The sequence below is a fragment of the Coenobita brevimanus genome, chromosome 52 (assembly GCF_032717465.1).
Source record: "Coenobita brevimanus isolate Jiangsu-jjx chromosome 52, ASM3271746v2, whole genome shotgun sequence".
NCBI classification, from domain to species: Eukaryota; Metazoa; Arthropoda; class Malacostraca; order Decapoda; family Coenobitidae; genus Coenobita; species Coenobita brevimanus.
Window position 1 is genome coordinate 35,725,512 of NC_137005.1, and position 144,179 is coordinate 35,869,690.

The 144,179-nt window shown below is 42.3% G+C and overlaps 1 protein-coding gene across 1 annotated transcript; it reads right to left on the bottom strand.

Annotated features, from left to right (window-relative positions):
• Positions 1–2,897: 2,897 nt before the first annotated feature.
• LTV1 (LTV1 ribosome biogenesis factor) lies at positions 2,898–116,235 on the bottom strand. The gene is made up of 10 exons (XM_080272919.1): positions 116,112–116,235; positions 98,345–98,479; positions 88,550–88,696; positions 76,936–77,044; positions 45,663–45,951; positions 44,715–44,952; positions 34,378–34,602; positions 29,931–30,153; positions 25,841–25,962; positions 2,898–3,644 (listed from the first exon to the last, which is right to left on the bottom strand). Exons 1-10 carry the CDS (start codon positions 116,112–116,114, stop codon positions 3,534–3,536), a joined length of 1,602 nt encoding a protein of 533 aa, XP_080129045.1. The 5' UTR covers positions 116,115–116,235; the 3' UTR covers positions 2,898–3,533.
• Between the last annotated feature and the right edge of the window lie 27,944 nt (positions 116,236–144,179).

Below are 144,179 nucleotides of genomic sequence, written 5' to 3' on the forward strand. Positions count from 1 at the left end.
AATGATATATATATATATATATATATATATACACAGGTAAGTCCTTAATTCACGCGAACTTTTTTCACGCGATTTTGGTTATCCACGATTTTTTCGTACATTAAAACATAAAATTATAGTATTCAAATAAATAATTTTAATATACAAGAGAAATAAATAAAATATAAAAATGCCTACCTGCTGCCCGTGTGCATACGTATATGTGTGTGTGTGTGTGTGTGTGTGTGTGTGTGTGTGTGTGGGAGGTCGGTCTACCACGCACCACACAGTCAGTTTGAATCCTACGGTTGAACCATGCATGACTCACGAATCGTTATTTGTGGCTTATTTTTCTGCCTTTCAGTGACTGCTTGCCTTGTCTGCCAACATGGGGCCTATGCATAGTGCTAGTGATGCATGTGGTAACACATCAAAACGGACTCGTAAAGTGATGTTGCTGACAGAGAATGTTAAAGTGTTGGACAAACTTACGGGAGGAATGTTGGCGACAATTCTCCGTCAGGACGATTCCCCGTCATTTATTTACATACCAGTTTCTTTAGCAAGTACAGTACACTAGTTTTTCACTTATATGAGTTATAAAATCTCCCAGAAAATTAGTTATTAAAGTATTAATTAATCAATAATAAGTATAATTATAGAATGACTGGGAATCGTCCATCTTTTGATGGTGAATTGACTTCATGGTGAATTGTCTCTGAACAGTGTGTTTAGGTTGAGTCAACTGTTCTTACAATAAAGAAGACAGAACGTAGCATACGGGAGTCAGTGAGGGCTAGTGCACCAGACTGTGCTAAAGTGTCTCCACCTATGCCTGTGAACTGGCTCGGAACCGTATGCTTGGGGTGAATGAGTCAACTGTTTGGACAATAAAGAAGGCAGAACGTAGCATATGGGAGGCAGTGAGGGTTTTTGCACCAGACTGCTGAAGTGTCTCCACCTACGCTTGTGCTTGTCAGGTTTCAGTGTTAAATTTCTTACATTTTTGTTGTTTTTCATACTTTATGCTAGTTTATAAGGTGTATGTAGTGCATAAACAGTATTATTCAGATGTAATATACTTAGTAGATATGCGAAATTATGTGCACACAAGGGCATACTGTATACGCGAATTTACCACATACGCAAAGGGTCTGGGAATGTAACCCTCGCGTGAATTAAAGGTTTACATATATATATATATATATATATATATATATATATATATATATATATATACCGGTATATATATATATAGGGTATAAGGAGCAAAATGAAGAAATGTACAATTCCTACAAAAATGCATTTTTACTTTTCAGTTGTTATACAGTTGCTCCTCCGCTGATGAACATAGTTGCAACTGGGAGTTAGTTTGAAACTTGAAGAAAAATAAATAAAGAATAACTGACACCAGAAATCGAATATGTACAATCACTGGTGAAAATTATTATCGTAAAGATGGAAATATCACTGCTGTACCAAATGCTTCTAGCAAGTTATTGTTATTTTTTGAAACATTAAATACTTTAAACAACTGTAGTCAGACTGGAGGGCCAAGTAACAAATAACCAAGGAGATTCATTTCTACCAAATAATTAAGGCTTTACAAACTTTATGTACAGTATGCATGACTTAGTATTTAGGTTGTGGGACTGGCACAGTATCATTTGATGAAAATAAATCAATAATAACAATGGCGACTCATTCTTACATCAAAGGATGACTGAATTTCACATAACCACAACTTACTCTTCAGGTTGTGAGGGTCGTCCACTTCCCTTAGGTGAAAACACAGTATGACTAGTGGCCCAGGAGACCCATTCCTTCCTCATAAAAAAGGCTCATCATCCATCCATCCATCATCCAATCCAACGTTGCCCCACGAGGAGCGTAGAAGCCTAGAACTAGGCAGTTGGTCCTAACATTTAAGATGAGAGTGACCAGCCTCACTCATCCCTGAGTGGCATTACGTGAGCAATAAATCCCAACCATCCCTTGGATATAAACCTTCACCGGCTCAATCCAACCGGAGAGCAATAATTACCCACTAAACCACAAGTCGCCAAAATTTGGTTATATGGTTACCACCCAGCATAGTAAATGGTTTCCTGCTGTACAGGAAACCATTTAGCTTGTCACTCAGTGAAGAGTCACCCACAGGCAGAAGGAAGAGGAAAGAGTGAAAGAAAAAAGGACAGAAGAGGGAGCGCAGTCACCTGTAAGCAGAAGGACGAGGAAAGACTGAAGGAAAGAAAGAAGAGGATGGAAGGGAAGAAGGATGGAGGAAAGAAAAGGGCACACACCCCAGAGCAGCAATACATCAAATGCGTGGATTGTGAGTGCCCCCACCTACCACAAATGACTGTATCTAAATATACAAAATCATGTTAAATTTGTTGCTTGACCTAGTTCCATCTGATGAAAAGGAATATATTGTAGTTAATCTCTCCTGCCACTTTCAGTGTGTTACTAGATTCTGATTTTTCATTTCACCCCTGAATATAAGTGTTTAATATTTCATATGATTATTTTCCTATATCTATCTAGCTATGGCCAGACAAATTGCCTCCATGTCACTCTATCCGTCACCATTATATCAGGCTGTCCTCCCTTCACACCACTCTCATATACATCACTATAACACTTGATGACATCTCTAAATAAGTGATATCTTGCATTTATATTTGCTGTTCTGCTAAATCTTTTGTTGTTCCATCCATCATCATCCATCATCTAATCCTACGTTGCCCCATAAGGAGCGTAGGAGCCCGGGGCTAGGAAAGTTGGTCCTGGCATTTAAGATGAGAGTGACCAGCCTCACCCATCCCTGAGTGGCATTATGGGAGCAATAAATCCCAACCACCCCTTGGATATAAACTTTCACCAGCTCAATCCGACTGGAGCACCTTTATTACCCACTAAACCACCAGGAGCCAAAATTTGGTTATATGGTTACCACCCAGTGTAGTAAATGGTTTCCTGGTGTACAGGAAACCATTTGGCTTGTCACTCAGTGTAGTCACCCACAGGCAGAAGGAAGAGGAAAGAATGAAGGTAAGACACAAGAGAGAGTGTAAAGTCACCAGCAGGCAGAAGAAAGAGGAAAGAATGAAGGAAAGAAAGACAGAAGAGGATGGATGGAAATTATTCTCATAATTAAGGCTCATCAAATTTCAAGCACAGAGGTTGTGGAAGTGGCCCAGTTCCACCAGGTGAGCACAAACATACTACAACCAGTCTCACTGAACCACTGGATCCAAATACTGTATGTGACATCTTGTAGTTATTATTTTTTGGGGAGGGCCAAGTTCCATCACATAAAAACAAATCAAAACAACAATCACACTGTAACAATACAGTATATCAATATATAGAGGAATCTTGTAATTACACTTATGGTTTGCTCCAGTTCCATCAGATGAAAACAAACCAAAACTACAATCTCACTGTAACAATTTGTTAAAATAAAGTGAACAGCAAATAAATTTCTTGTTTGGCCCTGTTCCATCAGGCAAAAACAAGACAAATATAGACATCTCTCACTGCAATGCTATTTACATAAGTGACATCTTATAGTTATATTTATTGTTCTGCAGCGTCTTCTCCTGTCGCTTCTTTTCCTCCTTGAAGGCAGATCGATTCATCTTCTTCTCAATGCGTCGTTCCTGAAACAGAATGTGAACTGCTGGTGAATCATTAACTCTATTGCTTGATGTAGTAGTAGTAGTACAGTAGTTGCTGTTTCCTAGGCAGTCAGGCCAAACGGCCCGAGTCCCTAAGGAAGGCCACAGCCGAACCCAGACTTTCTCACAGAGCTCTCAAGGAGTGTACAGTATGTTGTGTTGTTGGTGCAAGCGATACTGTGCAATGTAGTCTTTCATGAAGTGCTTAATAGTATGGGTGCTGTGTTGTATCCATGACAGACATTAGCGACAAAGTCATCCAGCCTCTTCTGATAATTCAAGAGGGCTAGATGATACCCACATCTCAGCCAGGCTGGGTGGATCCTGTCCTCATGAGGAGGGAGGATTCAGAAGGATGGATATCATGAGGCCATGCATGCAGCTGTATGCTGTCTCTGAGTGACCGAATGGAGCAGTGAGTGATTTGAGCATGGACATGCTTCTGGAAGCTGGTTTGACGCGGGCGAGGGAGAGCAGAGAGATTACAGTATTTGCGTATGATATAGTGTGCTGGGTGCTATTTCAATATTCCTTGGTGTGTGTGGATGTGCTGCCAAGTGGTGTAGTGGATGGTGTGGGTTTGTGGAGGCTGAGGCAAGGATTTGTGAGCCTCTCATGTCTACATGATCCTTGACTTTGAGGACTTTGGTTTCTTGGTGTAGGTGGTCTGATGGTGTAGTAGCTGTGCAGCCTGTGATTATCTTTAGGGTCTTGGTCTGTATGGTCTGTAGGGTGCTGTACCGTAGTGTATTTCAGTGGGTTAGAAACCCAAACAAGGCTTGCATAGTTCATTACTGAATGTACACATTGTTTGTATACTGTGGTGATGGTTTCTTTGTTGTGTCTGAATGTTGTACGGGCAAGTGACCTTAGGCGTTGAGCCCTCGTGTTAATGTATTTTTAATGTTTGTGATGTGTTGTTCAAATGACACTGATGCTCTCTCTCTCTCTCTCTCTCTCTCTCTCTGTGTGTGTGTGTGTGTGTGTGTGTGTGTGTGTGTGTGTGTGTGTGTGTGTGTGTGTGTGTGTGTGTGTGTGTGTGTGTGTGTGTGTGTGTGTGTGTGTGTGTGTGTGTGTGTGTGTGTGTGTGTGTGTGTGTGTGTGTGTGTGTGTGTGTGTGTGTGTGTGTGTGTGTGTGTGTGTGTGTGTGTGTGTGTGTGTGTGTGTGTGTGTGTGTGTGTGTGTGTGTGTGTGTGTGTGTGTGTGTGTGTGTGTGTGTGTGTGTGTGTGTGTGTGTGTGTGTGTGTGTGTGTGTGTGTGTGTGTGTGTGTGTGTGTGTGTGTGTGTGTGTGTGTGTGTGTGTGTGTGTGTGTGTGTGTGTGTGTGTGTGTGTGTGTGTGTGTGTGTGTGTGTGTGTGTGTGTGTGTGTGTGTGTGTGTGTGTGTGTGTGTGTGTGTGTGTGTGTGTGTGTGTGTGTGTGTGTGTGTGTGTGTGTGTGTGTGTGTGTGTGTGTGTGTGTGTGTGTGTGTGTGTGTGTGTGTGTGTGTGTGTGTGTGTGTGTGTGTGTGTGTGTGTGTGTGCAATAATCACAATAATTTACAAGGTATATTAAAGGATGTCAATGTAAATATGTTCCTAGCCCGCTGTTCAATTAACTTCAGTATTGAGCAGCCTTTTTTATTGTATTCTGGCTATCATTAATAGCTTTCATTCATCTTAGGAAGTACATACCTATAGGTAGGAGTCTTAAGAGTTCATTTAGATCAGTCGTTCCCAAAGTGGGCGTTGCTTTGCTGGTTGAAGAACTTGAAGCTCTACGGGCATCATCATCTTTTATAGTGGAAACACACACACACACACACACACACACACACACATATACTCAACCAGTAGAGCAACTAACAATACTGACTTAGCCACTACATCATCCCCTAGTCAAGACTCAGATTTTATTTCTGTTGATGAAGCAGAAGTCACATTTGCACATACTGTTGCACTGAACCAAGATCAAAAAGATACAAAAGACAGTCCATCAACGTCACAAATTCCAGCGACTCAAGCAGCTGATATATCTAAGTCCCCCTATGATAAACCCAGTCAACCAAAATTGCCAAGCTACCCAAGCAATCAGAATAATAGGAAATTTAGAAGTCCCAATTTGATATATATTCTTGGTTAGAATACTCGGTCTCACAAGATGCATGTTACTGCTCTCCATGTACGCACTTTGCTGGAGAATCTGTTCGTATGGAAGAAGGATTAGATAGGACACCATTTATTGATGTTGGAACAAGGAAACGGAAAGATACCAGTACCCTTCTCAAAGAACATCAGGCAAGTGAAAGACACATTAATAGTATGATCGCTTGATCTGCTGTCAAGGATATTCAGCCAGGGTCCACTCAATCTTTCACATCTTCTCTATCTTCAGCTAGGCTACAAGAAATTGAGGACAACAGGGAACATGTAAAGTTACTTTTAAAAGCCACTGCATTACTGGGAAGGCAAGGATTGTCTTTTCATGGACATAATAAGGGTGGTGATACATTAAATTCAGGAAATTTTGTAGAAATTCTTCACCTAATTCCTGAATCAAATCCCTCTCTAAAATAAAAGTTAGACTGACCAGAATGAGTTGATATCAGTTGCTGGAAGACATATCATGGACACAATTTGTGCTGAGGCACAAGAAGCCAAGTACTTTTCCGTTATAGTTGATGAAAGGAAACACTTGTCAAAAAAGGAACAGATGGCTATTCTTGTGCAGTACTTTTATTAAGGGTATTGTGAAGGAACGTGTCATTGGAACCTATCACATGGAAAAGGCTGATGCTGTAAGTCTAGCTGATTTTATATATAAGGAGATAGAACAATCTGGTTTAATTTGGTATAAGTGTGTGGCTCAGTGTTATGATGGTGGTAGTGTAATGAGTGGATGCTCTAGCAGGATTCAAGCAAAACTACGGAATAAAATTCCTCAAGCAGTATACATACAATGCCATGCACACAGGCTGAATTTAGTACTTGGCGACTGCATAAAGAATACCAGTGGCCTTTCTTCATTTTTTTCAATTATTAACACACTTTACACATTTATTAAACAGTAACACACAAGGAACCAACAATTCACAGAGGCAGAGAAAGTGGAAGATCTTCAGGTTTTGACACTAGAAAGACCTATTGTAACTAGATGGTCTTACTATTATAGGTCGGTATCAAAGGTTAAGCTTTGCTATGGAAGTTTGCTATCAGTGCTTCATACAGTTTCAGAGGGCTCTCATTCAGAAGCTGCAACAGAAGCAAATGGATTGTACAAAAAGTTAGTCCTTCAGGTTCGTAATGGATCTACATATTACTGAACAAGTCCTTAGAGTTACCAATAGTTTGTCAGATTAGCTTCAAGCAAAGGAAGCCTTACTATCAGAAGCTTGCTCTCTCATTCAGTCAACTATTGAGGAATTGCAGGTCCTGAGAATGGACGAGGCTTTCTCTGATATTTTTGACAAAGCCAAAGATTTTGCTTCAACATATGAGGCAGATACCAACTTGGAAAATCCAAATCAGTTGAGCAGACCTAAGCCTAAGAGAATTCAGAAGGTATCATCAGGACTAAAGAGCTTCTTAAATGATTCAGCTCTAGGGAGAAATTAGGTGAATACTTGTATTGCTCCAAAGACTTAAATCAAAAGAACTTATTTTGATAGATTTCTCTCAGAGCTTGATATTCACTTCACACAAAACATGCCCCTAACATAAGCAGAGAATGCACTTGATTGCAGTGCCAGAGACTTTCTAGAAAATGAGAAGCTTTCGATTATGGTACAGCCTTACAAAGATATATACATAGATGCAATTCATCTAGTTACCCAAATATCTGTTTCAAAAAGACATTTTCTAAGTAACAGTGACAAGCCAAAGAATCTGTTTTAATTATGTGAACTGGAACCATTAGATTGTGCGTATTCAGAAATAGTGAAAACTATCTAAATTCTTCTCATCCTTCAAGTAACTACTGCAGGCAATGAACGACTTTTTCAGTACTTAGTTTAGTCAAGACATATCTAAGAACCTCAATGAGAAATGATCGCTTAAGTGACTTGCTACTTATGGCCTCAGAAAACGAACTTGTTAAAAATCTTAACTTTAACACCCCGGATGATAACTTTGCAAAGCAGAGATCACTGAGATATCCACTGTTGCAGTAGTTTATTCATTTTTCAATGCAATAAATATACGTAGTTCAATTTTCAATTTCCTCTTATGAATTCTTAAACTAATATACTCTTCTTACATGTGCCTTTTCCAAATTTAAAAACCCTCATTTTATTTCTCCCACCTCTTAGTGCAGAGCTTACATTTTCACATTACAGTACTTAATATGGTTCATGGTATTTTGGGGGCTAGTAAACTAAAAACTTTCCATTTTCAATTAAATTACAAGTTTACATCTTTTCATTCTCAATTTTATATTAATTTTCTTTTCATTTGGCTGTAAGAATGAAGTCAGTTTAAGCTTTCACCAATACAAATATTTTCATTACTGTTTGGTCTATTATCCAAGGTCATTAGCATATAATGCAGTGATATGTACATTACCACGCACTTTACAATACATATTCAACTTCACAAAGAAATACTGCCAATGCTAGAATATCCATTAGTGTGTCTATCAGGAAGTAATTGGTTTAACAAATAATTATATATATCTATCTATCTATCTATTGCCAGACGCCTCAATCCCGTTTGGGGTGGCCACAAACAAATCGCCTCCAAGTCACCCTGTCCCCCGCCATCTCACTGCCCTGCTCCAAACTCACACCCCCCTCTCTCATATACCTCTCCACCCCATCCCTCCATCTCATCCTCGGCCTCCCCCTCCCTCTTCCCCCCCTCCACCTCACTCACATACACTCTCTTCATCAGTCTTTCACCCTCCATCCTCTCCACATGGCCAAACCACCTCAGTGTGTTCCTCATAAAGCTCCCTATCACATCCACATCCACACCACAACGCTCCTTTATATCCTCATTCGTCAGCCTGTCTCTCCATGTGACTCGACAGGCTCCTCTTAAATAACTCATTTCCACTGCTCTCACTCTTGACTTGTGTCCTTCCAACAACATCCAAGCTTCACTTCCGTACGTTAGAGTTGGTATCACAATACTGTCATATATATAGTATGCGTATATTTGTTTACTTCTTTAATTCTCTAAATACAGCTTTGCATGTGGCTTCAAAATGCTCACTCACCACCCCACCCATGTGGGGAGGTGGGAGTAGGGGGGCCTTCTAAATAGCCTATGCCCCCCCCCCCCAAAGAAAATTGAAATGACGCCCCTGATTGGGAGGGACCTTTGAAAACATTTGAAATGTCTAAATGGCCATTAAATAAACACTTAAAATGATAGGGGTTATTTTTTTTATTCACCGGAAATGCACAGAAGCGTAGGTGAACAGTTGCAAACAGGTACATCCAAGGGAAAATGCAAGCCAGATTAATCTTTAATCTTGAGACAGAGCCCAGAAATGTTCGAAGAAAGCCCAGAAAAAGTAGAAAAATTTAGCCTTGAAAATTTCAGAACATTGGGAGAGTCAGATTATTGGTGGTCAGATTGGAGGACTTTTACAGTACAAACAACAATGAGCAAATCAATAAATGTTTTCATGTCAATTTCGTATCCAGTAAAGCCTATGAAGAAAAAACATACACACTCATATACAATCCAGAAAACATCTATCTATCTATCTATTGCCAGATGCCTTAATCCCGTAATGGGTGGCCACAAACAATTTGCCTCAATGTTGTCCTGTACTCCACCATGTCACTGCCCTGCTCCCAACTCACACCCCCCCTCTCTCATATACCTCTCCACTCCATCCCTTCATCTCATCCTTGGCCTCCTCCCCCCCACCTCCACCTCACTCACATAAACTCTCCTTGTCAGTCTCTCTCTCTCCATCCTCTCCACATGGCCAAACCACCTCAGTGTGTTTCTCCTAATGCTTCCTATCACATCCACATCCACACCACAATGTTCCTTCACTTCTTCATTTGTCAGTCTGTCTCTCCATGTGACTCCATATGCTCCTCTCAAATAACTCATTTCCACTGCTCTCACTCTTGACTTGTGTCCCTCCAACAAGGTCCAAGCTTCACTTCCATACGTTAGAGTTGGCATCACAATACTGTCATGTAGTAACTTTTTCGCATCCATGCTCACCTCCCTGTGTCTTATCACTGCTTTCAAGGAACCTGCAAAATTTCTTCCTTGTTGTACCCTTTCAAGCACTTCACCCTCTAAACTTACATCCTTACTCTTCACAATACCCAAATACTTAAACGAACTCACATTTTCCATTTCCTCCTCATCCAACCTCACTGTACATTACAGCAGACCCTCATCATATTGAACCTTGATGTAATGGATTTCAGGTTTACTGAACACCTCTGTGCCCACTGAACTTTTGTCAGCTTACTGAAATAGGGTTGATAAATGAGGTGGTACAGTGTACAAAACTCATGTTTCCTACCCTGTTTACTCTAGCATGGCCTGATATTGCTCTCTTCTCATTGTGAATGCCAAGTTGTAATAACTGTACTAGTCATGAAGAAGTGCTATAACAAGGAAGTGAAATAAGCTGCAAAAGGGCAAAATTATGGGCCATGTCAGTGTAAAATGGGTATAGTCATCATTTACAGTACAGGGAGGTCCCGAAGATACGATCAGTTAGGTTCCATTTGGCATAGTCATATAACGAATTCTCGTATAACGAAACACGTAACTAATGCTAAAATACTGGTTGGGTTCAAGGAATCCATCAAAGGTAAGTTTTCAAGCTAAAATATATGATACCAAACGCAACAAACATATCTATATTACTGAACTGTAGAGAAAGCAACCTGAAAAAGCAAATACAGGTAGTATGCAAATAACATAACTGCATATTAATTAAATATATAATACATGCATAACACTCATCTATAGGTGGTAATGTTGTGTTGGAGGTGGGAAGCTGGCCTGGCGGTGGTCAGCTGAGCAGCACTGCCAGATTCCCAAACCCATACTATCATACCAGGCTCGTTAAAATTATCGTTTTCTGATCAAAATTATTGCACTCATAAATAAAGAAATTTCTTCACATAAATTGGTATTTACTGTGGAATTAATATACAGTATTTATATGTCGAGTGATTAATTAACATTACTGAATTTAATTAACTGCTAAGTACCTACCAGATTATAATACTGGTTATTGTAAGAGTTACTAAATCCTACTGTTGTACTAGTCTTACATCAGATTTGTTAATTTTGCAATTCCCAATTTATTTTTCACATTATGAAATTATGAAAGTTGTCACATTATCACATGCATGCTATCGCATATCGCAAAGTGTGCCAAAATATCGTATTTTACGATAATTATCACACGTTTGGAAATGCTGCTGAGGAGCAGTCTTGTTATTTCTCTCCAAGGCTGAGAGAAAACAGCAGTGACTACGTTTGCTGGGATGACTGAGTTAGAATCCTCACACCTTGCCCCAGATTGAATGTCGTATCATTGGATTTTCAAGATCGTATATCAAAAACAGTCCTTAAGTTACCCAGGTCGTATCATCGGTTTCTCGTATATCGAGTGGTTGTATAACGGAACCTACCTATACTAGAATGTAATGTTGTAGTCATTTATTTTCAATCATGTACTTGAACTCCCACCTGCTGGAGGGGGGTGACCTTCGAACTGATCAAACTTTTGATCTTATTGAACCAAGGTTTTCCCTAAGTAATCTGATACAGCTAGGATTTACTCTATCTGACAGGGCCTTGGTGGAATTAAGATGGATAAACTGGGAGATTACTGTACAGCAAATAAACAGTAAGGCAAGTAATTCCCCTTAATCCATTCACCAAAATGGTTTTCTTTTACATTATTCTTGCTATCCCACAAGATTTCATTCAACATTGAAAAATTTCTTATATCACAGTGGCTATTACAATTGCAATATACCAGTATCTAATACCTTCAAGTTATAAAGACTCCATACAGACAATCATCAGGACAAAGTAAGAATGAAAAGCAGTATATATCATCGGACTGAGGGTCATATTTAAGTGGCTTTGCAGTTTCAGTGCACTTCTTAAGTGATTTATTTTGTTCATCACAACTCAACATTTTCTTGGATGTCACTGACGCAAACAGTTATCATCATCATCATCATCATCCGAACCTTCTTTCCCACCCTGGGGCAGGGTGAGGGGTAACAACATCCAGACAGACCAAGTCTGCCCAAATCAATGGGCCATGCTTCCATTCATTCATCATTCAAGCTCCCAGAATCCAGGCTCTATCTGATATGCCAAATAACTTTCACCACATTCTGCAGCTTCACATAAACGAATCCGAACACTGTCATGTTAAAAAGAGGTGCCAAATCACCTGATCATGCACTTCTCACAACATTTAACCAGCTAGCTTGATCTCTTGTCAGTCTCCTAGCCTCACCGACTTCCATACCTCACTTCCTCATACACTTAACCACCACATCCCTTCACCTTCTCTTTGCCCTACCTTGCCTCCTCCCTCCTTCAAATTCACTCAGATATACCTTTCTCACCACACTATTGCTATCCATTCTCTCCACATGTTCAAACCATCTCAGTACACTCTTCAACTATGGTGTCCACAGACATCCTCACACCAGATCATCTGTGAATCACATTATTTATTTTCCTATCCACTCTCTGTTCTCCACATACATTCCTCAGCAGTCCCATCTCCACTGCTCCTACTCTTGACTTTTCATTTTCATGCCACACCATAGACTCACATTCATTCATTTATTCATCATCCAATCCTACGTTGCCCCAAGAGAAGAGTAGGAGCCCGGGGCTAGGCAAGTTGGTCCTGACATTTAAGATGAGAGAGACCAGCCTCATTCATCCCTGAGTGGCATTACATGAGCAATAAACCTTAAACATCTCTTGGATATAGTCACATCCATATGTTTAAGTTGGCACTAACACTCCTCCATGTAAGCCTCGCACAGCTGCAACACTAAAGCAGATGTTTCTTATCAAGGCCTTCATTGCACCAGCTACTTTCCTTTCTTGTGTCACTCTACTTTCCACTTCTTTTGCATATTCTCCTCTCTTTTCTATCACTGTAACCATGTATTTGAACTCTCGCCAATTCCGGTCTCTCTCCATTCACTGCAACGTCAACATCACACTGGAAGTCACCTTCTCTCTCAATTACCATCAATTTACTGTTTTCTACCTTTACTCTCAAGGCACAATGCTTACAGACATCAGCAAAACTCTGCGCTAGTCTACCAAGTTCTTGTCTGGTATTTGCAAGTAGCCCTGCACCATCAGCACACACAAAAATTGAGATATTCCATCCATCACCATCCATTACCAGTGCCATCCCTCTCTCCATTACTGATGTTTTTATTTCTCTTATCACCCCATCCACATATACACTGAAAAAACCATGGGGACATCACACAACCTTTGTCACACGCCCACACTGATCATGAACCATTCACTTAGATGTCCATTTGCCCTTACACATGCCACACCACCATCATAAAAACTCTTGACAGCACCTAGCAGCTTACCATCTACACCGTACATGCGCAAACCCTTCCACAATCACTTTCTGTCTACTTTGTTGAATGCTTTATCCATCCATCCATCCATCATCCAATCCTACGCTGCCCCATGAGGAGCATAGGAGCCCTTGGCTAGGCAAGTTGGTCCTGACATTTAAGGTGAGTGACCAGCCTCACTCATCCCTGAGTGGCATTACATGAACAATAAACCCCAACCACCCCGTGGATATAAACCTACACAGGCTCAATCTGACTGGAGCACCTTAATCACCCACTAAACCACCAGGCACCATAATTTGGTTATATGGTTCCCACCCAGCATAGTAAATGGTTTCCTGGTGTACAGAAACCATTTAGCTTGTCACTCAGTGTAGAGTTACCCAGAGGCAAAAGGAAGAAGAAAGAATGAAAGAAAGAATGAGAGAAGAGGGAGTGTAAAGTCACCCACAGGCAGAAGGAAGAGGAAAGAACGATGGAAAGAAATACAGAAATGGAAGGAAGGGAGGAAAGGGCAGACACCCAAAGCAGCACTACTGTACATCGAGTGAGTGGATGGTGAGCACCCCCACCTACCACACATCCATAAATGCCATAAACACTTTATAGTTCTTCTCACAAGGCTTCTCCACTACTGCAAATATTTGATCCACACATCCTCTGCCACTCCGAATGTCATCCTATTCATCGATCACTAGGACTTCTGATATCTCTCTTTCCTTCTCTATAATAATCCATATACCTTCCCTACAACACTCAATAAACTTAAGCCATGATAATTCTTGCACTCACTTCACTCACCTTTTTTTTTTGGTACAGGTGTACAATCATAGCCTTTTTCCACACTGCTGGCACAATTTCACTCATCCATGCCTTCTTACATATCTCCAACAAGCACTTCATTCTGCTTTCTCTGCCACACTTAATCATCTCTGCATACACCATATCAATCCCAGCTGCCTTCCCATTTTTCAGCCACTTCACAGCATTCTTCACCTGTGTGAGTGTCAAATTTCCTGGCACTGCATTCCTTCTCGACACACCCCCAAAACCAATCATGTTTACAGTTGCTCTGCTCTCTCTTCCCATTCATCAGACTTTCAAAATATTCTTTCCATCTGGTCCTTACTTCATCCCCATGGGTCAATTATCTACCACTCACATCCTTCACACTTTCACATTTCTTTCCTCTGTCACTTCTACATTTCTGCACCTCTTTCCAGAATAACTTCCTATTTTCAGAATAATTTGCATTAATTTTTCTTCCTAGATCATCATTTACCTCCTCCTTTTTCCACTTCACTAGTCTCTTTACGTGCTTCTTGCTCTCAATATATTCAGTTCTTCTTTCAACTGAACCCCTGTCCTGTAACCACTCTAGCCACTTCTTCCTCTTTTCCTCCACTGCTCTCTTAACTTCTTCATCCCACCACACCATACCTTTCTTTTTTGTTGTTACTCTTGCCACACCACACACTGCTTTAGCATTCATAACTAAGCAATCTCTATGTGCATTCCACAAGCTGTCTTGATCCATATCATTCCAATTCAATGTTTCCAACTCCTCCCCTACATTGGTCCGGAATTCATCAGCCATTTCTTTGATCCTCAGCTTCTCAACTTTCAATCTTTCTCCCTGACTGCTCCTCTCTCTCTTGGTCTACCTCACTCCTCTCAGCTTGATCTAGCATACCAGAATCACATGACCTGACAGACCTCCACATTGTCCTCTCACGGCCCTCGTATCATCAACTATTCCCAGCACTGACCTCTCTGTGAGCACAAAATCAATCAGGCTCCTTTCACCACAATTCCCATTCCCTCTATACCATGTATATCTATGTGCATCTTTGTGTTTGAAATCATCATCATCATCCAGACCTACTTTCCCAACCAAGGGCAGGGTGAGGAGTAGCAATGTCCAGACAGGACAAAACTTGCCCAATCAAAATAGGCCACACTTCCATCCACTCATCAACCTCCTTTCCTGACACATATCCTTCAGTCGCTTCCCATTATAATTTTCTCCCGTTATTCCATTAAAACCCATTATGTCATCCTTAGGACCAATGCCTACTCTTCCACTCACATCGCCCATTATGATCACTTCATAGCTCCTGGGCATTTCTCCCACTGCTTCATGCAGCTCATCCCAAAATCTGTCTTTCTCTCTCTCACTCCTGTCATCACACAGTGTACATGCTACAATCACAGCCACTTTCATTTTCTCAAACTTGAGCTTAATATACATACATCTTGAGCTGACACATTTTTAATCTCTCTCCATTCTGCCACACCTCATTTATCAACAAAGCAACTCCTTCCTTGCACCTTCCTCACCCATTCAAGCTTGATCTTACACATTTCACATCCTCCCTCTCATCCACTTCTCACCCTTTCATCTTTGTTTCACACTATGCCATCATGGCATATCTCGCACTCTTGAACACATTCACCACTTCACCCTCTTGCTCTCCTCATTCACACCTCTCACACTCCACATGGTCATGCAAATTTGCCCATTTGGTTCCAGCCCTGGGCAGGTACTGAGCCCTTCGAGGCTCTTCAAATCATTTACCATGATTAAGTGATTTTCGATAGAGAAATCTGGAGGACGTTTAACCCAGCCATTATATATGAGTGTGTATATGAAGAGTTTGGGAGGAATCTGAGTGTGAAATGGAGGGAGAGTAAGAAATTGTTTTGGAAGGAGGTAAAGAAAGTAAGGCAGTGTGAAAGGGGAAATAGTAGGGGAGTGAAAGATAGGAATAATAGATTGTTGGTGGAGAAGAGAGAGAAATTGAGGAGATGGAAGGAGCACTTTGAGGATTTGTTGAAGGTAGAGAGTGAGAGCAGTGTGAGTATAAGTGGTTGGGGAATGGCTGGGAGAAGAAGAGATGAGAGGAGGGAGGAAGAGATCAGTAGGTCGGAAGTAGTGGAAGCGATGAAGAAGATTAAGCTGGGAAAGGCCCCAGGAATTGATGGAGTGTGTGGTGAAATGCTTAGGTATGGGGGTGAGATTGTTGTGGAGTGGATATGGAAGTTGTGTAGATTGGCTTGGGAAGAGGGAAGGGTTCCAGAGGACTGGAAATCAGGTATAATTGTTCCTCTGTACAAAGGAAAAGGGGAGAGAGAAGTATGTGGTAACCATAGGGGTATTTGCCTTCTTAGTGTGACTGGTAAAATATATGGTAGAATACTCATTGACAGGGTGAGGCATATGACAGAGGAGCTAGTTGGAGAAGAACAAGGGGGATTTAGGAAGGGAAAAGGGTGTGTAGATCAGATATTTGTTCTAAGATGTTTAGTGGAGAAGTATCTAGAGAAGGGAAGGAAAGTGTACGCTGCCTTCATGGACTTGGAGAAAGCTTATGACAGAATAGATAGGAAAGGTATGTGGAAGGTATTAAGAATATATGGAGTGGAGGGGAAATTGTTGAGTGCTGTGAAGAGTATGTACGAGGGAGCTAGGGCTACGGTGCGAGTGGATGGAGAGCTGAGTGAGTTCTTTGATCTCAATGTGGGACTGAAACAGGGGTGTGTAATGTCTCCATGGCTGTTTAATATATATATGGATGGGGTCGTAAAGGAGGTACAAGGTAGGGCAGTGGATGTCGGGGTGGCCCTAATGAATGAGGGTGAGATTTGGAAGCTTCCGGTGTTGCTGTTTGCTGATGATACAGTATTGTTGAGTGAAGATGAATGGGAGTTGCAAGGTTTGGTGAATGAATTTGGGACAGTGTGTAGGAGGAGGAAGCTGAAAGTTAATGTAAACAAAAGTAAAGTTATGGTGTTTGAGAGGAATGAAGTCACAGAGTGTGCAGTGAGGTTGGATGGTGAGGATATGGAGAATGTGAGTGCATTCAAGTACTTGGGTAGTGTGATGAGTAAGGATGGAACTTTGGGGGATGAAGTACGTGAAAGGGTACAGCAGGGAAGGAAGGTTGTTGGCACACTGAAAGCAGTGATGAGAAATAGGGAGGTGAGTATGGAAGTTAAGAAGTCACTGCATGATGGTATTGTGATCCCTACCCTGACGTATGGAAGCGAGGCGTGGACCTTGCAAGAGGGGAACAAGTCAAGAGTGAGAGCAGTGGAAATGAGTTACTTGAGAGGAGCATGTGGAGTGACATGGAGGGACAGGTTGACGAATGAAGAAGTGAAGGAACGTTGTGGGGTAGATGTGGATGTGGTTGAAAAGATTAGGAGAAATACACTGAGGTGGTTTGGACATGTGGAGAGGATGGAGAATGAAAGACTGACTAAGAGGGTGTATGTAGGTGAGGTGGAGGGAGGGAGAGGGAGGGGTAGACCGAGGATGAGGTGGAGGGATGGAGTTGAGAGGTATATGAGGGAGGGGGGGGTGAGTTGGGGGGAGGGGAGTCAAATGGTGGGTGACAGAGTGACTTGGAGGCGTTTTGTCTGCGGCCACCCTTTGCGGGATTAGGGCGTCGGGCTATAGATAGATAGATAGATAGTATATATATATATATATATATATATATATATATATACACACACAGTGAGTCCTTAATACAAGAAAGGGATAGGGACAAAAAAAAACTTTCATAATTTGAAATTTCGTATATTGGAACGATTTTCCCCACTGAAATATATTGTACATATAAATGGGGGGATACGTCCCAGGACCCCATCGGACACACACCAGAACTTCACCCCCCCCTTTTCAAGCAAATACAGTACCTGTATACAATTGTAGAGCAGGAAGTGTCCATATTCCCTGCCCCTCCACATGGGGTCTTATAATTTCAAATTTCTATCTATCTATCTATCTATTGCCAGACGCCTCAATCCCGTTTGGGGTGGCCACAAACAAATCGCCTCCACGTCGCCCTGTCCCCTGCCATTTCACTGCCCTACTCCCAACTTACACCCCCCCTCTCTCATATACCTCTCCACCCCATCCCTCCATCTCATCCTCGGCCTCCCCCTCCCTCTTCCTCCCTCCACCTCGCTCACATACATTCTTTTCGTCAGTCTCTCACCCTCCATCCTCTCCACATGGCCAAACCACCTCAGTGTGTTCCTCACAACGCTTCCTATCACATCCACACCACAACGCTTCTTTATATCCTCATTCGTCAGCCTGTCTCTCCATGTGACTCCACAGGCTCCTCTTAAATAACTCATTTCCACTGCTCTCACTCTTGACTTGTGTCCTTCCAACAACGTCCAAGCTTCACTTCTATATGTTAGAGTTGGTATCACAATACTGTCATGTAGTAACTTTTTCACTTCCATGCTCACTTCCCTGTTTCTTATCACTGCTTTCAAAGAACCAGCAACCTTTCTTCCCTGCTGTACCCTTTCAAACACTTCACCCTCCAAACCTCCATCCTTACTCATCACACTACCCAAGTACTTAAACGTACTCACATTTTCCAATTCCTCACCATGCAACCTCGCTGTACATTCACTGACTTCACCTCTCTCAAAGACCATCACTTTACTCTTCCCTACATTCACCTTTAGATTCCATTTCTTACTCTCCCAAACTCATCCACCAAGCCTTGCAGCTCCCCTTCGTCTTCACTCAACAACACAGTATCATCTCCAAACAACAGTACAGGGAGTTTCCAAACACTATCCTCTCTCACCAGGGCCACTCCAACATCCACTACCCTACCTTGTACCTCTTTTATTACCCCATCCATGTACAGATTGAACAACCATGGAGACATGACACATCCCTGTTTCAACCCAACTTTCAAAGAGAAAAATTCACTTAGTTCACCATCCACACAAACTGCAGCCTTAGCACCATCATACATACTCTTCACAGCATTCAACAACTTCCCATCTACTCCATATGAGTAGCTCCGAGGGAGAACAATCCAAGCGACATTTTTTTAAAACGCCAGAAATCGCTCCCAACGTTTGCTGTTAAGAAAATTCAAATATCTCAAGAACCAACCCTACGATTTTTAAGTTTCACATATCAAAATAAAGCCTAAAGCATCAGCTTCATAATGGCATGAAAAATTCTTATCATAATACTCATTTAGTAATTATTATTAATTAATAATACCAAGCATGTGCAGGTGGTGGTCAGTTACATGTCATTATTTCCTTCAAATAATGATTATAGACATGATTATAACACAAGTATTAGGGCTCCTTACCACACTAGAGTGACGAGTGTTGAATGCAGATGCATCCCCCCTACCCCCACCCCCCCGGCTCGAGGATTAGTTGCAATAATCGAGCAAATCATCGTCCTCATCAGCCAGGGCGACATTGTGCTCGACTCTGCCAGCTTGAAGGCCCTCATAAAAGGCCTTCTTGTCATCTGGCATGAGGGATAACAAGCTACGAAGATCACTGAGCTTTTCTTGCGTAAGCTGGAGGGGGGTGTTATACAGGGGTGGGAGAGGGACGGCACTCAGGTTGAATCTGTCACGGGACCAGGCTCCTCTACCCTTCATCAGTCAGACCTCGATGTAGTTGTTGTCAGTCCCATAGTCTGACTTGATGATGAAGCCTTCCTTGTAGGTGAGGCGGAAGAGAAGCTTGCGGGCATCCTTGAATGTGCTGCCTGGTGCCTGACGTTTGGTGATGTGGTCCTTCAGTACGCCAAAGTTCAGAAACATCTCCTGTTTCATGCGCACCACTTTGTACCCCCGCGACACAGACTGTGCAATGTGGTACACATAGTCGTCTGGCGTATAAAGATTTGGCACAAGTTTAAGATGCCTCTCAATATTGCCAAACGATCGATCACAGGCCATGTAGCTATGGCCCGGCGCCAGGTAAACATGGTCAATACTTATCAGGCACCTGGAGTGGAGTTCACTGAGGTAATACATCACCAAGTTGATGTTCTTATTCTTGCCAGCACAGTTATCTGAGATGACCACCAGCTGTGAGAAGTCGTCAATACTGCTTTCTTGGTCAATCCAGTGTTTGATGCAGCTAGCCACTTCACACAATCCCCACTTGGCTTGAGTCTCATCCCACACATACATAGTGCTAGTGTTGCTTTTCAAGTTGTGGATGAATAGGTTGTAGGTCCACATCTTGCGCTCGTAGTAAGCAGCACTAGCAGTGATCTTGGGTGTGGGTAGAGTCTGCTGCAGATCAACACAGATTGCACGAGTCTCAGGGTCATTGTCGGATGCCATCTTCTTCAGGAAGTCCTGTGCCTGCTGTGGTAACCGCTGGTGTTCCTCTTTTTGCCTGGTGACGTTGTTAACAGCAGCCTGATCGCCAGTCGAGTTAGCACTGGAGGTGTCTAGGGTGTCACAGGTGGTGCAGGTGTCTGTGTGGTGGCTCAAAGGAGATGTTAAATTCCTTTGTGAAGACGTCTGAATAATAATGCAGGCTGACCTTCTCTTCACCAGGATACACGTCTCGGAGCCACTTCATGTAGGACACACAGCTTCTCGATCATAAGGCGAGATTCTAGGTATTTCCAGTGGGGAGCATTAACCCTGCTATGGTGGCATGACATCGCAGGTAGCAGTTTAATGTGCTCCCTCACACGAAGAGCCTTGTTCCCAATCACCTTGTTAGCAGGTTCATGCCGTCCTCGTTGGTCAGGAATTAGCATACCTGTGCCGTTCACCTTACGCAATGCTGTTGTTAGGCGAGTTGTACCAATGGCGTGCATTGCCATGAACCCTTCCTTGCACACCCTGGTCTGCACATTATTATACACGACACTGTAGTTACAGGTATTGCTACGCTTACTATTCTCATTCTTTGTTCGCTTTCGTTTTACTGGTGCCATGCTCACCATTTTCTGAATGTAAGCATTCTGGGCATCATATGACCCCAGAGCCCAAAATGCACTATACTGTATATATTTTCCACACCTTCATTAGTTACTTTGTCAAAGCACCCATCACGGCAAGGATTACCAACTGCACGTGCAGCAACTTCTTTCTTTGTTTTATAACTTAAGTATGCTTGGCCTAAGTTACGCTTAACCTTAGCCACGACGCTGCCCCACTCCTCCACCTTTCGAGGCCTTTTTCTCCCTCGTCCTTGCTCTGTTTCACTCTCACTATCACTCACGTCACGAGGAACAGCGATAGCTTGAGGGCTACCAACATCACTGCAAGAATTGCGGGCTGCCATCGTTATACAAACGAGAAAAACACCGATAATCCAAGTGCAGGTCTTAATGGCGGCAGAGGGAGAGAGAGACTGTGTGTACAGCCTCCCTAGCAAGCTGATTGGTTTCACAATCCCTACAGCACGGCCCCAGGCTCCGCGCCATTGGCCAGCTGGCTATGCCGTCACAACCGCCCAGCGCTCTGATAGGCTGCCTGCCACCGCGCTGCCATTCTTGTCGCTTGGGCTATTCTCCCGCAGCGGTGTTGCACATACGTTGACAATGTGTCATAGGGCCAGTAACATGTTGTCTTTGTATAGCATTTTCGACCCTAACAGCACAGAGGAAGAAACATCCAACTCCCTTCACGTGGTAAGGGAAGCCCTGGTCTGCCGTTTGAGCGGGAAATCAGGGTTTGGCGGGCGGTGGCACTTGGGCTCTTCTCCCGCGGAGCTACTCATATAGTCTTAATACTTTCCACAATCCTTGTCTATCCACCCTGTCATATGCTTTCTCCAAATCCATGAAAGCCGCATACAACTTCTTTCCCTTCCCTAGAAACTTTTCCACTAAAGATCTAAGAATGAATATCTGATCTACACAACCTCTTCCCTTCCTAAAGCCTCCCTGTTCTTCTCCAACTAATTCCTCTGTTCTTTCTCTAACTCTGTCAAAAAGTATCCTACCATACACTTTTCCTATTATACTAAGAAGACAAATGCCCCTATGATTACCACACACTTCTTTTTCCCCTTTTCCTTTGTACAAGGGAATAATTATACCTGACTTCCAATCCTCCGGGACTCTACCTTCCTCCCAGGCTAATTTGCACATCTTCCACATCCATTCTACTACTATCTCTCCCCCATGCTTCAGCATTTCACCACATACTCCATCAATTCCTGGAGCTTTCCCCCGATTTAACTTTCTTCATTGTTTCCACAACTTCTAACCTACTGATTTCTTCCTGTCTTCTCACCTCCCTCCTTCTCCCAGCCATTCCCCAGCCACTGATACTTGCATTACTTCCATCCTCTATGTTCAACAATTCCTTAAAGTGTTCTCTCCATCTGCTCACTTTTTCTCCCTTCTCCACTAGTAATCTACCATTTTTATATTTCACTCCCCTGCTAACCTCACTTCCACCCTGTCTTACTCTCTTCACCTCTTTCCAAAACATTTTCTTACAGTCCCTCCACTTTACACTCAAATTCCTTCCAAATTCCTCATCCACTCTCTTCTTACTCTCTCTTACTAATCTTTTCACCTCTCTCTTTCTTTCTACATATAACTCTCTCTTCTGCCTCTCAACTTCTTCCACGCCCCTATTTCTCATCCATTCATTGTATGCTTTCTTCTTTTGTGCCACAGCCTGTCTCGTCTCTTCAGTCCACCACGCTGTTCCTTGCATCCCCCTCCGTCTTCTCTTCCTCCCACACACTACATCACATGCTGCACATATTTCTGCTGTAAATATCCTGCACACACCTTCCACATCCCACATCTGCTCCAATTCATATATGCCCAATCGTTCCTCCACTTCTCTCTTATACTTTGCCTTTTTCTCATCCTTTCCTTTCCATAATTAGAGTACGGTGCTGCTGCTTCTTTGCAGTGGGCTCCCCCAATGCTGGAGATGATGCAGGGCGCTTGGGAGGCATGGCGAAACAATACGAAAAGGTGAAGGGCTGCGAAAATGTTCTCACGTACAGCGAGGTTGTGAGGAGAGGAGGGACATAGACTCAACTGAGAAGCGCGCAAAAATTTATTTACCAGAGAGGGTTAGTTCATTTTCTCTCTGCAAGCAAGTGCGGCTATGCACCATACCCATTTTTAATTTTTCATACAGTATTCCATTAACCCCTTCATAGCTGCCGGCCTTGAACAACACTTCACTGTTTCGGTGTCAATGACGTTGAGTTAGGGCATTATAAAAAACTGTGACCAATTACAGGAAGGGAACAAAGGTCACTGGTGTGTGTACATGACCCTACTCTACCATCCCATCAGTCAGGCGTTCTCTTCACTCCAGATGTATTCGCCGATGTTTAACATGCTTATGTTACATGCGCCCTAATTTTGAGTAAGTTTCTTTCAGCAAGAGAACATAATTTACCACCCTCAAAATAGTTAGAAAAATATAGAAGACAAACTAAAGGAATATGAACTGAATTGGTAAGGTCTTTAGGCTGTATGCTTACACGAAAGATTATGGGTTTTACAATTGTAAGAGACGATATGGAACAAAAATGTTTGCTAATCAGAAAAAAAATTACTCTTTCGTCCCACATGTTCTCGTAGGTTAGCATTCAGTTCCACATTCTTCATTTGGTATCACTCTTCCCAATATATTTCGGACCAACTGAGCACAGTTATTTCTGTTCCTTAGAGTTAGTGTACATTTACTGCTCATTCTTTTGTTTGTTCTTATGTGTGTGTGAAAGAGAGAGAACTGATACAAACAATAATGTATTCCATTATCACTTTCATAGTTGCTAGCACCGAACAATGCCTTACTGTGCTGGTGTCAGTGACGTTGAGTTAGGGTGAGATATAAAAAACTGCGAGCAATTATGGGAAGGGAATGAGGGTCACTGGTGCGTTTACACAACCCTGCTCTACCACCTCAAGCAGTCTGGCGTTCATAGTTCACTTCGTCCCAGATGTTTTCAGCCGATGTATACATGATGATGTAACACGCATCCTAATTTTATTAATTCTTACACGAATCATAGCAAATCACAGGATGGGTTTAGGGGAAAAAATAATTTAAAAAACAAAAAAAGCCAGGTGTGCCAGATGAGTCTTTTCACATATGTAAGAAAAAAAAACTGATTTTAGAACTTTGAAAAAATGGTCCCGAGGCCGACCACAGGAGCACGCAAATATCTTAACCCGCAGCCATTGAGGGGCTAAACATACGTTTTACTTTAAGCAGTAAAAGCACCTTACCAAATCAATTCTTCCTGATACTCTAATATATTTTTCAGATTATTTCTGGGTTGGTAAATACAGTAAATGTTTCTTATTAAATCTGTTTTCCCGTCATTTTTAGCTGTTCTGGTGTGACAACTCTTGTTTCTTTCGTTAACATAATGGCGGAAAGGACTGTTCTTCCCTAAGTGTTTAACTAAACCTGGCCTAACCAAGCTTATCTGTACCTAATAATTTTAACCTAACCTAACCTCCAGTTGGGAAATTGGGAAACGATATCCACCTTTGAGCACACTGAGTTTCTTCCACTGCGCTGGAAACGATCTTAGGGGAAAGTGACGATAATAACGGGGAGGAAATTTTTCAGCAAGAAAAAGTAATTTGCCAAACTGAATGTTGTCTGAAAATTACAGAAACAAGCTGAAGGATTATGAATTGAACTGGTAAGGTCTTTCTGCTGCTTCAGGTGTACAATGAAAGACACAAGTATCTTCCCAAAGTCTGACGAATATAGCGTGGAAAAATCGAACCATTTGAAACACGCACTAGCAGAAACAGGGTTTTCATTGTATTTCGCCTGGTGTAAATTATCTTCAGACTGAACTGGGAAGTTACTTGTGTCTTTCATTGTTCATTTACCGGTAAATAAATCAATCTAACAGTACTTGTGTTTTGTTTCAACCAGATTAATCATGATTTCAGACTATTCAGGCACTTCTTCACATCATATAGTCTGGATAATCAGGCTATCTCTGCATTTCCTTTCGTATCGAGTATTGATTTTCGTATCATTGAGACAGATATTTTTGTACTGTGGAATTTGTCCTATATTAATTGATTTCGTACCATCGAAAATTCGAACTTCGGATTTTCGTATTTCGAGGACTCACTGTATATATACAGTATATATATATATACTGTATATGTAAAAGGGGGGGGGGAGAGGATCTAGTGTATGGAGGGGTGGGTTAGAAAAATTAATGCTACAGTCTGTTGGTTAATTCTGAACAGCAGTGAGCAAATACAAGAAATAAAGCAGAAATCCAGGACCAACTGAAGGGATAAACAGCAGTGGGTATAATAAGCACTGGAGATACACAGAGGCATGAAGCATGTATATTGTACAAAAGAAACCTAAACATCAATTAAATGCATGTGCAATCAATCACTAATCACACACTAAACAGTGAGTGGAAGGAGGGGGAGGGAGGAGGAAACACAGGAACTGTACACATGCTTCCCTACTTAAGAACTTTAAAGTTACAAACTTTCAATGTCATGAACTTCTTTGAAAAACATTTATTAAGCTATTTTGTCAATGACATCTACAAAATGGTACCGGTATATAATATCTATCAAGTCAATGACAATTTTAACATATGAATGATTAACTGAAGCAAGTAGTATAACAAAGCTATTTCAGTTTTTTACCTGTTTTCACCAATGATCTGCACATACTTGGTCACAAGTGTAGCTACTGTATACTAGTAAATTTTCAACTTATGAACTAAATGAGTTACAAACCAATTCCTGGAAGCGATGAAGCTACTGTTGTATGTACGTAAGCAACTTTAATGAAGACTGACATATAAATCAAGACTCAAACTGTGCCTTACCCTCCGGAGTTCCTTGAGCGCTTTCTTGCGATACCTCCTCTCCTCGCTAGTCTCACCGGGTGGTCGAACGGAGATGGCTGACATGCTGGTGATTAGGGTCTGAGTATCTACTGCTACGCCTCCTGAAATCATCATCATCATCATCATTAACACCCCTATTCCCACCTACCGTATAGATGATTAACATGCTTCTGAGAAGAGCCCATTTACTTCATCTAATGAACTGTACCATTCCTAAAAGATGACTACTGCCATGACTTTATTAAATTTTATGAAATTTGGTAAAAAGAAAAAAAAAAAAAAAAAAAAAATCTCCTTGCTTACTAGTAAAATTAACCCTCCAACCTAAATACCTGTACACCTGACCATCAACTAAGCTAAAAGGGGTTACATATCTCTGCAAGGTTTAAGTAAACATGAACTTTTATGAAGTTTGGCTACAATAAAAAGGAAAGAATCTCGTTGTTTACTAGTCAAATATATCCTCCAATCTAAATACCTGTACATCTGACCATCAACTGAGCAAAAAAGGAGTTGCACATCTCTGCCAGGTTTAAGTAAACGTACTAAGTCTACTTATCGGCCACTCTGCCTTCTGCAACAAATAGTTATAATAACTGCCAATCACTTATTACCCCCTTTAGAGGCTAAGGGCCTTAGGCTAGGCTACAGCAGTCCAGTATCAATATCTATACATTTAAGAAAAGATACCCAAACCCTGCTTCTCTTGGTATTACATGACTGAAAAACCTCTGGTCACTGCTTGGTAATTGAACTTATCAGTCATTAACAGGGATATTCAAACCACTCGACCACTGTAGGTAAATACTGTATAATCATAATTATCATTATCATTCACAGCCTTAGTCCTTCTCTTAGATGGCTGACATGCTAGACAGAAATATATGTACCCCGTCCATCCATCCATTATCCAATCCTACATTGCCCCATGTTCAAATTCAAAGTTCAAATACTTTATTTCCATAAAATATGGTTATTCTTACAAATCGGTATACAAAGTCACAGACAAAAATAGTCATGTCATATTCGATACATGATAATATCAACTACAAATCACTTAAAATTAACTCCCTAAGTTTAGATTTGAAAACATGTATGCTTCCTGAATGAGTGATATCAGTAGGTAAATTATTCCACAGTTTGGGTCCTAGTATGGTGATGGCTCTGGCTCCAGAGTTTGTTCTGGCTCTAGGCACAAAAAGGTTATTTCGCTGTCTTGTTGTACTGGCTGTTTTCAGTGACAGTGGACAACTTTAGATACCACTCCGGATAAAAACCATTGACAGCCATATAAACAGTCGTACATCTGTCAAAAATATGTTTATCTTTAATCTTTAACCACTTTAATTCCTTTATGATGGGGGTTACATGGTCATACTTTCTTGCTCCCCCGATAGCTATTTTAGCTGCAAAATTTTGTAATTTCTGAACTTGGTGAAGTAAGGTATCACTTGTCGTACCCCATATACCTATACAGTAATTTATTATGCTAAGAGCTAGAGACTGTACAACAATTTTTCGAGTTGACTTATCAAAGTTTTCACATATTTGATTTATGAACATAAGTGTTCCCATGACTTTCTTATTTAATTCAATAATATGCACATCAAAAAGCATATATCTGTCGTTATAGACACCTAGATTTTTTACACTAGTGCTTGGGTAAATGTGCTCGCCAGAACAATTTATGACAGTGTTAGGAGGAATATGTGATAGAAATCGTCTATTACCTATGAAGATACATTGTGTTTTTCTTGAATTTAGCATAAGTCCATTTCTAAGAAAATAATGTTTTGCAATCCGTAAGGTTCCTTCTGTTTTGGAGATAAGAGCCTCGAGATTATTTATAGTGTCAGCATGGAGAAATTGGGTATCATCAGCATATTGCACCAAAGAACATCCATTTATACTCTCAGCAAGGTCATTAACATAGATGGTAAACAAGACAGGACCAAGGATTGAGCCTTGAGGGAGCCCGAGGCAAGGCAGTTGGTCCCAACATTTAAGATGAGAGTTCAATACAGGTATATCCTGGTTAAACAAGGCAATTGGTTAAGTAAAGACCCATCGTTAGGCAGGGTATCGAATCTTGGGGTAGATTTAACATGAAAAGTATGGGGATGCATTTTTGAGATTTGGGCTTCCCCTCCAACCAAGTCCTAAACCCACCCATATAAGTCCAAAAACTAGTTTAAAGCCAATGTAAATGGTCTAATCTAAGCCTAATACCTGTAAATAACTCACTAAAACCAACAAATAAAATCTGAAAATTGTCAATTACAAGTCTGGAAAAAATCAAGCTTAGTAAATTGTACCCCAAAATGACATGTTCACCCACCTATGGCTAAAATACTTTAATCTAAGTCTATAATCTGTTTATTAATCAACCTAAACATTCACTTCATCTAAAATATAATCAAAATTGGTAAAAAATACAATCAAAACCCATTCACCAGGGTTTGGCCATCGTTGGGCAGGGTATGCTGGTATTTCTACCTCCATCGTTAAGCCAGGGTATCGCATCTAGGGGTATCGTATATTGAGGTATACCTGTCTTAGGGTCCACATTTGATGATTTACTGTACTATGATGCATCTAATTTTGTCTCATACAGAAGTGTATATACTGTACAATAAACCCTTCATAAGTCGAACTTTTAGAAGACGAAATCTTCGGTAAGGCATACTCAGGCCAAGACCACGTATTTAAGTAGGCCGAGGTGCGGAGGTAGGGGGACAAAGGTGGCGCCAGGTGCACATGTGGCCGCCAGTCTGCTGCATGCCTGATTTCACTGGCTTTGAAGTCTCAGATTATCTTAAAGTTATGCAAAAAGTCAGTAGGAAGAATATTAATGACGATGATGTCATCCAGCAGCTTGAAATGGATGCAGATGATCCTTGGTATCATCACTTAACAGAAGAAGAAATTGCTGAGTCTGTGGCTGGCACGAAAGATGAACATGATGATGAAGATGATGATGACAACGTGGAAGAGGACAGTGATGTTGGACGCAAGAATCCATACAAATTATTCCAAGTTCGTGAAGCAATGGATGTTGTCATATCTTGGCTGGATTATGATGATGATGCAGAAGCACAATATCATTATACACATGTAAGGGAGTTGCGAGGTTTGGTTATTCGTCGCCAGTATTCGCAGCAGAAGCAGGTAAAGATTCATGACTTCTTTAAGCCTATGCCAAGGCGTCGGCCTATCCCTTCTAATTCCAGCAGTGATTCTGCTTCTACAGCTCTTCACATAGCCAGCACTTCAAGTAGTGTTGGCACAGACACCAAATAGTGTCTGTGTGTGTGTTTATGAAAACTGTAATTTGACTAAATGAAAAAAAAAATGCATGCATGTGACTGTGTGTTAAGTGTTCATGATTAAAGTTCAGTATTATTATTACTGCAATTGTTACATTGCAGTCTATTACAGTGATTACATTTAAGTTTAATTCTTAATGTTCAGTGCAATAAATACTGGGTACTGTTTAGAATGTTACGTTAAATTGTTAACTCCACCACCTCCTTCTCCAACACAAGCTGCCGACGGGTCTGTACTACCTCTAACAAAAGGTAAATTAGGTGCACCGATTTTTTTTCTTTTTTTGTCTTTCTTTATTCGTTTATACACTATATATGCTCATTTACTTTAGTGTTGAAAAGACAATTAATAAGTACTGTCTTTGCAATTTGGGAGGGCGAAAATCCATCTCCAACACAAGCTGCCTCTATGAATGATTTTCTACCAATAAAAGGTATATTAAATGCACTGAATTGTTTTTTTTGTCATAACTTATTTATTTATATATGCTCCTTTAATTTAGTGTTGAAAGGACAGTAATAGGAATTGTCTTTGCAATTTTGGGGGGTGAAAATTCAGTAAGACAGAAAATTTGGTAATTTGAACCAGGGTAGAGCCCCATATAGTTCGACTTGTGAAGGGTTTACTGTACTTAATGTTAGGATCCAAATTTCATGGTTTATTATGATGCACTGAGCCCCCAAACCCTGTGCTTCAGATACCCATGAGAAAAAATTAGAGACAGACAGAAAAATATACTCACTATCAGGGTCCACATTGGATGATGTGTTATCGTGATGCGCCAAGTTTCGTCTTGTAAGTCCACCAACCCTGTGCTCCAGAGGGATGCCCGTATGGGGGTCTACAGCGATCCTCTTGCGCCGGGGAGGATCGGTTATGGTGCGCGGGTGGTTATACAGGGTGGATGCTGTGGTTAGGATACTCTCACAGTCCCATTTCTCAGAACTGTCTTCTGGCACTTCAATCTGTAAAGTAAAAAACAACAATAATCATTACTAACGTACTTCCTTATTGTATGTTTCTTTTCTACTTGTTAATTACCCATCCCTGCCCCAGAGGGACTCGGGGACAGGTATTGTTTTCATTTGGATTGTCTGTCTGTCTGTCTGATTATCTGTCTGTCTGTTAACAGCTTTACACAAAAACCGCTGGTGTGATTTTCATTACAATTACAGGGATAATGGGCTATGGCCCTCTGATCACCTGATTAAATTTTGGGCCAAACTGGGCCAAAGCCCAGGCTGTAGGCCCAAAAAATGTAAATCATCATTATCATCATCATCATCATCATCCAGACCTCCTTTCCCAACCTAGGGCAGGGTGAGGAGTGGCAATATCCAAACAGCCTAAGTCTGCCCAATTCAATGGGTCACGCTTACATTCACTCAACATTCAAGCCCACGGAATCCTGGCTCCATCAGACAGTTAAAAAAAAAAAATTCACCACATACTGTAGCTTCACATATACCTATCTGACAGAGTCAATCCGAATGGTCATGTTAAAAAGGGGTGCCAAATCCCTGTAGAAAAAAAAAAAAATAAAAAAAAAAATAAATGCAAACAAAAATTGTTTTTCGCCATAACCGCTCTCTATCTATCTATCTATTGCCAGACGCCACAATCCCGTAAGGGGTGGCCATTTGACTTTGAGTTAGTTGTTTTACGGGGAGGGGCACTAACCCTCCACCAACCCACTTGTTGACACGTAGGGAGCACGTATGGTTTGGCTATATGGTTACCACCCAGCATTGTAAATGGTTTCCTGGCTTACAGGAAACCATTTGGCTTGTCACTCAATGTAAAGCCACCTGTAAAGGAAAGAAAAGCAATAAGAAGTGACAGGAAAGATGGGAGAAATAGGAAGAGAGGAGGACAGGCACAGAAAAAGAATGATCAAGGCTAAGGAAGAAGTAGGCAGCACTACATCAAGTGAGTGGATGATAGTCGCCACCACCTACCACAAAGAGGATTCGAACCAGCGCTTGCAACTGCGTGAGTACAGCAGCTTACCAAGCGAGCCATATCAACATGAAACCAAAACCTAAAGGTGCAACTTTCAAATATGCGTCCTATGACATGCATCATTACATCAGGGGACTCACCCCCAGTTAGCTGTGTGGGGGTCAATGTCTGGTGGGTTGGGCATAAAATCGTCAATTTTCACCCAATTTATTTTTTTTTTTTTTTTTTTTTTTTTTTTTTTTTTTTTTGGGGTGCGAGGAAGAAGGAACCAAAGGCCATGAGCCCGCAGTAACAGTTCCCTCCAAGAGAAAAACAAAATACAATAGAGAGCCAAATTCAAGATCCGATCATTTTGAGATGCCTGGACACACTGCGTTTGAAAGACCGGAGATCATAGGCAGCAGGATATACAGACAGAGAGAGACAGTTCCAGAGTTGACCTGTTGCATAAATGAAAGACTGGGAGTAACGGTCAACTCTTGCATTAGAGCTGGACAGAAAAGGGATGAGAGTTTGCTGCCAGACGGGTGCTACGCGCCCGTCGTAGAGGTGGAGGAATGCAAGCAGACAGTTCAGAGGAGCAGTGACCATTAAAGTAGTGACAGAAAAGAGATAAAGATGCAACAGTGCGGCGAAGAGACAGAGGTTGAAGGGAGTCAGTAAGAGGAGGAGAGTTAATGAGACGAAAAGCCTTTGACTCCACCCTATTGAGAAGAGCTGTATGTGGGGAGCCTCCCCACACATGAGAGTTGTACTCCACACAGGGGCAGATAAAACCCCTGTATAGAGTCAACAATTGTGCAGGGGTAAAGAAAGAGCGAAGTCGGCTTAGCACACCCAATCTCTTGGAAGCAGATGTTACAAGAGATGTAATATGATCTTTCCAAGATAAGTCCCGAGTAAATGAAACCCCAAGCATGTTCAAGGATGATGCAGGATTAAGCTGAATATTATTAAACATTAGTGGGTATACCTGTGAAAGATTTTGTCAGGCTGATAGGTGTAAGAACTGAGTCTTAGATGCATTAAAAACAACCATATTATTTTTACCCCAGTCAGAGATATGAGCCAAGTCAGACATTAGGTGTGCCATAGCCTCATCCCTTGTTTGTTGAAGTAGCTGTTGAGATGGGCGTTGCGGGAACCGAATGGAAAGGTGAAGGGTAGAGTCATCAGCGTATGAGTGGACAGGGTTAGATGTACAGCTTAGAAGATCGTTGATGAATAAAAGGAAGAGAGTTGGTGATAGGACAGAGCCCTGAGGAACACCACTGTTGATAGATCTAGGAGAAGAACGATGGCCGTCTACAACAGCGGCTACAAAACGACCAGAAAGGAAGCTAACGATGAAGGCACAGATAGAAGGATAGAAACCATAAGAGGGCAGTTTGGAAATTAAAGATTTATGCCAGACTCGATCGAAAGCCTTTGAGATGTCAAGTGCAATGGCAAAGCTTTCGCCAAAGTCCCGAAAGGAGGATGACCAGGAGTCTGAAAGGTAGGTGAGGAGATCGCCAGTGGAGCGTCCCTGATGGAACCCGTACTGACGATCGGAAAGAAGGTTGTGATAGGAAAGATGCCTTAAAATTTTTCTATTGAGAATTGACTCAAAACTTTTGAAATACAGGACATTAAAGCAATTGGACGATAGTTGGAGGGTTGGGAGTGGTCACCCTTCTTTAGGACTGGCTGAATGAGAGCAAAGTTCCAGCAAGAAGGAAAGGTACAAGTTGACAGATAAAAGCTAAAGAGTTTGCCTAGGCAGGGTGTAAGCACAGAAGCACAGTTCTTGAGAACAACAGGCATCTTTGACTAGATATCCCATTGTGTTTATACGTCAGCATTCAAATGACTGCTGGGGATGGGATGGCTGTACCTTGGCACCACTTCTTCTTGTCTTTTTAATATGCTGTTGCTTAGATTTGGATATTTCCAGTCTCATTTTTAAGAATTTCTTTTGGCAATTCAATCTCTAAAAAAAAAAAAATTAAAAAACATCCGTTTTAGTTTAATGGTTACACTCCTTGTTATTAATCTTTTTTTTTATAATCAATATTATTAATACTTTGGGGAGAGAGGGGCATAGTAAGGCTGAAAATGCAGGGGGAATTAGTACTGGTGTTATCATCACCATGTTGTCGTTGTGATGGCAATGGTCCCATCCTCATTAATGTGAACCCTGCAGACCAGTGGTTTTAGCAGTTTTCCTTGCAGTTCACCATCCTCCTTATAAGAGATAGGATGTGTCTAATTAGGCATCTCTATCAGTGACACTGTATGAAGGTCTCTCTGAAAGGGACAAGTACTGCAGACTCTAAACCTCTGAAAGGGACAAGTACTGCATCCTCCAACATCAAACCTTCAGGAACTACATTACCCTGAAAAGCACAAGTACACCTAGCCAGACTGCAAATCAGTGATCACCCTACCTTCCCACAACACCAACACAAAATACAGCACACAAACAATCCACTATGCACACACTGCAATGCAGTTCCCCACACCGCAACACACTCACTTCATTCACTAAACTATCACAACACTGATAATCTTACATCACAAGCTCAAGAAAAGTTCTCTAGAAGTGGCCAGTTTCCTGCAATCCATTGAGGTCACATACAGATAAGAATGCAACAATAACAACAATATAGGCTTTCAACCTTGAATTTTTCCCTTTCCTTGGGGGAAGCAGCCTAGGTATATAGATAGATAGATAGTATACATCTATCTATCTACTGTATTGCCAGACTCCTCCATGTCGTCCTGTCCACCGCCATTTCACTGCCCTGCTCCCAGCTCACACTCTCCTCTCTCATATAGCTTTCCACTCCATCCCTCCACCTCATCCTTGGCCTCCCTCTCACACCTCCACCTCACTCACATACACTCTCCTCATCAGTCTCTCTCTCTATCCTCTCCACATGGCCAAACCACCTCAGTGTGATTCTCCTAGCGCTTCCTATCACATCTACATCCACACCACAATGCTCCTTCACATCCTCATTTGTCAGTCTGTCTCTCTATGTGACTCCACATGCTCCTCTCAAATAACTCATTTTCACTGCTCTTACTCTTGACTTGTGTCCCTTCAACAAGGTCCAAGCTTCACTTCCATATGTCAGAGTTGTTATCACAATACTGTCATGTAGTAACATTTTCACTTCCATGCTCACTTCCCAGTTTCTTATCACTGCTTTCATATATAACAAAGCTTAACCATCACAAACCTCCTCTTTTTCATCATCACTAGCATTTCTTTGGCTCTGCATGTCAGTGATCCAGCGTATAATCCTACTTCGGTCATCCTGGGTCTCCAGTCCCTCCCTTGCTGCTATCTGCCTTCGTGACTGCTCCATAGCCTGTTTGAATACTGTGGATTCTTCTTCCACCCATCCTTCTACCTCCTCACCATCTAGTGCTCCTACTTGTTCTTCTTGATATTCTCGTACAAACTGTGAAAAAAAAGAATCCATTATTATTTGGGAAAAATGGGGTAATTTGGCCGCGAAAGGTGGTTTTTGCTAAATACAAACTGCCATGTATTAACACTTTTAACCCATTCTGCACCGAAGCCTTTCTCAGCTTTTGTGCCTAGATTACCGAGAGCCTGGGCGGCAAAGTTACCTGGAAAGCCCACCACTTTCAACTCCCCCCCCCCCCCATGAATATACCTGAAAAATGGTCAAAATAAACCTAGTGTTAGTACGTGTTCACTTTGGCCGTTTTCCGCCCCAAAACAGGTGTTCTGGTTAAGCATGCCCAGATTTGCATCAGATGACTACAGTACTTTCAGATACCGCCAGTGGCTGATATGGATAAATAGTCCAGTCTGGTGTGGAGTGGGTGGATGTATGTAGTACTTGTAGTATGAAAATGCAACCTGGTTTACATAATGCAGCCACAGATGAAACTATGATGATGGGAAGCTGGGGTTCTTCGCTACTTTTTCATATTTTCACATTCATTTTTCTTATACAGTATTACATTAGCATAAGGCACTATAAAAACTCGCATAAGGCACAATAAACACTTACATTGCACACAGTTGCATTAGTTACAGCAAATCACACATTTCTTACACTATTTTCCTCACATTACCTGATTTTATGATTTACTTCTATTTGCTTATATTTACTTATATTACATTCATTATATATGCTATTTATGCATCACTATCATTTAGTTCATCACTTGGAAGTTTTCCAACTTCAACTGGAAGTCGAGGGTAAGCACAATCTCTTCCTCAGCGTGGCATGACCCAGATTTGTGTCAGATGGCTACTTTTAGATATCGTCAGTGACTGATGTGGATAGGTAGTCCATTTTGGTGAGAAGTGGGTGGATGCATGGAGTACTTGCAGCATGGAAACGCAACCTGGTGTACGTAATGTGGCCACAGTTGAAACATATAATGATATGAAGTTGTGGTTCCATGCTGATTTTACATATTTTCACATACTTTTTTTAGTATTATATAGGTACTGTATAAGGCATGGGAGGGGAGGAGGGGTGTCTATTATCCCATTTTCTGTCACACAGTAAAGGCAGATGCAAATAATTTCCCGCAAATGTGAGGACTTTCTGACCACTACTTGGTGGTGGCCAGAGTTAAAGTTCAAGTAAGATGGAGGAATAGAAGAAGGGAAAGACGAGAGGAAGGAGTAGTTGCAAGGAGAGTGGAAAGGTTACAAGAGGATGAGAAAAAGGCAGAGTATAAGAGAGAAGTGGAGGAACGATTGGGCAAATATGAATTGGAGCAGATGGGGGACGTGCAAGGTGTGTGTAGAATATTTACAGAAGAAATATGTGCAGCATGTGATGTGGTGTGTGGAAGGAAGAGAAGACGGAGGGGGGTGCAAGGAACAGCGTGGTGGACTGAAGAGGTGAAACGGGCTGTGGCACAAAAGAAGAAAGCATACAATGAATGGATGAGAAATAGGGGCGTGGAAGAAGTTGAGAGGCGGAAGAGAGAGTTATATGTAGAAAGAAAGAGAGAGGTGAAAAGATTAGTAAGAGAGAGTAAGAAGAGAGTGGATGAGGAATTTGGAAGGAATTTGAGTGTAAAGTGGAGGGACTGTAAGAAAATGTTCTGGAAAGAGGTGAAAAGAGTAAGACAGGGTGGAAGTGAAGTTAGCAGGGGAGTGAAAGATAAAAATGGTAGATTACTAGTGGAGAAGGGAAAAAAAGTGAGCAGATGGAGAGAACACTTTAAGGAATTGTTGAACGTGGAGGATGGAAGTAATGCGAGTATAAGTGGCTGGGGAATGGCTGGAAGAAGGAGGGAGGTGAGAAGACAGGAAGAAATCAGTAGGATAGAAGTTGTGGAAGCAATGAAGAAAGTTAAATCAGGGAAAGCCCCAGGAATTGATGGAGTGTGTGGTGAAATGCTGAAGCATGGGGGAGAGATAGTAGTAGAATGGATGTGGAAGATGTGCAGATTGGCCTGGGAGGAAGGTAGAGTCCAGGAGGATTGGAAGTCAGGTATAATTATTCCCTTGTACAAAGGAAAAGGGGAAAAAGAAGTGTGTGGTAATCATAGGGGCATTTGTCTTCTTAGTATAATAGGAAAAGTGTATGGTAGGATACTTATTGACAGAGTTAGAGAAAGAACAGAAAAATTAGTTGGAGAAGAACAGGGAGGCTTTAGGAAGGGAAGAGGTTGTGTAGATCAGATATTCATTCTCAGATCTTTAGTGGAAAAGTTTCTAGAGAAGGGAAAGAAGTTGTATGCAGCTTTCATGGATTTGGAGAAAGCATATGACAGGGTGGATAGACAAGGATTGTGGAAAGTGTTAAGAATATATGGAATAGATGGGAAGTTGTTGAATGCTGTGAAGAGTATGTACGATGGTGCGAAGGCTGCAGTGCGTGTGGATGGTGAACTAAGTGAATTTTTCTCTTTGAAAGTTGGGTTGAAACAGGGATGTGTCATGTCTCCATGGTTGTTCAATCTGTACATGGATGGGGTAATAAAAGAGGTACAAGGTAGGGTAGTGGATGTTGGAGTGGCCCTGGTGAGAAAGGATAGTGTTTGGAAACTCCCTGTGCTGTTGTTTGCAGATGATACTGTGTTGTTGAGTGAAGACGAAGGGGAGCTGCAAGGCTTGGTGGATGAGTTTGAGAGAGTGTGTAAGAAACGGAATCTAAAGGTGAATGTAGGGAAGAGTAAAGTGATGGTCTTTGAGAGAGGTGAAGTCAGTGAATGTACAGCGAGATTGGATGGTGAGGAATTGGAAAATGTGAGTACGTTTAAGTACTTGGGTAGTGTGATGAGTAAGGATGGAGGTTTGGAGGGTGAAGTGCTTGAAAGGGTACAGCAGGGAAGAAAGGTTGCTGGTTCTTTGAAAGCAGTGATAAGAAACAGGGAAGTGAGCATGGAAGTGAAAAAGTTACTACATGACAGTATTGTGATACCAACTCTAACGTACGGAAGTGAAGCTTGGACGTTGTTGGAAGGACACAAGTCAAGAGTGAGAGCCGTGGAAATGAGTTATTTAAGAGGAGCCTGTGGAGTCACATGGAGAGACAGGCTGACGAATGAGGATATAAAGGAGCGTTGTGGTGTTGATGTGGATGTGATGGGAAGCGTTATGAGGAACACACTGAGGTGGTTTGGCCATGTGGAGAGGATGGAGGGTGAAAGACTGACGAAGAGAGTGTATGTGAGTGAGGTGGAGGGGGAAAGAGGGAGGGGGAGGCCGAGGATGAGATGGAGAGATGGGGTGGAGAGGTATATGAGAGAGGGGAGTGTGAGTTGGGAGCAGGGGAGTGAAATGGCGGGGGACAGGGCGACTTGGAGGCGATTTGTTTGTGGCCACCCCAAACGGGATTGAGGCGTCTGGCAATAGATAGATAAATATATATATATATATATATATATATATATATATATATATGGAGGGAGGTGAGAAGACAGGAAGAAATCAGTAGGACAGAAGTTGTGGAAGCAATGAAAGAAAGTTAAATCGGGGAAAGCCCAAGGAATTGATGGAGTGTGTGGTGAAATGCTGAAGCATGGGGGAGAGATAGTAGTAGAATGGATGTGGAAGATGTGCAGATTGGCCTGGGAGGAAGGTAGAGTCCAGGAGGATTGGAAGTCAGGTATAATTATTCCCTTGTACAAAGGAAAAGGGGAAAAAGAAGTGTGTGGTAATCATAGGGGCATTTGTCTTCTTAGTATACAGTAATAGGAAAAGTGTATGGTAGGATACTTATTGACAGAGTTAGAGAAAGAACAGAAAAATTAGTTGGCGAAGAATAGGGAGGCTTTAGGAAGGGAAGAGGTTGTGTAGATCAGATATTCATTCTTAGATCTTTAGTGGAAAAGTTTCTAGAGAAGGGAAAGAAGTTGTATGCGGCTTTCATGGATCTGGAGAAAGCATATGACAGGGTGGATACACAAGGATTGTGGAAAGTGTTAAGAATATATGGAGTAGATGGGAAGTTGTTGAATGCTGTGAAGAGTATGTACGATGGTGCGAAGGCTGCAGTGCGTGTGGATGGTGAACTAAGTGAATTTTTCTCTTTGAAAGTTGGGTTGAAACAGGGATGTCTTTACCTATTTGTATTTACCTATTTGTAGTATACAGGAATTGAGCAATGCTCGTGTTGTCCTGTCTCCATATCCATGTCTCCATGGTTGTTCAATCTGTACATGGTTGGGGTAATAAAAGAGGTACAAGGTAGGGTAGTGGATGTTGGAGTGGCCCTGGTGAGAGAGGATAGTGCTTGGAAACTCCCTGTACTGTTGTTTGCAGATGATACTGTATTGTTGAGTGAAGACGAAGGGGAGCTGCAAGGCTTGGTGGATGAGTTTGGGAGAGTGTGTAAGAAACAGAATCTAAAGGTGAATGTAGAGAAGAGTAAAGTTTAAGTACTTGGGTAGTGTGATGAGTAAGGATGGAGGTTTGGAGGGTGAAGTGCTTGAAAGGGTACAGCAGGGAAGAAAGGTTAGTGGTTCTTTGAAAGAAGTGATAAGAAACAGGGAAGTGAGCATGGAAGTGAAAAAGTTACTACATGACAGTATTGTGATACCAACTCTAACGTATGGAAGTGAAGCTTGGACGTTGTTGGAAGGACACAAGTCAAGAGTGAGAGCAGTGGAAATGAGTTATTTAAGAGGAGCCTGTGGAGTCACATGGAGAGACAGGCTGACGAATGAGGATATAAAGGAGCGTTGTGGTGTGGATGCGGATGTGATAGGAAGCGTTATGAGGAACACACTAAGGTGGTTTGGCCATGTGGAGAGGATGGAGGGTGAAAGACTGACGAAGAGAGTGTATGTGAGTGAGGTGGAGCGGGGAAGAGGGAGGGGGAGGCCGAGGATGAGATGGAGGGATGGGGTGGAGAGGTATATGAGAGAGGGGGGTGTGAGTTGGGAACAGGGCAGTGAAATGGCGGGGGACAGGGCGACTTGGAGGCGATTTGTTTGTGGCCACCCCAAATGGGATTGAGGCGTCTGGCAATAGATAGAATAGATAGATAAATATATGGACTTGGCAATTAATGGTACTATGACTTCTGTACATATACGGACTTGGTAATTTAGGGTACTATAAGTTAGTCCATATATGCAGTAATCCCTATACTATCCGGACGCCCACTTTCTGGACACCCCACTTACCAGACATTGTGGGCCTAGACCTTCAGAACCCAAAAATGGCCAAAAAAAAGAAAAATATACCCCAAACATCCTATTTTTTTCCCTCCAATAATTTGAAATTGCCGCGTGGGTCTGAACAGCTGTTTACACCAAGGCCCCTTCACCCATTCCTTCCTCCCCCCTCCCCCCTCCCCTGTCAGGGTTGCCATTTGGTATTTTTTATTACCAAATGTGGGCCAATTTGGTAATGAAAAATTCGTTTGGTAATGAATCAGAATAATGCATTACCAAACGGATTTTTCACATGTATGAGGAGATGGTGGATTGTCTGCACTCTCCGATTAGTCTGCTAGCCTACATAGCGTAAAAATAATCAACATGCTGTTAACGATAAGGAGAGTGATTACATGTATTTCCACTTGCATATATAATTAGTGAAGAATAAATGCTTCCTTTAAGAATTTAGTAATGAAAATTTAAATTTGGTAATGAAAATTGAGGAGTTTGGTAATGTGGCCAAGTTCAGATCTGACAACTCTGTCTCCAGTTACAGCCTAACCTTCGTCTGGGGAAGACATCCATCGTAATCGATGCCTCATGTGCTCGTTATTTTAGAATAAACAGTGAGTGAAACGCAATACCTCTCCACTAGACCAAATGGGAATTTACAGTGTTGTGCAGTGTTAAGAAATTAGAATTTAGAGTGCAAAGGATTAACTGTGGAGTGCAAACTGGCGGTTGAAACTGGCGTGGTGCAATTGAGAACAGAATATACAGTGCTATACAATTATAACTCAAAGTGCAACGAATTAAGTGCGGCACAACACTGGATTACTCTACGTGTTTCAAGAGCATTTTCACCACCGCCAAAGCCTTAGAGAAGGAGGCCGCAGACGTGCTGTAAGTACCCTGTACACTGCTAAATATTTTCCATAACCACTACTAATTCCTCATTCTCTGGTTCCTTTTCATTTATTTCATGCTTTATTTCCATTACTGGTGTGAATAAGGTCTTAAATATGTTTAAATAGGTCCTATGCATGTCCTGTAGGAAGTTATTTAGGTGCCTTTCAAAGTTAGGCTGGGTTAGGGTCCTTAAGTACCAGGCCAGCAGGCAGGGGCCCACTTTCTGGACATGCCTTTGGCTCTATTACATTGGATAGTGGAGGGATTACTGTAGTCCCCTTGGGCATGTATACAGTGGTCCCAGCATTTTTTCCACAAGTTCATGCATACCTAGAAGGCTTCAGGTGTGATAGTCTTATGCATCTCCTGTGATTCTGTCTGGATCTCCTCAATTGAGTCAAACTGACGTCCTTTCAGTCATAATTTCAGCTTGGGAAACTGGAAAAAGTTGCAGGGGGCAAGGTCAGGCGAATAGGGTGGGTGGGGAATGACTACTGTGTTAGTGGAAGCCAAGAACTGCCGGACAATAACTGATGTGTGGGCGGGGGCGTTGTCAAGATGCGGATCCCAGTCCTTGTTCTTCCACTGTTCTAGACGTTTGTGGCAGATGTTCTCTCTCAGACGCTGTAAAACTTCACAGTAAAACTTTCCGCTGACAAATTGACCGGGTGGGACAAATTCTTTGTGAACAATCCCTTGGATATCGAAGAAAACAATCAACATCGACTTGACATTGCTGCGCCATTGGTCCGCCATTGGAAAATCGCCAAACCACCTACACACCACATTACAATAGCAAGCGTAGCTCAACAACATGTTCACTCACAGACACGGCCGGGGCCACATTGACGCACATGGGGTGCTGCTAACTCCTCCCAGCGGCAAAGGGCAAAACTGCAAACAGTTGGCTCCCTTTGTTCAAATTACTGGAACTTTTGGACAGAACCTCGTATATCATCATCACCATCATCCGGACCTCCTTTCCAATCCTAGGGCAAGGTGAGAAGTAGCAACATCCAGGCAGCCCAAGTCTGCCCAATCTAATGGTCATTCTTCCATTCACCCACCATTCAAGCCCCCAGAATCCTGGCTCTACCTGATACACCAAAAAACTTTTACCACATTCAGCAGCTTCACATAAACCTATCTGGGACTCAATCCAAACACTGTCACATTAAAAAGAAGTGCCAAATTCCTGATCTTCTACCTCTTCTCACAACATTTATCCAACCAGCTCGATCTTTTTCCCAGCTCCCTCGACTCACCAACTTCCATACCTCTCTTTCCCACACACTCATCCACCATATCCCTTCACCTTCCCCTTGCCTAATCTCGCCTCCTCCCTCCTTCAGATTCACTCAGATATACCTTTTTCACCACTCTATCGTTATCCATTCCCTCCACATGATCATATCATCTCAGTACACTCTCTTCAATTCTGGTGTCCACAGACTTCCTCACACTGCATCTTCCGCAAATCACATTATTTCGTATCCTATCCACTCTCTGTACTCCACATACATTCCTCAGCAGTCCCGTCTCCACTGCTCTTACTCTTGACTTTTCATATTCATGCCACACCATAGACTCACATTCATTCATTCACTCATCATCCAATCCAACGTTGCCCCATAAGAAGCGTAGGAGCCCAGGGCTAGGCAAGTTAGTCCTGACATTTAAGATGAGAGTGACCAGCCTCACTCATCCCTGAGTGGCATTACGTGAGCAATAAACCCCAACCACCCCTTGGATATAAAACTTCACCGGCTCAATCCGACTGGAGTGCCTTAATTACTGTACCCACTAAACCACCCGGCGCCATAATTTGGTTATATAGTTACCACCCAGCGTAGTAAATGGTTTCCTGCTGTACAGGAAACTATTTGGGTTGTCACTCAGTGTAGAGTCACCCACAGGCAGAAGGAAAAGGAATGAATGAAGGAAAGAAAGACAGAAGAGGGAGTGTAAAGTCACCCGTAGGCAGAAGGACGAGGAAAGAATGAAGGAAAGAATGACAGAAAAGGATGGAAAGAAAAAAGGATGGAAGAGAAGAAAGGGCAGACACCCAAGAGAAGCACTACATCGAGTGATATGTTAAAAGTTGGTACTAACGCTCCTTCATGTAAGCCTCACACAGCTGCACCACTCAAGCCACTGTTTTTTATCAAGGCCTTCACAGCACCAGCTACTTTCCTTTCTTCTGTCACTACTTTCCACTTCTTTTGCACACTCTCCTCTCTTTTCTCCCACTGTACCCAGGTACTGGGTGCCAATTCCAGTCTCTCTCCGTTCACTGCAACATCACACTGGGAGTCACCTTCTTTCTTGATTACCATCACTTTACTCTTTTTGACATTTACTCTCAAGGCACGACACTCACAGACATCAGCAAAACTCTGAACTAGTCTACCAAGCTCTTGTCCGGTGTTTGCAAGTAGCACTGCACCATCAACATACAACATATTTGAGATATTTCATCCATCATCATTCATTACCAACACCATCCCTCTCTCCATTACATGTGTTTTAACTTCTCTCATCACTCCATCCATATGTACGCTGAACAACCATGGGGGATATCACACAATCTTGCTGCACACCCACAACGACCATGAACCATTCACTTAGATGCCCATTTACCCTTACACATGCCTCACTACCATCATAAAAACTCTTGACAGCACCTAGCATCATACTATCTACGCCATACATGTGCAAAACCTTCCACAATCCTTCTCTTTATACTTTGTCTTATGTTTTTCCACATCGATAAATACCATAAACACTTTATAATCCTTCTCAAACGCTATCTTCACTATCTGTCTTGCTGCAAATATTTGATCCACCATCGTCTGCCACTCTTAAAGCCACCTTGTTCATCACTCACTATGACTTCTGATCTCTCTCTTACTTAAAGCCACCTTGTTCATCACTCACTATGACTTCTGATCTCTCTCTTACTTTATAATAATTCTTCCACACACCTTCCCTAACACAGTCAATAGACTTATCTCACGATAATTCTTACACTCACTTCACTCACCCTTATTTTTGTACAGGGGGACAATCACAGCCTTTTTCCACTCTACTGGCACAGTTTCATTCATCCATCCATTCTCACATATCTCCAACAAGCACTTCACTCTGTTCTCTCCACTACACTTAATCATCTCTGCATACACCTCATCAACCCCAGCTGCTTTCCCATTTTTCAGTCATTTCACAGCGTTCTTCACTCCTGCTAGTGTCACGTTTCCTGGCACTGTATTCCTTCACTGTACAGCCCCAAAACCAATCATGTTTACAGCTGCTCTGCTCTCTCCATTCCCATTCATCAGACTTTCAAAACTTCCTTTCCACCTGGTAGTAGTACTAGTAACAGTAAATATTCTATTATCACAGATTCTTCTTTTCACCCCTCCACCTCCTCATGGTTTAGTAATGATTGTAGCAAAAAGAAAAGCTGTGACTTCTCAAATTCATAAAATTCTTCCAACTTGAAAAACTTTCTGTGATAAGAGCATTCCATAGAATAAGGAGCACCAATACTTGTGAAAATTAATTAGGAACTTGCCTAACTCAATACAGTGATTAAAATGCAAACTAGGGCCCTCAGCACCTCTATCACACTTCAAAATGTATCATCATCATCATCACCATCCAGACTTCTAATCCAACCTACGGACTGGGTGAGGTAGGGGCCAGAGCAATCTTTTCAACTGAATGGGCCACACACTCATTCACTCAACATTCAAGCCTCCAGAATGTTGATTCCATTCCACTGGCATCAACATTTATACTTATGTACTTCATATGACAACTTATAAATCTGGGTAATACTCACCATTTTCAAAACAGTCATCTATGGGTGCATAATCCTTTGATCTCGGCATAACAGAAGGGGATCAGGAACAGATGAAGTGGGACTATAGTTCAGAGTGATGAAGTTAGACTGGGTTAAGTCAGACAAGGTTAGGTTAGATCTGACGAGTATATTACATAAGGTAAAACATGGTATAGTACAGCATGCTAAGGCAGAGTTACAATAGATTCCTACCTTCTCTTCAAAACAGTCATCTAAGGCTGACAATCCTTTATTCCTCGGCAGGACGGATGAGGACATGGAGTAGCTGGTGAAGTGGGACTCGGCTTTCATGGACAGAGGACCCCGACCTTCCCCTAAACTGGCTAGATTATCCTCATCCTCATCCTCGCTCTCATTGAAGTCACTGCTAAAATCACGTTCCTCAGTACCTTCCTCAATTTTCTCCTTTTCTCTCTGTTCCCGGTACATGCTGGAAAGTTGGAACTGAACATAAGGCAACCCTACTATCACCATCATCCAACTCTTTTCCTTCCCTCCCTCTCTCATTCCCTTCCTCAAACTTTTCTTTCTCTCCTTGTTCCCAATACAAACTGCTAGGATAAGTGAATAAAATCAGCTTCCTCTCTGTCAACCTCATCCTCACTTCTGTGTCAGCCACAACTCAAATCACATTCCTTGCTCCCTTCCTTGACTTTAACGCTTCTCCCTTCTTGCAATATGTGCTGGGAAGTTAACATCATGATTATTCCAATCTCTATTTCCCATCCAAGTATGAGTTATGGTAAGCCCCACACAACAAGAATAACCTGACTGGAAGAACTAAAAAGGCAACTGTACTGTTACCATTATTTTCATTCTCTCTCTCTCCTCCCCTACTCATTCTCGTCGTTTTCATGTAAGCCACTGCTAAAATCGCATTCCTATCCCTCTTTCTTGACTTTCCCACTCTTCCTCTTCACATATGAATCTTACCAATGAGGGACCTTACCAGTCTTGGTAATTCCCTGCTGTAACTAATACCATCACTATAGTCCTCCTCCTCCCCTTCATTACCATAATCCTCCCATTCCCCATCATCATCATCATCATCATCATCATCATCATCACAGTCCTCTCACTAATTACCATCCTCATATTTCTCTCTACAAATCACCATCACTGTACCTAACCTAACCTTACCTGAATGGTGTGGGGTCCTCCAGTCTTGGCATCTCTCTGTCACTTTCATCATCATCATCATCATCATCATCATCATCATAGTCCTCCCACTCTACATCACCTTCACCATCGTCATCACCACCACACCCATCTAGAGAGTGTATATGCTTCTCTGCATTCAACATCAACACAAAATCATCCGGCAAAGCATCTTCATCATCTGGATGGCATGCGATCACTTCACTGCCCAGAAATTCATCATCATCATCAAGGCCAGCTACCACATCTGGATCCAATTCCGGTTGAGGACCTAGGGATAAGATGAGAATACAGTATTAAGTCATCAAAGTGCTCCCTCCCTTCATCTGGGGGGGGGGGGAAATCACCTGTTTAGTCATTTACATACAATAAATGAAAGTAGACCTAATAGGACTTTGTGGACATCCTTTATATAACTGGGCAAGTGGTAAACATAGCAAGATGTCTATCATCATCATCATGCCAATGCTTTTTTTCCACTCACAAGTGGAGGGCAGCAGGGCCCAGAGAGAAGGAAATGTTAAAAAAAACAAGATGCTATGAGAATTTATCAACAGAAAACTAAAGTAATGGGCAACACATACTCATTCACTCACTTTTCCAACCCCCGGATTCCTGGCTCAACCTTACAAACACACCATCCAGGTGTAGCTTTATAATTGATGTATAGTATTTTGTGGCATATAAAATGCTGACTTCAGAAAAGTTGCTTGATATGAATAGTTTTAACTCAAATACACACTCACCTTTCATAATCTATTCAGTACTGTTGATCAGTCACTGGTTTCTTTATTTTTATGTAAAAAATGGTACAAGAGAACAAACAACCCTTTCGTTACTAAGTCACTTCTTTCCACAACACCATCTTAACACCGTTTATAAATTGTCTGATTTCTTTCATACAATTATTTGACAAAGTTCATAGCGTAATTAATATGTATCAATATACTGTCTTTCTTCCCTTCATTCTTTCCTGTTCCTTCTGCTTATGGGTGACTCTACACTGAGTGACAAGCCAAATGGTTTCTGTACACCAGGAAACCATTTACTAGGCTTCGTGGTAACCATATACCCAAATTACAGCACCCGGTGGTTCGGTGGGCAATTGTGGCGCTCCAATCAGAATGAGCCGGCGAAGGTTTATATCCAAGGGGTGGTTGGGGTTATTGCTCACATAGTGCCACTCAGGGATGAGCGAGGCTGGTCACCCATCTTAAATGTCAGGACCAACTTGCCTAGCCCCGGGCTCCTATGCTCCTCATGGGGCAACAGAGGATTGGATGATGGATGATTGGATGGATGGATCAATATATTAAAAGAAATTTGAGTGCAAAGTGGAGGGAATGTAAGAAAATGTTCTGGAATGACATAAAGAGTGTTAGACTGGTTGATAAAGAAGGTAGTTAGGGAGTGAAAGACAAAAATGGTAGACTGCTAGTGGAGATGGGAGAAAAAGTGAGCAGATGGAGAGAACACTTTAAGGAATTGTTGAACATAAGAGAATGAAAGTACAGTTAACCCTCTCTAATTCAAACTCGAATAATTCGGAAATCGGTTAATTTGGATCTTTTTTGACCACCAGACAAATAATTTTAATTCAGACAGAAATTCGAATTAAGCGAGACAAGTCTGAAAAGGGTTTCAGTGATGTGTCGACGTGAACAGTTTTTGTAGTGATAAGTGTAGTACCAAATGTAAATTTTAAGAACTATACAGTTCCTTTGGTACAGTTAAGTGTACTGTACTCTACTACTGTGTTACAAGACTTCATTATCAAGGTTTGACACTACATATTTTATTTATTGCATTGTGCACTCCTTGAGTACAAAGTAATAATATACTGTACTGTTCAATGTTTTTGTGAAAAAGCCATGTTTTAGGGAGCATGGGTGTGATCTGAGGATAGGGACAAGAATGAGCTCCAATAATTCGGATTTTTGGATAATTCGACATGGGGTTCCCCCCAGTTAATCCAAATTACAGAGGGTTTACTGTAATGCAAGTATAAGTGGCTGGGGAATGGCTGGGAGAAGTAGGGAGGTGAGGAGGAAGAAATCAGTGGGATGAAAGTTGTGGAAGCAGTGAAGAAAGCAAACATGGGGAAAGCCCCAGGAATTGATGGAGTGCATGGTGAAATGCTGATGCATGGGGGAGAGATGGTAATAGAATGGATATGGAAGATGTGCAAACTGGCCTGGGAGTAAGGTAGTATCCAGGAGGATTGGAAGTCAGGTATAATTATTCTCCTGTACAAAGGAAACGGGGAAAAAGAAGTGAGAGGTAATCATAGGAGCATTTGTCTTCTTAGTGTAATAGGCAAAGTATATGGTAGGATACTTACTGAGTCGGGGAAATAACAGAGGAACTAGTTGTAGCCGGGGGCACTCACCATCCACTCACTCAATGTAGTGCTGCTCTCAGGCTTCTGCCCTATCCTGTCATCCACCCTTTTTTCCTTCCATCCTCTTCATTCTTTCCTCATACTTCTGCCTACGGGTGACTTTACACTCCTTCGTCTTTCGTTCTCCATTTCTTTCCTCTTCCTTTTGCCTGTGGGTGACTCTACACTGAGTGACAAGCCAAATGGTTTCCTGTACACCAGGAAACCATTTTCTACACTGGGTGGTAACTACTGTATATAACCAAATTTTGGCACCTGGTGGTTAAGTGGTATTAAAGGTGCTCCAATCGGATTGAAACCGGTGAAGGTTTATATCCAAGGGGTGGTTGGGGTTTAATGTTCACATAATGCCACTCAGGGATGAGTGAGGCTGGTCACTCTCATCTTAAATGTCAGGACCAACTTGCCTAGCCCTAGGTTCCTATGGTCCTCATGGAGCAACACAGGATTGGATGATGGATGGATGGATGGATTAGTTGGAGAAGAATAGGGAGGTTTAAGGAAGAGAAGAGGTTGTGTAGATCATATACAGCACTGTATATATCATTCTTAGGTCTTTAACGGAAAAGTTTCTAGAGAAGAGAAAGAAGTACTGTAGTATGCAGCCTTCATGGAGTTGGAGAAAGTAGCCTACATGACAGGGTGCATACACAAGTAATGTAGAAAGTATTAAGAATATATGGAGTAAATGGGAAATTGCTGAATTCCGTGAAGAGTACGTATGAGGGTGCTAAGGCTGCTGTGTGTGCGAATAGTAAACTGAGTGAATATTTCTATTTGAAGGTTGGCTTCAAACAAGGATGTATCATGTCTCCATGGTTGTTCAATATGCATATGTATAGGGTTGTAAAAGATAAACATGGTAGGGCAGTAGATGTTGGAACAACCCTAATGTGAGAGGGCAGTGTTTGGAAACTCCCTGTACTGTTGTCTGCAGATAATTCTGTGTTGTTCAGTGAAGAGGAAGGGGAACTGCAAGGCTTGGTGAATGAGTTTGGGAAAGTGTGTAAGACACTGAAACTAAAGGTGAATGTAGGGAAAAGTAAAGTTATTATCTTCAAGAGAAATGAAGTCTCTGAATGTACAGTGAGACTGCATGAGGAGGAAATGGAAAATGTGAGTGGATTAAAGTGCTCAGGTAGTGTGATGAGTAAGCATGGAAGTTTAGAGGATGAAGTGCTTGAAAGGGTACAGCAAGGAAGAAAGGTTGCTGGTTCTTTGAAAGCAGTGATAAGAAACGTGGAAGTGTGCATGGAAGTTTAAAAGTCGCTGCGTAACAGTATTGTGATACCAACTCTAACGTATGGAAGTGAAGCTTGGACCTTCTTGGAGGGACACAAGAGTGACAGCAGTGGAAATGAGTGTTGTGATGTGGATGTGACAGAAAGTGTTAGGAGAAATACACTGAGGTGGTTTGGCCACATGGAGAGGATGGAAAGTGAGAGACAGACAAGGAGAGTGTATGTGAGTGAGGTGGTGAGGGAGGCCAAGGATGAGATGGAGGGATGGAGTGGAGAGGTATATGAGGTGTGGGGAAGTGCGAGCTGTGAGCAAGGCAATGAAATGGCGGGGGACAGGGCGACAGGGAGGCGATTTGTTTGTGGACACCCCTAACAGGATTACGGCGTCTGGCAAAAGAAATATATAGATGAATATTTTTCTTGATATGAATATATGAGGAAACTAGCACCAGAGTGACATATGCACCAGGGGGTTACTTTCGAGCAATTGAAGCTTAAATTTGAAGAATGTGTACATAAAAGGTATAAAGAAAAAACTAATGTTGTTTTATATCCACATAATGCTCTCAAAAAATGCAATTTAATGAATCCATTGTTTAGAAAAAATAACAAAAAAAAAAGAAAAAACCAAACACACAAACGCACACCCCCCCCATTGGGGGTCATACACAAAATATTAACATGGGTTATAATTATGTGATCCAAATAAAAATAAACAAAAATCAATAAACTGTGAGAGTTTTATATTAATAAAGCAATTTCTTGATGTTTTATTAATTTTTATATTGTAAAATTTTAATCAAAAGCACTCAAAATGGGCAGAGGACAGTGCAGCCCACCAACCACTTGCGAGGTTTAGGGGGACACTGGTGGGGGACTGGCTGAGGCTGGGGGTTAGTACTGAGACACGGTCTCCCAATGGCTAGCCGCTCGTGGCCCGTAAGTCCTTCTGCCATGTGGGAGCAGACTTTCTCTATGGGTGTTCAGGGCCTAAAACACAATGCTTGCCCATCTGTCAGCCAACCATAAGGGTTCTGTTTGTATGTAACTTTATACAGGGAGGATCTAGAAGGCTCCACCTACACATTGGCAGGAATAACTCACCATTGGCCATTTTGGCACATACGTCACTCTGCCACTAGATGCCTCATATAACAACTGAACTCAATGAAACCTGTTCTTTTGCTCATTTAACCCTTTAACCGCGGGTGTCATTCCAGAATGACGTTGCAAAAACTGGACCAAACCGCGGGTGTCATTCTCGAATGTTTGTGAATATTTTGAATACCCCGCGTTTTTTCCGTGCGCCAATTGTTTCAAGGGAGAGTAGCTATTAAGTTCTTTCACTCCAGCCGACCCCCACCTCCCTCTTCCCCCCCCTGGGGCCCCACCTCCCACCCCCTGGGCCCCCCACCCCACCCCTGACCAAGCGCGCATCAGTATCTGTCCAGCTGTGTGAGTGACAACACATGTTGATGTGGCAGTGAAGTGCAGGCAATTACAGTGCCTTTTACCTGTCTCAGTGAACACAGAGTGGGTGTTTATCGTATGTGCAGTGTTCATATATGTTTATAGTATTATTATCAGAATGTGATTGGCATTTGGTAATGGTGTGTGAGTGAAAAATAGTGATTACAACACCGCTGATGTGGCAGTGAAGTGCAGGCAATTACAGTGCCTTTTACCTGCCTCAGTGAACACAGAGTGGGTGTTTATCGTAAGTGCAGTGTTCATATATGTTTATAGTATTATTATCAGAATGAGGTTGGCATTTGGTAATGGTGTGTGAGCGAAAAATAGTGATTACAACACCGCTGATGTGGCAGTGAAGTGCAGGTAATTACAGTGCCTTTTACCTGCCTCAGTGAACACAGAGTGGGTGTTTATCGTATGTGCAGTGTTCATATATGTTTATAGTATTATTATCAGAATGAGGTTGGCATTTGGTAATGGTGTATGAGCGAAGGTAATGATGTGTGAGCGAAAAATAGTGATTTTACACCCCTCACTTCTAACGGCACTGCCCGTCCTGCGAAAGTCAACAAAGTCATGAAACCTACATTAATGGAAAGCTGAAGGTTAGTACTTTCTAATGGTACCTTATTTTTTTCTCTAGCTTTATTCTGTGCAGAGTTATTAAGGTTTAAAGGTTTGTTTACATTTGGCTGAAACCCCCGCGGGAGAGGACAGTCAGACCAAAACAATACCCGCGGTTAAAGGGTTAAGAAAGTGTAAAGGCCATTAATGGTAAAAAATACATTTTATCTCCATATCAATTGCTTGTATGTATAGGCAGACCCCAAGATACGAGACCCCTAGATGTAATACCCTGGTATAGCAATGGGGGTAGAAATACCACCCTACCCCACCTAACTATGGCCAAACCCCAGTACGTTTTTTTTTTCTTTTCTTTACCAATTTCGATGATATTTTAGACTTAAATTTTGTGTTTAGGTTGATTTATAAATTATTTTTAGACTTAGATTAATGTGTTTTAGTCATAGGTAGGGTGAACATTGTCATTTTAGGGTACAGTTTATTGAGTTTTAGTCAGAGGTGGGGTGAACATTGTCATATTGGGGTACAGTTTATTGATTTTTTTTTTTCCAATTTTTTTTTTTCTGATATTATTTTTGGGTTTAGGAGAGTTATAAATTGCTTTTAGGCTTAGTTTAGTTTGTTTTAAAGCTATCTGGGGATTTTGGTTAGCTAGAAACTTATTTTTGGACATGTGGAGGTGTATGATATGCATGTGAACTACTGGGCCTTGGGAACAGGCTGTAAAGCCTATGTATGCTCACAGTCAGACACACACACACACACACACACACACACACACACACACACACACACACACAAAATGGGGAGGGGTTAGGACTTTGTTGGGGGGGGGGGAGCCCAAGGCTCAAAAATGCATCTATATACTTTACACTTTAAATCTACCCTGAGAAATGATACCCTGCTTACCAATGGTGTTTACTTAACCAACCCCCGCAAAACCCCCCCGGCCCCTCACAGGGCTCGAGTACCTCGGAGTGGCTTCGGTCGCCCGGGCAAGTACTCATACCCATATCCCACAACAAGCCCTCTTCCTCCCATCATCTCCAGACATCACCTTCTGCTCCCCAAACCTCGCTCCCACTACATCATGGAGAGTGGTCAGAACCCTACATTCTGATCACCTCCCAATCATCATCACTACCAAAACCAGAATCACCCCAGCTGGCCACAAACACACATACACTAATTATAAGAGAGCCAACTGGGAGGCCTTTGTAACTGAAACAGAACAACATTTAGAAACACTAAACAGTACACCCATCACAAACATCAACACCGCTGTGCACACCTTCAATACAATCATACAAAACGCAGACAAAAGACACATCCCTAGAGGCGACAGAAAGAGACACAACCCCAACTTCACACCAGATTTTCAAGGCCTCATCAGACAACGGGACACACTGCGACACTCCCCAACACCCCATACACAAGACACCATACAACAAATACAAGAACTCTATCTATCTATCTATTGCCAGATGCCTCAATCCCGTTTGGGGTGGCCACAAACAAATCGCCTCCAAGTCGCCCTGTCCCCCGCCATTTCACTCCCCTGCTCCCAACTCACACCCCCCATTCTCATATACCTCTCCACCCTATCCCTCCATCTCATCCTTGGCCTCCCCCTCCCTCTTTCCCCCTCCACCTCACTCACATACACTCTCTTCGTCTGTCTTTCACCCTCCATCCTCTCCACATGGCCAAACCACCTCAGTGTGTTCCTCATAACGCTTCCTATCACATCCACATCCACACCACAATGCTCCTTTATATCCTCATTCGTCAGCCTGTCCCTCCATGTGACTCCACAGGCTCCTCTTAAATAACTCATTTCCACTGTTCTTACTCTTGACTTGTGTCCTTCCAACAACGCCCAAGCTTCACTTCTGTACGTTAGAGTTGGTATCACAATACTGTCATGTAGTAACTTTTTCACTTCCATGCTCACTTCCCTGTTTCTTATCACTGCTTTCAAAGAACCAGCAACCTTTCTTCCCTGCTGTACCCTTTCAAGCAATTCATCCTCCAAACCTCCATCCTTACTCATCACACTACCCAAGTACTTAAACGTACTCACATTTTCCAATTCCTCACCATCCAACCTCGCTGAACATTCACTGACTTCACCTCTCTCAAAGACCATCACTTTACTCTTCCCTTCATTCACCTTTAGATTCCTTTTCTTACACACTCTCCCAAACTCATCCACCAAGCCTTGCAGCTACCCTTCATCTTCACTCAACAACACAGTATCATCTGCAAACAACAGTACAGGGAGTTTCCAAACACTATCCTCTCTCACCAGGGCCACTCCAACATCCACTACCCTACCTTGTACCTCTTTTATTACCCTTCCATGTACAGATTGAACAACCATGGAGACATGACACATCCCTGTTTCAACCCAACTTTCAAAGAGAAAAATTCACTTAGTTCACCATCCACACGCACTGCAGCCTTCGCACCATCGTACATACTCTCCACAGCATTCAACAACTTCCCATCTACTCCACATATTCTTAACACTTTCCACAATCCTTGTCTATCCACCCTGTCATATGCTTTCTCCAAATCCATGAAAGCCGCATACAACTTCTTTCCCTTCTCTAGAAACTTTTCCACTAAAAATCTAAGAATGAATATCTGATCTACACAACCTCTTCCCTTCCTAAAGCCTCCCTGTTCTTCTCCAACTAATTTCTCTGTTCTTTCTCTAACTCTGTCAATAAGTATCCTACCATACACTTTTCCTATTATACTAAGAAGACAAATGCCCCTATGATTACCACACACTTCTTTTTCCCCTTTTCCTTTGTACAAGGGAATAATTATACCTGACTTCCAATCCTCTGCGACTCTACCTTCCTCCCAGGCCAATCTGCACATCTTCCACATCCATTCTACTACTATCTCTCCCCAATGCTTCAGCATTTCACCACACACTCCATCAATTCCTGGGGCTTTCCCTGATTTAACTTTCTTCATTGCTTCCACAACTTCTATCCTACTGATTTCTTCCTGTCTTCTCACCTCCCTCCTTCTCCCAGCCATTCCCCAGCCACTTATACTCGCATTACTTCCATCCTCTATGTTCAACAATTCCTTAAAGTGTTCTCTCCATCTGCTCACTTTTTCTCCCTTCTCCACTAGTAATCTACCATTCTTATCTTTCACTCCCCTGCTAACTTCACTTCCACCCTGTCTTACTCTTTTCACCTCTTTCCAGAACATTTTCTTACAGTCCCTCCACTTTACACTCAAATTCCTTCCAAATTCCTCATCCACTCTCTTCTTACTCTCTCTTACTAATCTTTTCACCTCTCTCTTTCTTTCTACATATAACTCTCTCTTCCGCCTCTCAACTTCTTCCACGCCCCTATTTCTCATCCATTCATTGTATGCTTTCTTCTTTTGTGCCACAGCCTGTTTCACCTCTTCAGTCCACCACGCTGTTCCCTTCACCCCCCTCCATCTTCTCTTCCTTCCACACACAACATCACATGCTGCACATATTTCTTCTGTAAATATCCTGCACACACCTTCCACACTCAAATAAACAGTAAAATATCAGAACAGCAAACACTAAACTGGAAAAATTACCTCCAAACACTTGACCACAAAACAAACATCAGCAAACTCTACAAAACACTAAACAGCATCACACTTTCCAACAGCAACACCACACAATCACACACTGCCATCACAACAACAGACACCATACCCTCAAACAAACAACAAGCAAACACTCTCATCAATCACTTTTCACAAGTCAGCCATCTAATCCCCCATCCGGAAGACCGACGTATCATCAGATGTAAGAGACAGTTCCCCACAGACCCAGACTACGCACCTTTCACTTACAACCAGACGAAGCACATCATTAACAACCTCAAGCACTCATCTGCCTTTGGACCAGACAACATAAGCAACATTCACCTTAAACACCTTGGACCACAAGGCATACAAGCACTCACCAACATATCAAACTACAGCTACTCACACAACACAATACCCAACATCTGGAAGTACGGCAATATCATCACTATCCCTAAACCCAACAAAGACCCCACGTTACCCTCCTCACATCGCCCCATCACACTCCTCTGCACCCCCTCTAAAGTCACTGAACGACTGATACTACAACTAGTCACACTTCACATTCCCCTAGCCCAGTCACAACATGGCTTTAGGCCACTACACTCCACAAACACCCTTCTTACAGACCTTACACAGAGAGTTTTCGATGGCATGAATTCAGCTAGGCCACCACACAGAACACTCCTACTCACACTAGACATTAGAAAAGTTTTTGATGCCATCCCTTGCCACAACCTCACAAACAAAATACTCAACACAAACATGTACAATAACACAAAAAGATGGCTAGCAAACTACTTAGCAGGCAGATGTGCACACGTAACATTTGCCGGTCAGTCTTCTAACATCAGAAACTTCACAAACGGTGTCCCCCAAGGATCTGTTTTGTCCCCTACACTCTTTAATCTATACATGCACGACGTACCCACACCCCAGTATCTCCTATGCAGATGATATAACACTTACATGTACACACCAAAATGCAAACACAGCTGCACACATCATTCAACCTTACCTCAACACACTACACAAATGGTTCACCACAAACAGGCTCAAAATAGCCCCAGCCAAATCTACAGTGACTCTTCTCACAAACTGGACAGCAGAACACAGTCACATCCCACACCTCACCATAAACAACACTCCCCTACCACACACACACACACACACACACAAAATCCTTGGTGTAACATACAATACATCAGTGTCATTTAAACAACACATCACAAACATTAAAAATAAAATAACACCAAGACTCAATGCTTTGAGGTCACTTGCCCATACAACATTCGGACACAACAAAGAAACCACCACCACAGTATACAAACAATACACACATTCAGTGATGAATTATGCAAGCCCTGCCTGGGCTTCTAACCTGACCAAAACACACTACAACACTACAGACCATACAGAGCAAGGCCCTAAAAATAATCACAGGCTGCACAGCTACCACACCCACAGACCACCTACATCAAGAAACCAAAGTTCTCAAAGTCAAGGAACACCTAGACATGAGAGGCACCCAGTTTCTTGCTGCAGCCTCCACAAACCCACAACATCCACTACAGTACATGGCAGCACATCCACCCACACCATGGAACATCAAAACAACACCCAGCACACGATACCATACACAAATACTGTCATCTCTCTCCCCTTGCCCACCTCAGACCAGCTTCCAGAAGCATATCCATACTCAGATCACTCGCCGCTCCATTCAGTCACTTAAAGACAACACACAGCTGCATGCACTGCCTCCTGACATCCACCCTTCTGAATCCTATCTTTCTCGTGAGGACAGGGTCCACCTGGCCAGGCTGAGATGTGGGCACCATCCAGCCCTCTTAAGCTACCAGAAGAGCTGGATAACTCCATCACTGATGCCTGTCCAGGATGCAACACAGCACCCCATACTATTAAGCACATTATGGAAGACTGCATTGCACACAATCACCTACGCCAACAACACAACATACACTCTTTGAGAGCTCTGTGGGAAAGCCTGGTCTCGGCCATGGCCTTCCTAAGGGAATCAGGGCTGTTCAGCCAGACTGCCTAGGGAACAACAACAACAACAACTTAACCAACTGCACTGTTAAACCAGGGTATGCCTGCACAGTATATCAATACCACAGACAACACAAACAATTTTTTTTTTTAAATCATGTAAAGTGAATGTTTACAGCAATTTATTTACCCTAAAAATACACTGTACTGGTCTGATTTGTACTCCACAGTCCAGATCTCCAATGATACAGTACCTTCCCACATTGTCTCAACTTGGCAAGGTATGAGACTGCAGCAACTTCCCCCTGATGTCTCATAACCTACAGACAACACATTCACATACTCAACTGATATATTTTAACAAACTGCTGTAAACATTATTGGTTTTGGGGGTCTGCAGAGAAGGAATGCAGTGCCAGGAGACGTGACACTGGCACAGGTGAGGAGTGCTGTGAAGTGGCTGAAAAATGGGAAAGCAGCTGGGGTTGATGAGGTGCATGCAGAGATGATTAAACGTAGAGGACAGAGTGTAATGAAGTGCTTGTTGGAGATATGTATGAAGGCATGGATGAGTGAAACTGTGCCAGCAGAGAGAAGAAAGGCTGTGATTGTACCCCTGTACAAAAATAAAGGTGACCGAAGTGAATGCAACAATTATTGTGGCATAAGTCTATTGAGTTTGGTAGGGAAGGTATATATATGGCAGAATTATTATAGAGAAAGTAAGAGAGATATCAGAAGTCTTAGTGAGTGATGAACGGGGTGGCTTTAGGAGTGGCAGAGGATATGTGGATCAAATATCTGCAGTGAGACAGATAGCAGAGAAGACTTTGAGAAGGACCATAAGGTGTTTATGGCATTCATGGATCTGGAAAAAGCATACGACAAAGTGGACAGAGAAGGATTGTGGAAACTTCTGCACATCTATGGTGTACATGGCAAGCTGTTAGGTGCCATCAAGAGTTTTTAGGATGGTAAGCATGTGTAAGGGTTAATGGGCATCTAAGTGAAGTGTTCACGATCTGTGTGGGAGTGTGACAAGGTTGTGTGATGTCCCCATGGTTGTTCAATATACATACGGATGGGGCGATGAAAGAAGTAAAAACACAAGTAATGGAGAGGGGGATGGCGTTGGTAATGAATGGTGATGGATGGAATATCTCAAATTTGTTGTATGCTGATGAAGCAGTACGCTTGCAAATACCGGACAAGAACTTGGTAGGCTAGTGCAGAGTTTTGCTGATGTCTGTGAGCGTCATGCCTTGAGAGTAAATGTAGAAAAGAGTAAAGTGATGGTTAATGAGAGAGATGGTGACTCCCAGTGCAATGTTGCGGTGAATGAAGAGAGACTAGAATTGGTGAGAGAGTTCAAATACCTGGATACAGTAATAGAAAAGAGAGGAAAATGTGCAAAAGAAGTTGAAAGTAGAGTGACACAAAAGAAAAGTAGCTGGTGCAATGAAGGCCTTGATAAGAAACAGAGGCTTGAGTGTTGCAGCTGCACAAGGCTTACATGAAGGAGTGTTAGTGCCAACTTTAACATATGAATGTGAGACTATGGTGTGGCATGAAAATGAAAAGTCAAGAGTAAGAGCAGTGGAGATGAGATGGCTGAGGAATGTATGTGGAGTGCAGAGGGTGGATAGGATGTGAAATGGTGTGATTCATGAAAGATGTGAAGTGAGGAAGTTGGTGGACACCAGAATCTAGGAGAGTGTACTGAGATGTTATGGTCATGTGGAGAGAATGGATAACAACAGAGTGGTGAAAAAGGTAAATCTGAGCGAATTTGAAGGAGGGAGGAGGTGAGGTAGGCCAAGGAGAAGGTGGAGAGATATGGTGGATGAGTGTGTGAGGAAGAGAGGTTTGGAAGTTGGAGAGGCTAGGGAACTGACAAGAGATCGAGCTGGCTAGATGAATGTTGTGAGGAGAAGTGCATGATCTGGGATTTGGTACCCCTTTTTAACATGGCAGCATCCGGATTGACTCTGTCGGATACGTTTCTGTGAAGCTACAAAACGTGGTGAATGTTTTTGGCGTATCTGATAAAGCCACGATTCCAGGGGCCTGAATGATGAGTGAATGGATGCATGGCCCATTGGATTGGGCAAATTTGGGTTGTCTGGACATATCTACTCCTCACCCTCCCCTAGAATGGGAAAGGAGGTCCAGATGATGATGATGATGATGATGATGATGATGATGATGATGACACACCAAATGAAATACAGTATAACGCAAAACTTTTCTGCTCGCCTGACTGGTGTAGTACAAACAGGCTCTCGAACACTACATCTTCCTCATCGCTAATTATGTGCTCTCACTAACCTCTAAATACCTCCACAATAATATAAAAATGTAGCACTTGTATATAAACACTAAACAAAATGCAAATAACAATCTTTTACAACTGAAGTTCAATACAGCAAGGCTGTTTGGAAACAGGATGTACAGCTATCTCTACTCATTTCTCTCAATATCACTTCCTCACTGTCAGCTATGTCTGCCTTGCAACATTAACAAAGCATACTCAACTGTTCAGTATTTACTAAAAACAGTCATTCATCTCAAAACATATCAAGTATACTGAAAACATCCACTGTTAAACCTTAGTAACACTGCTGACTCTCAGTTGCTACAGTACATGCATGTGCACATGCACATGGTGCAAGCACAGCACACACACACACACACACACACACACACACACACACACACACACACACACACACACACACAATCATGATGGGGGATTTTAACTGTAAAGAGGTGAACTGGCAGGAATGGGATTTGGGAAGCAATGAAGATTTCCGGGGCACTGTATTGTTAAATATTGCAATGAATAATGTTATGACCCAATGGGTCAATGAAGAGACTAGATTCAGAGAAGACGACATGCCAGCAAGATTGGATTTACTACTAACTAAAGAACCTGATGTAGTTGAAAATTTAGAACAGTATCAGTGTCCTATAGGAAAAAGTAATCATGTGGTCACTGAGTTCCAGATGATAAAAGGGAACATGGTGCCAGGAGATGAGCTTTATAGGCAGGGAAGATACAACTATAGGAAAGCAAACTTTACAGGACTGAGGAAATTTTTCGAAAATGCGGATTGAAGAAAATACAGAGAAACAAGAGAGACGCAGGGGAAGTGGGATATCTTTCTAGACCTCTATAATTCGGGAGGGGAGAAACATGTTCCATGAGTAGTAAGTGGGAAAGAAAACAAGGAGGAGGATTGGTTTAACAAATGGTGCATGATAGTAAAAAAAGAGAGGGACATGGCATGGAACAAATGGAGAAAGAGAGGCAAAAATAAATCAAAGGAAGAATATAAAAGAACTAGAAATGAATATACAAGAATACGCAGAGAGGAAGTATAAATTTTGGCGCCTGGTGGTTTTGTGCATAATTATTGCGCCCCAATCGGATTGAGCCAGTAAAGGTTTATATCCAAGGCGTGGTTGGGGTTGACTGCTCATGTAACCATTCAGGGATGAGTGAGGCTGAACACTCTCATCTTAAATGTCGAGATCAACTGCTAAGCCCCGGGCTCCTACGCTCCTCATGGGGCAATGTAGGATTGGATGATGGATGGATAACTGACAAACGTATGGAAGAACCCAACTTGTTTTATAGATTTGTTAATGGCAAACTGAAACAAAGGGAAGGAATCTCCCAACTGAAAGTAGAAGGAGAGGTCTACAAAGATGCGGCAATGCAAGCAGAAATAATCTACAAATGTTTCCAATCGGTTTTCACTAAAGAAAGGGATTTTGCAGAGGGGGAGGGTGTGACTAGAAATGTAGTGATAAATGACATAAAAGTGGAAATGCAGGAAGTGTAAAATTACTGAAAACTCAAGATGTAAGGAAAGCCCCAGGATCAGATGGAATCTCTACCTGGGTACTGAAAGAATGCATAGTACAACTGGCAGATAAGATTCACAATTTAATTGTGTGTTCTCTGGAAGAAGGGAAACTGTCCTGGGAATGGAAGAGGGCCAATGTGGTACCAATTTATAAGGAAACAAGGAAGAACCCCTGAATTATCGACCAGTGTCCCTGACCAGTGTGGCTGCAAAATTGTGGGAGAGAATTTTGAAAGACAGATGGATAAAATACCTGGAGGAGATGAACATATTGGCTGAGAGCCAGTTTGGATTTAGAAGTGGAAGGTCATGTGTTTCCAACTTGGGCTTTCACTCTAGAATGAATGACGTGCTGAGACAGCTGGGTAGATTGTGTGTATCTAGATTTAGAGACAGCCTCTGATGAGGTACCCCACAAGCGACTAATGTGGAAATTGGAACACATAGGAGGACTGAAGGGAAACGTCCTGGAGTGGATGAGAGACTTCTTGAGAGACAGACAAATAAGGACAGTAATAAAGGACAAGATGTCTGGATGGAGGGAAGAAACAAGTGGAGTCCCACAGGGCTCGGTGTTAGCGCCAGTAATGTTCCTGATTTACATGATATGGCAGATGGAATGAACAGTTATGCAAGTCTGTTTGCTGATGATGCAAAGATCTTCAGGACAGTAGAAGTCGAGGAAGACTGTAAAATGCTGCAAGAAGACCTAAATAGGATCCAAAATTGGAGCCAGATATGGGAAATGAAATTTAATGCAAAAAATGTAAAATATTGGAAATGGGTAAGAGTACCAAGAGGCCATCACTGAATTACATGATGGGTAATGAACCAGTAAAAAAAAGTGAGAAAAGAGAAAGATTTGGGAAAGCTGGTCCAGGATAGTTTGTCACCGGAAAAACACATTAACATGATAGTTAAGAGAGACGTACAATCTCTTGACTAACATAGAAATGGCATTCCATTACTAGGATGAGGAAATGATGAAAAAATTGATAGTGGCCATGATCTGCCCCAGGATGGAATATGCGGCAGTAGTGTGGTCTCCACACAAGAAGAAAGATATAAATAAGATCGAGAGAATACAAAGAACAGCAACCAAGATGGTCCCCAGCCTGGCAGATCTGTCTTATGAAGAGTGGTTGGAAATGCTGGACCTGCCTTCCCTAGAAGAAGGGAGAGAGAGGAGTGACATGATTGCAGTGTTCAGGGGCATGATGGGACTAGATAAAATTGATAAAAATTATCTGTTTGTATGGGATGGGAGAGTAACAAGAGGACAGGGAATGAAACTGAAAAAGCCAAGTTGTTTGAAGGATATCAAGAAATATAGCTTTCCATATAGATGCACAGACCTGTGGAACAGCCTGGACAAAGAGATCGTCCAGTCTAAAAACCTAAACGAGTTCAAAAAATCTGACAATGAGAAAAAGAGATGGGACCCGACAAGCATAACTCAATTCCTGTATATCACAATTAAGTAAATACAACTAGGTAAATACACACACACACACACACACACACATGCTCCCCCCCCCCTCAAACACATGGGAGTTGTTTACGAGGATCCAGGCACACAGGCTGAAGTGATGAACAAATGTTTTCAAACCATTTTTACAAGAGTGAGTGAGTTTAGTGAAAATAACGATAGACCTAAGGACATAGTGATGGACGTGATATATAAGAAATAATTAAATTAATGGAAAAACAAGATGTTAGGAAGGCACCAGACTGTCTAACTGGATAATAAAAGAGTGTAAAAAGGAACTAGCAGGAAGGATACATGACACCATTATGAGCCCACTGGCAAAACATGAAGTTCCTCAGGATTGGAAAAGAGCAAATGTGGACCCCATATACAGTACAAGGGAGGAAACAAAGAGAAGCCACTGATTTATAGGCCAGTATCACTAACCAGTGTTGCTGCAAAAATTTGTGAGATCATACAAAGAGATCAATGGATCAAATACCTGGAAAGAACTACTACAATAACAGATCGTCAATTTGGCTTCTGAAAAGGAAGATCATGTACTACAAACCTACTAAGCTTTTACTCAAGAGTGACAGACGGTATGCAAGAGAGGAACGGATGGACTGACTGTGTCTTTTTGAAGCTAAAGAAAGTGTTTGGCAAGGCACCACACAGGAGAGTTCTGGAAACTTGAACACAAAGGAAGTCTAAAAGGAGCTTTACTTAAGTGGATGAAAGATTATCTGGAGGATTGGGAGATGAGAACAGTCGCAAAAGACCAGCAGTCGGAGTGGTGTAATCAGTGGTGTTCCTCAAGGGTCAGTTTTGGCACCAGTCATGTTCCAGGTTTATGTAAATGGTATGGTGGAAGGAAGAGACAGTTATGTAAGTCTATTTGCAGATGACGCTAAGCTATTAAGGAATGTGAAAAAAGAGGAAGACTGTAAACAGTTGCTAATGGACCTTGGCAGGATATCTGACTGCAGTCAAAGGTGGGAAATGCAGTTTAATGCAATGAAATGTAAAGTAATGGAATTAGGAAAGACTACAAAGAGACAAACAGGAAAAAACACAATGAAGAATGAATGGATTAGTAAAATCAAAGATGAGAAAAACTTAGGGGTACTGTTTTCAGACAACATTACACCGGAAAATCACATAATCAAGATCACCAGAGATACATACAGTAAGTCCTCGTATTTGGACGCATTTTACTTCGACGCCTCGTTTTTCACGCAAGAAAAAAGTTTCAGAGTTGTCTCACAATTCGCGAATTTCCCCACAATTCGATGCTCCCAGCCAGCAGCCGACGACACATACTGATGCTCATTTGTTGGCGGCCATCTTGTGACCACCCTGTCCACCATAACCGACGTGGCAACCACTTTCAATGCATACACCAGGACTATGCCTGAGGCTACCAACATCCTATCGACCTTGAGTGATCTGAAGTTTCAAGTGATGGCCATCTACAACAGAGACATAAAGGAACAGACAAGCCTAGATCACACGATATTTTCATGAGACAGAATGTGGCTGCTATTCTTCAAGACTTGGACGTGCCAGCAGGGGTGGATGAAGGAGGAGAAGTGGACAAAGAGGAAGTGGAGGTGCTGGAGCCTGAGTTCAACTTCGGGGGCTTCAGCATAGGTGATGGGACTTCCCCAGAGAGGCCCATGTCACCTAGTAACTAGTCCATCTACCCTCAACACACCTTCACCTGCCACTCAAGCCAGTCTTCACTTTATTTCAGGTAAGGATTTTTGGTGTTGCAGCTCTTGATAACAGCTTTAATGTCTTTTCAGGTACATGTTTATTGTGTTATGCTGTTTTAGCACTAGTAAACACTCTTCATTTAAGTAGGTTGGGCTTGTTTGGTGTTATTGTACTCTCTGTTAGAGTAGGTACCGTCCAACCGGAACGCTCCTCTATTTTTTCCATTGATTCTTAACTTCACAAATTGACGTTTCGCATTTCGCGCTGTTTTGGCAGAACATCCACGCCGTGAAAAACAAGGATTTACTGTATAATCTTTTGAGAAGAATAAGAGTTGTTTACATGTTTGAATGAAGAGATGAGGAAAAAGTTGATTGTCTCAATGATTCGCCCACGGCTGGAATATGCAGCAGTGGTATGGTCACTTGTAGTAGGTGGTGGCAACCATCATCCACACACTTGATGTAGTGCTGCCTATTTCAGTGTTCAAGGAATACAAGATGGATATTTGTGCTCTTACAGAAACGAGGTTGCTTGGAGTTGATAAAATGAATTTGGAAGATGGTATTACTATGTTGGTTTCTGGTAGGAGTGATGGAAATCATTACCAAGGAGTAGGCTTACTGCTGAGTAGAGATGCTTGCAAGGCACTATGTGAGTTTGAACCAATTAATGAGCGCTTGCTTTATGCTCGCTTAAAATCTGACCATGGTAATATCAGTATGGTTGTAGGGTACGCTCCGACAAATGAGGCTGCTGATGAAATGAAGGATGACTTTTATGAGAAGCTGCAGGATGTAGTGAATAGAGTGGCAAGACATGATGTGTTAGTTTGCATTGGTGATTTTAATGCGATTGTTGGCAGTAGTAGGGATGGCTTTGAAGATTGTATGGGTAAGGAGGGTGTTGGTGTAAGGAACGAAAATGGGGTGCGACTTGGAAGCTTTTGTTTGGCAAATGACCTTATCATTGGTGGAACTATCTTTGAGCATAGAAAAATACATAAGACTACTTGGATTTCACCATGTGGTAAATATTGTAACCAGATTGACCACATTGCAATTAGCAGAAGGCATAGAAGTTATTTGCAAGATGTTTGCGTAAGGAGGGGGGCAGATATAGGTAGTGATCATCAACTTGTTGTGTCAAAGATTAAACTAAAACTTAAGAGAAACATTAATGGTAATTGTACAGGAGGTAATAATTATGATTTTGATGAGCTGAGAAGTGATGAGAGCATGAGGGAAAAGTTTCGGTGCGAATGTAGAAACAGGTTTCTAGTCCTGCAGACTTTGATGGAATCTGAAGACAATGATATTAATCAAATGTGGAGAGAGGTAAAAGAGGTTTTGCATGAGAGTGCTAAGGTTACTATTAAGAAAAAGGGAAAAGCGAGAAGGAAAAAGTGGATGTCAGATGAAACATGGAATGTAATTCAGAAAAGGAAAGAGGCTAAGTTAAGAAGTGAAGAACAACATGTTGATGGCCAGGTAGTTGAAGTACTTAGAGCAAAGTACTGGAGTTTACATTCTGAAGTAAAAAGACTCGTTAGACATGATAAGAGGAGACTATATGATGAAAAGGTGACAGAGACAGAAATTAAATTAAGTAAAAATGACGGTCAGAGCACAAGAGTAGCGTATCAGGCCATAAAGGAGTTAACTGGGACTGAAAGGAGAAGGAAGGAAATACCTGTACGAGATAGAAATGGTAATTTGATGACTAAAGATTTGGATATAAAAGGAAGATGGAAAGAGCACTTTGAATCTGTTCTAAATAGACCAATCCCAGCTGAAGAGGACATTTTGCCAGCCGAGAGAGATTTGCAGATAGAAACAGGGGATATAACTTTGGAAGAGGTAGCAAAATCTATAAAGGAGTTAAAGAATTTTAAGGCTTCAGGTGAGGATGGAATATTCCCTGAAATGCTTAAGGTGGAAAATGACGAGTTGATGAATGCGCTTTTGAAACTTTTTAATGTGGCTTGGGATAATGGTGGAATTCCAGAAGAGTGGAAAAATGGAGTGATTATAAAAATACCAAAAAAGGGAGATTTAAGTGTGTGTGGCAATTGGAGGGGGATAACTTTGACACCTGTAGTTGCAAAAGTCTTTTTCAAAATCTTGTTGAACAGAATAGAGCCAGTAATTGATAAAATTTTAAGAGAAGAACAAGTGGGATTTAGAAAGGGTCGAGGTTGTAATGATCAGATTTTTATTGTAAGGCATCTAATGCAACAAGCTAATGAGATGAAAATGCCACTTAACATGTGTTTTGTGGATTTTGAAAAGGCGTTTGATAGTGTTTCACGTGGAGCTATGTTGAAAATTATGAGATTCTATGGTATACCAGAAAAGTTTGTAAATATTATTAGAAGCCTGCATGAAGGTACTTTTTGTAAGGTAATGGTGGGTGGTGCTTTGAGTGATCCATTTCAAGTTAGGTCAGGAGTGATTCAAGGAGGAGTTCTTTTGCCATTGTTGTTTGTTTTGGTTATGGATTATGTTATGAAAAAGGTTGTAAGGAGAACAGGTGCAGGAATTAACTGGACAGAAAATAAGAAGCTGATGGATTTGGATTATGCTGATGATATTGTACTGATTTGCGGAAGTATTTACAAGATGCAGAGGGTGCTCGATTGTCTGGTGGAGGAAGGAGAAAAAGTGGGATTGGTAATAAATTGTGGAAAGACTGAAATTATTAATATGAACGTGGAGAACCAAATCGATTGTGTAATTGGGAATAATGTGGTGAAGAATGTAGAAAACTTTAAATATCTGAGAACGATTGTATCATCTAATGGATCATTAAACAATGAAATTGAGGAGAGGATTAGACAGGCTTGGCGAGCTGTTGGAATGTTGGAATCTGTTTTGAATAATAATATGCTTTCGGTACATACTAAAGTGAAAATTTACAAGTCCATGGTTAGACCAATTTTAATTTACGGGCATGAGTCATGGTACAGTACAATTGCAACAGATCAGAAATTATTAGGATTTGAGAATAAAATACTGAGAAGGATTCTTGGGGTAAAGTGGCAAGACAAAGTTACAAATGAAAGAGTAAGGGATATTACGAGAGTGGAACCAGTTAATGAATATGTGAGACTGTCTCGCTGGAAGTGGCTGGGGCACATATACAGAAAAGAAGGTTGTTTAATACAGGATGTGCCAGAGTGGATTGCTAGAGGAAGAAGAGGTAGAGGTAGGCCGAGGGAAACCTGGTTGAGGACAATGAAAAAAGAAGCAGGAGAGGAGTGTTGGTGGGACCTGAAGGAGATGGCAAGAGACAAATATTGGTGGAGAGAGTTCATTGAGGCCCTATGCATCCCATGGGGTGCCACAGGAAATGATTGATTGATTGATTGATTGATTGTCCTCCTCTCTTCCCATTTCTCCCAACTTTCCTGTCACTTCTTATTGCTTCTCTTTCCTTTACAGGTGGCATTACATTGAGTGACAAGCCAAATGGTTTCCTGTAAGGCAAGAGACCATTTACAATGCTGGGTGGTAACCATATTACCAAACCATACGTGCTCCCTACAAGTGGGTTGGTGGAGGGTTAGTGTCCCTCCCCGTAAAACAAATAACTCAAAGTTAAATGGCCACCCCTTACAGGATTATGGCATCTGGCAATAGGCAAATAGATAGATAGATAGGTATGGTCACCACATAAAATGAAGGATATAAGAAGGATTGAAAGAATACAAAGAGCAGCAACGGAGATGGTACCTGGCTTGAAAGAATTACCATACGAAGAAAGACTGTTACGACTAAATCTCCTAACCTTACAAAAAAAAAAAGAATAAGGTGAGAACTGATTAATGTGTACACAGTATCCAAGGGAATGGAGAAGCATGATAGGAAGCACTTGTTTTTGTGGAATGAAAGAGAAACGAGGGGTCACGGTAGGTTGAGAAGGACCACGTGCAAGAGACATTATTGAAGCACAGAATAACCTGGATAAAGAGGTGATAAATGCCAAGGATATTCACGATTTCAAAACCAAGCTGGACTTTAGTAGTTATGGAGATGGGACAGTATGTGCACAGCTCCTTTCCTGTAAATCACAACTAGGTAAACTAGATGTACACACACACACAATCTCTCTCTCTCTCTCTCTCTCTCTCTCTCTCTCTTCTCTCTCTCCCCCTCCCTCCCTCCCTCACACACACACACACACACACACACACACACACACACACACTCACACACCGCTCGCTGGCTCAGTGGTACCAGTCTCGCCTGCCATCTGATAGACGAGAGTTCTCACCTCACTTGGGTTGCAGAAAGATTCACTGATGAAGCGGGTGGTTACTGTCTCCCTCGAGCAAGGGGTTGGGCATGTGCGTGTAAGGGTCACAAGCCTTGCCCTTGGATTGGACTAAATGAGCTCTCAGCTCTCTTCCGTGAGGGTAAAAGCTGACAATCACACCCCCATCACGTGATCCTGACCAACCTGGTGAACTACCCAATGAATTACACACACACACACACACACACACACACACACACACACACACAGCATGCAACACTTTTTCAACATACAGTGAGCTACCACTGTACGGTAAGTGACAGCTCTATGAAAAGGGCAAGACAAATGCAGCCCAATTCACAAATTTCAGAGCATAATTTTCAACTGGAAATGCCAAGATGAATATCAGATAGAAAGCTAGATAAATAAAATTAAAGTACAGATGGACAGGTACTGAAACAGACTGAAATTCATTCTAAACCACGCAACTCCCCTACACACAATCCTTCTCATTGAATGTCATCAAAATCTTGTCACTCCCTCAAACACAGTCTACCAGTTTCAGAAGACAAATTAGGTGAGCGAAGGAAAGCCTTCCTCTTTCTTATCCTGTTTTATTCTAACAGTTTAGCCAAAGCTGCCAAGGATGGGTTATTTGGCCTACTGCAATTATTCTCTTTAGGTGGGGGTGCTCACCATCCACTCACTCACTGTAGTGCTGCTCTCGGGTGTCTGCCCTGTCCTCTCCTCCATCCTTCTTTCTTTCCATCTTCTTCTATCTTTCTTTCCTTCATTCTTTCCTCGTCCTTCTGCCTACGGGTGACTTTACACTCCCTCTTCTGTCTTTCATTCCTTCATTCTTTCCTCTTCCTTCTGCCTGTGGGTGACTCTACACTAAGTGACAAGCCAAATGGTTTCCTGTACACCAGGAAACCATTAACACTCAACCCTCGGCTATCATTCCCAATTGGTCCCACTATGGCTGCGCTATAGCAGAAACCGTGATAGCCGAATTGAAGAACTTATGGTAATAATTCTAACTGGTGCCATGACATCAATATTTACCCCTAAGATACCTTTTTTGTACCACATATTAATATATAATAGTCTAAAAATGAGCATGTTTTATGATGTGATCATGATTCTTATAAATACCCCTCACAACTGATTCACTGATGTTATGTTTCTTCCCCACACTTCGTTTGGTCTCGCCATTCTTTATAAGTTTCACATTTCCAGTTTATCTGCATAACTTAGGTTCTTCCTCTTCTTTATTTCCCTGCCAGGTGCCACAGCATTATGTTGGGTGATGGAAGGGGGATGGGGAGGGGGTACGTTGGCGATGGTCATATAAAAAGGGTTATTGTTCTCGCTATCACTGTTCATGGTCTGAGGGCGCACACTTGAATGGTTTGGCGGACAGGAGACTTGGTCAGGCGGCCAATCAGTGCTCGGCTGGAGCTGACGTCACATGACCAATCAAGAAGTGAAGCTTTTGTTGGCTGGGCGGAGCACTGGAGCCTGGCCTATTTGAAATTTTAGAACATTTGCGGTGCATGATAGCAGGCATTTAGTGCATGATAAAGGTATTCGGGTAGTTTTTTATATAGGCGTGATAGCGAGATACTCTATAGCGGAAACCGTAATAGGTGTGGGTTGAGTGTACTACGCTAGGTGGTAACTATATAACCAAATTTTGGCGTCTGGTGGTTTAGTGGGTAATTATTGTGCTCCAATCGGATGGAGAAGGTGAAGGTTTACATCCAAAGGGTGGTTGGGGTTTATTGCTCACGTAATGCCACTCAGGGATGAGTGAGGTTGGTCACTCTCATCTTAAATGTCAGGACCAACTGCCTAGCCCCGGGCTCCTACGCTCCTCATGGGGCAACGTAGGATTGGATGATGGATGGATTACTAATGTTCATTTGCTCATTTATAAACGCTCCAACATGCATTTTTGCATCCGCCTTGGTCACCTAAAGGCGGCTCTCCATGCTGTTCAGTCTCTGGCAGCCTCCCTATTCAGTTTCTTATTCCTGAGGTCACACTCAATGATTTCTCAGGTGTTTTTCAGTCTGACTCTCACAACCCAACCCCCAACATTCACACTTCTCATTTTCTGCACCCAAATGTCATCCCTCATCCTCTCCACATGACCAAATCATCTTGATCTACCTCTCCTCAACACAACACCAATACACTCCAGTCCCATCCTTGTCTCCCTCCCCCCATGCCTCACATTCAAGGATGCACTGCACATCCATTGAATCATTGTCATTTCTGTATGTTTCAGCCTGCAAATATCCTCTTCCTTTATTGCCCAGCTCTCACTACGGTACAGTATTACGCTCCTAACACATGCCACATACAAAAGATCCATTAGCACAGAGGGAGAGCCCTCTCAATGTAATGAGATGTAACAGCTCCCTGAACTTAATCCAACCACTTCTCACTCTAGCCATAGAGCTAGCTCCAGAACCACTTCCAGCACACAACATGTCTCCTTAAAAAAAAAATCTTCCATACACTTAAGACTCTCACCACCAAGGTCAGTCCTATCTTGTCTGATAATCTCCACCTGCTCTCCCCGACACACTGCACACAAGAAATCAGCATTATCTGACAGACTGTCTCTAATACTGCAACACATTCTGTGCACCCACTAATCACAAACACAGCACATGATGGAATAATTTCCCATGCCCTTGTGGCAAACTGCACATGGGCATTCTCCCTCTTCTTTGACAGTACCACCACCAAACCTAGATACCATCACCTTTTATCTGCATTAACTCTCAAGCCCTTGTTCCCCATACCATCTCTCCATTTCCTAAACATTTTTAATGAGCACAGGCAAAACTTTTCAAATTGGGGGCATTTGATTCAGTCCACATGAACCCCATCAGTACAAGAGGTTTCTTGAACTGAATAAAACTGTTAGCAAGCAAGAATAAATTACCTTATAAGATACATTACTAGGTTGAAAGGATATGATATGCTGTTTATCATTGTACCCCTACCTAGTTTTCTCCCACTCCTCCCTCCATAATTACACCCACACCACACTCACACCCACACATGCTTTGGGCTGCATTCACATTCGCTGATTGTGACTACTTTGTTAGGGCAGCAGTGAAGCAGAGGATGAAAAAGATCGATCACTCTGATCGTTTTCTCTGCGTTGAATATAAAAGAAAAAATGGCGGATGCTGCAATGCATGCCCATCAGGCACTGCTAATTTCAAATACTGTATTAATTATGCTACTCAGTAAATTTTATCCCATTTTCATTATACAGTACTGCAAGTGACTGAGCCCTGAGTGGCCTAGACATTGTCACTGCTAAAGTACTTTAGTCATGGCTGAAAAATAGAGTGTAGCTGTAATTTCAGGCAGTACTGTTTAACATTAAAACTGTTTTTCCTGTTTTTCGCTGCTGGTAATATAAAACTGTTTCCTTCTTTGACACTTGCTGTATGTCTCGAAAGAAACAAAATATCAGTATGAGAAGCCAGCCTAACAAGACACTGAATTTCCAAATGCAACAGGTGTGTTGTATTGACTCAACAGTCTTGCTAGCCAACATCTCTCTAATGTGATTGCCTTACTAGTTAGTGATTGGATAGCAAGCAAAATGAAATTAGCAGAAAATTAGCAGGCAGTTCAAAACAGACCATGTTAGCCTGCTAGTGTGTATGCTTGACACTAAACTGTGTATGCTTGACACTGAACTGTTAAATTACTAAACCGCTAAACCCCTACACCGTCACGTGGCTAGTTGTATTGTACAGGGTGTCCCAAAAAAGGGTTAACTTCTTTTTTATGAATTACTTATGATGTATTTCACTAAGCTTTTTTTTTTTTTTTCCCCAGGTTGTGTTCTAGACATGTGGGAGTTTCTTTCCTGAAAGTTTCATCATCCTAGCTCAACCATGACACTCTCAGTCAAGCAGTGAACAAAAACTGTGAAATTTTACAGAGACTAAATCATTAGCACAGACTGAGAGAGAATACCGGAAACACTTTGGTGTTGACAATACCGGAAACACTTTGGTGTTGACAATACCGGAAACACTTTGGTGTTGAGATGCCCCATCTATACCAGCAATCAAGAAAACTCTCCAGAAATTTGAAAGCCATGGAACCTGCCAGAACAGACACAAATTCTGGAAGTAAGAAATCTGCTCGTACTGAAGCTAACATTGAGACGGTCCATGAGTCGGCATCGCGAATTTTGAAAAAATCACTTTGGAGGCGTTCACGAGAACTTGGTATGTCAAAATCTTCTGTCCAAAAAATTTTGTGACAGGACCTCAAGTCATACCAATATAAAATTCAAATAAAGCAGACTCTGACTGATAATGCTAAGCCCCTGTGTATCCAGATGTGTGAATGGTTTAACCAAATGTTGGAAGAGGACAAAGAATGGATTAAAAACGTTTGGTTCTCAGATGAGGCACATTTTCATTTGGATGGCATAGTGAACAGCTAGAACTGTTGCTTTGGGAGGACAGAGCCTGCTGATCTTGTAGCCAAAGGGGCCACTCCACAGCAAGAAGTGCATTGCTTGGTGTGCACTAAGCACTAAAGGGATTGTTGGACCCTTCTGGCTCGAGGATGACGACAAGAATGCGGTAATGGTTAATCCGGCGAACTATCGCTACATCATAGGGAAATTTTGTGCTTGCCTTCGTCGTCGTTGCTTGACTTGAACATGCAGTGGTTCCAGCAGGATGAGGTGACACCCTACAGAGCAAATGACTAATAGAAATCTTCCATCTGAGAAGTTTAGGGACAGGATCACTTCCCTGAAACCCTCTCACACCCGGGCTCCGCATTAGCCTGATCTCAACCCATTGGACTTCTTTTTGCAGGGTTATGCTAAAGACAATGTGTACCAGAACAACCCTGGCTCAATCCCTGAGCTCAAGAATGAGATCGAGGTGTTCATGAGAACCATTACTGCTGACACATGCAAGGCAGTAGTCCAGATCTTTGCTGTGAGAATTAGGGAATGCCTTGTCTGCCGAGGTGCTCATACTGAGCATGTAATTCATGCTGTGCAGTGCTCACGATAATCATGATATTGATATAATTCTAATCGTAAATAAAATCCTAATGTGTTGTTTATTTGCAGTCAAAAATTTCACAGCTCTATTTTTTATATCTTTTGTGCTATAGAAAAGTAAAAAATAAACCTTTCTAGGGGGACACCCTGTAATTTTTGTGTTCTTGAACTTGGGTGTTTCTAAAATCTGCTGAGTATATACACAAGTAAGTGTAATTTTTTTTACAATACAGTGCGAGTGGCTATGGGACATAGTGATGGACTTTCTACTTCTGTTGACTCTAGACAGCTGCAAATTCACATCCAGGAGAGTCACAACAACTGACGACATGCTAGGTTGAGGCTCCATCGTTGAAGGTGTGGTGTGATGCTGAGGTGGTGGTAGAGCAGAAGTGGACTGGGAGGGGGTCAGAGGCCTGAAAAAGGAGTTGATCTTAGACTGGCAATGGAAGCAACGACTCAGGCATCAGATGACACTCTCCAGCACAGAACGTAGATCCTCCACAAGGCAAAGAGGCACCATCTCTCTGCCACATTCCGGGTGTTCAGCATTCTCAAGCACCTGCTAGAAATGTGCCCGGAATGTGCTCAGGCAGGGGATGGCTGGATTACTGCACTTCTCTGGGCTGTCCTCGTCATCCTCGTCACTCTCTTCTGGCCGGGCAGCAGCAAAGGAAGTGGCAATCTTGAGGTCCGACATAACCTGACAGCCAGGATTGCCCCCATTGTCATCTAACCACTCATGCACATCATCGACATCCACAGCCTCGGCTGCCTTACGAAAGACAAGTGTGGAAGAGGTCCATGTTGAATCTTACAAAGTCATGTTTGCTCTCGGGTCCCTGAAGGAGATAAGACCAACCACTTTTGAGAGTTTTCACGGAGACTTCCTTCCATGCACATGCCCAGTTGTACACTGCAGACTTAAGGTTGTAGTGCCGCAGGTTTTCCAGTGTCCTCTGCCCTCATGTGTCCAGCTCCCAACTCTGCTCATCCTTGTCCTCAAGAAAAACCATCACCTCGTCAAGGAACCTCCGTCAGTATGGCCTCTTCATGGCCACAATCACACCCTGGTCCACTGACTGAATCAAAGCAGTGGTATTAGGTGACAAAATCATGCACCTAATGCGACCGGCATCTGCAACCAATCCTTTCTTGGAGGGATGCATAGGAGTATTGTCCAGAAGAGAAGCCTCTATCTGGTCACAAGGGATTTCAAGTTCCTACATTTGATATCGGATGACCTCCTTAACGAAATGCCTGTGGAACCAATCTGTGAAGATCTTGCAGGTAAACCAGGTCTTCACAGAATGGTACCACACAACAGGAGGGACATCCATTAACTCATGAAGGCAACGTGGCTGTTCTGCACACCCAACAATAATGGGTTTCAGCTGGTGCGACCCGTTAGCATTAGCACAACACAAAACATATACCTATTGCTTAGACAACTTGTGGCCAGGTACATGCTTCTTTTTCTCATCTACCACAGTGCTCGCGGGCAATGAGCGGTAGAAGAGGCCAGTTGCGTCAGCATTATAGACTTGACCGAGCAAGGCCCTCCTTCTCAATGAAGCCAAACAAATTCTGCCAAAGTTCCTCCACTCCCTCCTCACTTGCATCCAAAGCTTCACCATGGGTCTTACGATTGGTAAGGCCATGTCGAAGCTTGAACCTGAACAACCAACCTTCGGATGCCATGAAGTTGGGGATGCTGTGAAGGTGGACAAACTTCTCAGCAGCAGCCTTCAACTTAGTGCCTCTCACTAGCGCACCTGCAGCCCGTTGTTGCCAGTACCAGATCAATGTCAAATAGTCAACTTCGGCATGCCGGTGCAAACTCATAGACTTCCGTTTCGTACTGCGTCTGTTCTTCTGGCCAAAGTCTGCCGTGAACTGGGTGAGTTTGTCATAGACTTTTCCAATGTCGTGTAGGGTTGAGCAGGCCAGGTCGTCCTCCTTAACCCGTGGATTGTGAGCCACAGCTTATGCATGGCGCTACGCAAAGACGGAGAGAGAGAGATTTTTTTTTTCCCACAAGATGATGCCCTGGACGTTTATCTTCAAGTTTAAACAAAACTATTTTTTTTTTTTTTTTTTGCACACCACGGGGTAGGATTAAAAAAAGAAAAAAAAAAAAGGTAACTGCACAATCTATGGGTTAAGGATGCAGGAAGTGGACAATCCCACTTTAATCTTACTCACCATCTCCCGCTTTGTCTCCAGAGTCAACACTACCCTCTTCCTTTTCCCTAGTGGAGGGGCCATCATCACACACCCTAGAAGATGCATGCAAGGAACAGCAAGGCCTGAAGCAGGTAAGGAACCACCACAAAAGCCACCACATGTGCCGCCATGACAACTGTTCAGGAAGAGCTGCTCACAACAAAAGTGAAGCGCGGCAAATGAGAGGGGTCTCTGACTGACGTAGAGTAAACATACCAGCCCAACATGGCAGTGCACTAGGCTATTCTCGCCATCCGGGCGGCACACAGACACAAGCATTTCGTCCAGATAGTGGGAAAAAAAGTATGAATGATGGTTTGGAACAGACAGATTACAGCACCTGGGTAATGGATGGTCCGGATAATCAAGAGATTACTCTAAATCACCTGTCTTTACACTCTATAAAATACCTGTCAAGATGATCATCTGTATCAGAGTTTCTTCTGAATGAAGCCAAGTTAACCTGTCTTGTCTCACCTCCAGGACATATGGGGATATTGCAAGGTACTTCTGAGACAAAAAAAAAAGGTCCACCTTATACGTCACTACATATGGTACCTCTCAGACAGAGTCACTCTAACTACTGTAAAGACAGGTATCAAACTATTGTCATGTACTCCTTCATAAGAAATTCATAATCACCTCAATCCCTTGTCAGATCATTTGCCTCAACAACCTCTATGCCTCTCTTCCTAACACACACAACCTCATCCACCAACTTCCTGGCCTATATGGATTGGGAGAGTTAAGAAAAAAAAAAAAAAAAAAAATCCTTCATCCCATTAACAGGTAAGATATGATAAAAATTCTTGGATAGCCGGGAAACACAAAATGTTCGTTTTGTTTCGTTTATTAAGGCTCCAACTTGCTTGCATGTCAGCCTTGGTCACCTAATGGCAGTTCTCCATGCTCCTTGATCTCTGGTGGCCTCCCAGTCCAGTCTCTTATCCCTGAAGTCACACTCAATGACATCGTCACAGGTCTTTTTCGGTCTACCTCTCGCAACCCTGCCCCCACCACTGACACTTCTCACTTTCTACACCCAATTGCCATCCTTCATCCTCTCCACATGGCCAAACCATCTCAATCAACCTCTACTAAAAACAATACCAATACACTTCATTCCAATCCTACCTCTTAACTCTTCCACTACAAACATAGCCCTCCCAGGCCTCTCATTCAAGGACACACTGCACATCCACCTAATCATTGTCATTTTTGTATGTCTGAGTGTGTGAATATAACATTATATATCCGACAAAAAATGGGTACAATAACTAGCACTATACTACAGATCAATAAATCTCTCTCTTGCTCTCTCTCTCTACTAACCTGAGATTGGTGCAGCTTTGTTGAGAAGTCCAATGGGTTCCTCTACATATGATTCAAAAGCAGAGGAAGGCAGGAGTAGTTTCTTGCCTCGCAATTCTTTCTTCCCTGCCTGTTGTACATGAAACAATGGTGTTAAATACTTAATCTTCAACATCATCATCATCATCATTCAGACCTCCTTTCCCAACTAGGGCAAGGTGAGGAGTAGAACGTCCACACAGCCTAAGTCTGCCCAATCCAATGGACCTCTGGAATCCTGGCTCTATCTGATATTTTTTTTTTTTTTTTTTTTTTTATGCGAGGAAGAAGGAACCAAAGGCCATGAGCCCGCAGTAACAGTTCCCTCCAAGAGAAAAACAAAATACAATAGAGAGCCAAATTCAAGATCCGATCATTTTGAGATGCCTGGACACACTACGTTTGAAAGACTGGAGATCATAGGCAGCAGGAAGTACAGACGGAGGGAGACAGTTCCAGAGTTGACCTGTTCCATAAATGAAAGACTGGGAGTAACGGTTAACTCTTGCATTAGAGAGTTGGACAGAAAAGGGATGAGAGTTTGCTGCCAGACGGGTGCTATGCGCCCGTCGTAGAGGTGGAGGAATGCAAGCAGACAGTTCAGAGGAGCAGTGACCATTAAAGTAGCGATAGAAAAGAGATAAAGATGCAACAGTGCGGCGAAGAGACAGAGGTTGAAGGGAGTCAGTAAGAGGAGGAGAGTTAATGAGGCGAAAAGCCTTTGACTCCACCCTATTGAGAAGAGCTGTATGTGGGGAGCCTCCCCACACATGAGAGTTGTACTCCACACTGGGGCGGATAAAACCCCTGTATAGAGTCAACAATTGTGCAGGGGTAAAGAAAGAGCGGAGTCGGCTTAGCACACCCAATCTCTTGGAAGCAGATTTTACAAGAGATGTAATATGAATTTTCCAAGATAAGTCCCGAGTAAATGAAACCCCAAGCATGTTCAAGGATGATGCAGGATTAAGCTGAATATTATTAAACATTAGTGGGTATACCTGTGGAAGATTTTGTCGGGTTGATAGGTGTAAGAACTGAGTCTTAGATGCATTAAAGACAACCATATTATTTTTACCCCAGTCAGAGATATGAGCCAAGTCAGACATTAGGTGTGCCATAGCCTCATCCCTTGTTTCTTGAAGTAACTGTTGAGATGGGCGTTGCGGGAACCGAATGGAAAGGTGAAGGGTGGAGTCATCAGCGTATGAGTGGATAGGGTTAGATGTACAGCTTAGAAGATCATTGATGAATAAAAGGAAGAGAGTTGGTGATAGGACAGAGCCCTGAGGAACACCACTGTTGATAGATCTAGGAGAAGAACAATGGCCGTCTACAACAGCGGCTATAGAACGACCAGAAAGGAAGCTAGCGATGAAGGCACGGATAGAAGGATAGAAACCGTAGGAGGGCAGTTTGGAAATTAAAGATTTATGCCAGACTCGATCGAAAGCCTTTGAGATGTCAAGTGCAATGGCAAAGCTTTCGCCAAAGTCCCGAAAGGAGGAGGACCAGGAGTCTGAAAGGTAGGTGAGAAGATCGCCAGTGGAGCGTCCCTGACGGAACCCATACTGACGATCGGAAAGAAGGTTGTGATAGGAAAGATGCCTTAAAATTTTTCTATTAAGAATTGACTCGAAAACTTTTGAAATACAGGACGTTAAAGCAATTGGACGATAGTTAGAGGGTTGGGAGTGGTCACCCTTTTTTGGGACTGGCTGAATGAGAGCAAACTTCCAGCAAGAAGGAAAGGTACAAGTTGACAGACAAAGGCGAAATAGTTTGCCTAGGCAGGGTGTAAGCACAGAAGCACAGTTCTTGAGAACAACAGGAGGGACCCCATCAGGCCCATATGCCTTGTTAGTATTAAGGCCAGTGATGGCAGAAAATACATCAACTGAAGAAATTTTAATGTCAGCCATGAGGAAGTCAGAGGGGGGAAGTGATGGAGGAACAGCTCCGGAATCGTCTAAGGTGGAATTGGAGGAGAAAGTCTGTACGAAGAGATCTGCTTTATCAGTAGAAGAAATAGCTACAGAACCATCAGAGTAGAAAAGAGGAGGGAAGGATGATGAGGTAAAGTTGTTAGAAAGATTTTTGGCAAGGTGCCAGAAGGAGCGGGAAGAATTCGAGTTGGAGAGTTGAGAGCATTTAGTATGGATGAAATTATTTTTTGTAGAGCGAAGAACAGACTTAGCACGATTCCGGGCAGAAACGTAAAGATTATGTGATTCAGGGGTGGGTTGGCTCCGGTACCTTTTGTAGGCCTTCTCCTTGTTGCGGACAGCATTAGAACAAGCGTGATTAAACCAAGGCTTTCTTGCGTTAGTCAAAGGATATGAGAAAGGAATGTATGCTTCCATGCCCGAGAGAATAACCTCCGTAATGCGCAAGGCACACTCAGATGGCTCACGGCCATGGAAGCAATAATCATTCCAGGGAAAATCAAAGAAGTACTGCCTGAGGGCCTCCCAGTCTGCGGCTCCAAAATGCCACAGACGACGTTTCCCTGGAGGGTCCACAGGCCGTACCGGAGTGATAGGACAGGTTAAGGTAATAAGGTTGTGATCGGAGGAGCCCAACGGAGAGAAAAGATTAACAGAGTAAGCAGAAGGATTAGTTGTGAGGAAGAGGTCAAGTATGTTGGAGCTCTCTCCAAGGCGGTCAGGGATACGGGTAGGGTGCTGTACAAGCTGCTCTAGGTCATTAAGGATAGAAAAGATGTAGGCTTGTTCACCAGGTGGATCCGTGAAAGGAGAGGAGAGCCAAAGGTGGTGGTGAACATTGAAATCTCCAAGAATGGAGATTTCAGAGAAAGGAGAAATGGACAGAATGTGTTCCATCGTAGAAGTAAGATAGTCGAAGAATTTTTGATAGTCAGTAGAATTAGGGGATAAGTAAACAGCACAGATATATTTAGTCAGAGAATGACAGGAAAGCCGAAGCCAGAGTGTGGAGAATTCAGAAGAATCAAGTTCAGGAACACGAGAGCAAGATAAGTCGTTGCGTATGTATACACAACAGCCACCTTTGGCTTTGAAATGAGTATAGAGAAAGTAGGAGGATACAGAAAAGGGTTTGCTGTCAGTTGCCTCAGACAGCTGAGTCTCCGTTAGAAAAAGAAGGTGAGGTTTAGAGGAGGAGAGGTGGTGCTCAACAGAGCGAAAGTTAGAGGAAAGGCCGCGAATGTTGCAGAAATGAAGAAGAAGAGAGTCAGATAGTGGTTCCAGGCACCTCGAGTCGTCACCGGGAGAGGGGCAGATGGCGGGGGCATTTATGGTCCCCCCCCCTGGGGACTCCGAGGCTGGGTGAATTGACACCATTTTTGGTGAATTTTGAATAGGAAGTGTAGTGTGTACTGTGCATGTAGTTTGGTGAAGATAGTTAGAGAAATTTGTACTGGAGAGCATGCTGGCCTACTCTCTGTGTAACTGAGACACTGAAAAAGTTCAGCAAAGGGGGATGGTCAGGAGCTAGTCCTGAGGGCTGATGAAACGGGAGCTCCAGCACTCCCTGTCATCAGCTTTCCATCCACCTCGGGAGTACTGCCCTGCTCGACTGGTGCTACAGTCTACTCCACATTCTGTAGCTTCACATAAACGTATCCAATAGAGTCAATCTGGATGCTGTCACGTTAAAAGGGGTGCCAAATCTCCGATCATGCACTTCTTCTCACAACATTCATCCAGCCAGCTCGATCTCTTGTCAGTCGCCTAGCCTCACTGACTTCCATACCTCTCTTCCTCACACACTCGTCCACCATATCTCTCCACCTTCTCCTTGGCCTATCTTGCCTCCTTTCTCTTTTGAATTTGCTCAGATGTACCTTTTTCACCACTATATTGTTATTCATTCTCTCCACATGACCATACCATCTCAGTACACTCTCTTCGATTCTGGTGTCCACAGACTTCCTCATTCCACATCTTTCACAAATCACATTATTTCATATCCTATCCACTCTCTGTACTCCACACACAGTAATACCTCGATATACGATACCCTTAAATGCGATACCCCGGCTTAACGATGGGGGCAGAAATACCACTGTACCCCGCCTAACGATGGCCAAACCCCGGTTTAAATTTTTTTTTTTTTTTTTTTTTTTTTTTTTTTTTTTTTTTTTTACAGATTTTGATGATACAGACAAGTCCCAGTTAACGAGAAATCACATAACGAGAATTCGCTAATACAAGGCCTTGGAATTTGCACCACCACCTGTTTAACGAGCAGGTAATAATCCATGCTTATGAGAATCGCGACGAGGGTTGTGGCGCAGCTGTTCACCGTGTTTACTTCGGTGGTTAGGAAGCGAGTCGCATGCTAGCTCTGCGAGCCTCTTCCTGCCTTATCTTCATAAACATTCTTCCAGCCAAGCTTGCCCAGTCAAGGTCAGTCTTGAAGCGTGCTTTTTTTCTGTGCCCAGGATTACTGTATCACCAAGTCTTCTAAGCATTCCACTGTGGAAGAGTTGGGCCTTCGATTCTCCCACCACTCCACCCTCTCAGGCCTCGGAGAGAGGAAACGAGCCAGCCAAGCAGTGGTGGAGCACAGCTGGCATACATCACAGAAGACACTCGAACCGAAGCAAGACATCCAACTAAGTGCTGAATATGTTTTTCTTCCATTTTCTAATGTTGTAGGTGTACTACCCTCTTGTATTAATCCCTTATTCCAGCTTAATATTATCAGAAAGTCAGTTTTGGTGGTCTGGGGGGAGGTTGCTTAGATGCCTTGCTCCCTACCCCTATTTTTCCCATAAATTCTTCACTTCGTTTAACGAGAACTCAGCTAACTAGCAAAATCCTTGCTCCCAATTAACTTGTAAGATCGGGACCTGCCTGTATCTTAGACTAAAATTATGTGTTTAGGTTGATTTATAAACTGTTTTTAGACTTACCTGTAGATTAATGTGTTTTAGCCATAGATGAGGTGAACATTGTCATTTTGGGGTACAGTTTACTAAGCTTGATTTTTTCCAGACTTATATTTGACAATTTTCTTATTTTATTTGTTGGTTTTAGTGAGTTATTTATGGGTGTTAGGCTTAGGTTAACTTCCTTGACAGCTGTTAGGCCATTTAGGTTGGCTTTAAACTTGTTTTGGGGGCTCATTTGGGTAGGTTTTGGGCTTGGTTTGGGGGGGAACCCAGGCTGATAAACACTCCACATTACATGTTAAAAGTATCCAGATTTACGATATCCCACCTAACAATGGGGTTATACCTAACCAATTACATCATTAAACAGGGGTATGCCTGTACATTCCTCAGAAGTCTCATCTCCACTCCTCTTACTTTTGACTTTTCATTTTCATGCCACACTACAGTATCACATCCATATATTAAAGTTGGCACTAACACTCCTTCACATAAGCCCTGCACAGCTGCAACACTGAAGCCTCTGTTTCTTAGAAAGGCCTCCATAGCACCAGCTACTTTCCTTCGTTGTATCACTCTACTTTCCAGTTCTTTTGCACATTTTCCTATCGAACTGGGAAAAGTTGTCAATACCATCTCAGCACTTTTGCGGCACCTCGGTTCGGGTTACCTTTCCTAGAAGGGTAGTCAAGTCATACCCCACCTGCTCGTGGTGACCTCACAGACACCCTGTTTTTTTCCATTTCTGTTCGTTGTGTTTTTGTCGGTTTTCTTTTTTTCTCCTAAATTAGGGTGACACAAACGATTTGTTTGTGGCCACCCCAAACGGGATTGAGGCGTCTGGCAATAGATAGATAGATAGATAGATAGACAAACAGGGGTGGCGCTACCCAGGTTTATCCCAGGTAGTATTGTATATACTTTTTCCTGCTGTTGTTGTCATTTTGTTTTGTTTTTTGTTCTCCTTTACCATGGGCAAACAACACCAGTGCCCTCGCTGCAGTAGGTCTGCAGCAAAAAGTGCACAAGCACTGAAGTGCGCCTACTGCAGTGAGTGGGTTCATATAGCTTGTGAAAATTTGGACGCAGGCGACTATCCATTTATGAAGAAGAGCCACCAGCTGGGCTTTCGCTGGCTGTGTAGCCAGTGTGCTGCACCAGCAGACGAGGTCTTGCTGGTGGAGGAAGTAGTACCAAGAAGGAGTTTGAAGATAAAGTTATTTGGCCAATCTTTCAGGCAATTAGAGACATTTCAAATAGACTGAAGGCACTAGAGACCAAGGTCACATCACCCATGGCAGTCACGCAAGATCAGGCCAAGTCATTTGCGGATGCTGTTCGCGGGTCTCTCATGGGGGAAGGGAAGGATCTGCCTGGGGGCGTGATTGAGATCAGTGCTCATGGCCAGAAAAAAGACATTCATGGTCAGCATGTACTGACTGTGAAACCAAAGAGTGGTGCTGATGCCCTGACAAATCAGATGGGACCAGAAGACATCAGAGGTGTACTTAACTCGGTACTGGTTGACAGCTGTCTTAAGATGAAGGCTGGTGGGTTGATAATGAAGTTTCCGTCAGCTGAGGCAAAAGGTGAGGCGACTGGGGTGCTGAGTGATCAGTTTGGCTCTGAGGGCACTTTTTGCATATCAAAACCAGACAAAATGTTGCCTAAAATGAACGTGACAGGCCTTTCCTCTTCCTTGAGTGACTCTGACATCATCCCAAACATTCTGAGAAAAAACAATAAAGTTAAGATGCTCGTTGATCGAGGTTGTACCCTCAACCTTCTCTTCACATGAACAAGGAATGACACCAAAACTGCTGTCTTTATGTCGCCAGAGGTGAGATCCTCCATTGTAGAATAGGGCAATTACATCTATGTGGATCTTACAAGATGCCACGCTTTCAACAGATTCTGGGTTACACAGTATCGTCACTGTCAAGGCTTTGGTCATACATCTGAGAGATGTTCTAGGAAAAATGATGAACCTAAATGTGTCTTCTGTGCTGAAGCCCATAAATCTAAGGATTGTAGTAACAGAAAATCTCCCAAATGCATCAACTGCTCTTCTTCAAGACTTCAAGATGCTAATTCAAATTCACAGTCGGTTGCCCATTTTGCATCAAGTAGAGACTGTCCAACTATAATATCTTTTAGGAATAGATTGATTGAAAACACCAATTCTGACCATTCAAAAAACTTACTACATCCTTCTTGAACCAGTGAAGGGTGGATCTTTTAAATGTTCATTCTATCCGTAACAAGACAGACTATAATAATGAAACTCCAAATCAGCACAAGATTGACATTTTGTGCTTAACTGAAACCTGGTTGTATGAGTCTGATATCAATATTATTTGTAATGCTTTGCCTACGACACATTCTATTATTAGTATTCCCAGGCCAGCTGCTGACTATCTGGGAGAAGGCATAGCACTCATCTACTCGGCAGCACTTGCAAACGTTTCTCTCACTGACTCAGACCTGTCCCCATCTTCATTTGAATTTATGGAAGTATTAATAAATTTCCATCAGAATACCATTAGAATTGCAACTGTCTATCGACCAGGTCATCCGGGCACAGATTGAGGTTTTATGGAGGAGTTTGGGCAGTTTCTTGATGGGTTTTCTCTTAAATCTGGAGGACTTCTTGTTTGTGGTGATTTCAATTATTGGGTTGACTGTCCAGAGTCAAAACCATTTTCTTCAGAATTCCTTGAGCTGATCACCCAAAACAATTTTTTCAATCATTTGAGTAATCCAACTCATGTCTAAGGACATGTCCTTGACTTGATCTTGTCCCCTGTCAGTTCCAGGATCAGACGTGGAGGTTGAATCATTTGACCCCCTCATCTCTGAGCATGCTCTGATCGCCCTTAGTTTTGATGTCCTGAAATCTCCTTCATGTAAAAAGGTCAACGGGTTCATAAATTACAGGAATGTTGACCGCCATCTGATGTGTCTTGAAACTGATCAGCATTTAAACTACATTGATTCTTCAAATCTTTCTTCTGATGAATTGGTTGATATTTACAACAACAAGCTTAGATCAATTTTTGACCATTATTGTCCTGAGGTAGTAAAAACAATCACAGTACATGATAATTCTCCGTGGTATGGTACACCCATTAATTCTTTTCGTTGACAACGCAGAAAGGCAGAACGTGAGTGGCGCTTGCAGTGGACAGAAATAACTCACTTGCGTTATGTTTTCGCGAGAAGAGTAGTCGTTCACACTGTAAAAGCCCAAAAGGCTACATATTATCAAAATAAAACTGATTCATGTGGTGGTGATCAAAAAATGGTCTGCAGTTGTGAACAATTTGGTTGGTCGGCAGAATGCAACTGTTAAACAAACTACTGTATCAAATGCCCAACTGGCTTCTGATATTGCTTCATTTTTTACAACTAAGATATCTCGCAGAAGAAGTGATTTAGACAGAAGTCTTCTAGTGAACCGTACTCAGTTGACTTCCAGCCACAGTGCACCGGGGATCATTTGCTTTCAACATTTCATCCACTGGATGTAAACAAAGTCAAATGTTACATCAGAGAACTTAATAAAACATTTTGCTCACTCAATTCGTGTAACATGTCACAACTGCCTGATGTGTATGAGCATGCTGCAGAATTTATCTGCAACATAGTAAATTGATGCTTCTTAGAAAATAATTTTGTGCAGTCTGAGAAACGTGCTTTCCTTAGGTCCCTAATTTAAAAACCTGGCCTTGATGTCGAGAGCATGACAAATAATCGTCCCATCTCTAACCTGTCTTTTTTATTCAAGATTATTTAGCGGGCCATACTCGATCAACTCATACAACTACTGGAACACAACTGAGTTGTTCCAGTTGTTTAATAAGCATACAGAAAATACCATTCAACTGAAACTGCACTAACAAGGATTCATAGTGACTTGGTGGCAAACACTTGTAGTGGGATGTCCTCTCTCCTAGTTCTGTTGGATCTGTCTGCAGCTTTTGATACAATAGAACATAAACTATTGTTGGATGATCTGCATTTTTATGGCGTTCATGATAGTGCCCTTATGCTCCTTAAGTCGTATCTGTCGGACAGATCTCAGAGAGTGGTTGTTGATTACGCTAGCTCTGATTCTACTCCCCTTCTATTTGGGGTCCCTCAAAGATCAGTTTTGGGTCCAATTCTATTTACTATCTACATAAGTAGTTTATCATCTCTACTTGATGCTCATGATGTGTTCTATCATTTTTATGCTGACGACATCCAGCTCCATGTTAAGATGTCAGATATCAACGATCCTAAGACAAAGCTTGAATCTCTAATGTCTGATATTAAGATCTGGATGGCTAAGAGGAAACTTAAGCTGAATGATGGTAAAACTGAGATCATCATCATCATCAGAAACAGAAGGGATGATGACACTGATAATGCCCTGGCTTTGAACATTGGCGTGTCACAGCTTCATCCAGTCAGTTCTGTTTGAAATCTGGATGTTTATTTTAATTCAAAGTTAAATTACAAAGAACATATTAATCAGGTTGTCAGAGGGTGTAACTTGCATATCAGAAATCTGTACACTGTGAGAAAATCTCTGAACAGACAGTGCCTCTTAACATTGGTCCATGAAGTGGTCTTGTCTCATGTTGATTAATGTAGTTTTGGTCTTCCAAATAATATACAGGTCTCCCTCATTGTACGATGTTTCATTTTATGATATTTCGCATTTACGATCGTTCTTTTTTAGTACCAATCGTTCGTTTTACGATTGAGCACCCCCGCATTTACGATGGGTGATGTGAAATCCCCTGCTCACAGGCAGATCACCTGAGAGTTGCGTGGCATACCCACCCTCCACACACAGTTTCCCATGTTTCTGCTAACTAAGCATCACTGCTTCTGAGTCAATCTGCCGTCAATTCGGCATCAGGCAATTTGCCTCCAAAACATGGACGATTCCCCATCATTCTATAAATATACTTATTATTAATTAATCAACATTTTAATAACTATATTTCAGGGGGATCCATCAAAGTCTATGTTCAATAGCATAGGCTTTGGATATTATTTATTAGATGCACCTTTAGTCAATAATCAACTTGTTTCTTCCTCAATGTAGTCGCCTTTTAATTTTATTCTAGCGTCATCCATAGCTGTCTTCCTTAATGATGGCGAATTATCTTGTTATTTTTGTGACACTGAATTGACTTGATGGTGAACTGCCCCAAAACCGCATCACTGCCCAGTCTCACCCACACACTCGTTCAGCTTACAAACTCCGTGCGTCTGTGTTCATCAGTGCCCAGGATACTGCTATTTTTCTTGTTCTTCATACTGTACCGTATTTCGTGTTGTTGTTTATGCTATTTCATGTCTTTATATCTGCAAATGTACATTCATATGCGATTCAGATGCACTGCAGGACATAAAGCATCATTTTTATTGCATATTAGATCACTTGTATGGGTGTTGGGTTTCTTATATACGAGTTCAGGAACACATCCCTATTTTTCCCATTAACCTTAAGTTCGCTGTGCGATATTTCGGTGTACGATTCCATTTCTAGGAATGCATACCGATCATTAAGCAAGGGAGACCCGTACTACCAAAAGTTCTGTCTGTGTTGAACAGGGTGGCACGGCTTATCTTTGGTCTCCCCCTCCCCCCAGAACCTTAACTACCTCTTTCCTGATTGAGTTGTATTGGTTACCAGTAAAGGCTAGAACTGAATTTAAACTGTGTCTTATTACATTCAAGGTTCTTAAGTTTGGTGAACTGAAGTATCTTGCTGAATTGTTGAAACTCTCATCGGTACGCCCAGGTGTGATGTTATGCAGTCAAGATGATTCCTTGTGTCTTGACGAGCCAGGAGCCATTCACCAGTCACCTTTCTCTGATCGTTCTTTTGTGTATAGAGCCCCTAGATTATATAACAGATTGCCACTGCCCATAAGACAACTCTCTTCTGTTGAATCCTTTAAGAGACAGCTGAAAGCCTTTCTTTTTTCAAAATGCTATGACCTGAAGAGAGGTACTATGATGGATAATTATAGGGTTTAATTAGTGCCACTTTCATATATACTGTATATGATGTAGCTTGTATTATATACGAGAAATATCACAATTCTTGTAACTGTAAAAATAATGTGCATCGAGCGCTAGTGAATTCCCAAAGGAAGAACTAGCGCTTTTGAGAAACAAAAGGCCAGATTATGATTATTATTATTATTATTATTATTATTATTATTATTATTATTATCTGGTCTTTACTTCATACTCATGGGTTAATAATCTACCACCTACATCCTTCACACCATCACATTTCTTTCCGCTTTCACTTCAACATTTCCACACCTCTTTCCAGGATAGCTTCCTCTTTTCAGAGTAGTTTGCATTCATTTCTCTACCTAGATCATCATATACCGCTTCCTTTTTCCTCTTCACTAGTCTCTTCACATGCTTCTTGCTCTCAGTATATTTATTTCTAAATAAAAACATAAAGCCTACCCCACTGAGAAGTTGTTATCTTATATAATGCCATGAATATAAATTCAACATTGTATCGCATAGTTTATAAAGGCTTATATATGCATGCATCAGACTTGGTCGTCACCTAATAGCAGCTCTCCATGCTGTTTCATCTCTGACAGCCTTCCTATTCAGTCCCTTATACCTGAGGTCACATTCTTATAACAAAGATACATTTCAGTGGCACTTCCAGTATCGTGCATGACTGACCTGTGGATCCTGGCGTCGAATGGTGTATACCTCAAGGTCCTCTTCATCCCAGTTTATGGCTTCCCTGACACCCCTGAGGTGTTGCAGGTAGTTGTAGTCATCATCAAAGAATATACCATAACTCTCCTGCTCTTTCTTCAGTCCAGTCTGCAAAATAAAACAATGAAATCAATTGTTGTACTCTTCTCACTTAAACCTGACCTAAAACTTTAAACTTTCCATCTTGAATGCTCAACTGTAACAAATTATTAGCTAATACTGGAATATGACACTAGTCACAAAGAACTACTATGTTAAAAATGCTGAGCTGTGGTACTGTCTGATTCTATCACTGTGCTACACCAAATGTGCTGCAAAAGAAAAAAAGTCTGGGCCCTAACTATGGTGAAAGAACTATTGTTGTCATCATTAAAGAATATCTCATAACTCTCATGCTCTGGACCTGGAGCGGTGCCTTCTTCATCGTGGACCATTCCGAGAGGCTGTCAAAGTGGAGGAGGAGGACAGCATGGGGGTCAAACCACCGCAACACCCCCCCCCCAGCCCCTCAAGAGGCCCGAGAATCTGGGAGTGGCTTCTGCTGCCCGGGCAAGTACCACATCTCTCAACACAACACATACAACAACACTGTTTTCCTACACCGAGAAATGACTCTCCGGTGGTCATTTCTCGAATACTTCTAGCCAGTGATATCAAGAGCAATCCAAGACCCATCAACAAATACATATACCCGACAGGCTCAAAACCCATCACTTTGAGTCAACAGACAAAGGGTTCAGTTCAGTACAATTCTTGCAAGAACTGGATCCAATTCACATGCACAACACTTACATCCAGAGAACATTACACAAACACCTGGACCTGCTCCTTATGCTCCTTCCCCCCATCCTCTAACCCCCCCACCAGCCCCTCTCCAACTTTCTCCACACCTCCTCAGCCTTACCTGCCAATCCTCGATGCACCATCCAATCTCCCAACCCCTCCCATTCCACCCCAATCTAATCCACCTCAACCTTTATCTCTATCACAATCTTCTCCTCCATCCAGACCCCCACCTCCCCCTCACCCGTGCTGCAGCACCCAACACACATCATACACACAACATTAACATTCTTCAACCCTTCAACAACCCTGACACAGACAGAGGGCTGGCACTACAATCCCAGACAGATCTTTTCATACTGAATAATCTCCATCAACATACCAATATCCCACACCAAGCACTATTCCTCCCATCATCCCCAGACATCACCTTCTGTTCCCCAAACCTCACCCCCACAACATCATGGAGAGTGGTCAAAACCCTTGAATCTGATCACCTCCCAATCATCATCACTACCAAAACCAGAATCACCTTAGCTGGCCACAGATACACATACACTAATTATAAGAGAGCCAATTGGGAGGCTTTCACAAATGAAACAGAACAACATTTCGAAACATTAAAGAGTACACCCATCACAAATATCAACACCACTGTGCACACATTCAATACAATTATACAAAACACAGACACAAGACACATCCCAAGAGGCAACAGAACGAGACACAACCCCAACTTCACACCAGAAATTAAAGGCCTCATCAGACAACGGGACACACTACAACACTCCCCAACACCCCATACAGAAAACATCGTACAACAAATACAAAAACTCAACACTCAAATAAACAATAAAATATCAGAACAGCAAACACTAAACTAGAAAAATTATCTCCAGACACTTGACCATAAAACAAACATCAGCAAACTCTACAAATCACTAAACAGCATTACCCTTTCCAACAGCAACACTACACAACCACACGCAGCCATCACAACAACAGACACCATATTTTCAAACAAACAACAAGCAAACTCTCTCATCAATCACTTTTCACATGTCAGCCATCTAAACCCCCATCATAACGATCGACATAACAAACGACATAAGAGACAGTTCCCCACAGACCCAGACTACACACCTTTCACTTACAACCAGACAAAGCACATCATCAGCAACCTTAACCCCTAAAGTACGCAATTTGCTCAGCAGGTCTGTCCCTACAGCCGCAAAACAGGGTCGATTTTTCAACTTTCACCAAGGTAAAAATTTTTCTTCCACATTTCAAGAGACTGAATTTACACACCTGAACATGTATGTATCAGCCAGATTGATCAAACAGTTATCGCACAATCACCCGTCAAAGATGCAAAAAACTTGCCACTCCCCCATGGGCGAAAATAGAAAATGTACAGAAAATGCATTATTTACGGTAAATAATTATACTGTATGTACATAACTAATGTCAATGTGAAGTGTTCCCTAGGCATGAAATGTCAGTCTGGTATACGCCCATACCAACAAAACAAGCCAGGCGAAAAATGGAGGTGGAGTGTGTGTGGCTAGAGGGGAGAGGAGGATGGAGGGATAGGGAAGGAGGGAGGGGGGAGGAGGGAGAGGGGAGAAGGGTTGCTATGCACACACCGCTGTAGGGGATATATTGGGGTATGGTTGGTTGGGAGGGGACAATTTGGAGATAATGCAATGGGGCTGAGGGAGGTAAAGTGACAGTGGTGGGGGAGGGGTTCCTTTTCCCCCACCATAGGGGACCAATCACACCATACCACCCAAGACACTCTAACTCTCATTGGTCTGATCTCATGTACGTCACCAAAGGGGCGGAGTCACCCTCCCCCAGTTTTTTGTGTGTCTTTATCGATCGTGCGGGATAGACTGGCGTGTCAAATTACACAAAAGCACGATCGTGTGGCATAGGGCTTTAGGGGTTATGCACTTATCTGCCTGTGGACCAGACAACATAAACAACATTCACCTTAAACACCTTGGACCACAAGGCATACAAGCACTCACCAACATATCAAACTACAGCTACTCACACAACACAATACCCAACATCTGGAAGCATGGCATTATCATCACAATCCCTAAACCCAACAAAGACCCCACGTTACCTTTCTCACACCACCCCATCACACTCCTTTAAAGTCACTGAACGACTGGTACTACAACTAGTTACACCTTACATCCCCCTAGCCCCATCACAACATGGCTTTAGGCCGCTGCACTCCACAAACACCCTTCTTATAGACCTTACACAGAGAGTTTTTGAAGGCATGAATTCAGCTAGGCCACACCACAGAACACTCCTAGTCACATTAGACATTAGCAAAGCTTTTGATGCCATCCCCCGCCACAACCTCACAAACAAAATATTCAACACAAACATGCACAATAACACAAAAAGATGGCTGGCAAACTACTTAGCAGGCAGATGTGCACATGTAACATTTGCCAGTCAGTCTTCGAACATCAGAAACTTCAAAAATAGCATCCCTCAAGGATCTGTTTTGTCCCCAACACTCTTTAATCTATACGTGCACGACATGCCCACATCCCACACACCACAGATACACATAGTTTCCTATGCAGATGACATAACACTCACATGTACACACCAAAATGCAAACACAGCTACACACATCCTCCAACCTTACCTCAACACACTACACAATCGGTTCACCACAAACAGGCTCAAAATAGCCCCAGCCAAGTCTACAGTGACCCTTCTCACAAACCGGACAGCAGAACACAGTCACATTCCACACCTCACCATAAACAACACTCCCCTACCACACACACACACACACACACACACACACACAAATCCTTGGTGTAACATACATCAATGTCATTTAAACAACACATCACAAACATCAAAAAATAAAATAACACCAAGACTCAATACTCTGAGGTCACTTGTCCATACAACATTTGGACACAACAAAGGAACCACTACCACAGTATACATACAATATGTACATTCAGTGATGAATTATGCAAGCCCTGCTTGGGCTCCTAACCTCACTAAAACACATTACAACACTACAGGCCATACAGAACAAGGCCCTAAAAATAATCACAGGCTGCACAGCTACTACACCCACAGACCACCTACATCAAGAAACCAGAGTCCTCAAAGTCAAGGATCACCTAGACATGAAAGGAACCCAATTCTTGCTGCAGCCTCCACAAACCCACAACATCCACTACACTACATGGCAACACACCCACACACACCAAGGAACATCAAAACAACACCCAGCACACAATATCATACACAAATACTGTCATCTCTCCCGCTCGCCTGCCTCAGACCAGCTTCCAGAAGCATATCCATACTCAAATCACTTGCCACTCCATTCAGTCACTTAAAGACAACACACAGCTGCATGCATGGCCTCCTGATATCCACCCCTCCGAATCCTATCTCCCTCGTGAGGACAGGGTCCACCTGGCCAGGCTGAGATGTGGGCATCATCCAGCCCTATTTACCAGAAGAGGCTGGATGACTCTGTCGCTGATGCATATCCAGAATGCAACACAGTACCCCATACTTACGCACATTATGGAAGTGCATTGCATACAATCACCTATGCCAACAGCACAACATACACTCCCTGAGAGCTTTGTGGGAAAGCCCGGTCTCGGCCATGGCCTTCTTTTGGGACTCGGGGCTGTTCGGCCAGACTGCCTAGGGAACAACTACTACTACTACTACCACTACTACTACTACTACTACTACTACTACTACTGCTGCTGCTGCTGCTGCCTACTACTACTACTACTGCTGCTGCTGCTATTACTACTACTACTACTACTACTACTCTCATGCTCTTTCTTCAGTTCACCCAGATTAATATTTAACCCCTAAACCACAATTGTTTCAGGCAGGGTACCTCCCACAACTGCAATTCGGGGGTGTTTTGGCAACTTTCACCAAGGGCAAATTGATCATGTTCTGGCTAAAGAGGAAGAATTTACACACCTGACAATGCAATCCGTACCCCCGTAGGCCTAATGGTTACCACACAATCGCTCGTCAAAGTTGAAAGAAAGTTTATGATAGTTACCCCACGAAAACTATCGAAAACATGAAAATTTTGATAACTATATATTTTTCTCATTGAAACAGGTCATTTCAAATTGTTTTGTCATACAACATGAAAACAGGTGTATGTAGGTGTGGGGAGATTACTAGGCTGTGAGGAGATAAAGTAGGCCGTGGAGAGTAGGCCTACAGGTATGGGGGTTGGAAATAACCAGCTTTTCACATGAAAAGAAAGCACTTCAGTGTGTTCTGTAACATCTACCATGAAAACAGGTGTGTATGTAGATGTGGGGAGATAACTAGTGTGGGAGGTAGGCCTACAAGGCCTTGGTGGTACTTGGGGAGAAAAATTTTGGCAACAACCAAATTCTTTTGTGGAAACCTTCCACTTATAGGATTTGTCATACCAGCCATAAACACAGGTGTGTATGTAGGTGTGAGGAGATAAAACAGGTGAGGGAAGTAGCCCTAGAGGGCCTCATAATCATTCCAAAACTAATACAGACATATATAAATGTTTATAAACATCAAGGACATCAAAATAAAGTTGAATAATGCTATAGATGCATGCATGAGAAAGGAGAAAAAAAAAAGAAAACAATACTGTAATTTGTTTCCGATTTCTCTTTTTACTGTCCTAACTTATCATTACATATTTATCACACTTACCATTACAATTATCACATTATTATTACACTTCATCACATTTATCATTACAATCTCGGCAACAACCAAATTCTCTTGTGGAAACTCTCCATTTCAATGGAATTCATCACACCAGCCATGAAAACAGATGTGTGTGTAGGTGTGCAGAGATGAAACAGGTGCAGGGAGTAGCCTTACAAGGCCTCAGTCTTTCGAAAACTAACACAGACATATATATATATATATATATATATATATATATATATATATATAAAAAACGAAGAAATTCATAAAAATAAGTAATCAGTAGTCAATCATGAAACATACATGCACGTAAGTGTGTTCATTGTGAAGGAAGTGAAAAAAAAAAAAAAATGCTAACCAACACTGTCGTGCGTAGCGTTATGTGTTCATAATGCGACGTTCAGGAGAAAAGAGACGTATACAAAATTTGGAACGAAAGTAATAACTATAAGCAGCCTCAAACTACTGGGTTGAAAAGAATTAGTGCAAAAAGTATGCAATGCACTGAATCATGAGTTATTTGTTATGTGCAGTGACTCCCTAATTAATTTACTAACAAACAGGCAGATAAGTTGACCACGAAGGGCTGGCAGTTGTGTTTACCCAGAGTAAATGTTTGCTTGGAGATAGAGATTAAGCAGAGGTACTAATCTGGGCAGGTGGGGGGGGGGGGAAAGATGCGTCGTATGTAGTACAACATATAGCATTCTCCAACTACGTATGTACAGAAACTGGTAGGTATGACGTGAGAAATGAACAGAGTGAGGTGTAATTATATGTAAATTTGGGAAGAAGTAGAAATAATACGAAACAGGTACATACATCAGGCCTGATAACTCTCGGGGGTCTGTAGGGGGTTGGAAGGGTAGGGAGAGAGAAGGAGGGAGGGATGGGATGGGATGGGGTTGGAGGGGGATGGGGTTGGAGGGAGGGAGGAGGGGCAAGAGAAGGCGGGAAGGGACGCAGGTGGTGGTGGGAGGAGAGATGCAGGTGCATGGAGGGGTGGAAGAGTGATGGGGGACAGGGAGAGAGTGAGGGAGTGGAGTAGAGGGTGGCATGAAGGCAGCCGAGAGGGGGATGCCCCCCCACCACCTTGGTTGGTCCGATCCCTCCTCACGCCACATCAAGGGTGAGTTCTCATTGGCCTGAAGCCATGTACATCATAATCGGGGTGAAGCAAGCGCTCCGCAATTTTTTACATGCCCCACTCAATTGATGCGATTAGGCATTTTGGCATAAAACTCAAATCACATCAATTGATGCGATTAGGATTTTAGGGGTTAAAAAAATAATTAAATATACAGTATGAAATAAAATTACTATGGGTAAATGAATGGTGACCATGATCCCTCATAGGAGTGATGTGGAGCCTAAAGCCTGGTAGCTGGCCCTACAAAACATTCTCAGCCAGGGGACTAAACCAATTTACACAGCCAAACTGAGACTTCAGATTAGGAAGCTGGCCCTACAAAACATTCCTAGCCAGAGGACTAAACCAATTTACACAGCCAAAGTGTGGTCTGAGATTATTACAAATACAAATATCTTCTGTGTAACTAAAATCTATGAACTCATTAGCCTTGGATGGCACCTGGCCTTAAAGGAAAGTTCTGCACTCCACACCAAGGCTTTACGTAAGGGTCGGAGACAGTACAGTACAGTAAAACCTCATGATAACGGACTAATTGGGAGACAAACCACTCAAAAAAAAAAAAAAATCTGATCAAAGTGACATCCAGTCTTCCCCCTGCCAACTCGGAATTTTTTCTATTTTATCAGACATTAGTCCCGATCGCACCAATGGTTTTTAAACTATTTTCTCTACCATTGCATTACTGTACTGTATTATACATTCACTACAATAATCAAATGGTATAATAGATATAATAATACTCTACTGTACACTGATAAACATGTCTTTTACTTACCTTATTGTGGTGAACATAACTGATGTAGTCAGGCAGTCCGGATTGCTTCTGGCTTTGTCAGACTTTTTCCATTATACAGTATATGAATTTTGTCCGGTACCCCCTCGATTCCAATAAAAGCGAATTCCAGTCTACTGCAGTCCATTTTATCAAAGTTTTATTGCATGTGCAAATGCCCATTAAAATACAACATGCTGATGACTCACTAGTGGTGAGCAGATCTACGTGGCACTAAATTCCATTAATTAACATCAACAATCTAAAGGTGAATGTAGGGAGGAGTAAAATTATGGACTTCGAGAGAAATGAAGTCACTGAACATAAAGTGAGGCTGGATGAGGAGGAAACTGAAAATGTGAGTGTGTTTAAGTACTCGGGTAGCGTGATGAGCAAGGATGGAAGTTTAAAGGGTGAAGTGCTTGAAAGGGTACAACAAGGAAGAAACGTTGCTGGTTCTTTGAAAGCAGTGATAAGGAACAGGGAAGCATGCATGAAAATAAAAAAGTTACTGCATGACAGTACAGTAATCCCTCTAATATCCGAACGCCCAATATCCGAACATCCCCACTAACCGGACATAATCCTCCTGGGATCCAATATTCCCAAAATGGGCCAAAAACCGCAAAAAATTCGAAAAAAATCTGACTTTTTTTCCCTCCCATAATTTGAAATTCCCGCCTGGCGCCAAACAGCTGTTACACCATGGTCCCTTCACCCCTTCCTTCCTCCCTTTCCCCCCTCCCCTGTCAGGTTGCCATTTGGTATTTTTCATTACCAAGTGTGGGCCAATTTGGTAATGAAAAATTCGTTTGGTAATGAATTAGAATAATGCATTACCAAATGGATTTTTCACATGTATGAGGATACACAGGATGGAGATGGTGGATTGTTTGCTCTCTCTGATTAATCTGCTACCCTACATAGTGTGAAAATAATCAACATGGTGTTAGTTATAAGGAGAGTGATTACATGTATTTCCACTTGTATATATAATTAGTGAAGAATATATGCTAGCTTTACGAATTTGGTAATGAAAATTTATATTTGACAATGAAAGTTGAGGAGATTGGTAATGTGACTGTTGCGATCTGGCAACTCTGTTACCCCACCAACATCAACAGTCACAGCTTAACTCCGCTGGAGAGCAGATACTCGTAACAGTGCAAGCCACAGGTGCTTGTTTTTTGTGAATAAACAGAGAATAAACTGCAATACCTTGCCACTAGAACACACGGGAATTTACAGTGTTGTGCAGTGTTAAGAAATTAGAATTTAGAGTGCAGAGGATTAACTGTGGACTGCAAACTGGCGGTTCAAACCAGTCCAAGAGCAAGGGACTTGTAAGTACCCAGAATGTTTAATATTGTATAAACTCACCTCTAAAACCTCATTTTATGGTTCTTTTGCATTTATTTTAGTCTTTTATGTCCCTTATTGGTGTGATTTGGGTCTTAAATAGGTGCAATGCATGTCCAGAGGGAGTTGTATAGGTGTTTTTCAGAGTTAGGGTCCATAAGTACAAGTCCATAAGCTGGGGCCCAATATCCGGACAGGACCACTATCCGGACCTGCCTATGGCTCTATTGATCCGGATATTGGAGGGGTTACTGTATTATGATACCAACTCTAACATATGGAAGTGAAGTTTGGACCTTGTTGGAGGAACACAAATCAAGAATGAGAGCAGTGGAAATGAGTAATTTGAGAAGAGCATGTGGAGTCACAAAGAGAGACAGACTGACAAATATGGAAGTGAAGGAGAGTTGTGGTGTGGATGTGGATGTGATAGGAAGCGTTGGAAGAAACACACTGAGGTGGTTTGGCCATGTGAAGAGGATGGCGAGTGAAAGACTGACATGGAAAGTGTATGTGAGTGAGGTGGAAGGAGGGGGAGAGGGAGGGGGAGACCAAGGATGAGATGGAGGGATGGAATGGAGAGAAATATGAGAGAGGGGGGTGTGAGCTGGGAGCAGGGCAGTGACATGGCAGGGGATAGGACAACGTGGAAGCGATTTGTTTGCCGCCAACCATTACGGGATTAAGATGTTTGGAAATAGATAGATAGATGGTTGGATCATCAACAGGGGAAAAGAAAAAAAAAAAAAAGGTCTACATAAGCATACACAGCCATGTCTTCAAAAACATAAATGTACAAAATAGCAAAATAATTAACCCATTCTCATGATACTTTCATTATGCTACCCCAACATTATTTTGCTTTTGTTTACAGATTTTTTCAAACTTGACAGGTTATTTTTAATTACTGTACTTCACTTACTACAAGCACTACAAAACAATGTGTTACCTTGTCCGATGGCTGCAGAACTGCTTGTGGGGCAGTGTCGTCTGCCACCAGTGGGTCACGTTGACTCCTGGCAACAACTTTGAACGTGTGCAAAACATCACGATGCTTGTCGATGAACTTTTTGCCTTTTTTACCCTGCAAAAAAAAAATATATAAATGTAAAATATGACTAATTCATTATCATCATCCAAACCTCCTTTCCCACCCTACGGCAGGGTGAGAAGTAGCAACGTCCAGACAGCCAAAGTTTCCCCAATTCAATGGGTCATGCTTCCATTTCAATCAATCCCTCAAAATCCTGGCTTCATCTGACAAACAAAAATAAATTTCACCAGGTTTTGTAGCTTCACATATATTGTACCTATCTGACAGAGCCAATCCAAATGCTGTCACATTAAAATGAGGTGCCAAATCCCTGGTCATTCACCTCTCTGCACAAAATTCATCCAGCCAGCTCAATCTCGTGTCAGTCTCTTAGCCTCACCAACTTCCATACTTCTCTTCCTCACACACTCATCCACCACATCCCTCCATCTTTTTCTTAGCCTACCTCGCCTCCTCCCTCCTTCAAATTCGATCAGATATAACTTTTTCACCACTATTGTCATCTATTCTCTCCATATGACCACACCATCCCAGTACACTCTCTTCAATTCTGGTGTCCACAGACTTCCTCGCTCTGATTCTTTCACACATCACATTATTCCATATCCTATCCACTCTCAGTACTCAACATACATTCCTCAGCAATCTCACCTCCACTGCTCTTATTCATGACTTTTCATTTTCATGCCATACCATAGTCTCACATTCTTATGTTAAGTTGGCACTAACACCCTTCCATGTAAGCCTTGTGCAGCTGCAAAACTCAGGCCTCTGTTTCTTATCTAGGCCTTCACTGCACCAGCTACTTTCCTTCCTTCTGTCACTCTCCTTTCCACTTCTTTAGCACATTCTCCTCTCTTTTCTATCACTGTACCCAGGTATTTGAACTCTCTCACCAACTCCAGTCTCTCTCCATTCACTGTCACATCACACTGGGAGTCACCTTCCCTCCCAATAACCATCAATTTACTCTTTCTACATTTACTCTCAAGGTATGATGCTCACATACATCTACAAAACTCTGCACTAGTCAACCATGCTCTTGTCTGGTATTTGTAAGTAGCACTGCATCATCAGCAAGCAACAAATTTGAGATATTCCATCTATCACCAACGCCATCCCTCTCTCCATTACTCGTGTTTTTACTTCTCTCAGCACACCATTCATATATATACTGAACAACCATGCGGACACCACACAACCTTGTCACACGTCCACACTGATCGTGAACCATTCACTTAGATGCCCACTTACCCTTACACATGGCTCACTACCATCATAAAAACCATTGATGGCTTCTAGCTGCTTACCATCTACACCGCACATGCACAGAACCTTCCACAATCCTTCTCTGCCTACATTGTCATATGCTTTTTCCAGATCCACATAAGCCATACACACCTTATAGTCCTTCTCACAAGCCTTGTCCACTATCTGTCTCACTGCAAGTATCTGATCCACACATCCTCTGCCACTCCTAAAGCCACCCTGTTCGTCACTCACTCTTCTGATGTCTCTCTTACTTTCTCTATAATTACTCTTCCATATACCTTCCTGCAACACTCAATACACTTATATCACGATAATTCTTGCACTCACTTTGCTCAACTTTACATGGGAACAATCAGTAGCATTTTTATCACTGCCTTTTTCCACTCGACTGGCACAGTTTCACTCATCCATGCCTTCTTACATATCTCCAACAAGCACTTCATTCTGCTGTCTCCATTACACTTAATCATCTCTGCATACACCCCATAATCCCCAGCTGCCTTCCCATTTTTCAGCCCCTTCACAGCATTTTTCACCACTGCGAGTGTCAGGTTTCCTGGCACTGCATTCATTCTCTGCACACCCCAAAAACTAATCATGTTTACAGTTCCTCTGCTCTCTCTATTCCCATTCATCAGGTTTTCAAAATATTCTTTCCATCTGGTCCTTACTTTATCCCCATGGGTTAATGATCTACCACATACAGTCTTCACCCTTTCACATTTCTTTCTGCTGTCACTTCTACATTTCCGTATCTTTTTCCAGAATAACTTCCTATTTTCAGAGTGATTTGCATTAATTTTTCTTCCTAGATCATCACTTACCTCCTCCTTTTTTCACTTCACTAGACTCCTTACATGCTTCTTGCTCTCAACATATTCAGTTCGTATTTCAACTGAACCTCTGTCCTGTACCCACTCTAGCCACTTCTTCCTCTTTTCCTCCACTGCTCTTTTAACCTCTTCATCCCACCACACCATACTGTACGTCTCTATCTATCTATCTATCTATTGCCAGATGCCTCAATCCCGTTTGGGGTGGCCACAAACAAATCGCCTCCAAGTCGCCCTGTCCCCCGCCATTTCACTCCCCTGCTCCCAACTCACACCCCCCTCTCTCATATACCTCTCCACCCCATCTCTCCATCTCATCCTTGGCCTCCCCCTCCCTCTTTCCCCCTCCACCTCACTCACATACACTCTCTTCGTCAGTCTTTGACCCTCCATCCTCTCCACATGGCCAAACCACCTCAGTGTGTTCCTCATAACACTTCCTATCACATCCACATCAACACCACAACGCTCCTTTATATCCTCATTCGTCAGCCTGTCTCTCCATGTGACTCCACAGGCTCCTCTTAAATAACTCATTTCCACGGCTCTCACTCTTGACTTGTGTCCTTCCAACAACGTCCAAGCTTCACTTCCGTACGTTAGAGTTGGTATCACAATACTGTCATGTAGTAACTTTTTCACTTCCATGCTCACTTCCCTGTTTCTTATCACTGCTTTCAAAGAACCAGCAACCTTTCTTCCCTGCTGTACCCTTTCAAGCACTTCACCCTCCAAACCTCCATCCTTACTCATCACACTACCCAAGTACTTAAACGTACTCACATTTTCCAATTCCTCACCATCCAACCTCGCTGTACATTCACTGACTTCACCTCTCTCAAAGACCATCACTTTACTCTTCCCTACATTCACCTTTAGATTCCGTTTCTTACACACTCTCTCAAACTCATCCACCAAGCCTTGCAGCTCCCCTTCATCTTCACTCAACAACACGGTATCATCTGCAAACAACAGTACAGGGAGTTTCCAAACACTATCCTCTCTCACCAGGGCCACTCCAACATCCACTACCCTACCTTGTACCTCTTTTATTACCCCATCCATGTACAGATTGAACAACCATGGAGACATGACACATCCCTGTTTCAACCCAACTTTCAAAGAGAAAAATTCACTTAGTTCACCATCCACACGCACTGCAGCCTTCGCACCATCGTACATACTCTTCACAGCATTCAACAACTTCCCATCTATTCCATATATTCTTAACACTTTCCACAATCCTAGTCTATCCACCCTGTCATATGCTTTCTCCAAATCCATGAAAGCCGCATACAACTTCTTTCCCTTCTCTAGAAACTTTTCCACTAAAGATCTGAGAATGAATATCTGATCTACACAACCTCTTCCCTTCCTAAAGCCTCCCTGTTCTTCTCCAACTAATTTCTCTGTTCTTTCTCTAACTCTGTCAATAAGTATCCTACCATATACTTTTCCTATTATACTAAGAAGACAAATGCCCCTATGATTACCACACACTTCTTTTTCCCCTTTTCCTTTGTACAAGGGAATAATTATACCTGACTTCCAATCCTCTGGGACTCTACCTTCCTCCCAGGCCAATCTGCACATCTTCCACATCCATTCTACTACTATCTCTCCCCCATGCTTCAGCATTTCATCACACACTCCATCAATTCCTGGGGCTTTCCCTGATTTAACTTTCTTCATTGCTTCCACAACTTCTATCCTACTGATTTCTTCCTGTCTTCTCACCTCCCTCCTTCTTCCAGCCATTCCCCAGCCACTTATACTCGCATTACTTCCATCCTCCACGTTCAACAATTCCTTAAAGTGTTCTCTCCATCTGCTCACTTTTTCTCCCTTCTCCACTAGTAATCTACCATTTTTATCTTTCACTCCCCTGCTAACTCCACTTCCACCCTGTCTTACTCTTTTCACCTCTTTCCAGAACATTTTCTTACAGTCCCTCCACTTTACACTCAAATTCCTTCCAAATTCCTCATCCACTCTCTTCTTACTCTCTCTTACTAATCTTTTCACCTCTCTCTTTCTTTCTACATATAACTCTCTCTTCCGCCTCTCAACTTCTTCCACGCCCCTATTTCTCATCCATTCATTGTATGCTTTCTTCTTTTGTACCACAGCCCGTTTCACCTCTTCAGTCCACCACGCTGTTCCTTGCACCCCCCTCCGTCTTCTCTTCCTTCCACACACCACATCACATGCTGCACATATTTCTTCTGTAAATATTCTACACACACCTTCCACGTCCCCCATCTGCTCCAACTCATATTTGCCCAATCATTCCTCCACTTCTCTCTTATACTCTGCCTTTTTCTCATCCTCTTGTAACCTTTCCACTCTCCTTGCAACTACTCCTTCCTCTCGTCTTTCCCTTCTTCTATTCCTCCATCTTACTTGAACTTTAACTCTGGCCACCACCAAGTAGTGGTCAGAAAGTCCACTCCCCAACCTCTATAAACTCTTGCATCCAATATACATCTTCGCATCCTTTCATCCACACACACATAATCAATCATTGCCTTCCTTTCACTCAATTCACCACCCACCCTTCTCATCACTCGCCATGTATACCTGTGGATCATTTTATGCCTGAAGAGGGTATTGGCTATCACCAACCCCCTCCCAGCACAAATGTCCACTAACGCACTCCCATTCTCATCTATCTCAGCAGGCACACCCCACTCACCAACTATTCCATCCACCTTCACATTCCCAACTTTACCATTCATATCACCAATCAAAAACACTCAATCATTCCTTCCAAACTTTTCCATGCACACTTCTACATTTGTCCAGAACTCTTCTCTCACTCTTCTAGCACGATCTTGCGTTGGCGCATACACACACACAATCGCCCACATTTGTATTCCAACTTTCAACTTTACCCACACAATCCTTGATCCAACTGATCCATACTGTCTTATGCTCCTCTTCCATCTTTTACTCACAACTATACATACTCCTTCCTTTGCCCTCTCATTCTCACCTACTCCTGCACATATACCCCATCCATACTCCCATTCTCTCACACTTTCTCCTCTCCATTTTGTTTCAGTTATTCCACATACATCCACTTTCGCATCCTCAAGCACCTGGACAATCTCTCTCTCTTTCACCTCATCATTTGCTCCCCTTACATTCCACGTTCCAATTGCAATGTCCTTTGTCCGGTCCTTGGTCGTCAACGTTTGGTCAGTCCTTGTCCGAGGCTTATTGTTTGTTTTTTTAGTTAGTTGTTTTCCGGGGAGGGGCACTGTTATTCTTGTCATGCCACACACCATTTTGGCATTCATAACCAAATAAATCCTATATGCATTCCACAGGCTGTCCAGATCCATTTCATTCCAATTCACTGATTCTAACTCCACCCCTACTTTGGCCCTGTACTCATTTGCCATTTCTCTAATCTACAGCTTCTAGACTTTCAGTACCTCTCCCTGACTGCTTCTCTCTCTCTTGGTCCACCTCACTCCTCTCAGCTTGAGCTTGCATACCACAATCATATGACCTGACAAATCTCCACATCGTCCTCTCACTGCCCTTGTATCAGCAACACTTCACAGTATCGATTTCTCTACGACAGGGGTGGGGAACCTTTCTCCTATTAACGACCATTAGGATATTTTTAACATCATTTGCAGGCCATACATAATTATCAACTTAAAATCAACTGTGGCCCAGTACAAAATAAAATAAATATATATACACTAATATATATATATATATATATATATATATATATATATATATATATATATATATATATATATATATATTATATATCTATCTATCTATCTATCTATATCAAATGTTAGATGCCATAATCCCGTAAGGGGTGGCCATTTGACTCTGAGTTATTTGTTTTATGGGGAGGGGCACTAACTCTCCACCAACCCACTTCTTGACATGTAGGGAGCACTTATGGTTTGGTTATATGGTTACCACCAGCGATGTAAATGGTTTCTTGGCTTACAGGAAACCATTTGGCTTGTCACTCAATGTAAAGCCACCTGTAACGGAAAGAAAAGCAATAAGTAGTGACAGGAAAGACGGGAGAAATAAGAAGAGAGGAGGGCAGGCACAGAAAGAGAATGATAAAGCCTAAGGAAGAAGTAGGCAGCACTACATCAAGTGAGTGGATGATGGTCGCCACCACCTACCACTTAATAATATATATATATATATATATATATATATATATATATATATACTGTATATATATTCGTTCATGAGTTTATGAAACTGCATTCATGAATTATCTCGCGGGCCTGATCAAATGGTCTTGCAGGTCTTATACGGTCCAGAGGCCGGACGTTCCCCACCCTTGGTCTACAAGCACGTAATCAATCAGGCTCCTTTCAACACGATCTCCATTCCCTCTATACCATTTACATTTATGTGCATCTTTGTAATTGAAATAAGAATTACAAACACACAACCTCCTTTCCTGACACGCCCATCAATCGCTTCCGATTATCATCCTCTCCTGGTACTCCATTATTACCCATTACATCATTCACAGGACCAGTGCCTACTCTCCCATTTCTATCACCCATTACAAACATTTTATAACTACTGGTCTTTTCTCCTACTGCTTCGTCCAACTCACCCCAAAACCTGTCTTTCTCTCTCTCACTTCTGTCATCACACGGTGCACATGCTACAATCACTGCCACTTTCACCTTCTCAAACTTGAACTTGACACAGCTACATCTCAAGATGACACATTTGTAGTTTCTCACTTCACTATGCTACATTTCATTCACTGACAAAGGAACTCCTTACTTGCAGCTTCCTCGGACATTCATGCCACACATTACACATTTTAGACCCTCCCACTCCTCCACTTTACACCCTTTCATCTTTGTTTCACACAATGCCATCATGGCATATCTCGCACTCTTGAACACATTCACCACTTCCACCCTCTTGCCCTCCTCATTCACATCTCTCACATGCAGCACGGCCTTGCAAATCTACCTATCTTCGTGGGGCCCTGGACAGGTATTGGACCCTCTGAGGCTCTCCGAAACATATAAACATCTCCCATGCTTTAATAATTTTAGCTAGGGGAATCTGGGAGACACGTAACCCATGGGAAAAAAAAAAAAAAAAAAAAAAAAAAAGTTCTGTGGTTACCACCCCGCATAGTAAATGGTTTCCTGGGTACAGGACATCTCTTGTTAAGTTTACAGGATATTTTTTTAAGTGGAAGAGCAAGATATATTCCTAATAGCTCCCTTTCAATACAAATGGTCTTCGTAAGTTTGTTAAAACTGTATGGTACCAGTAACAATACTACAAAAAGATCCATCCAACATCAAGACTCTAATGATCAATGCAGCTCATCATGTCGAAGGGAAATTCATGAACTTTTCAACATTACATACAATAACAACAGTAACAATAATAAGGGTACCGGTAATAATATGTTTTTTCATTTTTTAGTTTTATGCTGTATCCCCTTTGTTTAATAAAGGCTAAGGCATTGCCCTTGGGTGGATGTAGTATTTTATGACCAGATGCCCTTCCTGACATCTACCAATGACCCTGGGGTGGACTTGACCCTCTGACCCTTTGGTCAGAGTGGAGCTTAACCCATTGAGCCACGGCTGCTATTATAATAATAATACAGTAATAACCATAATAATAATAATAATAATAATAATAATAATAATAATAATACAGTAATAATAATAATGAAAGAAAAGCATTTGGGAGGTGAATGCTAATCACTCGCCAGAGTATGATGTTGGCCAAACTACAAGTGCATCCCCCTCTGTGGAGAGGGGACCAAGGGGCAGTGCCAGGGAGCTGCACCCCCCCCGGGGGACCAGGGGACAGGGGAATGACAAATGTCAGCATCCCTCCCCAGGAGGGCCGAGGGCCGAGGCCCCCTCCCGGGGGAGCCGGAAGATTTTGGCCATATCTTGATACAGTACCCTGAATCGTGTTGATAGCTCAAGCCGTTCATGAGATATAATGGTGCTTAAAGTGGGCAATAAAAACTAGCTGACCTTTGGCAGCCATTTTGGTGACCTTGACCTCGACCCTGGCTGCCCATTTATGAACCTGTCCAAGATTTTGGCCATTTCATGTTGATATCTTGAAGGTTTCATGCTGACAGCTCAAGCCATTCATGATATAACGGGAATTGATACACACACACACACACACACACACACACACACACACACACACACACACACACACACACACACACACACACCACAAGCGACTAGTGTGGAAATTGGAACACATACGAGGACTGAAGAGGAACCTCTTGGAGTGGATGAGTGACTTCTTGAGAGACAGACAAATGAGGACAGTAATAAAAGACAAGATGTCTGAATGAAGGGAAGTAACAAGTGGAGTCCCACAGGGCTCAGTGTTAGCGCATGTAATGTTCCTGATTTACGTAAGCAATATGGTAGATAGAATGAACAGTTATGCAAGCCTGTTTGCTGACGATGCAAAGATCATGAGGAAAGTAGAAGATGAAGAAGACTGTGAAATACTGCAGGAGGACCTGGATAGGATTCATGATTGGAGCTGGATGTGGGAAATGGAATTCAATGCAAAAAAATGCAAACTACTGTATCAGAAATAGGTAAAAGTACCAAGAGACCATCACTGAATTATTTGATGAGTAATGAACCAATCACAAAAGCAAGAGAAGAGAAGGACTCAGGAATGCTGATCCAGGGTTATTTGTCACCTGAAAAATACATTAACAAGAAAATTAGAGAGGCATAATCTCTTGACTAACATAAGAAAAGCACTTTGTTACATGGATGAGGAGATGATGAAAAAATTGATAGTAGCCATGATCTGCCCCAAGCTAGAATATGCGGCAGTAGTGTGGTACCCACATAGGCTAAAAAGAATGATATAAACAAGAGCAAGAGAATACAAAGAACAGCAACCAAGATGGTCCCTAGCCTGGCAGATCTGTTGTTCAGGGAAAGGCTGGAAAAATGCCCTGACTGTAGTGTTCAGGGCCAGGATGGGAGTAGAAAAAACTGACAGAGAAGATCTGTTTATGGGATGGGAGAGTACCAAGAGGACATGGAGTGAAACCAAAAAAAAGCCAAATTGCTTGATGAATATCAAGAAATATACTTTTCCATATAGATGCATAGACCTGTGGAATAACCTGGACAAAGAGATCGTCCAGTCCAAAAACTTAAACGACTTCAAAGCAAAATTTGACATGGGAAACAGAGACGGGATGCCACGAATGTAGCTCATTTCCTGTATATCACAACTAGATAAACACACACACACACACACACACACACACACACACACACACACACACACACAGAGGTGGACAAAAACATTATCACTCTGCCTTGGTAAAAGCGGGCGATAACAACATGTGAGGGCGCCCAACATCCACTCACTCAATGTAGGGATGCCTTATGGTCTCTGCACCGAGTTGACAAGTAAAATGGTTTCCTGTACCCAGGAAACTATTTACTGCGCTGGTTGGTAACCATATAAGGGATTTTTGGCCGGGTTAAGTGTCTCCTAGATTCCCCCATCTAAAATCACTTAATCGAGGCAGATATTTCGAAACGGCTTGGAGATGAGGATGATGATGATGATGATGATAATAAAAAAATAAATAAATAAATAAATAATAATAATAATAATAATAACTAATGAATCTGAGGGTAGGTGGTGGCAACCATCATTCAGTCACCAGATGCAGTTCTGCCTATTTCTTCCTTCACCTCAATCATTCTTTTCTGTGTCTGCCCTCTCTTCTATTTCTCCCATCTTTCTTGTCACTTTTTGTTACTACTGTATTCTTTCCATTTCAGGTTGCTTTGCACTGAGTGACAAGCCTAATGGTTTCCTGTAAGCCAGGAAACAATTTACAATGCTGGGTGATAACCATATAACCAATCCATACGTGTTCCCTACATGTCTACAAGTGGGTTAGCGGATGGTTTGTACCCCTCCCCATAAAACAGCAACCAGTAACTCAAACAGCCACCCCCTTATGGGATTATGGCATCTGGCTATAGACAGACACAGACAGCTAAATCTGGTCTTGTTTCTCGAAAATATCTGTTCTTTCAAAAGAATCCACAACCATTTGAGACACATTTGTTGGTTTATAATTACAACTGTGACAATATTCAAACATAATAAACTTTACCTGCAGAATTGGCAACAAACTAAACCCCGTATTCATCCGTCACACCTCTCTTAATATCATAACATCTAAAGTGAGAGGCTTTGGGCTGCCTCTGGAGAAGAATCAACAGAGGTCAACTATCTTATGGACAACAGCAGTCTACTACATTCTCTCAGGGTCATGTAATTATGAAAACAACCAATACGAGAATGATGACCGATGGACTGCTCCTGGTTCATCGAGGACTGACTGAGTAAACTGTAAATGAAAGAAGGCGAAAAGACTAAGGACTGATCCCTTGTCATTTCCGTCAAAACATTCCCCTTCAAAACATGAACTGAATAAAGCCTGGGACAGCACCAACTCACAGATGAAGAGTCTACGTCCAATTTTCATCATACTGTACACCAATTCATTTAGGCCTATGACAGAAATTATGCAGAAACAACTAGTATGATGCCAAGGTTAGGACTTAGCTACGCTGCTTTCATGGTTAGGTTAGATCAATTCATTTGACACCTAATTCTGCAAAATAACTACCATGATACAATACCATGGTTAGGACTAAACTTCTTCCACAGTTAAGTTAGATCAATTAATTCATCTGGTACCAAAATTCTGCCGACCTCCACCTGCAGCTGGCCCTATTTAATGTTCCTCATACACATTTTTTAATTGGAATGCTGCTGCCAAATGCAAGTGAGGTTAGGCTGGATTAGGTTTGGTTTGGTTAAATCATCAGTTTCCCACAGCTTTGACAAGGGATACACTGACGTGACCAGTCAGAACAATAGTAAACAATGTGGCCAGTTGGAGAAATCATTGGCAAACACTGCCGTAGGTGACCTGGCCACTTCCTTAACTATGGTACCCTAAAATAGGTATACTTTGCCTTTATTCAATCACATCTTGCTGCCACAATTCAACAATTAACTATGTTGCTTATGTATCAAAATACACTTACCTTAAAACTGTGAGTTTGTTATAATATAGGTGGAATCACCACGCCCATTTGATAAAGAATTACCTTCTTTTTTACTATTTTTATGGGCATAAATGACTTTTCTGTTTATATTGTCACCTTGTTATTATCCATGTCCTTTTTGCTTTACTGACAAGTATTTTGTGGAGTGGATTTTGTTTCCCATTTCCCAATTGGAGTTTAGGTTAGGTAACATTGTTATGTACAGTTAGGCTAGATTAAGTTAGGTTAGGTTAAACTGTTAGGTTAGGTTAGCTTATGTTCCAATGGCCTAGAATATGTTATGGTACTTTGTGAGATGGTGGTGAATTACCAGTATGTAGGATCAGGTCATATAAGGATAATTACATTATAAGAGGCTATATTAGCTAAGACGCTATATTAGAGTATATTTTGTCAGGTTAGGTTATCTTTTTATCAGGTAAGTTGTGAAAATCCCCATTTGTCGTGAATCATAATGCAGTACCGTACTAAAAGGCCCCCGGGACGACAAGTCACAAACTTTTGCTTCCGTCATTACACTTAGGAATCAAATGGGCTGACACAGTGGAACATGCTAAAAATAAAAGGGAAACAGATTTCACAAGAAACATTTACCACCCTAGAAATAATCAGAAAAATATAACAAACCATCAGAAAGAACTGATTTGGTAAGGTGCTTTTACTGCTTAAAGTGGTTAAATGTAGCTACACTTTACCTGAGGCAGCAGAAAGACCTTACCAGTTCAGTTCATATTCCATTTTTTTTTTTTTTTTTCCAGGGTGGGAAACTGTCTTCTCCTACTGAAAAATTCCGCCCCTCTTATCATAATCATGTTCCTTTAGATGTTGTTTGTTGCTGGCGTAATGGAAGAATCTTTCTCAACTGGTGATGAAAAAAAAAAAAAAAAAGTTTGCTTTTTTAATAAAAAACTTATAAAAAAAAAAAAAATCAAACAGGTAAAAATATTTCTTTTAAAGTTTATTAAAGGAATTTACAGCAATATAAGAGTCCTTAAGCCAATCTAACCTATGTGTAATAGAATTAGAACCATTTGAACTACTGATATACTTACCAGTAACTGAACATGATGCAACCAAATTATATTTTAATAACCTGTTTAATAATATACAAGTTATGCAACAGGCTTCTACATACTGTTATCTCTTTTTCCCCAATCAGATACAATATGATAACATCCACCCATCATCCAATCCTACGTTGCCCCATGAGGAACGTAGGAGCCAGGGGCTAGGCAGTTGGTTCTGACATTTAAGATAAGAGTGACCAGCCTCATTCATCCCTGAGTGGCATTATGTGAGCAATAAACCCCAACCACCCCTTGGATATAAACCTTCACCAGCTCAATTCAATTGGAGTGCAATAATTACCCACTAAACCACCAGGTGCCAAAATATGGTTATATGGTTACCAACCAGCAAAGTAAATGGTTTCCTGATGTACAGGAAACCATTTGGCTTGTCACTCAGTGTTAAGTCACCCACAGACAGAAGGAAGAAGAAAGAATGAAGGAAAAGACAGAAGAGGGAGTGTAAAGTCACCTGTAGGTAGAAGGACAAGGAAAGACTGAAGGAAAGAAAGACAGAAGAGGCTGGAAGGAATGAAGGATGGAGGAGAGAAATGCGCAGACACCTGAAAGCAGCACTACATCGAGTGAGTGGATGGTAAAATAAAACATTAAAAAATCAATTGTGTAAAGTGTAAACATTTACTATTTAAATCTTGTTTACTTTTGCTGTACTTACTGTAGGGATCCTTTGTACAAAAACTGATACAGCTTGAGCCTTGGGCTGAAGCAGTATTATCAAATAACTACGGTCATGAGAACAAGAATTAAGAAGGGAGTAAAGAAATTTCACTGTGGCTGTAAGGTTTAAGGCAGTCAATTATCAAGCCTCAAGGTCAGACTCGTCAGAGGTTCTACTCCTGACTCCTGGCCCTGCTACCTCCTCTTAACATGAAGTAGGAAACTTGGTTAATTTCTTGCAAATTTTGGAATACATAAACACCTTGTCAACACAGTTCAAACAGGTTACAGGGGAAATATTTATTGCATTTTTACTCTTTCCAGGACTGTCAGCACATTTAATGTCTGACCCCAAAAATATGAACTTTTGGAATTGAAAATGGTATGAGAATAATCAAATATTCGTACTAGGAAATTAGGAACACAATAAAAACTTTTTTTTTCTTTTTGCATCACTATTCTCAACGTACTCAAAGGTGGATATAGTTTCTCAACTTCCCAACTGGAAGGTTGGTTAAGTTAGGTTAAATCATTAGGTACAGTTATACTGTCATGTTAGGTTACAGGGGGCAAGTTAAACACCAAAGTTAGGACAGTCCCTTCCCCCATTATGCTGAAAAGTCACATCAGTTGACAGTGGAACACAGCTAAAAACAACACTGAAAAAGATTAACAAGAAACATTTATATACCACCCAAGAAATGATCAAAACAATATAACAGACTATCAGGAAGAAAAGTTGATTTGGTGAGGGGCTTCCACTGCCTCAAGTAAAGCGCATGTTTACTCTTAAAGTAAAGCGTATGTTTATCACTGGAGCTCTCCTGCAGTTTCTTTTTTTCCCCCATTATAGACAAAGATAAAACAAATCAGATGGAAAGAAATATAATTAATTCTTTACCAAATGGGCACAGCCTTTCCATATTCTCCATTGAAATGAGTATTTCACAGGTTACTAGTACTTGATATTATTCCTGGATTACCACAGCTACTGGGGAGTTTTATAAACTTACCTCTGCAAGCTATAAATAATAATTAAGAACGCATTAATATTCCACAAACGTTTGCCAGTAGCCAGCCATATTTAACATTCCTAATGTGCATTTTCTAATCTGAAAGCTGGCTGTCAAACACAAGTGAGGTTACGTTGGATTTGGTTTGGTTAAACTATTAAGTTTACCACTGTTCTTACAAGGGATATGCTGACACACCCAGTCAGAGTGATGGTTGGTAAATGTGGTCAGTCAGAGAGATGATCAGTAAACACTGCTGTGCACAACCTGGCCATTTCCTTGAATACACCAAAATAGGTACAGTGTATATTTTGTCTTTTTCCAATCTCTTCTTGCTGTCACAATGGGGCAGTTAACTATCTGTGTTGCTTATGTACCGTACCAAAATTACTTACCCTGAGATCATGAGTTTGCTATGATATTGGTGGACTCACCATGCCCATTTTGTAAATCACCAAATTAAAAGTTGTAACATGTAGCCTAACTATCATGGCAACATTTACCCAAAATAACTGTTAAACTTGAGGGTGCAAAAGTGGATGTATGTGGAATAACTGAAACAAAATGGAGAGGAGAAAATGTGAGAGAATGGGAGTATGGATGGGGTATATGTGCAGGAGTAGGTGAGAATGAGAGGGCAAAGGAAGGAGTATGTATAGTTGTGAGTAAAAGACGGAAGAAGAGCATAAGACAGTATGGATCAGTTGGGTCAAGGATTGTGTGGGTAAAGTTGAAAGTTGGAATACAAATGTGAGCGATTGTGTGTGTGTATGTGCCAACAGAGATCGTGCTAGAAGAGCGAGAGAAGAGTTCTGGACAAATGTAGAAATGTGCATGGAAAAGTTTGAAAGGAATGAAAGAGTGTTTTTGATCGGTGATATGAATGGTAAAGTTGGGAATGTGAAGGTGGATGGAATAGTTGGTGAGTGGGGTGTGCCTGCTGAGATATGAATGGTAAAGTTGGGAATGTGAAGGTGGATGGAATAGTTGGTGAGTGGGGTGTGCCTGCTGAGATGAGAATGGGAGTGAGTTAGTGGAAATTTGTGCTGGGAGGGGGTTGGTGATACCCAATACCCTCTTCAGGTATAAAATGATCCACAGGTATACATGGCGAGTGATGAGAAGGGTGCGTGGTGAACTGAATGAAAGGAAGGCAATGACTGATTATGTGTGTGTGGACGAAAGGATGCAAAGATGTGTAATGGATGCAAGAGCGTATAGAGGTTGGGGGAGTGGACTTTCTGACCACTACTTGGTGGTGGCCAGAATTAGGATTCAAGTAAGATGGAGGAACAGAAGAAGGGAAAGACGAGAGGAAGGAGTAGTTGCAAGGAGAGTGGAAAGGTTACAAGAGGATGAGAAAAAGGCAGAGTATATGAGAGAAGTGGAGGAACGATTGAGCAAATATGAATTGGAGCAGATGGGAGACGTGGAAGGTGTGTGTAGGATATTTACAGAAGAAATATGTGCAGCATGTGATGTGGTGTGTGGAACGAAGAGAAGACGGAGGGGGGTGCAAGGAACAGCGTGGTGGACTGAAGGGGTAAGACAGGCTGTGGCACAAAAGAAGAAAGCATACAATGAATGAATGAGAAATAGGGGCGTGGAAGAAGTTGAGAGGCGGAAGAGAGAGTTATATGTAGAAAGAGAGAGAGAGGTGAAAAAATTAGTAAGAGAGAGTAAGAAGACAGTGGATGAGGAATTTGGAAGGAATTTGAGTGTAAAGTGGAGGGACTGTAAGAAAATGTTCTGGAAAGAGGTGAAAAGAACAAGACAGGGTGGAAGTGAAGTTAGCAGGGGAGTGAAAGATAAAAATGGTAGATTACTAGTGGAGAAGGGAGAAAAAGTGAGCAGATGGAGAGAACACTTTAAGGAATTGTTGAACACAGAGGATGGAAGTAATGCGAGTATAAGTGGCTGGGAAAAGGAGGGAGGTGAGAAGACAGGAAGAAATCAATTGTGGAAGCAATGAAGAAAGTTAAATCGGGGAAAGCCCCAGGAATTGATGGAGTGTGTGGTGAAATGCTGAAGCATGGGGGAGAGATAGTAGTAGAATGGATGTGGAAGATATGCAGATTGGCCTGGGAGGAAGGTAGAGTCCCGGAGGATTGGAAGTCAGGTACGGTATAATTATTCCCTTGTACAAAGGAAAAGGGGAAAAAGAAGTGTGTGGTAATCATAGGGGCATATGTCTTCTTAGTATAATAGGAAAAGTGTATAGTAGGATACTCTTGACAGGGTTAGAGAAAGAACAGAGAAATTAGTTGGAGAAGAACAGGGAGGCTTTAGGAAGGGAAGAGGTTGTGTAGATCAGATATTCATTCTTAGATCTTTAGTGGAAAAGTTTCTAGAGAAGGGAAAGAAGTTGTATGCGGCTTTCATGGATTTGGAGAAAGCATATGACAGGGTGGATAGACAAGGATTGTGGAAAGTGTTAAGAATATATGGAGTAGATGGGAAGTTGTTGAATGCTGTGAAGAGTATGTATGATGGTGCGAAGGCTGCAGTGCGTGTGGATGGTGAACTAAGTGAATTTTTCTCTTTGAAAGTTGGGTTGAAACAGGGATGTGTCATGTCTCCATGGTTGTTCAATCTGTACATGGATGGGGTAATAAAAGAGGTATAAGGTAGGGTAGTGGATGTTGGAGTGGCCCTGGTGAGAGAGGATAGTGTTTGGAAACTCCCTGTACTGCTGTTTGCAGATGATACTGTGTTGTTGAGTGAAGACGAAGGGGAGCTGCAAGGCTTGGTGGATGAGTTTAGGAGAGTGTGTAAGAAACGGAATCTAAAGGTGAATGTAGGGAAGAGTAAAGTGATGGTCTTTGAGAGAGGTGAAGTCAGTGAATGTACAGCGAGGTTGGATGGTGAGGAATTGGAAAATGTATGTTTAAGTACCTGGGTAGTGTGATGAGTAAGGATGGAGGTTTGGAGAGTGAAGTGCTTGAAAGGGTACAGCAGGGAAGAAAGGTGGCTGGTTCTTTGAAAGCAGTGATAAGAAACAGGGAAGTGAGCATGGAAGTGAAAAAGTTACTACATGACAGTATTGTGATACCAACTCTAAAGTATGGAAGTGAAGCTTGGACGTTGTTGGAAGGACACAAGTCAAGAGTGAGAGCAGTGGAAATGAGTTATTTAAGAGGAGCCTGTGGAGTCACATGGAGCAACAGGCTGACGAATGAGGATCTAAAGAAGTGTTGTGGTGTGGATGTGGATGTGATAGGAAGCGTTATGAGGAACACACTGAGGTGGTTTGGCCATGTGGAGAGGATGGAGGGTGAGACTGATGAAGAGAGTGTATGTGAGTGAGGTGGAGGGGGTAAGAGGGAGGGGGAGGCCGAGGATGAGATGGAGGGATGAGGTGGAGAGGTATATGAGAGGGGGGGTGTGAGTTGGGAGCAGGGCAGTGAAATGGCAGGGGAAAGGGCGACTTGGGGACGATTTGTTTGTGGCCACCCCATACGGGATTAAGGCGTCTGGCAATAGATCGACAGACAGAACTGTTAAACTAATAAGATGGGCAAAAACACATAAAAGCACCAGAATGGAAAAAAAGGTTGGCTACGGGTGAAGGCTAAATTAATTAATGGCAAACTTCAAGCTTTGGCTCCCATATCCCATGTCTGCTAAACAAACTATCCACATGTATGCAAACTTACCATAATCCTCCTTAGTACAGTTTCCTGGCACCTAATTCTAGTCGACGACGTTGTTACTCCGTCTCAGGGTGTAGTATTCCTGTTAATAAGATCAGCAGGAAGGCAAAAATAAACTAACTCCAGCCACCTCAACACCTCATACCCCGACACACGTTGTGTTTACGAAGACAGACTGAAAGGATCAGCAAGAATTGCTAAACTTGGCTCTTAACGCAGGTAAATTGTTTCCATGAACGAAAAATCGATTGAAATAGCCAGAAAAATGCTATTATTTTCACAGCACCTCCAAATCAATAGAAATACATAAAGTTCCGTTCGAATCTTCGATTATCTTTAGTAAGGTCATTCTATTGTTGCTACATTAAAAATCAGAATACTGCTAAAGCTGCTAACAGTTAATTGTTACATACATCTTCATAATACGAGAAAATTCTGAAAACTCATTGACCGTCATTAAAACTATAAAGCTCTCCAGAAAAACATAGACTACTTACCAATAGACGAGTTAGAATGGGACGTGCTATGAAACTCGCTATCACCGCTAAACTCATAGAAATCGCTAGAATGTCACTATTGAAAGTATCTGAATATAGCAGATATAGTTCTTGCAGACTCAATCCCGAAATGTTTGCAAATATAAGGATTCACGAATAGCGCTGAACATGCTAGCGAAAATCGCTAATATGTCCTTAACCTGCCTGTACCTACCAGTGACTGGTAGCCAGGTTGACATATCTGAACAGTCAAAATACAGGTACAGGACGCCGCTGAAATCTATGCTCAACCTCCTCCCGCCGTCCTCCAACACACACTCTGGGCCTTTGGCGTTATGAAACTGGTATACCTCCAACACACACTCTGGGCCTTTGGCGTTATGAAACTGGTGTATATATATATTATCTATATTTATTTATTTATTTATATATACCAGTACTGCTGTATTGTATTTTAATCTTTTTACAATATACAGTAATGGACAACAAAGTCCTTTACAATATTTCAAGTATAAAACAGGCTAGTTTATGACTGAAAAACGCTAAAGCGCCTTAGATGCAGGATAAGATCATAACAAATGCAAGTGTAAAAATGAAAACTAAGCCAATAATCGTGTCCAATTACCATTCATTTTATGGCTATAACAACACTCATTACGGAAAAGAAACAAAACTCGTGGCTGAACAAAAGGCAGGACATTATATAACTAGCTACTAGCCACAGAGTTATACATATAGAGCGCGCGTCCCTGTGTTGTGGTATGGGCGATAAGTGAAGCCAGCGGGCCCGGCGCGGCGGCCATCTTAGGATGCCCACTCTACCGAGTCCCGACCTTCCCGTACAGCTCATCATAATTCGTAAATACTAACCTTTCCCGAGTGTTTTTTGCATTATATCCTGATGTAAATAGATAGAGCAGTTATCAATATAATTACTTTAGCTATTTTAAGCCTTTTCTCCATTACTATTGCGCTCTGAATGAAGTGAGAAGAAAAGTTATTCCCGGTCCCCTTACCTTGTCTCTACGCACCATTTTACTTTGGATACACAAAAATCAACGATTAGAAGCGAACATATACCAATTTATTAATAGCATTACATTAATTGAGTGGATGGTGAGTGCCCTCACTTACTGGTTCTTAAATAATACTAACTTAGTTAGTGTTTTCCTAACATAACAGCCTCTTACTTTAGCAGTGGTTGCTTTTGTAAGATGATGCAAACGTATCTTGCAATATGCAAGCACCACTGCTTTAATAAGAGAAAAAATGTGATTATTATCAGGTGAACATTCAAACATATGGGAATTATGTGTTTTAAATGCAGTGCTACCAGTCTCTTTCAATACAGAATATGCAACTAGAGAGGAAATTCTGGGAATGTTACTTAGCTCTTTGTCATGACTTTTCAACATTTTCTGAAATATTTTCTCTGTGGATCTGCAGACAGACACAGCACTCATAGAGGGCTTTATCAAGCCGCCTTTGTCCTTAACCAGTATCAATGCACAACTTTTATCATTGTTCTTAATTTCTGTTGCTGTAAGTGCAGACAAGCAGTCTGGACATGAAATATTTCTCTTTACCATTTTAACTGCATATCCGGCAATGTAACCTACTGCAGCTTCCTTATAATCTGACACATCTGTAAAGTTTGGACAGTCTACATAATCATGATCTTCTTGGGCAGGACTACGAGGAATGATATCATATCTTCTTGCCATCATAATATCTTCAGTTTTATCCTCTAAAGCTTTCTTCATGACACTGCTAGATGTTGCAGATGTGAGCACTTCAGTGAGGTCTTGCGCAGAGACATTCCCGTTTGACGTTTTTATTTCATGCCTCAGAAGGAGTCTCTTGTATGCTGCCATGAGGTTTAACGCAGAAGGGTTATTTCGAAAGCCACCAGATGCTCGAATTGCACAGAAAAGGAGTTCTAAGTGATCCTGTGACAGCTTATAAGTTAGAAAGTACTGGAGTGGCTTATTTACACCTACAAACTGTTTATAAAGTGCCTGAACACTCTTAATGGCAGCCAAAAAACCAATGAAAGGTGTCTTTCTAGAAGTTTTGTACATGAGGATGTCATCAGAATTAGTGATAGTCATTAGATAAGCAAATGCTTGATCTAAGAATGACATTGAAACTACTTCTGTCTCAGGTTGAAGTGCTGCTTTCATTCCTCTAGCAAATTTGTTTCTCGAGTTCAGTACATCAAAAAGTTTATCAGCCATTTGCAGAAATTTAACTGTACCCTGACAGTCCTTAAACTGTGGGAGATGTAATGAATCCCGACAGAAGATTAATGCATCAGCTACACTAGAACTCAGTGTTTGCGCAGCAAGTTTTACTTTCATCTTTTCAGTGTGCCATGAAAGATGGATATCGCTGAGTTTATTTCCTAAATGAAGGCCCTCCTCTTCTTGAAGTTGATGCAGTGCTTGAATATATTTCCATTCTATTTTATTTCCTGATCACAGAGAAGCGAGAACATCTTACCTATTTTGAATTGAGCGTGAGACTGGGCATCCCAATATGGCCGCTGAGCCACTTCCGGTTGCGTCACTTTCAAACCAGGGTGGCGCACTCTATATGTATAACTCTGTGCTACTAGCGCTAAACAAGCCAAGGTGGCAACACTTACCAAGTCCCGTTTTGTTTTTTAACACAATTAACAGTATCCCTGCTTGTCGTAAGAGGCGACTAAAAGGGTTGGTGGTGGGTTAGTGCCCCACCCCGTAAAAAGAACTAACTAAAAAAGCGAACAAAGCTCCTCGGACCCGGACGGACCATACGTTGACGACTAAGAAACGGACGAAAGACATTCTTAGGGTGGGAACGTGGAATGTGAGAGGAGTGAATGATGAAGTGAAAGAAAGAGAGATTGTTCAGGTGCTTGAGGATGCAAAAGTGGATATATGTGGATTGACTGAAACTAAATGGAAAGGTGAAAGGGTGAGAGAATGGGAATATGGTTTAGGTATATGTGCGGGAGTCAATGAAAATGAGAGGGCAAGAGAGGGAGTATGTCTGATGATAAGCAAGAAGTGGAAGGAGAATATAAGAGAGTATGGAACAGTGGGTGCAAGGATTGTATGGGTGAGGATGAAAGTAGGTATACAAGCGTGGGCGATTGTATGTGTGTATGCCCCGACAGAGGATCAAGTGGCAAGAGTGAATGATGAGTTTTGGGCGAGTGTAGAAGCGTGTATGGACAAGTTTGAGAGGAGCGAGAGAGTGCTGTTGATTGGAGACATGAATGGCAAAGTTGGGAATGTACGAGTGGATGGAGTGGTTGGTCAGTGGGGTGTGCCAGCTGACGTAGATGGGAATGGAAGTGCTTTGGTGGACATCTGTGCTTGTAAGCGGTTGGCAATAGCCAACACCTACTTTCGGCATAAGATGATCCACCGGTATACATGGAGAGTAATGAGGAGGATGGATGGTGGACTTGTTGAACGAAAGGCAATGATAGACTACGTGTGTGTGGATGAGCGAATGAGAAGACAAGTGTTGGATGCAAGAGTGTGGAGAGGGTGGGGGAATGGAGTCTCGCACCATCACTTAGTGATGGCCAAGGTAGAGCTGCAAAGAAAGTGGTTGAGGAGACGAAGGGGAAGACAGGAGGAAGCAACTCCTGTCAGAAGAGTGGAGAAATTGCAAGATAGTGAGAAAATGACAGAGTATAAGAGCATAGTGGAAGAAAGACTGGGAAGGTATGAGCTAGAGCAGATGGAAGGGGTGGAAGACGTATGTAAGATATTCACGGAAGAGATAGGCGCAGCGTGTGAGACAGTTTGTGGAGTGAGGAGGAGATGCAAGGGACAGCATGGTGGAATGATGAGGTGAAACGAGCTGTGGAACAAAAGAAGAAGGCATATAGTGAATTGTCAGCCAGTTGAGGTAGGGGAGAAGATGAGAGAGAGAGAAGAGAGAGGTATATGTGAGCAGGAGAAGGGAGGTTAAGAGACTGGTGAAGGAGAGTAAAAGAAAGTGGATGAGGAGTTTGGGAGGAATCTGAGTGTGAAATGGAGGGAGAGTAAGAAATTGTTTTGGAAGGAGGTAAAGAAAGTAAGGCACTGTGGAAGGGGAAATAGTAGGGGAGTGAAAGATAGGAATAATAGATTCTTGGTGGAGAAGAGAAACTGAGGAGATGGAAGGAGCACTTTGAGGATTTGTTGAATGTGGAGAGTGAGAGCAGTGCAAGTATAAGTGGTTGGGGAATGGCTGGGAGAAGAAGAGATGAGAGGAGGGAGGAAGAGATCAGTAGGGCGGAAGTAGTGGAAGCGATGAAGAATTTTAAGTTGGGAAAGGCCCCAGGAATTGATGGAGTGTGTGGTGAAATGCTTAGGTATGGGGGTGAGATTGTTGAGGAGTGGATATGGAAGTTGTGTAGACTGGCTTGGGAAGAGGGAAGGGTTCCAGAGGACTGGAAATCAGGTATAATTGTTCCTTTATACAAAGGAAAAGGAGAGAGAGAAGTACAGTATGTGGTAACCATAGGGGTATTTGCCTACTTAGTGTGACTGGTAAAATTATGGTAGAATACTCATTGATAGGGTTAGGCATATGACAGAGGAGCTAGTTGGAGAGGAACAAGGGGGATTTAGGAAGGGAAAAGGGTGTGTAGATCAGATTTTGTTCTAAGATGTTTAGTGGAGAAGTATCTAGAGAAGGGAAGGAAAGTGTATGCTGCCTTCATGGACTTGGAGAAAGCTTATGACAGAATAGATAGGCAAGGTATGTGGAAGGTATTAGGAATATATGGAGTGGAGGGGAAATTGTTGAGTGCTGTGAAGAGTACGTACGAGGGAGCTAGGGTTACGGTGCGAGTGGATGGTGAGCTGAGTGAGTTCTTTGATCTCAATGTGGGACTGAAACAGGGTTGTGTGATGTCTCCATGGCTGTTTAATATATACATGGATGGGGTTGTAAAGGAGGTGCAGGGTGGGGCAGTGGATGTGGGGGTGGCTCTAATGAATGAGGGTGAGATTTGGAAGCTTCCGGTGTTGCTGTTTGCTGATGATACAGTACTTTTGAGTGAAGATGAATGGGAGTTGCAAGGTTTGGTGAATGAATTTGGAACAGTGTGTAGGAGGAGGAATCTGAAAGTTAATGTAAACAAAAGTAAAGTTATGGTGTTTAAGAGGAATGAAGTCACAGAGTGTGCAGTGAGGTTGGATGGTGAGGATATGGAGAATGTGAGTGCATTCAAGTACTTGGGTAGTGAGATGAGTAAGGATGGAACTTTGGGGGATGAAGTGCGTAAAAGGGTACAGCAGGGAAGGAAGGTCGTTGGTACACTGAAAGCAGTGATGAGAAATAGGGAGGTGAGTATGGAAGTTAAGAAGTCACTGCATGATAGTATTGTGATCCCTACCCTGACGCATGGAAGCGAGGCATGGACCTTGCAAGAGGGGAACAAGTCAAGAGTGAGAGCAGTGGAAATGAGTTACTTGAGAGGAGCATGTGGAGTGACGTGGAGGGACAGGTTGACGAATGAAGAAGTGAAGGAACGATGTGGGGTGGATGTGGATGTGGTTGAGAAGATTAGGAGAAATACACTGAGGTGGTTTGGACATGTGAAGAGAATGGAGAATGAAAGACTGACCAAGAGGGTGTCTGTAGGTGAGGTGGAGGGAGAGAGAGGGCGAGGTAGACCGAGGATGAGGTGGAGGGATGGAGTTGAGAGGTATATGAGGGAGGGGGGGGTGAGTTGGGTGGAGGGTAGTCAAATGGTGGGTGACAGAGCTACTTGGAGGCGTTTTGTCTGCGGCCACCCTTTGCGGGATTAGGGCGTCGGGTTATAGAATAGAATAGAATAGAATCACTTAAATAATCCTGTCCTCGCGAGGCCCAAAGGCAAGTGAGTGACGTCATCAAAAGTCAAGATCAAGGGGGAAGTGTTGACTTAACTCAAGGGAGCCCGGCGGCTGCATTGATGGGAAGGATGCTTTGAGTTTCGTGTTTACAAACAGATTACAGCTGATACCAGACAGAAGACGTGCTTGCTTTTCCGCATTTACTATGGCTGAAGTAGCTAATACTGAAAGGTAAGTAAACTAGGGTCCATGGGCTCTTAAGTTATGATAAAAAAGACACATGTTAATTATTTATAAGGTACAGTCGGTAACAACCACCGAGTGCTAGCATCATCATGTTACTGGTACAGGAATCTTTCTCATACAAATAAGTAGGGGATGATGATACTATTGTGATATGATGTCATTTAGTTTGCATATTCCGGCAGCATTTATTGGTTTGTGGCCATTTCATCATTGTTATACATTGGGTAGAAGAGATGTAGGAAGGTAGCAGAACGGTAACCCATATAACCACCAGAGGTGATTGTTTAACATGGTAAATGCATAAGCTATAAGGATACAATTACTTGTACTACACCCTATCCACTTACCACATTCATTATTAACATCAGTTGTTCTGTGATACTACACAGAGATCCACAGGCAGGCACCTCTGGAGGATCAACACTGGATGATGCCAGTCAAGGCCGACTGGCACAACCTACAACAACAGATCACTCGTCGGATGAGGATGGTCCCCTGACCATTCCCATCGACGATCCAAGAGTGCCGCCTCGATGAAGGAGGGGCGAGGGTGGGCTTCGACCATTGTCCCATGGGGAACGCATGGAAAGACTGTATGAAAGACAACTCGAACGTCAGGATCAATTTTACAATGTTTTGGAAACGCAGGTTGTTCGGTGGATGGAATTGATGGAGGAGATAGTGCAGGAGACACGTAGAATAAGGGAATGTTTGGAAAGGTCTCCTGATCAACAGCCTTAAATGTTAAGTATAATAAGAATAGGGCTTAAACTTTATTTCTTTTTTCTTTTTCCATGTGTAACACCTGTGTTCAAGGTTTGGCTTCATATATATATTACCAAAAATTGTTAAATTACTAATGAAATATTTTTGCATTTGAGTGGTTCTGCTGTCCCTTAAGTGACTGGAGAGTGCTAGATTTTTTCTTTCTCTCTTTCTCTCTCTCTCATAGAAAAAATGACTCATGGTCAAATTTTTGATTGTACACAATGCCATTTTTGTATACAAAATTATTCCATATAATAATAAAACTAACAGTGTTCAGCACAATATACCTGAAATCACTGAAAGCAATGATGAGAAATAGGGAGGTGAGTGTGGAAATTAAGAAGTCACTGCATGATAGTATTGTGATCCCTACCCTGATGTATAGAAGCGAGGCATGGACCTTGCAAGAGGGGAACAAGTCAAGAGTGAGAGCAGTGGAAATGAACTACTTGAGAGGAGCGTGTGGAGTGACATGGAGGGACAAGTTGAATGAAGAAGTGAAAGAACGTTGTTGAGTGGATGTGGATGTGGTTGAGAAGATTAAGAGAAATACACTGAGGTGGTTTGGACATGTGGAGAGAATGGAGAATGAAAGACTGACTAAGAGGGTGTATGTAGGTGAGGTGGAGGGAGGGAGAGGGAGGGGAAGACCGAGGATGAGGTGGAGGGATGGAGTTGAGAGGTATATGAGGGAGGGGGAGTGAGTTGGGTGGAGGGTAGTCAAATGGTGGGTGACAGAGCGACTTGGAGGCATTTTGTCTGCGGCCACCCTTTGTGGGATTAGGGCATCAGGCTATAGATATATAGATAAATAGACAATATACCTATAGGGTATAATTGTGGAAAAAAAGAAAAGAAAAGAAATGCCAGCTTCCTGAAATTTACACTCCAAGGCTAGAATAGTGGTAATCCTGAACACTTTATGGTCTGAGGCCTACAGAAAAATAAGCATAGTACTGTCAATAATTTAGTAAATACCCTGGCCACCTTGCAAATTTTTCCCACAGTGGGAAGGCCATTGTGCTCTATCATGAGTGGCAGATCAAGCATGTAAGTATATATGTTCGCAAAAGTAAAAATCACAGTAGATAAGTAAAATTAATCTTAAGGGGGTAACTGTGTCGATAACCAATTATTATCTCTTAGTTACACTTATTCAGTAAAGGCAAGTGTAATTACACTCTGATCTGGGATATAATTTGGACAAACTTCATAGATACTAACAACCCTTTCAGAAATTCTGGCAATGAAGTATATGTCAGACAGTAGGTTTTCCAAATTTTGGAGAGGCCCTCCTAGAAAATTACAAAAGGAAAAAAAAAAAGAGGGGGTAAATCAGTTGCTTGAAAAATCAATGCTTACAGTAATGTCATTTTAACGTTCCTTTTTTCATTTCCCTCCAAATCGGCTCCAAATCTTAGGTTCGCATAGTCTATCTATCTATCTATCTATGTCTATTGCCAGACGCCATAATCCCGTAAGGGGTGCCCATTTGACTTTTGAGTTATTTGTTTTATGGAGAGGGGCACTAACCCTCCACCAACCCACTTGATATGTAGGGAGCATGTATGGTTTGGTTATATGGTTACCACCCAGGGTTGTAAATGGTTTCTTGGCTTACATAGTCATTTCCCTCAATTTCACCCTCATGAAGAAGCAGTTCTTCCGCAGCAGGAAAACTGAGGGTAATATTGTGGAGAACACAACAGGCAGCCACGATCTTTGATATTTTGGCAACATCAGCATCAACGCACTTCAGCCGACAAAATCTGCCTTTCAACCAACCAAAAGCATTTTCAATAACCATCCTGGTTTGAGAATGTTTGGGGTTATACCTTCTTGGTGCTCTAGTTAGGTTGCCAGTATCTCTGTATGGTACTAAAAGGAAAGATGAAAGTTGAAAAGCAGAGTCTCCCTCTCTCTCTCTCTCTCTCTCCAGAGGGCACAGTAGCTCAGTGGTAGAGCTTCGGGCTCGTGATCGAGTGATTGCGGGTTCAAGCCGTGCCCGGGTCAGCCGTGCTGGGAGGGGTAGCTTCCTCCTGTAACCTAGTGGGGCTATACGACCTTTGATGTCTAGCTCAGGGAATTCATTTCTCTCTCTCTCTCTCTCTCTCTCCATTACAAATTTAATAGTATAATAAGTTTTTCGAGAAAACGTGATGGAAGCTGAAATGTCAGACATTTGGAGAATTTTTAACATTCCTCTCAGATGAAGATTTTGACACCTAAATGCTGGACGTCGGAAAATCCGGATTTGTGGCAACCGTCCAATAATCTTCCACTAAACAGCCTCTGCCTGCTAATTCTGCCTCTGGCTATCACAGCTTGCCTCTACTCACCACAAACCTGTCTCTGTCTGCTACTAACCAGCTTCTACCTACCATCAACCTGCTTCTAGCTACTGCAGTTACCACTACCACCATTATCACCACTGCTACTACTAGTGTACCACCACTATCACCACTGCTACTACTACCACCACTATCACTACTACTACTACTGCACCACTACTACTACACCTCCTGCTGCTTGTTACAACTACCACTGCTACTACTACTCCTACTGCTAATACTAGTCTCTTATCAGTTAATGTTTTCTGTACTATTCATCCTTCATTGCACCATCAGGAGATTATGGGCCAAGGGCGAGGCAACTCAGTCCAGATTTTTAAGTCCAAGTGACCTTTTGCTCATTCCTGAGTGACATTACATAAGCTGTAAACCCCAAGTATAGCTTGGAATGAGACCCTTGCAAATCACTAGCTTGGAACGAGACCCTTGCAAACCACTAGCTTGGAACGAGACTCTTGCAAACCACAACCAGTTGGAGCATCTTAACCCAATATAGACAACCAGACATCTAAGACTTAAAAGAGGGTACTGGGACTAATGCACTACATCAGTACACAGCACCGAAGCCACCCTTGCTTTCCCTGCATGCATCAGAGAACTATCCCATAAAGGGGAAGTACTTCCAGTGCAACAGGAAAAGTATATGGTATGATGCTTATTGACAGAGTTAGGAAAATAATTGAGGAATTAGTCGAAGAAGAACAGGGAAGTTTTAGGATGGGAAGAGGTTGTGTAGATCAGATATTTATTCGTAGGTTTTTAGTGGAAAATTTTTAGAGAAGGGAAAGAAGTTGTATGTGGCCTTCATGAATTTGGAGAAAGCATATGACAGGGTAGACTGACAAGGATTGTGGAAAGTATTAAGAATATACGGAGTAAGTGGGAAGTTGCTGAATGCTGTGAAGAGTATGTATAAGGGTACTAAGACTGCTCTGTGTGCAAATAGTAAACTGAGTGAATTTTTCTATTTGAAGGTTGGATTGAAACAGGGATGTGTCATGTCTCCATGGTTGTTCAATCTGTATATGGATGGGGTTATAAATAAGATACAGTAATCCCTCTAATATCCGAATGCCCCATATCCAAACATCCCCACTAACCGGACATAATTGTCCCGGGATCCAATATTCCCAAAATGGTCCGAAAACCGCAAAAAAATCGAAAAAAAAAAAAAAATCCCGCCCGTAATTTGAACTTGGCGCGCGGGGCACGGGACAGCTTTGTTGTGGCACATCATTCCTCTGCTGTCCGCTAGAGCGCCCCTACATCCTCCCCACTTTCCGCCTGTCTCTTGCCGCAAGTGCACGCTCGTCGTCATGGCTGCCCACGTGCTCGCTTTTGTGGTGGTGCCTTACCTGCTGCAGGCACTCCTGCTGCTCTCGTGCCTCTCCTTCGTGTGTGTGATGATGGCCCCGCCACCTGAGAAGAGGAAGAGAGTGATGTTGACTCTGGAGAAGAAATAGGAGATATTGGAGAAAGTAGATGTGGGGTGGTCTTCCTCCCGCATCCTCCGCGAGTTCAACCTGGCACGATCTGCTTTGTTTGATATTAAGAGATCCCGAGACAAACTCATGCAGTATACGGCTGACTTCTCGTCGAGAAGCAAACGCAACGTGGAGAGGAAGGTGATGTTTACTCCCAAGTTTGCTGAAGTCGATCGCTCCACGTTGATTTGGTATCGACAGCAACGTGCTGCTGGTGTGATGGTATGTGGTACGGAGCTGAAGGCTGCTGCTGAGAAGTTCGCCAGGCTTCACGACGCCCTAGACTTCAAGGGATCCGAGGGTTGGCTCTTCGCGTTCAAGTTACGGCATGGCCTTACCAACCGTAAAGCTCATGGCGAAGCTTTGGACGCTAATGAGGATGGAGTTGACGAGTTTCAGCACAAGGTGAAGGGCTTGATCGACAGGGTGGGCCTCACTCTCAGTCAAGTCTACAACGCTAACGAAATTGGTTTATTCTATCGCTCTTTGCCAACGAACACTCTAGCCGAGGAGACAGAGAAGCGTGTACCTGGCCACAAGCTCTCCAAGGAACGGATATCTGCTTTGTGTTGTGCCAATGCTAATGGCATGCACCAGCTTAAGCCTGTTATTGTTGGCCGTGCAAAGCAGCCTTGGTGTCTTCGTGGGGTGATGGATGTCCTTCCTGTCGTCTGGTACCATTCTTTGAAGGCATGGTTTACAGCCCAGATCTTCAAAGGCTGGTTCCACCGCCACTTCATCAAGAAGGTCATACATTACCAGACGGAGACACTGGGAATCCCACGCGACCAGGTAAAAGCCCTCCTCCTCGACAATGCACCTGCCCACCCATGTGACAAGGACTTGGTGGCTGAGAATGGCCGGATTAGGTGCATGTTTCTGCCACCTAATACGACTGCTCTCATCCAACCAATGGACCAAGGAGTGATTGTGGCAACGAAGAGGCTGTACCGAAGGAAGTTCCTGGACGAGGTGATGGTTGTTCTCGAGGACGAGGACGCGCACAGGGAGAGACGGGACACGCGAGGCCAGCGGACTTTGGAAAACCTTCGCTGCTACAACATCAAGTCTGCAATCTACAACTGGGCCAGTGCATGGAAGGAAATCTCTGTCAAGACTCTAGAAAATGGTTGGTCTCGTCTGCTTCTCGGAACGGATGTGGAGTACTATCTCCTAGGTTTTGACGTGGTTGACTTCCATGCACGTCTACGTACACATGGCGACGATGTTGATGTGGACGATGTGCGTGAGTGGTTGGATGACGACGAGGGCGATCCTGGGTATCAGACCTTGTCTGATATCGAGATCGCATCTTCAGTTGCAGGTGTCAGTACCCAGCTTGAAGATTCCGACAAGGATGGCGACGATGATGTGGACTCCTCTCAGCATGACACAACTCCAGCCATCCCCAAGCTGAGCGCACTCCGGGAACACCTAGAGTTCGTTCTCGACTACCTGGAACACCCGGACTGCGACAGGGAGATGGGGCCCTTGGAACTTGTGGAGGAAGTGTGTGCTTTCAGGCAGCGCATCATCAATCGTCAGAATCGTCGTTCCTTGCTTCAATCAACGATTGACAGTTTTTTCAGGCCCGTGACCCCCGCTGTGCCCAGCCCTGGCTCCACTCCGTTGCCTCCCCAAGACAGGCCCTCATGCTCCGAGCCACAGCCCAGCACATCAGCCACGGTGGAGTCACCGCTCGACGTGAGTTTGCATCCGTCTTCAGAGTCATCTGCAGTGGGTACGCCATCACCACGACCCAGCGACGCACCCCTAGGTCACCTGCCAGTGATACTCTCGGACTCTGACAGTGAATAGACGCCAAGAACTTCTCCACTAGACCACACGGGAATTTACAGTGTTGTGCAGTGAAAAAACAGTGCATTGTGTTAAGGATTTACAGTTGTGAGTGAAAAGACAATTTTTGAACTAAATTTAATGTAAATAGACTTGTGTGTTTTTGCTTTTGAAAATGGTTATAAGAGTGCAAAAAGTTAAGTACAGAGTGCAACACTTATTAAGTTACAATGGAGCTTAAGTTAGACAAGAGTGTGCACTGTGAAGAGAATGGACTTCTGAGTGTGAATGACTAAGTTCAGTGCAAGACTTCATGAACAGTGTACTGCAAGTGCTTCAGGAAATCCTTCTTACTGTCAGAGTCCGAGAGGAGGCGGTTATTCATCGAGATGGCCATGGACTTGCTGTAAGTAGGCAGAATGTTTCATACTGTACTCTACTGTATTTTCCATACTATACTTACCTCAAACACCTCATTTCACTCTTTTATGTCCCTTATTGGTGTGAATATGCTATCTTAGGTGCTATGCATGTGCAGTATGAAGGTGTTTTTCTGAGTTAGGCTAGGTTAGGGTCCATAACTACCAGTCCAGGAGCCAGAGACTTGTAAGTACCCAGAATGTTGAATATTGTATGAACCTACCTCAAAAACCTCATTTTATGCTTCTTTTGCATTTATTTCAGTCTTTTATGTCCCTTATTGGTGTGATTTGGGTCTTAAATAGGTGCTATGCATGTCCAGAGGGCGTTGTATAGGTGTTTTTCTGAGTTAGGGTCCATAAGTACAAGTCCATAAGCTGGGGCCTAATATCCTGACAGGATCACTATCCGGACCTGCCTATGGCTCTATTACGTCGGATATTGGAGGGATTACTGTACAGGGCAGTGGAAGCTGGAGCGGCCCTAGTGAGAGAGGGCAGTGTTTGGAAACTACCTGTACTGTTGTTTGCTGATGATACTGTGTTGTTAAGTGAAGACGTAGGGGAGCTGCAAGGTTTGATGGAGAGAATCTAAAGGTGAACGTGGGGATGAGTAAAGTTATTGTCTTCGAGAAAGTTGAAGTTGCTGAATGTACAGTGAGGTTGGATGAGGAGGAATTGGAACATGTGAGTGCATTTAACCCCTACACACCAGGGGAGGGTTTCCAATGTTGCATGCTCCTCCCTGTGGGGGATATCCGTGAAGGAAAAAAATACCCTTACAGGTCTCTCTCGTTGTACGCTGTATCGTTTTATGATATTTCGCATTTACGATCCTTATTCTTTAGTACCAAGTGTTCATTTTACAATTGAGCTCCCTTGCATTTACGATTGGACATGTGGAAATCCCATGCTTACAGGCAGATCAGCTGAGAGTTGCATGGCATACCCGCCCAAACCTCCACCTCCACCACCTCTCATTCTCCTGATTCATGCACCCCTGCCACCCAAACCTCCACCACCCCTACTTCCTCCCTCTCCACCTCTTGTGTTGACGAGTGATGGGCTTTGGCCCAGGATGTCTCCTAGCATCGGAGGAGACATTAAGGCATTACGTCCTCCAGCCTCGGGGGGGACCGACTAAGGATGGACGGAGCTACAGTACAGTAGGAGGGTACATAACAGTACATTACAGTACAGTACAGCTGTATTTCATGTTTTTGCTATTTCATGTCTTTATGTTTGCAAATGTACATACATATGTGATTCAGATGCACAACAATACATAAAACATCATTATTACTGCATATTAGATCACTTGTATGGGTCTTGGGTTCCTTATACATGAGTCCAGGAACGCATCCCTATTTTTCCCATTAAACCTTAATTTCGCTTTACGATATTTCTGTTTACAATTGCCTTTCTAGGAACGCATACCAATCGTAAAATGAGGGAGACCTGTACTTCAAACTCTAATATCTGCCAAACTATAATAGCTAGAGAAAAAATTAAAGATACATAAGAATCATCAACTCTTCCTCTTTCAAATGAAAGTATCCCCATGTCTTCAGGTGGTTCCATTGATGAGTCAGATTAAGTCAAAGTTCAAAGGGTGGCGGGCAGACACTTGCAGCTATACACGTCAACCGGCGTTGTTCCGCACCCAAAATCGTGACTGCTATACACGTCAGCCAGCAGTTAGGGGCTAAGGACTTGGGTAGTGTGATGAGTAAGGATGGAAGTTTTGAGGGTGAAATGCTTGAAATGGTACAACAAGGAAAAAAGGTTGCTGGTTCTTTGAAAGCAGTGATAAGAAACATGGAAGTGCAAAAGTTACTGCCTGACAGTATTGTGATACCAACTCTAAGGGCACGGCCACACCGAACACGATGAGCAGGGAGACTTGAGCGGGAAGGGATGAGGTGACACAATAAAACACACTAAATTCTATGTGGGTGGCCACACTGAATGAGCAAGGAGGTTTGTCACCCTGCTCACCCTCCACGCTCATCACTACGCGATGCAGCATGTTCCAAAATGTTGCGCACTGCCTAGCAACATCCCCATTCCTGAAGCTTTTGCATCATCATTCAGTCATGCTGGTACTGTGTGTTGGGGAGGTTGGGTTCTGGTAATTATGTCTACTGAACACCTTATTGGAGCCATGTACCACAGCAAGCTGTGTGGGATCCAAATGATCCACTCCACAAAAATACTGTAGTGTTGAAGAAACACTAGGAAGATATCTGTTAATAACTGTATACAGATAGTAACTTATAACTGAACATTATTTTGTCATACGATTGCTTACATAACATTTGTTCTACCGGCGTTATAAAACCTATCAAAGACCATTAATTTCAAAAAATCATACTAGTATTTAGTGCTCTATTCCCCTTGTTACACTGTAAGCTCAAAACTAATAAACAGATTAGTGTATACACTATATGTATGTGTATCCCTTTGTTAGGCTTAAAACTAATAAACAGATAAGTGTATACACTATATGTATGTGTATATGTATACTGTATATGTCATGAACATTGACAGTTTTATTATTTATCAGTACATAAATCTATGAAATATAATTCCATAGATAGTGAATTGTCCAGCAGGCATTTCACTATAGGCGTGCTTTTGACTATCTGTCACCTGCGAAGTTGCCGTTTCCTATTTGGACACGCATTGCGTTGACACTCACCTTGCCGCTCATTGCTCGACGTTACCTCCCCGCTCGTCACATTTGGTGTGGCTGTAGACTAATGTATGGAAGTGAAGCTTGGACCTTGTTGGAAGAACGCAAGGCAAGAGTGAGAGCAATGGAAATGAGTTATTTGAGAGGAGCATGTGGAATCACATGGAGAGACAGACTGACAAATAAGGAAGTGAAAGACCGTTGTGGTGTAGATGTGGATGTGATAGGAAGTCACAGTGAGGTGGTTTGGCCATGTGGAGAGGATGGAGAGCAAGAGATTGACAAGAAGGGTGTATGTGAGTGAGGTGGAGGGGTGGAGAGGACAAGGATGAGATGGAGGGATGAAGTGGAGAGGTATGAGAGAGAGGGGGGTGTGAGCTGGGAGCAGGGCAGTGAATTGGCAGGGGACAGAGCGGCATGGAGGCGATTTGTTTGTGTCTACCCCTTATGAGATTAAGGCATCTGGCAACAGAGAAATGGATAGACTCAAGTGCAACAGGAGTTACACAAATAATACAGTACCATACAGGACTGACTCTCAAGTTTAAAATGCTTGGATCCAAAGGCTTTTAGAAAAAAAGATATTTTCCAATAGGGAATCATATTGATCATGAGATAATCATGTAAAATGCAGTTTGTAACATGAATTATTAATACAGTGAAGTACACCAGGTATAATTATTCCCCTGTACAAAGGAAAAGGGGAAAAGTGTGTGGTAATCATAGGGGCATTTCTCTGGTTAATGTAATACGAAAAGTAGGATACTTATTGACAGAGTTAGGGAAATAACAGAGGAATTAGTTGGAGAAGAACAGGGAGGTTTTAGGAAGGAAAGAAGTGTAGATCAGATATTCATTCTTATATCTTTAGTGGAAAAGTTTCTAGAGAAGAGAAAGAAGTTGTATGCAGCCTTCATGAATTTGGAGAAAGTATATGACAGGGTGGATAGACAAGGATTGTGGAAACTATTAAGAATATATGGAATAGATGGGAAGTTGTTGAAGGCCGTGAAGAGTATGTATGAGGGTGCTAAGACGGCAGTGCATGTGGATAGTGAACTGAGCGAATTTTTCTATTTTGAAGGATGGATTGAAACAAGGATGTGTCATGTCTCCATGGTTGTTCAATCTGTATCTGGATGGGGTTATAAAAGAGATACAAGGTAGGGCAGTGGATGTTGGAGCGGCCCTAGTGAGAGAGGGCAGTGTTTGGAAACTACCTGCACTGTTGTATGCAGATGATACTGTGTTGTTAAGTGAATACGAAGGGGAGCTGCAAGGCTTGGTGGATGAGTTTGGGAGAGTGTGTAAGAAACGGAATCTAAAGGTGAATGTTGGGAAGAGTAAAGTTATGGTCTTCGAGAGAAGTGAAGTCAGTGTATGTAAAGTGAGATTGAATGGGGAGGAAATGGAGAATGTGAGAGCGTTTAAGTACTTGGGTAGTGTGATGAGTAAGGATGGAAGTTTAGAGGGTGAAGTGCTTGAAAGGGTGCAACAGGGAAGAAAGGTTGCTGGTTCCTTGAAAGCAGTGATAACAAACAAGGAAGTGAGCATGGCAGTGAAAAAGTTACTGCATGACAGTATTGTGATACCAACTCTAACATATGGAAGTGAAGCTTGGACCTTGTTGGAGAGACACAAATCATGGAAGTGAAGCTTGAATCTTGTTGGAGGGACATAAATCAAGAATGAGAGCAGTGGAAATGGGTAATTTGAGAGGAGCATGTGGAGTCACAAGGAGAGACAGGCTGACAAATGAGGAAGTGAGGGAGCATTGTGGTGTGGATGTGGATGTGATAGGAAGTGTTAGGAGAAACACATAAAGGTGGTTTGGCCATGTGGAGAGGATGGAGAGTGAGAGACTGATGAGAAGAGTGTATGTGAGTGAGGTGGAGGGGAAGAGAGGAAGGGGGAGGCCAAGGATGAGATGGAAGGATGGAGAGGTATATGAGAGAGAGGGGTGTGAGCCGGGAGCGGGGAGGTGAAATGGCGGGGTACAGAGCGGCATGGAAGCGATTTGTTTGTGGCCATCCCTTACGGGATTAAGGCATCTGGCAATAGATAGATAGATAGAGACATCTATTTTGTACAGTATCAGTACAGTACCTTATCATCTGTTCTAATTACTGTAAAAATATAAAATAAAACTTTGCCTTCTTTTATGGATTGAACAACCCCCATTGCATGAAAAAGTGTTTTGCAAGGTGGAACTTTCTGGAAATAAGACTTCTGGATTACAGAGTTTCATTCATTAATTCATCATATCCTGTGTTGCCCCATGAGGAGTGTAGAAGCCCAGGGCTAGGCAAGTTCCTTTGGCTCCTTCCATGCATTAAAAAAAAAAAAAAAAAAAAAAAAAAAAATGGGTCCCAACATTTAAGATGAAAGTGACCAGCCTCACTCATCCCTGTGTGCCATTATGTGAGCAATAAACCCCATCCATCCCTTGGATATAAACCTGCACAGGCTCAATCCAACTGAAGCACCTTAATTGCCTACTCAACCACCTAGCATCACAATTTGATTACAGTAAAAGTCCTATTATTCGGCAGCTGATTATTCGGTAGATCCGACATTTCGGCAGTATTGAGAAGTAATCCCTCCAATATCCGATGTAATAGAGCCATAGGCAGGTCTGGATAGTGGTCCTGTCCGGATATTGGACCCTAGCTTCCTTAGCAATTTATTTGAAATATTATTTATCTTGACTTTATCGGATGCATTTATGTAAAGCTACACTCCTCTTGGGGCAATGTAGGATTGGATGATGGATACAAAATGTGGTGAAAGTTTTTGGCGTATCAGACAGAGGATTCCAAGGGCTTGAATGACGAGTGAATGGGAGCGTGGTCCATTGGAGTGGACAAACTTGGGCTGTATGGACATTGCTACTCCTCACCCTGCCCTAGGATGGGAAGGGAGGTCCAGCTCCTGCTGCTGCTGCTGATGGTGATGATTATATATCTTGTGTGCTATATACTGTACTATATTCAATAATCCCATTCTGAACAATATAAACTGGAACACAGGGGCCCAGGGCTAGGTTACTCAATCCTGACATTTAAGGCAACAGCATTATTTAAGCAAGAAACCTCAACTACCCCTCAGCTGCAACCCTTACAGGCTCCTGGCTAGAATGTTTTAACCAACTAAACCACCAGGTGTCATTTGGTTATATGGTTACCACCCAAAGTAAGAAATGGACTGTATATTATTTAAACATCAATATAGTTTGCATCAGTAACATAAACAACAATGCGAGTGTGTCATATGTAAAAATAAATTACTAAGGAAGGGGTGCAATGAAATCTCTGAAGTCACTTAGAACATGACTCATATATTGTAAAAGGCACACCACTGATATCAGCACCATACAGTACAAAAAAAGGAATGATTATCTTAATTATACTGTACATAAGAACTGAGAACAATATATCATACAAGACCCACCCCTGACTCCTCACTTAAACAGGACATGTCCACATCAAATGCCTGCTGGCATGGGTGGCTGTGGGAGGGAGCTTTACATTACTGTAATCCATATTTGTGGCTCCACTGGAAATTGGCAAGTGCAGACAGGTGTGGGCTGGAGTTTATCATCTATGTAGCCCATACAAGTGGCCCCACTGGATGACGGTGGGTGTGGGCAGGAATATCTATGGGATACGCTAATGCAGAGGAGCCAGAAAAGGATGCCTTCACTTAGTGGCATGGGTCTAATCAGGCAGTGGGGCTGGTTGGTAATACAAATGTCCCCCAACTCCCTCATAATCCCCTGAAAGAATGATGGATGCCTGTAAGAAAGGGGCAACTTGTGCCTTAGGTTGCACCTAATATTAATACTGTGAAGCAAAACTCCTGCCTAAAATCACCCATGCCAGCAAGCATTTGGTGTGGATGCAGCCATAGTTTTTAGTGAAATTATTCAAGCTTATGATGCAAAGGCACAGAGTCACACATTCAATATATGCACCAGAAACAACTAGGATTTAAATGGAAGAATTATACTCAAATCAGTAACAACTATTTCCTAGCAAGATACAACAGTTTGGGCCTGACTTGCACCCTGAAACTGCTTTATCTTCTAAATAAACAACCATTCCCCATGTGGGTCAAATTCTTCCATTTGAACAATTAATGGTATTGTGACATCAATACAACTAGGGTTTTTGTTTGTACTCTTCATATATCAGAACTTTATGGCATGTTTCCCATGCACAAAACCTTTATTTGCCAAGACCCACTGAGGTTCAACGATCACTATAAACTGATTTAACTCCCTGAATCCAAGAACACATTTTTCTTTATTCTTATCTCGACAATTTTAATCAGCTTGAGACTTTTCAAACTAGAGGACTTGTATAAATCTCTATTAATCCCTTAACTACCAGGGAGCTCCCCAAAGCTAAGCCAAATTATCTGAGAGAATAGAAAATGCAAAAATAATAGTAACATCATTGGGCTAATGGAGATACATAAAAGACCACTTAAGAGCTGTCTTGGAACCTTATTTCTGCACAGGGGCCGTATTTATCACTGTGGCCTTCCCCTTTCACAAGAGTCTGCTCCCAAGCTCCAAAACATTTAACTAATGTGAAACGTTTGTAAGAGCTATTTAAGGCAGTCTTGTGAATGCCTCCCGAGAGTGAAAACTTTGTACCTTGCGATCGGTGAAGGAAAAGTAAAGTTAGCATGAATATGATTGTTATACCAATGTGCTGACGTCTTTGACATTATTATGCAACTGATCATTTTTTTTTTTTTTTTTTTTTTTTTAAAAATTTAATAAAAGTGTGATTATAAATACAACTTCTTAAAAACGCATTACAAATTTTCCAAATTGTTAATTTTTTCTCCACAGCTGAAAACAACGGACAAATCCATGTCGGTAACTGTAAATCCTAAGGTGGGGTGAGCTGGGGTCAACTGGGAAAAAAAAAAAAAAAAAAATCCTTCTCTACACATCATCAAAGCCTCCCTACTTTCATGATTTCCATTCATCGGCCTTTTGAAATACTTTTTTCTTCAGCTCCTTACTTCATTTCCACTGGTTCGTACTATTCCATTTTCACACTTCTTTCCACATCCATCCATCCATCACCCAATCCAATGTTGCCCCATGAGAAGCATAGGAACCCTGGGCTAGGCAAGTTGGTCCTGACATTTAAGATAAGAGTGACCTGCCTTACTCATCCACTCATCCCTGAGTGGTATTATGTGAGCAATAAACCCCAACCACCCACTGGATATAAACCTACACAGGCTCAATCCGATTGGAGCACCTTAATTACCCAATAACCACCAGGTACCACAATTTGGTTATATGGTTACCACCCAGCATAGTAAATGATTTCCTAGTGTACAGGAAACCATCTGGCTTGTCACTCAGTGTAGAGTTAACCATAGGCAGAAGGAAAAGGAAAGAATGAAGGAAAGAAAGACAGAAGAGGGAGTGTAAAGTCATCCATTGGCAGAAGAAAGTGGAAAAAGTGAAGGAAAGAATGACAGAAAAGGGAGGATGGAAGACAGGAAAGGGCAGACACCCAAAGCAGCACTACACTGAGTGAGTGGATGGTGAGCGCCCCCACCTACCACGACATTTTGACATTTTTCCACCTCCACTTCGACATTTTTCCACCTCTCAGCAGAACAATTTCCTATTTTCAGTACAGTACTTTCTGTCCATTTTTCTCCAAGATCCTCATTTACCTACATTTTTTTCCTCTGTATTAGTCTCTCTGAATGCTTTACTGTCCATGTGCTTTCTTCTTTCATTTGAGTCCCTCTTCTGCATCCACTGTAGCCACTTCTCCCTCGTTTTCCTCAACTATTCTTTCAACCTCGTTTCTTTGCGTAGACAACATAGAAAGGCAGAACGTGAGAAGCGCTTGCGACGGACCGAATTAACTTGTTTGCGTTATGTTTTTGCAAGACAAGAAGTTGTTCACACTGTAAAAGCCAAAAAGGCATGGTATTATTAAGAATAGAGCTGATTTGTGTAGTGGTGATTAAAAAAAAAAAAAAAAAATGCCTACAGTTGTGAACAATTTGGTTGGTCGGAGGAATGTAACTGTTAAACCAACTTCTGTATCTGATGCCCAATTGGCTTCTGATTTTACTTCATTTTTTACAACTAAGATATCTTGCATAAGAAATTATTTAGACAACAGTTCTTCTAGTGAAGTTTACTCAGTTGACTTCCAATCACAGTGCATAGAGGATCATTTGCTTTCAACATTTCATCCGCTGGATGTAAAGTCAAACGTTACATCAGAGACTTTTAACAAAACATTTTGCCCACTCAATCCATGTAAGTTGTCATAACTGCCTGATGTGTACAAGACTGCAGAGGACTTTATCTGCAACATAATAAATAGATACTTCTTATAAAGTAATATTGTGTAGTCTGAGAAACGTGCTGTGCTTAGGCCCCTACTCAAGAAACCTGGCCTTGATGTCGAAAGCATGACAAATTATGGTCCCGTCTCTAACCTGTCTTTCTCATCCAAGATTAGTAAGTGGGCCATACTTGACCAACTCTCACCACTACTGGAACAAAACAGAGTTGTTCCTGTTGTTCAATCAGCATACAGAAAATACCACTGAACTGAAACTGCACTAACAAGGATTCATAGTGACTTAGTGGCAAACACCTGTGGTGAGATGTCCTCTCTCCTAGTTCTGTTAGATCTGTCTGCAGCTTTTGATATGGTAGATCACAAACTATTGTTGGATGGTTTGTATTTTTATGGCGTTCATGATAGTGCTCTTTTGCTCCTTAAGTCGTATCTGTCTGACAGCTCTCAAAGAGTTGTTGTGATCACGCTAGCTCCGATTCTGCTCCCCTTCTGTTCGGAGTCCCTCAATGATCAGTTTTGGGTCCAATTCTATTTACAGTCTACATGAAATAGTTTATCATCTGTACCTGAAGCTCACAACATGTCCTATCGTTTTTAAGCTGATGACACTCAGCTCTACATTAAGCTGTCAGATTTTATCGATATCAAGACTAAGATTGAATCTCTAATGTCTGATATTAAGGTTTGGATGGCAAGGAGGAAACTTAGGCTGAATGATGGTAAAACTGAGATCACCATCATCAGAGGAAACAGAAGGGATGATGACACTGATATGGTGGGCTCGCACAGTACGCAAGTGGATGGGCGGTCCTGGTCCTCACGCAGTGAAATCGCGTACTGTGAACACACAATTTTATGGGAAAAATTACATATGGGCAGTACCCCCTCATACCTTGACATTTTTTTCCCCTTAGAGACATAATAATGGGAAAAACTTTCAGATATAAACTACAGATATAGCTACAACAACACAAATATGGTCAGTCACCTTAACAACAGTAGACAACAGGTCTGATGGACTTAACAGGGATTCTGAGTTGCGGCAACACTTACAGTGCCGTACCCCCTGCTGCACCAACACTTCCATCCTCAGACTCCTCTTGAGCACCTCCACGAGCCTCTAACTCAGTAACTTCAGCCAAAAACCCCTTGAAGTCCAATGCTGACACAACTGACAGTGCATCCTCTACTTCCTCTACAGGAACAGGATCAGACGGTGTAGCTGGTTCCTCACTTTCACTTTCTTGAGGCCGCCATGTGTAACTTGTTATGAGTGTCTGCCTCCTCCTGTTAATTTCTTGCCTGTGCCTGCCTACATAGAAGTGGAAGGCTTTGTCAATACTAATGAGAACTTCCTCCATTCTTTGGTGACTGATTTCGTGTTCCTTCACTTCTTTGAGCTTATCCACGGCAGCAAGGATCTTGCTTATTCATGACACAGACAGTTCTGTGCCGCCCTTCATCACACCAAACTCCTCAATTTGACTCTGCCTGGCCTCGGGCTCTGCGTCAGCCTCATCCATCCGTCACAATGGGCGCGTTGTGTGGAGGTATGGGTTGTATAGTCAGGGAAAATGGTGTTTTTGTGCCACTCCTTGCCTTTGCCTCGTGTACTGTGGGCTAAACTTACGCAACCAAGGTGTCTTGGTTATTACTTTTGGTCACTTGTGTAATATGCAATTTGTGTACTGTAAACTTGCGTACTGTGCGAGCCCAATATAATGCCCTGGCTTTGAAGACTGGTGTGTCACAGCTTCATCCAATCAGTTCTGCTCAAAATCAGGGTGTTTATTTTAATTCAGTGTTACATTACAAAGAACATATTAATCAAGTTGTCAGTGGATGTAACTTGCATATCGGAAATCTGTACACTGTGAGAAAATTCCTGAACAGACGTAGCATCTTAACATTGGTCAACACAGTCATCTTGTGTTGATTACTGTAATTCACTGTGGATTGGTCTTCCAAATACTATACTAACCAAAGTTCAGTCAGAGAGAGTAGGTTGATTACATATAAGTCAGGGGGAAATAGCAGTCAGATAGATTATATTCTGGACAGGATGGCTGATAGGAGGTGAGTGGATATTAGGGTTACAGGAAGTGAAGTGTGTGTGCAGCAGCACAAATTATTGATATGTGACATAATGCTTTAGACCAAGTGATGACAAAGGGGACTTATGTACCTAGGAGGAAAATATGGAAGCTGGAAAACCAAGAAGTAAGCGATGCTTTCTATAGCGAGATGAGGAGAGTGGTGGCTGAGCAGAGAGACATTGACACAGACGTTAATGACCAGTACAGAGCAATCATGAACAACCACTTGAGAGTTACTGATGCAGTATGCGGTTGGACAAGAGGCCCACCAAGACATAAAGAAACTTGGTGGTGGGATGAGGGTGTAGAAGCTGCAGTTAAGGAGAAAAGAAGGCTTTTCCAGGAGTGGAAGAAGGGTGATAACAAAGATGAATACTTGGCTGCCAAGTGTGGGGCTAGAAGAGAGGTATACAGGATGAAGTCTGAGTCAGTAAGACTTTTACTTGATAACTTAAATTGTGTGGAAAGGAAGACTATGATATTAATGATGGCAAATCAGGAGAAGAGGGATAATTGGGATACAATAGGTGAGCAGTGTGTGAAGAATGATGAAGGAAGGGTAGTGCTGAACAGTGGGGATAATAAAAATGCATGGAGACAGCATTATAGCCAGTTGTTGAATGAGGAGTTTGACTGGGACAGGGAAGGTTTGGAGCTAGCAGATCCAGTGTTTTGCTCTTGGCCTTTGATTGATGCTACTACTGTGAGTGCGGCAATAGGCAGGATGCAGGTGGGGAATGCAGAAGGTGTGCCTAGGTTGACTGCTGAAATGTTGAAGGCCTCAACAGATCCAGGAGTAAGGTTAGTAACTGACCTGATAAATATGATTATGTATGAGTGTGTTGTTGCAGATGATTGGCTGAAGAGTGTAATTGTAAATGTGTACAAGGGGAAGGGTGATGCCCTGGAAAGAGGAAATCATAGAGGTATGAAGCTTTTAGATCAGATAATCAAGGTAATCGAGAGAGTTCTAGAAAGTATGATTAGAGAAAGAGTTAATATTGATGAGATGCAGTCTGGGTTTATGCCAGTCAGCAGGACCACTGATGCCATATTCATTGTTCGACAGGTTCATGAAAAACATATAGGAATGACGAGGGAACTGTACTTTGTTTTTGTTGATTTGAACAATGCCTTTAACAGAGTCCCTAAAGAGGTGGTGAAGTGGGCAATGAGAAAGCCTGGGATGGAGGAGTGGCTGGTTAGGGTGGTTATGGCCATGTTTGCGGGTGCTCACACCCAGGAAAGAGTGAATGATTTGAGTGAGTTTTCCATGAATGCAGGTGTGCATCAGTGGTCAGTTTTAAGTCCCTTGTTGTTTATCATGGTACCTGAAGTCCTCTTGCGTGACTTCAGAAATGGACTCCCATGGGAGATGTTGTATACTGATGATTTGATGTTCATTGCAGAGAACAAAAGGGAGGCAGAGGAAAGATTTAGGAAGTGGAGAGAGGGTATGGGGCACAAGGGCTTAAGAGTAAATGCAGATAAAACAAAAATGATATCTAGGGTTGGTGATGGTACAATCAAAAAGGGGGGAGAGTGGCCACATGCAATTTCCCACAAGGGCGTGGGAAGTAATTCCATCTTGTGCAGTGTTTGTGATAAGTGGGTGCATATGAGATGAAGTGGTATTAGATGCAGACTGTGAGATAATGCTGATTTTATGTGTGTGGCGTGTTAGGGAGAGCAGGTGGAGATAGTCAGGCATGAAAGGATTGAACTTGCTTGTGAGTCTCTTGTGTGTATGGAAGAGTTTTGTAATTTGGGAGATGTGCTGGAGGTGGGGCTGGAGCTAGCTCTGTGACTAAGGTGAGAAATGGCTGGAAGAAGTTCAGGAAGCTGTTGCCTCTCCTGACACTGAGAGGGCTCTCCCTATGTGCTAAGGGATCTTTGTATGCAGCATGTGTTAGGAGTGCAATACTGTATGGTAGTGAGACCTTGGCAGTAAAGGAAGAATATATCTGCAGGCTCAAACATACAGAAATGACAATGAATAGGTGGATGTGCAGTGCATCCCTGCGTGCAAGGCCTGGAGGGGGCTGGGTTTACAATGGATGAGTTGAGAGGCAGGATGGGACTGAAATGTATTGGTGCTGTGATGTGGAGAGGTAGATTGAGGTAGTATGGGCATGTGGAGAGGATGGGAGATGATAATTGGGTGCAGAAAGTGAGAAGCGTTAATAATGGGGATGGGGTTTTGAGGGGTTCACTGAAAAAGACGTGGGATGAGGTCATTAAGTGTGACCTCAGGGTTAAGGGACTGATCAGGGAAGCTGTCATGGACCACCAGCATGGACAGCCGCCATTAGGTGACCCAAGCCGATGCATGCAAACATGTTGGACCCTTCAAAAATGAAACAAAACAAAATGAAACATGCTGAACAGGACAACACAGCTTATCTTTGGTCTTCCCTTGAGAACCTTGGCTACCCCATTCCTAGCTGAACTGCACTGGTTACCAGTAAAGGCTAGAACTGAATTTAAACTGTGTCTTACTACATTCAAGGTTCTTAAGTTTGGTGAACCGAAGTATCTTGCTGAATTGTTAAAACTCCCATCGGCATGCCCAGGTGTCACGTTCCATAGTGAAGATGATTCCTTGCGTCTTGACGAGCCAGGCACCAATCATCTTTCTCTGATTGTTCTTTTGTGAATAGAGCCCCTAGATTATATTAACAGATTGTCATTGTCCATGAGACAACTCTTTTCTGTTGAATCCTTTAAGAGACAGCTGAAAGCTTTTCTTTTTTCAAAATGCAATGACCTGGAGAGAGGTACTATGATGGATGATTATTCAGTTTATTTATTGGCACTTTCATCTTTTTTTAACTGATGAAGTTTGTACTGTATATGAGAGATGTCACAATTCTTGTAAAAATATTGTATATATGTGTCAAGCACTAGTGATTTCTTTATGGAAAAAGTGGCATTTTGAGAAACAAAAGTCCAGATTACTGTTATTATTACAGCATTATTATTATTATTATTATTATTATTATTATTATTATTATTATTATTATCATCCCACCATGCTAAATCATTCTTTTTATCTACTGCATCCAACTCCTCCATGTATTCATCAGCCACTTGTTTGTTCTTAGTTTTATCACATTCACTTTTTTGCCTTGACTGCTCTCTCTCTCTCTCTCTCTTATTCCTCACAGCTTATCCTTCCATACCACAAGCATATGATCAGACAGACCTCCCAATCATCCCCTAATCACTTTTGTATCCACAACACTGTCATGCACAATTCTCTCCACATGAACATAGTCAGGCTCCTTTCACCACTGTCTCCTTTCCATCTATACCAAGTGTACTGTATTTGTGTGCCTCTCTCCTTTCCTGATATGCCCATCAGATCACGAAACAAAAAAAGTTAACAGTTAAGTATTTTACCTACTTTCCTAGAACATTCTGCCTGCTTTCTTTGAATATCTCTAGTATCCATTTCGACACAAATTAATATTATTTCCAGTGTAACTAAATATTCAAATATCTGTGATCACTCGGCAAATTATTGACTGAGAT

Bases quoted from the DNA above. Each gene is read 5' to 3' on its own strand.
- LTV1 (XM_080272919.1), bottom strand. The intron at 77,045-88,549 runs GTCAGTCATGCA...CATGTACAACAG, and splicing joins TTCGACGCCAGGATCCACAG to GCAGGGAAGAAAGAATTGCG. The intron at 34,603-44,714 runs GTAGGAATCTAT...TTTTTTTCACAG, and splicing joins ATGACTGTTTTGAAGAGAAG to TTTGTACGAGAATATCAAGA.